The 144,179-nt window shown below is 40.5% G+C and overlaps 1 protein-coding gene across 1 annotated transcript; it reads left to right on the top strand.

The window, feature by feature from the left end:
• Positions 1-68,063: 68,063 nt before the first annotated feature.
• Positions 68,064-139,371, top strand: ncam1a (neural cell adhesion molecule 1a). The gene is made up of 23 exons (XM_076101487.1): positions 68,064-68,097; positions 68,290-68,364; positions 70,326-70,535; positions 71,151-71,294; positions 74,490-74,627; positions 74,890-75,007; positions 77,743-77,903; positions 78,538-78,680; positions 83,403-83,432; positions 89,864-90,014; positions 96,022-96,206; positions 96,611-96,707; positions 99,238-99,405; positions 103,148-103,273; positions 105,430-105,444; positions 106,997-107,044; positions 107,371-107,373; positions 113,069-113,193; positions 113,837-114,017; positions 130,714-130,921; positions 132,249-132,362; positions 133,329-133,790; positions 139,234-139,371. Exons 1-23 carry the CDS (start codon positions 68,064-68,066, stop codon positions 139,352-139,354), a joined length of 3,057 nt encoding a protein of 1,018 aa, XP_075957602.1. The 3' UTR covers positions 139,355-139,371.
• The last annotated feature ends 4,808 nt before the right edge of the window (positions 139,372-144,179 follow it).

Below are 144,179 nucleotides of genomic sequence, written 5' to 3'. Positions count from 1 at the left end.
CGTCATGGAAGGAGAACAGAAGACTGCCGTCTTGTGCCTGAAGCAAAAACATGTCTGTGATCTAAAAACTTAATTGCTAAAAAGTACACTGGGGAGAGTTGGATGTCTTGCATACATTTGCATTCCAAATATTTTGCACTTGGTTCATACTCTTGAAGTGAGCCACTTGTCTGGAAAGCATTGCCAAACAAATCACTTTTGTACGTTTTAATTTGTTGTGTCTGCAGGAATTAACAGTTACCCACAGAAATGCATTTTAGTGGTGAAGGCCAGTTCGGTGCTTTTGGTTCTTTCGTTGTGTAGGAATTTTGGTCAATAGCAAAATGTATTGAGGTTGGATACCTTGACCTAGTGTACAGATGGTAACTTTGTCTCTACATTGTATTGATGCAGAGCTGAAACTGGCTTGTGGTACACACACATTTTATTTAATGCATTTTTGCTGGAGTAAAATAAACATACTGTTCCAGTTTCGAAAAAAGTTACAATATCTCACTAATCTGTTGAGGCAAGTTGCTTGAAGTTGCCCCTTTGAAGTATTCTTGCTACGATTGGAGTATTGACCCATAGAGCCGGGGCTCAGACACGATTGGTCAATTCCAAAAAGAAATTCAGGCTCAGGCACAATGTTTTTTTTTTTTTTGAATCGAGGTTAAGAAAATACAAACACCACTTGTGTTGATGCCGTCCTTCCCCGGGGCGTACAACAAGTGTGCCATTCTGCTGTACTCCAGATGCAATTCTTCACCTGGCTTCCCTCATGACACTGTGGGGGATTTGTGACTGATGGCTGTGTGACACAGTCCACTTCTCCCAGATTGTTTTCTGAAACTATAATCGCAAAGGCCGTCTAAATTTACTGCTCCTCCAGCCTTGAAATCATGCAGGACTGGGTGGTTGCGGGGGGCATTGAAAAGATATTGAATATTGCTCAGCAGAGAAGAAGCCATTTGTTACAGCAATGTTTAAAAAAAAAAAAAAACATCTTTGAATGATGGGCAACGATACTTTGTGTTGGCGTGCAGTAACATCACTGATGGAGCAAACGAGCCTAAAGGGCTGAAGTTAATTATAACTTTGGAGGTGTACAGCGTTGTTGTAACAACACGGTGACACACAGTGATTCTTCAACAGATAACCACCAATCACAATTGAATCGTCTGCACTCTGATCAGAGGATACCAACCAACACAAACAAAAGATGTTTCACCTATGTTATCACAAATGTAAGGTATAATCACACATGTAATTAAAAAGCTTAAGTTATAGATAGTTGATTTCACTTCTTGATCTTGCCTTGAAAGAAAGTTTGGGCCAAGATGGCCGATCTCTGTGGCTCTCTGGTGGTTCATAATCGCTACAGACATGTAAGTAACTAAATCCTCAGTTTTGGGCAAAAATAAATAATACCTTTGTATTTAACTTTGACAGTAACATATGTTTATGTCCGTGTGACTGTAAAGTTTGAATCATTCTTTTCACCCTTAACAGCAAATGTGTGTTTTGCAACGAGGTGTGTTTAGGTGCATTTGAAACCTTCCAGCTATACCAAACATGTTATTGTAGACTGAATGGAAAATGTCCCCTGATTAAATTTGAACATGACTTTATTGTTAAAATACTTAGTAATGTTTTCAACACAGTATAACATGCATATTTTCTAAAAATACACCTGTTTTCATCGCAACTTTGTGTAGCTACGCCACAGGGACGGACCGGGCCTATCGAGCTTAACGAGTTGAGTTTCAAACTAGGTTCCAACACTGTGCTTCTAATAGCGTGTCATCCCTTTGGCATTAAGATCATGGATTATTCCTTTAATACAACTATACTCTAGGTAAGCCTGTCGAACACAATGTAGATCAAAGAGCTACAGCACAGAACTGTTGGAAAGCAGACGGGAGTGTGTGTGAACATGTGTGCCACGACTGCATGTTAATACAGGACTGCTTACTGCTTCTGTGGCCTTACAGGGAGGAGAAACATGAATTAGATCTTCGACAAGATTCGTCTTCGCTTTTCATCCTAATACCGAGTTACACTATGTGACAGATGTCGCCACTGATGGTCAAATGTGAGTGTGGATTTAGCCATGGAGCTCTTCATTTGTCTGCCAGTACATCAAGTTATGTCGCCCTGCTTTAGGTTAGAATATTTGTAATCTAGTTGAGCAAGTTTTCGCTCGCCTGTGAAGTACTCCACTTGCTTCCCCACGCCTCGACTTTCCCTGTATGTCAACAGTGCAGTTCATCAACATAAGTGTCTGAAAGCATAAAGCGTTGCTATTAAAATACCATGCTACTTCAGCCTCCGTTTAAGACAGACAAGTCACAATTCATGTTGCCGTGATTGTTCTAGCCAATTGAGCCAATGATTTAAGCTCTCATCTGTCTTGTGAGGGCAGTTCTCTAACCTTTCCAGGAGGGGAGGCTGCAGCAACTTTGTATTTGCTCCATTTCACCCTCTTGTAAGATGAAAATACGCACCAGGCAGTGGCATTTTTATAAGGTGAGCCGGTAAATCAAGCTCTCAAGCAGGGAACACAAATGTAGTGCGGTTATAATACGCTTGTTGATACGCTCATGACCCTCCGTGTATTAAATCGGTCACCAAAAAGGTTTTCTGCCTGGGCTACACATTGCTCAGTGGTTTGTGACTGACGTACAACACAGACTTAATGCAATACGGTGCTCTGTTAAGCAGAAAGGCTTATGGTCAGGTCTAGTTCTGTTTTCTGATTAATAAATATACAGCAAATTGAACCCCACACTGTTTTCATAGTTGCATGAGAAGAATCTGGAGCATTACCATGGAGGTGGTGTGGGGCGAGTGATTTAAAAAGCGAATAGGATAAAAGTGGAACCAGTACCTTAATGATCTAATAATTGAGATGTTTCATACGCGGCCATTTTCGGGCGTTAGAAGGTTTAATGGCCTGGCGTAAATGCCGGCATCTGGGCCGCAGGTTATGGCTCATAAGCCATCGGCAAGCCCTCCAATGCCAGGATCAATGAGGAACAAGGCAGCACAAGCCCATTAGTGGATCACTGCAGCTTCAAGCTAGTGTGAAACACTCTCCAGGCTCACACTCATACACGCCTCACCAATGGCCGGCTTTATTTATCTGCTCTGTCAGATGAATCAATAGCTGCTGATTTCAGAGCAAAACTGCACTGATCATCATCCATCCACACAAGCACACGCCCACACACGCACCTTTCAGCCTTTTAGTGCTTTGGGCCCCAGGACAACAGCATCTACGATACCATTCAAATGATCAACAGGCCATGGCTGTTTCCGAATTCTGCTTGGATACTCTGCAAATTTTTAAAAACCTGGTCTGATCACAGCTCGAAGAGATACCGTGACATTTTAAATTACAATGCTTTTAAGTGAGGATCAGTAACAAAAGATAAAGTAATTTTAAGGAAACAACAGGACAAAAGCTGAAGATGTTCCCCAGGATAGCGGAAAAAACTGAAATTCAACGTGGAAAGCTATTACTTGAAGAGCTCTTGAGCTTATTTACTGTCTGTTCTTTCACCCGCATTAAGCCTGATCTTCATTATAACCCAGTAGTCCCAGGTGTGAATATGATAGATGGGCATGTGCATTTGCAGCATCACATACAGATTATATTATTTTTCAAATTACAATCTTACAGCTATTGATAGGAGTGCAGTAATTACAAAAAGATGTCATCCCTGCAGCACTCTGTGACGTTACTGCTGTCTTCATACTCACCGTCTCTCAACAGTACGCAACATACAGCGGGCAGCCGGGCTTCTAATACACTGGCAGGAATCCTGATTTCATTTTCCCACCACATCGCCCATTAGTTCTTTGATGGATGTGAAGTTTTTCAAAATTAGCCTGCCAGACTACATTATCTTGGCTCAGCAATGGCAAGGACTACTAAAATGTTCCACCATTGCCAGGTAAGCAATATATTAAAGTTGGCATGTTTAACTAAAAGTTGTCTCTACAATACAGACAGATTACTCTAAATTGTGCCGCTCAGCTCGATACCATTGGCACAACTTTTTTTAGAGAGCAACAACCATACCAACTGTACCCTGACCTGATCGTGTGGGTTTGGTTTAAGGCCGCCCCCTTTTAGTCGATGAGTCAACTTAGATTTCTTCAGTTAATAAATGTGTTTTTATGCTTTTTTTCCTGCTGACTGACTTATTTTCTAAGAAACTTATGCACACATCTATAGTAAACACAAGATTCAAAGTGCTGCATCTGTGTGAATCTTGGTGGAAGAACTCTACAGATCTCTGAATTGAAGTCGCCAAAATCGGATGAGTGGATGTCTTTGGTCGGCCCTGGTTTGTTAAAGGCTACCTCACTGGAAGTTGTGGATGAGTTCAGTTCCAATCCTCTTTTAAATCTCTTTTTATTTGTTAACATATCAAATATAGGGGAGCATTTTCCTGAGATAAAAGTTTCTACACTCAGCAGCTGACAGAATAAGATAAGTTTCTTAACAACCTGAAATGAGGATATGATAAAGACAGAAAGACTAAGATGTCGTCCTATCGGGACAAAACGCTCTTACAGCTAGCAGCACATAAGTAAATGTTCATACATTATTTAAAGAAAGCAATCCTTATAAAAATGATTGCTCCCTAATTCTGTTCTCAAAGCCTGTATGGCATAGTGAATAAAATACCTCTTAAGTTTACACACACATGTATGTATGTATATTCCATATACTACAAATAACATGTTAATAAAATACCTCTTAAGTTTACACACACATGTATATATGTATATTCCATATACTACAAATAACATGTTAAGACTCCTACAAGGTCCATTTGCTTTCTTTAAATGACGGTTGTGTCCTCTTGTCACTGATTCTATATTTGAGACATACTGTGTAGGTGATACTTTGTAATTCACTTATCAGACCATCTATGCATGGCAATCATATTCACACACACTGCAAGTAAACAATGTGTTTTCTGAAGCATCAGCTCCTGCATCGATCAGCTCTATTCTGTGTGCCTCTTTGAAAAACTCACACTTTTATGATAAAGCAACTCTGAGAAACAACAAATGTCATGACATGGAGGAAAACCATGCAGGTCACATTTGGCTTCAAATATAACCTCTTCCCCTCCTATAGACTAATACTGTCCATCACATCAATACCTCCATCTGTCGAGGCAAACAGGCAGGGCTGCTAATGTGGGCTATATTGACTCTGTTCTAACTCTCACTCTTTTGTGTGTGTGTGTGTGTGTGTGTGTTCCTCTCTCTCTGAATATGGAACAGCCAGATCAATATTTTTCCATTAGCAACAGCATGGAGATTGGATGGGTGCATGGTCACAGATGGGCAAGCTGCAAAACAACGGGCATTGGCTACAGCCACTTAGTTAATTACAAGATATTTGGTTTAATTCCCCCCCTGAGGACCATCACAGTGAAGGTTGTGGCGACGTCTCTTTGATACACAGAAATACCGCCTCTCTGTCGAAAACCTTTTTAACTTTCTAGCAAGAAGGAATCTGTTCTGGATTTTGTTCAGCGCACTCTTATGATCCCAGAGAGCCAGCAATATTAAAAGACAATACAAGCTGTGCAAGCTGTAAAAAGAAAGTAAGAAAAACAAACTTGGGTAATAAAATCCAAAAATCTCCCACATACACACCCAACTAAGGCCGAAAAAGGACAGTTGTTACATTTATGGGGATGTTTTGATCCCAACACCATACCAGTAAAGTACCAGTGACGTATTGAAAGAAAAATAAATAGCGATAAAATGACATTATTCATAATGAGCTTTAATTAGTACAGTCATGGTTAAAAATAGCCTCAACCACCCTCATTGTTATGCATTTCGGCTGCTGGAAGTACAATAAGGCACCGGTGTAGAATCATTTCTTTTTCTCACAATAATCTTGAGTTGAGAAACAGCTTTTGATGGAGTCCAGATGGATTGATTTTTAAATCAATGTGGGTTTTTAGAAAGGCATGGTACATAGCAAAATACTGTTTTTGTGTTCTCTCGAAGGGCACATATTGAGATAGACACTGTACATGCACTGCATTTGGCGAAGACCGAGTCACCAGTTAGGGGGTAACCAAAATATACAAGAGATAACAAGAACAAAGACAGAAGCAGAGCCATTGTAAGTGTCGATATAAATCCAAAGACAATCCCATAGAGACACCCAGATCACAATTTAATCCACCAAGCACTCGTGCGATGATTTCCATTGTTGCTTCAACCTCCTTTTTTTAAAATCTGGAGCGTTCCTCACTGCTCTAGGGTGTCTTAAAATAATTCCGGCAGCAAAACTTACACTGACAACTGCAAATTGTTTGGTACAGTATGTTAGATGTGTCTCCTAATATACAATTTCGGAGGCAATGGAAGGGTTGAAGCAAACAGCCCACCTCAGGCTTTGGCCCAAATTTCCCTGACCAATGCACTCTAGTGCAGAAAGTTTCCCACTTGGCACTTTCAGCTTTGTTTATAATTTATCAATTTACTTCTAGAATCAAGTATGCTAACTGTTTTTCTTACATATTTTGAGCAAACATTAAGCCCCGTGTTATTTCTCAAATTCTCTCAAATTGTCCTAAATCCCTATACTGTAATATTGGAAGAATCAATACTTGCAATTGAAAGATTTGACGAATAAGTAGAAGAAAGTACTTGGTTGGTTGGAACGATCATGTCTCTCCTGAGACTCATTCATAGCTTGGTGTTGTAATTTACTTTCTTCTTTCATAAATTGCTGTACCTTTTCCATTATTATCTTCAAGTCATGTCAGTTTTTTGTCACTTTAGTTCAATCAAAAGCTTTCATTCGTGTGATGAGGTGCAGATTGGACTCTGGATTTGAAATAAACAATAAGAATACAGAGCTTGATAACAGGGATTTCAGGCAATTCACCATTCAGCGTCCATCAAGAGATTTGGATAATGCAAAGGTACTTGTCATTAGGACAAAAGGAGCGAACGCCAACCCGTGTTATCCAGCCTGTTCAATGAGGAGTTTAGGGGGTGGTGACGAGTTTCTTGAAGAGTGGAGATAATCTGATTAGTAACATGATACACTGCCGGAGGGAGGGAGGAAGCAGCGAGCCCTTTTGAGGATAGAAAGCGATGCACATCTCCCTTCACATCTTTCAAAAAAAGAGGACACACCATTTAAGTAGCTAAGTGCTGTGTTATGGGAACGATGGACAACAGGCTCAGTTTTATTTTGCGGGGTTTTTTTTGGCCTTAAGAGGTTTTGTAATTTGTATTTCTGGGTTACTCCATTGGGCTGGCGGGGAATTGCACTTCAGCTGTTTTATATGTCTACATGAATATTTATGAGGTACCCAAATAGTATGCTAACATCAAGATGGTAAATGTCGTAACCATAGACTACACCACTTCTCACCCTTTCTAGTTTCATATAGGGCTGAAGCCAAAATGATACGTCTCTGACCGTCTCCAGCTAGCATCGAAATGAAAATACACTTTCAAAGCCTCAAAGTTAGTGAACTGCAGAGCATTTGACAGTGAATACATGCAATTTGATGCCCACTCATAGTTTTGGGTTGATGTTTCCTAAGCCAGTACAGAGTGAAAGGTGTTGCTTGGCCATTTCTGAGAGCATAAACACGTTTTCAGCTGTGTCTACAGACAACGTTAACATGATCATAGCAAACGTTATTTATTTATTCTGCTTTTTAGCAGTTTTGCTCACAAAGGAAGCCAAAAGGACATCAGCACTTTAGTCCTGCCCAATGGGCACTAATAAAGAGGCAGCTGAAACCTACAGCATGCAAATTATCTTTGTCATGGATGTTACCAGCTCGGCACACACGGCCTACGTCCAGTTTGTTCCGCTGTTCTTTATTGGCAGTGAGTGGGTGGGTGCATGGTCCAAGCTTTCACATGGGACGATTAAGAAGAAGAAAAAGATTTGTATGCTGTAGGTGACCACCCTGGGCTGTGCCAGGTGCACGTTGGATCAGGCTGCTGTTCTGCTGGCTTTATGAAAGGACTATTGCCCTGGATGGACGCCTAAAGTTGACAGTCTGAGTGCGTCAGCTGTTAATGTTGTTCACACCGACCTTTTGCATTAATGTTACGTTGTCTTAATTCGGTTTTCACAGCTCATTTACAGGCACCTGGAACCTGGTTCTTGTTATTGCATATCCAAAACCTAAGTCACTGTGTTGACTGGCCGGTCCCAAATATTAATAATATTAATAATAATAACAATAATAATTATAATTCCCCCCCCCCACCAAAAAAAGATCTCATGCTATTTGGTGCTGCATTAGACACACTGGCCGACTCCATCCATGTCTGGGTTTATTTGGCAAAGCTTATGAATTCATCACATCTCATTCTCATTCATCTCAATTATATTCCGTATTCCAGAACTGCATTTGGTTCCACATAAAATGTTTTCCTCCGGATGTTGTCTTCTTATCAATCAAGTGGGGAATCCCCTAAATATTCAGATGAAAGATAGCTGCCAAAGTGAATATCTTTTCGGATTTATGGGACGCAAGGGGAGCAATATCCTCCCTTGTTTTCTTCCTCTTCCAGCGACGGTATAAAATGTTTTTTTCAGCGGCGTTTGTGGCAATTCTTCACAATGTGATATTGCTATAAATGGGTTATGGAGAGGGACCATATGCTTCTCCCTTTTATATTTTATCCTTTGCGTGTGTTGTCTATGGAAGCACATCTCATTTGCCACAGGAAAAAAATTATGTAATTATGACTTCTTTTATTGCATATTAATCTGCTTTGTCACAATGCTTTGTCACAATTACGTTTAGTACATGAAAACAACGTTTCCCCTTTTTTCATTCGGTAAATACAACCCATTTCCGTAGTAATCAGCATTTTCTTGTTCTTTGCCTCATTTGCAACATGATGATGATGTTGTGAATCAAACAGCATGTCAGTCACGACCAGGCAGCAACCTCCGGTTCTGAAAAGTGAAGCCAATACAGAAGTGCCTTCCATTCTTTCTAATTACCAACTCTTGTTTGCAAAAAGAAGTCCATCTAGAGATCTAAGAGGAAATGACCCTACTCATGTATGTCCACATTAAACATTATAAACATGAGTTTATGGTCTCAGTCGCTAGTTTCAAGGTCTTTAAAAGACTTGAGTGCTCAGCGAAGGGATCACGTAAAAGGAAAGACAATATGCTGTGAGGAAACTATTTTAGCCCAGGCTATGAATGACATCACAGGCTCTACATGTGTGTTTTCATCACCCCCGAGAAGGCATGATTATCTCCCCCTTAGTCATCTCCCCCCCCCCCCCCCCCCTCAGGTCTCAATGAAAGTTTGTCGCTGAAATGAGCACAAATGGGCGCCCACCCGTTTTACCAAGCTGCATTTCAGTGATCTGGTGTGAAAAAAGAGGACACAGGCTCTGTTCTCTTCATGTCTCAGAGGCTTTATCCTCATGTTTCAATCATGCGTTGTGCTCTGGATCAGACAGGTGTTCTTAAAACTGTTCCACATTAAAGAGCCCTGTTAAGATGAGTTTAAGACACTACAACCCTCCTTTTGTAAATGTTTGGTTCTGGTAATGCCCACTGGAGATGTTCTTATCTGGGGGTGGAAGTCAAGAACTGAATCGCTGATCAGAGTGAAGTCGTTTTGTCAAGTGTGCAAGCCCCTATATTTTGACTTTGAAAAGTTATAACTTTGGTGGTTGGATCAAAGAGCCCACTGTGGCGTTTAGCAATGCCCCACCCCCAACAACACACAGACTGAACCAGTCTCCACTGGTTTCCTCTTGCTTTTCTCTGAACAAAGACATCTGCCATCAGAATGAATGGAAAGATTCTGTAACAAAACAAAACCGACACATGGTGGCTTTAAAAGAATTCAGTAAATATTTTAACTAATTTTAATTCCGCCGGGGATTCATGTGAAGTGTCTGAAAGACCACAGGAGATCCCTAGGCCCCACTTTGGCTACCGCTGCTCCAGTAGATGAAAATACCAAGTTAATACAACCATCTGTTAAAATACTGTTCTGGAAGATTCTTTTCTGCTGCAGACGTCTGTTGCCCTAATTCCCACATTATGAAAGCAGATCCCCTTTAATTAGAAACAAACAGTTCATGAAATCTGAGGAGCAAGCTTTTTAAATTTACACTGTGATGTGAGTGGACCCTGATCCCAAAGACAGGGAAAGGCTTTCATTGGGAGAACTACCTGAGTCTGTGTGTGTGTGTGTGTGTGTGTGTATTATGTTTGTGTATATTTCCCAGCACCATTTGTTTTTCAGACTGGGTTGGATCGTCTTTGTTTCCTGCTGCTACGATCACATGTAGTCCATGTGAGGTGTGTTTATTTGCCATATCTGGTGCCCCTCAAGATTCCAGGGTGTCTCTTTGCCTTGTTCACTGTTTATATTGGTTCAGTCTTTCAACTCATTCTTAATAAGCCTGCTTTCAGAAAGCCTTCTGTTTCACTGTTGCAGTTGTGAACAGTAACATCAGGCCATTACAATCATCATTTTGGTGGCTTGCATGAGACTTAGAAAGTTAAATTTGGTGGAAAAGTGGACTTGTTTTCATTTTATTTGACAAACTATGTTTTTTTTTACAACATTTCACAGTCGAAGCTCAATCCATTTCTTACTTTGATTTATTTTAATATGAAATCAAAACTGTGCTCTCTGAATGTGTATTAGATTACCACACTAGTGCTGCGGTAAAATAGTCTTTTTCTGCTCAAGAAGAATTCTAACTCAGTGAAAGGACCTTGAAATATGAAATGGCAGCCATGATACGAGCTGCTAGAATTATCTAAATGCAAAGGAAAGATGCTTCAATCCTTCCTTTCCTATGTCCTTTTGCAAAGGGAACACTGGACCATCCTTTACCAAAGGAAAGGAGGTCATGCCATTCCACAATTCCTTGCGGCTGCAACATTTAAACCATTCGGCCGTCAATTCCATCTGCAGTCGCTGTTAAATTGTACATTTTTGATAAATTGAAAACATCCCACTTGGGAGGTGTGATTCTGTTTCAAATAGGAGTGTTTTTTTTTGTTTTTACAACATTGAGTGATGGATATAACGTTGCTTATAAAAAATTTAAAAAATTTAAAAGATAAAAAATGTGTTCACTATTGTGTAAGTGCATTAGAATTATCTTAATACAGTGGTCGTCTTTTCCTAAATCCTTATGAATTCTCCTCACATCTTTCCTTGACCTCATGGCGTTTTCCATCAAGGAAAAGTGCTTGACTATTTGACCGCAGCCTAGTGCTGGATCAAGTAGAAATGGAGAATCATGCTCCGTAGGGAGTCGACATCCACAGAATTAAATGGAGGTATTTGTGGGTAATAGCGTATGACATTAGCAAGTCTCACATTACCAATTTTCCCTCCATGACTGCTCTTTTATACTGATTCCAGGATGGAAACCAACGGCTGCATTTGCCAGCTCCGCACGTTTGTGGCCCCCGCACGGCAGTGAGAAATGTCTGAAAAATTCTGGCTTCACAGCCCAAAATCCTGCAACTTGACATCAGTTACTGTAACTGCACACTCACAGACAGTTGGTGATTCAGATATCAAAGGATGTCAAAAGCAAAAGAGAGGCTAAAGACCGGTGCAGCTCTCTCTGGACAAAGTGCTTAGTCACTGCTGATTAAGAGCCACAGTATTCCACAGATTCAATTCATTATGGGTGGGGAAGTGACCATGCTGATTTAAGGATTTCTCACACTGTTCTCATGTGCACACTGTGTAATTCAGGCTGTTAAAACCAGTGTATTCTTCAACAAGTCATCTGTACTGAAGCAACAAAATAGGTCCTTCATTTTCAAACAATTCATTTTGTGATTTGCCCCTTCTATGGTTAAGGTTGGGTGAAGTTTTCAGTCACAAACGTCTTTTAATGTCCCCAAGGCTACCAAGGCCCCAGACCATAAAACAGCCTGAGAGCTTTATGCTCCACTTTAGAGAACACATGTGTCCACTGTAATAAGTGTGTGCTTATTTAGTCTCGCATGGAATACCTTAGAATCATAATCAAAGTCACTTCCTTCTCTCAGTTCGTCGATTTTCTTGTGTTTTACAAGAACTTCATCTCCACTTTCCTGCTTTAAAGACAAATAAATCCTGCGTGCCTCAAAATAACTCTTTAGGTTCCAGTCATAATATTGTCAGACTGAGTTCGGACTGAGCTCTCAGGAAATGAGGAAAACACTCAGGAAAACACTGCTGTATTTTCTTGTCCTTGTGCTGCTACCCAAGGCGTTTTTTTTAGAACACACACAAGGAAACTTTGAAGAGCTCCGTTACATGAAAGCCAGGATGGTATTGTGATTATTGTGATTTTGAAGGGCTTATTCAGATTTGCTTTTTCTTCAAGCATCACTTGCAGTGATAGTTTTTTGGTTCCCTTTGCTTGAGAGGCGAAAAAAGTTATGAGGCCATCGAAGAAGTAGATGAGAGAATTCATCTCACCGCATGCTCACTTCAAATTTCCCCTTTCCTCCTTTATGCTGTGATGACTTTTCCAGTCATAGAGGAAAAATGAGTGCACTCTGGAAATCTGAGGACTCCACGTGGTCACCGCATGTGGTCGAAGCTTTCAGCCAGAGCCGGTGCTCTCATCATACTGCTATGTGCATTTGCATAAGCAGAACCTGTATGAGGAAGGAACCATCTGAATCAGCGTTGGCAGTAGATTCTGAATGACTGTGGCATCCCAGGGCTGAGGAGTGTGAGCAGACTGCACAGTGTCTACCTCTGGAGGTAAAGAGTAGCACTGTGTATTGGCAATAATCTGGCGATACGTTATGTATCATGATTCAGGGGTTACAGTTCAATATGTTTGCAATATATTGCAAAGTTTAGGTGAACATAGAACCCACCATGTTATGCAGAAAGTCAGAAAGCAATCAGAACAGATCTGCAGAAATCTAGGAGACTAATATATTGTTTTACTCTTGTTGCCCCAAAACACTATAAATGAAGACAAAAAAAGAAATCCTTTCCTTGCAAAAACATTTCCTTTAAATACCTGTTTTTATCTGGAATTTGACATTTGTTCCATATGATCTATGTGTCTTTTCCTTCCATTATAATCTATTGCTGTCTGCAGCTGCTGCGATAAATTTCCCCGTGGGAAATCAAAAATGTTTTCCTTTATCTTGCTGATGGAGGGTGGTTCTTGGTCACCACCTGTCTGCCAAAACATACGGCAATCATACAACCTTGGCAGAGCATCTTTGGAGGAATATTCCCAGCAGTCCATCTTCATCTGAATTATGTGCCCCTCGTCTTACTTAATGAATATGCACAAATCTAATGGGTTGCAAGTGAGGGGAATGTCTGGAAGAATGCCACCACAGTAATAGCTGCAAAAAACTTCTGCCATTTTATCACCCGCTCAGGCTCCTATCACCTACCTATTTATTTACCCTGACAAGACTACCGGTCTTGTCCTTAGGTTGTGTGTACATGCATTTACAAAACCAAGCTATGAATGAATTGAGGCCAGTAAATAACCAGACAGCTACATGCCACACACTGAAGAGTTATGGAAGTTCTCAACGGATATGTTGGCTGTCTTCAACCTAGAACTTATTAAATTGTTGTTCCTCATAATTGAGCATATCTACCAACAATGGTTAAGGGATGTCAGCAGGTGTGGGTATGTGCCGTGCTAACTCAGGTAAGCATTTTGTGCCCACTTTGGTCGGACCACCTTTAACTCTTCCCTATGATGTCATCGACTGTCATCAGCTTTGACGGCATTAATTTAATTTAAGGAGCAAGTATCTCATTTTAAAAAGCTACTGCCAGTTTGCAGTTTACAAATTGCACAAAACACTGAATGTTTAGTTTTTTGAAAGATGTCTTTATTTCTAACACTGATTCATGGACTGTAGCAGAGGTTTCACACCTCCATGCACACCTCTTATTATGTGTCCATTTCTGCAGTGTGTTGCAACAGTGTTTATCAAATACAATTTAGTAAATAAAAAATAAAAAACAAGGTTAGAATTTGTATATTAGTGTGCAGTTAGCTCTGTGAATTCAAAAGATGACTGACTGCATGTGAGCTTCCTTTTTATTCCAGAAAACAAAATGTGTCCATTTTTTTAAAGCCTGATTGATTGGACAGTGAGATGCTTTACATATATTTGGTTCTCGCAATCAAAGCTATCAGGAAATCTGTGAAGTGCACAATGAGAAATGATATGAAACTACATTTAAACAAGCTCTTGGATGGAAAATAGTCAACCTTTCATTGAAATCAGATTGAACATTCCTTGTGATCTTTTTGTCATGGAGCCTATTTTCCCTCCCAGAAAGGAACAGCTTACATTTGCAATGCAATCTGAGATCTGTGTAGTGCATCATTTATCTGCTCCTTGTGTTGCTGGCTGATAATTCTGTGTTTTCAATCCCAGCATATTGCCTTGACAACATCATACCCGAGATACATTACACAGTCATTGACTGAATATGTTACCCCCGGCCTCACTTTGTCCTTGATGGCAGCACCCTTCCTTAAACTGTAATTCATTTGTTGTTCACTTGTCACTTTTGTTCGTCATCAACCATGCGTTTTACCTCTAGCGATAGCTCATCCGTTTAGCATTGCTTTAATAATAAGAAAGACGTTATAGCTGAGAAAAGTAATCCATCAGCATGCACAGGATGAAATGGCTTTCAGACAAATAGGGGCTATTTTGCTGATAAATATGGACGATATAGAGAAGATTAAACAGTGCTCTCAGCAAAACAAGGGAAGGAGCAAAGGGATACACAGTTGTGGGCAAGTAACAACTGGAACACTACAGAGACAAACAAATAACTAGGACATGCATTCACTACCAACGATGTACTTTTATTGCAGTGCTTGTTTTGGAAGGTGGTAATTGGAACAACCGTACTTATGCCACTGGTTGACAGCAGACTAGAATGGAAATGTGCAACTTTCACATTATCGGTTCTCATTATCAGAGCCATGCCCTGAAATTAGACATTTGTCAAAACACCACTACTAGCAGTCCCCAGACGCTGGACAGTTCATTACACCCGAATGGTTTGTTAGGTGGAATGAACAACATCGGCCCACAGACGATTTTGCTGAGCAATTGAGTTGGAGGACTTTTGTGCTAGAGGATAGGCTATGTGTCTTATTCAAATCAAAGGGTGGTGCCTCTTTGGAGCATGAATACGCTCAGCATATTTTATGGCATGCCAATTAAGATGCCTTAGATTTAAACAGGCATATGGGCCTGATAATTGTGACTCTATAAGGGTCAGAGTGGCAGCAAAACCATTCGGGATCATCCTCTGGAGATCATGAACCAACCCTTATAGTGTTGTAGTAAAACGCTAAACATGAAACAAAAGAACAAAAGAAAATTATTTTTTCAAATACCATTTTAATCGTCAGCATTCAGAGGCCAAGATGACTTGCTATTGACATTCATTACAAGTAGGACATCTCACAGAGGGATAGAGTATTCACCTTTTATGTCTAATCCCCACACAGCATTTGGATTTCTCTCTCCAGAACTGCTGATTTCCCTCTAACTGCTATTAGCTCTGAGTAAAACAGTGCCTCTCTGTGATTGAGGCATTTTAATGAATGGAGCCCTTCAACACAACGCATATTAAAGGTTTTCCCCAGGGTTTAGGTTTCCAGGCTGTGATAATCATTTAATATGCATGCCTTAGGCCAAGCCGGGAGCATGGTGATCACAGATTATCATACTGTCTACTAATGAGTTTATTTTCACAAAATGCTCATCTTGTACACTGCCCTCATGTCTTTGGCTCATACTTGAATATGATCTCATGGTGATACACAAAATGGTATAATTTGCAATGGTATAAATAAAGTCACATTTTCACAGTGAATTGTGGTAGAGGTAGCAATGTACTGTAAATAAAACAAGTCTAGCTGAGAATTGAAATGTGGGTTAGCTATAGAGATCATCCTGTCCTGACTGGTCGTATAAGTGTGCACTCTCTATTCAGCTTACCAGAGAGGCGACTGTGTTTATTCTGAACAACAGTGGCTGAAGAGGTAGGCGTAGATGCTGCAATGACATCAGTTCTATCTTAACTGGAGAGTATTTATTCATTAAAAGAAGTGCACAGAACACTGAAGGATTTTCTCTTTGGAAACAACATTTTAGCTCTTCTCCCAAAGAGTTTGATGGACAGATGGTTCATCCATTCCCCTGCCGCGTTTTTTTTTTTAAAGTGCCTGCCCCTCTCCACACAGTTTCCGATGACTGCTTCTCAGATTGTTCTGTGTAACAAACCATCTGGTGGGTCAGGTTACTATTCAGCAACTCTAGCCTCAGACTGATTCATCTTGGAAATGAGGAAAGAGAAATATGCATGAATTCCACTTGGAATGGAAATTGACCAGAAATCCAGAGGACCAATTAGAATTGCATCATGGGAAACTGCTGACCCATTGCCGACTGTGGTCACGGTGTATTGGAGGCTATGTTTGGTAATTTAGTGTGACGTTGAGACAGACAAAGCCAATGTGTGGATTTTGGTTGCAAAATCCACACGATCATTTCCTCAACATCCTAAATTTGGTTAATATTTTCACATTTCCCTTTTTTCCTCCTCCAAATAAGCTTACCTGAGGGTTTGTTTACAACCTGTATTGTCCTCTGATTGCAGATGTCTCTTGCTATGTCAGATGTGTGCACCTGATAAGTAATCAGTTCATCAGTATTGATGAACCCCTGCAGACATGTCATGGTTTGTTTGTGCTATTGACAAAAAAAAAAAAATAACCTAAAAATTTAGCTCGAAAAGCATCAATTCAAAATAGTGTTACCAGTATTAAATGGCTTATTCCCATATGCAGTTCATGAAAGTGACTCAGACATTCAGCAGGAGACATATTTGAGAACTTGCTGCTCTCTTTATCCACTTGAAAAGCTCATTTCTGCCTGTATAATTAGCTGGGCTGCTACACCGCTTTAAGATCCCTGGATGGTTTTGTGACCCGTCACTTAAAAACTCCAGTGTCCCTCTGAGGCAAGAGTGAGAGAAGGAGGAAACCTGATGGCAGTGAAATACTCTTATCAGTGTATTGGTGCAGTGGGTAGTGCTCTGCAGCTCCGACTGGACTGCTGCCACTGCTGTTGGGACTCAGACAGGGAAGGCCCCTTGCTTAGGCTCAGTATCTGGCTCAGTACCTTGTGGCTAGCTGCTAGCTGCTTCGTCGGGGAGCAAACAGGGCTCCAGCAATGAAATTAGGTACACATCAAAACATTCAAGCCTCAGTCTCCCGTGCCGTCATGCCATTCCACAGAAATGCGTAGGAGGGCAAGAACATATGGCCGTGTCGTCACCCTGGTGCAGTGTGTTCCACATCATAAATAGTTTAGGAGGATGCCGGCACAGTTTACACTGTGACTGTATATATCACACCTTCAGCAACTCGTAAATCTCTCACTAATTACCCCGCCAGGCTACTCTAAGATTAGGCCCCTTCCACAGTCAGTCAGCGTTTACTGCTTACATCATTTTTCTGCCTGAGAGATGAGTTTCTTTTTCCACCAGCAGATGCAGATCCAACGCTTACTATTCTTTATTACTGGTAACCCATTAGCTGTGGAGGCCACTGCATTGGTCACACTGATCAACACTTCCTTGTATTTTATTTCCAATGATTATTGTGGCACTAATCTCCAGCATTGCATGCGTTGTTCTGTATGTGTGAATTCTATCCTGTCTTAGGTTAGGGTACTGATTTTGTCTGTATTATAAACACTGTTTTTTATTAATCTGAGTCATTCGTACTCGTACCTGTTAAAATATAGAACACTCAAGCTTCCTTTAGATAGCTATGGGAATAAGGGAGCTGAGCAATTCCCTCTCTGAGCACCTTTAGCAGAAGTAAAGCACTATTAGGCAGGATGCCCCACATCGTATTTCACATTTAGAGAAATATTCTCTTTATTAGAATGCCAATAGATCCCACTTTAACAAGCCTCGGAGGACTTTTAACGTACTATATCAAAATGACTGGATGTTACGGAGGACTGGTTCACTGCCCAAGACGTGGGTAGTGCCATATTTAAGATAGAGTCTGGAATAAGCTTACTTCCACCAGAGATTTCACTATTTATTCCTTTGGGTGATTAAAAAACCATTACACATTGAAATATAAAAAACATAAATACAGAAAGCCAAACTTTTTGAGAGTTTCATCAGGAAAAGTACTGCATTACAAGGAATGTTTATTATTAAGCATAATTTCCCAAAACGTTTGAAATGAAGTCTGTCATGTAAAATGTAATCACGTGGGGTTGGGGGGATGTACAACAGTACGACAACCTTTAGGTTTTCCTCTTGTCATTTATAAAGTGGAGTTTAGTTCAAAATACTGTCTACTCTCTGGTTCCTGCACAGGCTTCATAAATCAGGCCAATGAATGCTTTGAATAAAAAAAAAAAAATGAAATTTAAAAAAAGAACAGATACACTCACCTCTATCATGAGCATTAGGAATTGTCTTTTGGATAACTTACACCGCTCAGATTGAGCCTTCTCTCATACAATTTGCATACACATTCTACTTTCTTTGTTAGAATTTAAAGACGTTTACTTTAGTCATAGCTCTCCAAGCTAACGCACCATGTTGCTGTTGTGAAACTCAACACAGTACACATTATGCAACACAACAATATCAGGTTAGAAGCTTCACTTTACGGCAACTTTCTAATCATTAGTTACTAATCATCCTATTATGTGAGTTGCTGGCTGCTAAAGTTACATTTTGCATTTTATACTTTGCAATAGCAGCAAGAACCACAATTAAATCTGAGCTCTATAAAGGCGAAATTAAAACGTAATGTTCTGTAGGCTTAGTGCCATAATAATACAGAAAAGCATTTCCAGTTTTTATATTTAGCATCCACTATTATGACTGACTTGCGGTAAGTATTATGACTATTTTAATGATAATGTTTATGGTGTGATGATAGTGTTGATGACTAATGTCAGGCAGTCGTCATAAATGCATACAGAAAGAAATGCAGGGAAAGGCATTTATATAATTGCCGGCAGAAGACTCCTGGAGACCACTATAAATAGATCTATGCGTCAGAGTCACAGTGATGTTGGTGCTGTTTTTGAAATTATGAGCCCGGAACATATACCAGAGCCCCTCTGACAGGAGACGGCTCCTGCCATTCATCATTTAGCCAAAGGTAGACTGTTCCTGTTCGACATCATATCATTTATCATAAACATGCGCAGCCTGACTAATGCAACGCAACGTAATGACTTTATCAATAACTCGGCATCTTTGACCAGTTCATCGAAAGCACTGTTTGCTTAATTTGTATGAACAGGAGTCCATTATTTTCTGCTTGTCAAACAAACAACCTCAATTAGTCTATTTGATCGGAGCCCCGTCACGCCACCGAGTGAGATATCTCCTGACAGCGTCGACAATAAAACAGAAGATCGGTCACTGCTGTGTGCCTTTGGTTACCTAAGAGGAGCAGCCACATTAGGCTGGTGAAAATCACATTACAATGACAATTCACAATTTAGTGGAGTAAGCGTTTGTTTGCTGTACAAGACGCGGTCAAAAGAAATCCTCCATCAGCGTCTCGCAGTCACACAAATGAGATTTTCAATCTGAGAGATGTGATCATGGAGCTTGAAGCCACTTGTCATCTCCCTATTTGCACTCTGTGGCTGTTTGTCTCAGAAGAAGCTATCTGTAAAATTGCGAAGGAAGTGGTCATGCAGCAGAAAGAGACGGTGATGATGACAGCTGCTTCTGATGAGATTTCAACCAGATGAAAAAAGAAAAGCAGTGTGCCGATAATGGAACGGCAGCTTTCAGCACGGACTGTGGTAGAGCTGTTCTACATGTCCTGAAGGCTTGTTGTTGCTAAGCACCTCGGAGCAAAGGTGGCTTTTCTCTTTTTTTCTCTATCTCCGACTGTTCAGCCTTGGTGACTGGTGTTGCTCATGCTCAAGTTCAGCCCAAACAAACCACAGTTGCTGCTGCCAGATACATTAAACTAATCCCTTCCAGTGCACCAAAGCAGTTTTCACCAGGAGGATCTCCCTGATTTCACAAAGCTTTGAAATCAGTATCGGCCGTCATCACCACCACGACGCACGGCCAATACTGATTGACCACTCTCCGTGCAGCTAAGAAACGGTGCTCTAGTGAGTACAGCAGCAGGACGTGGACACCAACAATTGTTGTTAGTAGGATAACTTAGTTGTTGCGTTTGGTCATTTCATGGGATATGTTAAAAATAAATTGATATAATCACCAGATGTATAAAGTAGCCTACTCGTTACGTATGAAGAAAGATGGTCTTCATTATTTGAGTTACCCAACATAACTGCAATGTAAAACCACACGTTGAAGAATGTCTCCCCTGTTGCATTATCTTGTTCCATAGCAACTTAACAAAAAAATCTTCCAATTCACAATTGGGGTTTTGAAAAATAGCTGTAAACTATGTTGAGTTTCGAAGCAGGCTGGGCACCTATTACTACTACGGTGCGGCAGGGAAATTGGAAAAACAAAAACACCATTTGCTCATTAAAGCATCATGACTCCGGGCTTAAATAGACTCTATTTTGACTCTGGTCTTTCAACACACGCCTAAAAAGTCGTTCAAAGGTAATTTGTCATTTGTGCAGCTTTTGTAATGGCCTGAAAATGGCCTGAGCGCTTTGTGAGAGAGAGGCCGACCAGAATGAAGAAAGAAAGAAAAAGACTGCGTTAAAGCTTTTCTGATAATGGACAAGAACTCAGTCAAGGCAGCTCTCACACTGTACACTCTCTCTTTACCAACTGCCGCTCCTCCCTCTCTCCTCTCTCCTCTCTTACCATCATCCCTCATCCGTGTTTGTGTTGGAGTTGGAGCACTGCTGGCTGTGAAGCATCTGTCTCTTCTTAGGTTTGGGATTTTCTTCGTCCCTATCTCTTTCTTTCCTCCCATTGATCCTGTTTCTTGTCACGTATCCAGCACTGCTTATCCGTCACTGGCACAAACACCCCTCCACTTCATATCCTTCCTTCCCTCCTTCCCTCCATCCCTCAGCATATACCTGCCTTCTGCCTATCGAGGCACAAGTGATCCTAAGCTCTTCCTGCCAATGTAGCGGGGATGAGGAAAGACATGAACTGAGCCCCGACAACATGTGGCAGGATTAGCAACCTGCAGAACATGAAATGTCAGAACAAAACCGTTCATTAGTGTGTTGATACGCTACCGCTAAAATGAAACACTGGAAGACACCATTTACTTTGGATGGCACTAACACTGTCGGTTGCATGTTTTAACCTATTAGCTGCACATTGCCCGGAGGTTTACATAACTGCCAAACATTTTTCAAAGCATGTGATCCATTTTTTAGATTGATTTCCTGCCATCCATTTTTTTCAGTGTGCTATAAAATTCGTCATGTAGAGAAATTAAACGTGCTTCAAATGGGTAATCTATCACCGTGAACATTGAGTTGCAATTGTCTTTCATCAAAGCAGGGCTCAACAGTGAGGGTTTCCAATGGCAATCATTTTAAGGAATTTGGCTACCAATTATTGGCCTTTCGTTACCACGTTTTAACATATAAAAGGATCGGCTCAGCAAACAGTAAGACGTAACCTGCAGAACGATGGCAAAAAAAAATGGCAAGAGTTATGACCCTAAGATAATGCAGCTGCAAGCAGGAAATGTATGGAATCTGCTCTTGCTGGTGTGTTCAAGGGCACTCTTAGACATGTTGAAATCTGAGATTTGCGAGTTGGCTCCTGAACACGTTTTTATGAATGCAATAAATTCAATAATTTGCATTATCTTTTTTGATAACGACCATGTTGGCTTATTGTTTGGCCTCTGGACTTCACTTTCAGATAAGATAAATACACTGCTATGCAGTGCTTTCGGGCAGCAGACCTTCGATTCTTAGATGTCCTTAAATGCAGAACCAAGGAGAGGTCTGAAAGTTGTCTCTACCACGCTGCGGGGAGAAAAGAAAATGAAAAAAAAAAAAGGGGTGAAGGTGTCTTATCAACCTTATTTTAAACCATTGTAACCTAAATGTTGTATTATCCTGAATGCTGCTTTGAAGGTATAAAGTTTGCAATAATGTGAACAATGTGTGATTTGTAGTTAATGGGCTGTAACAAGTAAAAACCTCTGGTTTGTTCCTCAGGAGCGATAACAAACGACGTTTATCAGGTCCAAAAAAAGTCAAGTCCACAATATGTGTGCTTGTGCAGAATATTTTTCCTCAGCTGCATTACTGGGAATCACGTTCTCAGGCATTTAAGAGCAGTGGACATATTTCACAGGTTGTTGAGACAGAGTTGAGTCTCTGCAATCAGTTGTGTTCCTGAGGCTTATTATTTTCATGCAGTCATCGGGCCTTTATCTTTGCAATAATGTTATCCTCAGCAGGTTTATATATCTTTATATTGCTCTTTCACTAGCTAGTTTTGAAAATAGCAGAACTATATCACCGTCATTATACTTTCAAAAGCCAGAGATTATCTTTTCATCAGCTACGCTGCTCACTTCCACACCGCATGTTACATTATATAACAACTTAAGTGGACTATGTTTCCATTTCTCTCTCTATTCCTGCGGATTATCAGCCTTAATCGTAGTTATTTAATTGGCTATCATCTGAATTGACATATCTCTCAACATTTGAGGATATGCATTATAGAAGATTTGTGTGCGATCAGTCAACATATCACTTCCTAATTACCCCGACAGAGCAGAGCTTTGACTCTGGAAGACCTGCCAGCCAATTGAGCCTCTCCCAATGCCCCAGAATCTGTCCACACTTTGTTCCTCTGGTATCTCAATCCTGTGCGAGACTAGCTCCATCTTCGCCAGTCGGCATCAAGCGTCAGCTGACGGAAAATGCTGCTTTAGTCTTGTCGCTGTCAACTGTCCCAGATACCCCTGTGGGCAGCAGCATTGTGGCAGGTGTATCTTTATGTGAATCATAGGCGTGCTTATGCCTCTGTGACTGAGTTGGCTGACTAACATCATTTATTACACTGTGCTTGCCGTTAAGGTCTGTCCTCCAGACCTTGCTTAAGGCATGGTTTGTGTCAGGGAGCTCCATGACAGAAGATAAGTTTGCCGCTCTATAGAAATATACAGCTGTAGCTGTGTTATCATTCTGGTAATACCTCTACCCTCCTTTTTACATCATCACTCAACTGGCAGCAGTTGACAGGCAACTGCAAGTAGAGCTACCAGTGGAACATCAGAGGGATATTTCCTTTGCAAGGTTACACTGGTACTATGAACATGAAGAAAACCAAATAATTGGACTGTCAGCTTCACGAAGGCCAACCGATCTGTTTACATTGAAGTGACAAAGAAAATATTTGAAAAAGATATTTCTTTCATTCTTCAAGTAGGGCTGCACAATAATTGAATATTAATCGTCATGCAAAAGTATTTGTAATGATTCAGGCAAAACAAAAATGCACTTAATTCATACTTAATAACCTGTAAATAACATTTCCAATTGTCCCTTTGAAAAGTACAAGTACGTTCACAATTAATGAGCAATCCATTTAAAACAGATGACGAACAGCCTGTGATGTCTCACTGATCTCTCGTTTACAGACCGCTGTTTCCTCAAACTTGCCAACAAATCGTTTATCTTCTCTCTTCTCAGTTGTCCTTGCAAGTTCTTAAATGTTTCACCGTGGTGAGTCTGATAGTGGCATTGAATATTATATTCATTGAGCACTGAAAAGTGCTGTGAACACACATAGCACACTGGCTTCTCATTATCCTCTGTGAATAAATAGGAACTGGCTCATTTTTCTTGGTAAACCCAAAACTCTTGAGTCCACTTCTCTCCTTTTTGGATCAACTACGGTCCGTTACACCACCATCCAGCACAGGGCCTACTACTCTTAATAATTTGACCCCCAGTGGGCGTATAAGAATGGCATTTAATTGAAAAAATTGGAATTGATGTCTTTTCTGCAATTTTTCACACAAAGTCGTCCAGTGGGCCGGATTGGAGCCTTTGGTGGGCCAGTTCTTGCCCTCGGGCCATATGTTTTACACCCCTGGATTAGGCAGTCACGGCTTAAGAATGATCCACCTGTAATGCTCAAACACTTTTTCACTGAGACGTGATTTGCTACTATTCCCCAGTCTATAATCAATCCTTCACAAAGTTGAGAAAATGAAAATACTGTAAAAAAGAGAGTTTGAGTGTTAAAGTGCAGACAGACTGAATCACCTGTGCTGGACACCCTGTTGTCTGGGATCTGTCTGGAGGAATTTGCCAATGCTGCAGTTGTGTCTGACATGACAGCTTTCCTCCCAGGGAGGTTAAGCATCATTCATATTCATGAGAGCGATGTCAGAGAGCTGCTGGGAAGCCGAGCGCTCTGTGAAACAACTGCAAGGCTTTTTTAGCTCCAGTCCCTTCCTGCTCAACATTTTCTGACGGAATGTCATGTCTCTCTTTCCCCACTCAAATGCAGCCAACGCAAAAACCACCTCGTTGAAATTCATGAAAATAATCCACGGCATTTAAAAAAAAAAAGGCCAAATCAATACTTCAGAGCTGCCTCGATCTGAGCTTTATTTTTCTGCATCTGATGTTTCCAAGAGGGAGGGGCTTTGTGCAGACATGTTTACTAAATCTCTTGCTTTGAATTCAAATCAAGAAAAGTTCTTGTGTATTTATTCCGCTTTACTATATTGCTCCAAGATTTAACGATAGAGTTCTCGGATTCTGGAACAAACGGTGTTTTCCAGCGGTGTGATTTGCACTTGGGCACACAGTCTTCTTCCTGATGGCAGACATTGGTATTCATAGAAGAGGAGATGTTGAGAAACTGCAATGATTTCTGTTGCTTGTTTCATGACTGCATACTGTTCGTATCATTCTTCCCTTCTACCTTCGTAGCTGTTTAATGCATGCTGGCAAGCCTCTGCTATTCAGTTGCACAGGTTGCCATGCCATGCTATAATTCTGTATCTAATAATGCTACCTAGGATTGATCTGGCTGCTCCTTCCATACAGCCTCAATCACCTCAGAAAGTAAAAAAGTCTCTGCTGCATATTATCAATGTGTGTTTTCCAGCAAAGCAGGTTGTCCTTGTGGACACCTCAGTGTTTGTACAAGAACACCTGTTTGTTTTTCGATGACCACTGGCTTAAGATTTTTTTTTATACTCTCCTGCAGTCATTTCTGTGCAATGTGAAGAGTATATGTGATACCACACAACCTTGTTGGGCTCCTGCATTGCTGTGTTTGGTCTCTGACAGCATCCCATGGACATCCTATTAGTTAACAAAAGGACAAACCATCTAATCAGGGTGGTGTTAACACTCATATCCTTCTGTGAGGCCTTTTCTTTGGATTTTTAATAAATAACTCTGAGCCAGTGTTAATGGCACTCTCTTTAGCTACATTTTCATGTTGGCTCATGAATGTGTCTGTTTGGTCTATCGACTATCGCAGACAATGGGTTTTCATGCCTTTGGGAAGGCTTCAATTAAGTTGAAACATAATCACAATACAAACGTTTTAGTACCCTCCCCAACTCCCGTTGGACCATTCTCTCCTTCACTATGGGACATTTATACGTCCGAATACAAGGCTGTGTGGCAGCAGTCAGTGCAGGACACCATCCAGGCCTCTGTGGGGGGGCAGTACACTTGACAAATGAGTTATAATGAGGTTTCCACAACAGAGATTCGTAAACAGATTATGCAAATGCTAATCAAGGTTATTTGGCATGAAATGTCAGAAAGAGAATTAGGTTTTGGCTCACAGGCCAGTAACAGTCATTTGCTGAGATTAGTTTAGTTTTGTCAATATTCCGCTTTGCTGCAGGTTTATAATGCCACAATATTACCGGATGAGTTTCTACAATGGAGACTTAAAGTCAAAAGCACTGTTAACAGCTCCTATAGAGTGCAATGTTCACTACACCCCACATTATGAACGTGTCTGATGGAACTAACAACATACTGTTGATTGTGCTCGTCTTGATCATGCATTGGTACCAAAGATCATGGTAATTCAAATCAGAAGGGGTTCAGTCAATTTACAGGAAATGCTCCTGTTTGATTGTGATATATCTTGCGTTTAAAGTTCAACATAGCAGAATCTGTGTCAGAGGACCCACTCCCTAAACTGCTCATTCTTAAGTAACTACAACACAGCAGTCCTTAGTTTCAGGTACTTAAAAAAACATACCTGTCTGTTTTTGGCAATCATATTGGTGTTTGTACGTTTACCATTAAATCGAGCAGAATATCTGGAGGTGACGGCGACAGTAACAAGGCTCACAGGGTGAGCATATTGAAAAATGACAAGGCAACACTGAAGTGACAGATTTCCTTAATCCTAAAGTGATGACTCATCCTATAAACCAGAATGGCAGAAATTCAAGGGAAATTGAATGTGCTTCTGCAATTATAAAAATAAAATAAAATGACAAATTAAAGTGTGAGATCTTGCTGTATTAACAGGCCAATCAGCCAGACTGTAGTAGCAATGTGGATTTAAATAATTCAGGGTGAAATTACTTTTCAGAAGGGAAATGTGAATAATTCAGGATATTATAACTTAAAAGAACTATCAGCTGCATTCAGAATGAAGCGGAATTGTGATTAATTCAACATCTGGATTAATAGTGCCCCAGTCAGAGCGTCAGTTTACAGCACATCGGCGGTTCTAGCTGCCCGCTAACCCTTTGACCACTTAAAGAATGGAGGGAATAAAAGGATTATTTTCAGCTGCAGTCCTTTCCTGCATTTTCGGGCCCGGTGCCAGTTCACTTGCTGTGCTTGTGTGCTAGCACAAGAAGAAAACAATCTGGGGAGCTGCAAATCTTGGAGTTTGACTTCTGTGGGTGACAGCACAACGCAGCGAGTGCAGTCTGCTGTTAAGCAGTCGAGATAATTGAAGGAGACGTATCTAGTGTTGCTGTCCATAATCACTTGAAAATGCGGATGGGGATTGTCATCTCAGCGAGATACCTGCTATTCTGGAAGCGGTATATCATGAGGGGTAAATATGAAGAAGCGCTGAAGCAGTTATGTAATGACAATGTACACAGGATGGGGAAATAAATCTAGAGGCTGGCCAGAAGGTCAAAGATTACAATCAGTGTACCGACTGGAGAATTTCAATGAGTGAACCTCTGTCTTCTACTCCCTCCTGACTGACTCAAGTGCCCTTGAGCAAGGCCTTCACCACTTAACTGTGCAGCTGGAGTGGCAACGACTGCACTGTGCCCTGTGGGTAATTAAAGACACTTAATGTAGATTTTTTTTAATGTGATTTTCACCTTTTAAAAGATACTTTTGTGTGCTTATGGTTAAAAGCATGATGCTCCTCGGTTGTAGTACTAGTTGGCTTCGTTTACTTTTTTTTTATACATCGGTGCGAGACTTTTGCATTTGAACTGGGCAGGTGCTTCTAAAACTATCCTGTTTGTTTCTGCTTCCTGTGTAGAGATTGGATCAGCATGCAAATGTTCACAAACAGAGGAAGTGAATGTGTTTTACTTGCTAAGAAGAGGAGAGCAAGTATTGCATATCACATATTCTGATAAAATTACTGACTCTCTTGTGATCATTATAGGAAAAATTACTTAAAAACCTAATAAAAATTCCAATTCATTTTTTTTCAGGGATTTCTTGTTTTCACATAATTTGTTCAACTCCATGCCCCTGCTCATGGCTGGGAAAACGCACCAGCCTTGGGTTTATGGTTCTTTCTCAAACTGAATACGTTTAAATATTCAACTCAAAATTCAAATTTAGAAGGAAGGTTGCAGTTCCATTTAGAGAAGCTGGCTTATTACCAGCTATCGCTGTATGTCACTATTGGCTACAGTGTCTCTTGTGCCTTTGTCTCACCGCTTAAATGAATGGCAGACTACACAGATCCCCCCCCCCCCCCCCCCCCCGAATTGTCTCAAAAATACAAATATACTATCTGAATTTAAAAAATGCTGTAATCAATGGGCTCCAACACTAAATGTGTTTGGCAGATAAACACTTAATGACCTTCCTTAATGACCGGTTGTTACCATTCTGTCCCCCCCCCCCCCCCCCCCCCGCTTTATCTTGCACTGTGTCCACGAGGAGTTGATTTCGATGTAACAGTTGCTCACAGTTCACTCGGCACATTAGCAAAGCAAACTCACACTTTGTCAGAATGTGGGATGATAGCATGAGGCTGATAGCTTTGGGCTCCCACGCTGATCAGAGATAAACACGGGGGCCGCTGCTGGGCATAATGACAAACCAAGATAGCTTTTCAGATATTGGCTGTTATTTATTTAAGTAATATCTGAAAATAAAAATAAAAAGATATTGAGAAAGAATATTATTATTTTTTTTAATCATTTTTATAATTCAGCATGTGTGGCCAAGTCCCATTTATTAATATTCCACGGTGGGAGTGAGTGCAAGGGTTGCATTTTGTGTACAAAAAAATGTAATTGTCAGATATTGTTTACTCTCTTGAAAAATCAATTGCCCTCCTTCATCCGCTGGCAGACTGCGAGTTTGTCACGTCCAGAGCTCAACCAGTGATAAAGCACTTCCCCACTTTTCCAAATGGATCGCCTGCTTGTTTCCAAGGTCACTGCACTAACGGCCATCTGTGACTGTGTGTATGTGTGCCTGTAAGCACAACAGAGACATTTTGATCTGTGTGCACACACACACATCTGTTGTTGTGTATGGAGGCTATTCTGGTACGTATAGTGATTCACACAGAATGTTTAGGAACATTGCATGTGAATCACATGTGTTTGTGTGTGTAGGGGCAAGAATGGAAATAAATATGGTAAAAAGTCAAATAATGTGGTACTATATGATGAAACAAGACCATAATATTATGCCAGATACAGACTTCATGTTAACATATTAATTAATTTAAAAACTTGTTTTCAAAGGGACATAAACTGTATAATTTAAAGTACAAAGACAAGTTAAGTTGCATGTGAGCGATGGTCTGATGGTTAATATGGTTAGCCATGAGCAAATGGTTTTTTTATTTTCTCATGGAAATTAATTGGGTGAAAGTGAGTGACTCTTCTAGTTTTATTCAAATATAATATTGCACCAGTTTCCTTTTAAATTAGTATTTTATTTGTCACACAGGATACCCTTCATAGAGAGGCTTTTCTTTTCCTCCCTCCCTTTCACATGTCAGTTTCTGCTAACTGCCCACTGTGCTCTGACTGGTTTCTCTTCTCCATGTTCTCACTGTGTGGTTGAGAGTTGACAGATTCAGCGTGACATTTTGCTTTGAAACAGATTCCCAAAGGCCAGAACTGTGCTCAGCTTTATTTGTGCGACTTCCCGCTAAATATGCAATAGCAAAAGGGCAGAGACATATGAACTCCATCGCTGTTTGTAACCTGAAGATCTCCCTTCATATCATGTTTGGCCAGTTCTCACTTCTAACTAAAATGGAACTGTTCATTCGAACAACTTTACACTTGGCAGGTGTATTGCTCAGAACCCGAGGAGGCGCATTGTCGAATGTGAGGTTGTTTTGATGGGCAGTTCTCGAGATCGATTCAAGCAGCAACACCAGAGGCCAAGCAATCTGCCTCGTCCTCAGTAAGAGATCATTCTGGCACATCCTGTCATTCATTTGTTCAATGCTCTTACAAACTTAAAGATTTGGCTTAACAGCAGCATGTGTGGATTAAATAGAAGGGGGGCAGGTATTGGTCCTTGTGGTACCCCAAAGACCATGCTGGCCTGCTTGGAAGTCAAACTGCTTAATCAGATAAAGTAATTAATGTCTTGCAAGTAGAACTTCAATAGTACAGAGAGTCCAAACATTTTACTGTCCAAAAATAGTGTCAACAACTATGTCAAAAGCAGCAACGACATCTATCAATAGTACAGAAATCGTGTCTGTTTCTAAAACATGATCGTTTGACAAAAACACATATGCAGTAAACTCACTATCTATGACTCCAGGGGGGCGCACCCTATTTTTTTTTTCCTGATAATGCTTCATTGTGAACATGTTCCTGCTGGCAGGAGGAGGGGCTAGTTAACGTTAGATTTTAGCAGCCGGTGAGCAGCACAGTCCTGTGGAGCTAAGATTATCGGAGGTTGCATTGAGTTTCATTATGATGCGTTTCTAGTATCGTGTCATCCCTAGTTTTACAGTGACGTCTAACACATGGTCATAGCATCGACCTTGGATACTGAAATACTGAATGTAATCTTTCAGAATGCTGCTTAATAAGTATTAAAAGTCCTGTATTCATAATAACTCTAGCCCAGAGCACACAAAGGAGCTGCTGACAATGGCTAATTTGCTGCATTAGAGAGAGATTGTCTGTGGCGGTTGTTTCAGCGTTTCCCTTTTCTTCCATGCCTACTGCTCTTTTCCTCATCCACACTATCTTTCCCTCATCCCTTATTCTGCTCCTTTCGTATTATCCAGACATGCAATGCAGACATGGCTGGATGGGTCAGCAAAGCGTGTGACACCAGAGACAGCTGTTTGTGTCCTGTTTGCTACCTTGAGTTGACAGTGGTTTCTTTTATCACAGTTGTTCTCTCGCCTTTTTTTTTGCCGAGATGATCTACAGAGATGAGCTAGTATTATGATTGATAGAAACAGGAAACAAGATTCTTACAGAGGTTTGCTTGTACTTCCAAAAGAAGTCTTAACTCTTGGTTTGTTACCAACCTGCCTGACTGTCTGTTTCTTGCCCTGTCAGACTTTGTTTTCCCAGATCCGAGCAATGGATTCGGTGTATTTCAAATCTGATCAAAATGATGAAAACTATGAGACCCATGTTATTATATCGGAATATTACCTCAGGAACCTTGTTCAAAAAGCACCTTAGTAGTGGTTGCTTACAGAAGCAGAGAGTGTTACTCATTCTCTTCCCTACCCATCGCCTCTCAGGCTAACCAGGGATTCAAACCACCAGCCCTCCTCTCTGACCTCCAGGCGTCCCACATGCAGGGCTTCTAGAAGAGACACGACTCCTTTGTCTCGACTCTCCTGCGGTTTTCCCCCGCTGATGTGTGTTTGCTCTCATAGTTTGACACACGGTATGCTGTTTCTACACGTACCCCATCTCCCCATCAATATCCGCTGCTCATCCGAAAAAAGATAGGTGCAATAGCTTAGGCCGTCACATTTCCTCAGACACGGGCGCTACTCCACAATTGTTTTATCAGAGCAAATAAATAGCTGTGTTTTTAAAGTAACAAATAAGGTTGCCTCATGGTTCGCAATATGTTCTCCTACAGAAAAAAAGGTTGGATTCCAAGGTATCAAGTTCCTTAGAGGGACAAATGTTTGAGTAACTTTTCTCTTGGTTTTTTCTTTTCCATTAAATCTGGTGGGCTTAGTACGGCTGTTTATCAGCGGCAAAAGCATCCTCCCAATGTCCCACATCTGCTCTCTTATTTTTCATGTTTGAGGCTTTGGTTGCGTTTGGATAGGCTAAGGCTGTATATTCATTCGCAATGTTGAAACTGTGACTCTGAATGAACCTTGAAATGTGGATTGTTGCTTCTGTTTGAATTAAATTAAAACCCAGTCAGATGGAAAATACTCTGAAGCCCAATTTTGGAGATCAGGATAGAGCCAGTGTGTGAAACCAGAATGATACAGGTTACCTATAGAGTGCAGCGCTGCAAGAGAGCTTAATCCTCTATTTTTTTATTTATTCTTTTTTCTGCAGCAGGATTTCCATCAAAATAACAGGCAACACTGTGTTTTATAAAATGAGCCATTTACTATGAGACAGTCTTTTTTAGTCATAGTTTTTCTTTCTTTGAAATCTTGTAGCAAAGATTAACTCGCATTTTAGTGTAATTCCAGTCACTAGTCGTGAAAAGCCTTTATTGGATGGCTTAAAAAAAAGGAACAGTTTTTACGTAAATTTCTTTTAACCAACCTCTGGCGACCATGAATATCCATGGTTCTTGTCAATCTGGCCAGTGTTGGGCCACTATTGTTGGACAGACAGACACACAGTCCACATTGCCACACTTTGGACCTCCATCTAATGGCTGTATTAAATACTCAGGTCTGTCAGTACCTGTCCGTCAGGTGATAACTGAGCCATCCTCCCTCTATATCTTCTCTTTTCCACTTTCCCATCCGAATGATCAACCTAATATGAGAATTTCTAATACCCAATGCGATTGACTTGGGGAGGTTCACATTTCTCACTTATTTGCTATATAGGCCCTCACCATGCCTGTGTTACATTTTCTTCACCATCTCACCACTGGGGAGGGTTTCTTTATTTCATACAATGTTAAATAAAACTGCTTCAAGCCTCGAAATTTGCTCTGCTGTGGCTTTGTGAAAATGTCCCTATGTTTCCCTGCTATAATCAATACACATTGTGTGTTGCTAGTGCCGTGTCATCCGTAGGCATGTAGATTACTTTGTAAGTGCATCTCAAATCATAGCTATTCATCTCTGAAATAGCGGCCACACAAAGCGATTGAGGTTAGCACTGCATTCAGTATATTCTGTAATAAGTTTACAGTCTCTCTCTCTCTTTTTTTCCCTCTCTCCCTATCCTTGCTCCCCCATTGCTGCTGCCTCGTCATTTCTACACCATCCGTGTGTTGCATCACCAATCCACGTCTAATTAAAGGTAAGAATATTGTCTTCTACGAGATATGTGATGCAGCTAAATGGTGTTTTTACCAGATATGTGAATAATATACCCTCGGTTTTGAATTCCTTTGAATGTAAAGTGCTCAGTTAAACTATTATACCGCATTTAAGTGGAGTCACATCAAATGTGATGGAGCAAGATTAACTTTCCTCGAAAAGCAAGAAACCAGAGAGACAGGACTCCTGGGCAATAACCCTGGGCAATGTGCCTTTTACTTCAGACGAGTAGCTACTACACTTTGCACGAAACCCCAGGAAAGAGCTGAGAAAGCGCTTGTTTTTGAGGCAGCCTCCCTTATTAAGAAGTGAAACATTTTTTTATAAATTCTGGGAAGGTTTGAAGTTAATCTCCCTAACCCCCAAGCCCCTCCACAGCCATTAGGAATCAGCCATCAGCCTTGCTGCCTTTGAAAACAATCAAAGCTGCGCCTCTGCCTGCGTTGCTGGATTGCCTTGGCATTTTTCAAGCTCCACAACTGCAGAGATTAATTTATTAGACCCCGATTATCCTTCTGATGCTGCTGTTTGGGTGAAATTGAATGCACGTGTGGCTGGTGTCTCTCATCTGCGGCTCTAGATATTAGCTCTTTTTTGTGAAGATAACGACTCACTTATTGGGTACACCATTCAATTAAAAAAAAATCGGAGTATGTTGCGGCATCAGCCACATCAGACTCGGTGATCGCGATTAACCATCCTCTAAGGCACAAAGTCAGAAGACTCCGGGGACTCATTCTAAGCACTGCTACAGTCTCCTTGCTGCTCTTTTCTTTATTCATTCTACATAGAGCTCGACATCTGTCACAGAACGTGGAGCGAGACAAAAACTAAAAAAAAATTGTTTCTAGCTATGAATGTATCTGAATGTGAAATGAAGTGGGGATGTTAAAAAAAAAAATTCCTGAAGTGGGAGCAGCATATGTGAAAGCTGAAATCAGTACGATTATGCTTTTAAGATAACACACTGTATCCGTTAGCGGCGACCTCCCCAGCATAACTGTGCAATTTGCGGTGGAGGATGACAGGAAGTCATAAACAAAATAACTCAAGCACTTAACTACCTTTGCCAAGTGCAACAGCCGTCCCCTTTTTTTCCAAGCACACACTTGGAAACAACACAAATTAACCACACAAAGTTCATGCCTGTTGTTCGTTCCAATTTCAAATGTATTTCCGACCCTGTTGGATCAGACATTATTATGAAACAAAGCTGATTCAATTAGACTGATGCAAGAATAGGACCCAGAAACACAAACCATGAAAAAGGAAAATGGCTTTCCCTTGTGCCTTATCTCCCAAGAGCATGCTATTGCAATCCTGGATCTAAGCTTCTCTTTGTTTTTGCTGCCAGTGTTTACCATTGTGTGCATCACTTCTTTCCACTCTCACAGTTAATCTCAAATTCAAGGAAACGTACACAAAAACACCGTAGGCTGTTTAGAGTGAGGGGGGGCCCACTGGCAATGGGGACAAAATAAAACGCCTTTGGCCAAGTGAAATATGGAAGAGTCACTCTTTACAAAGCTTTGTATTGATTTTCTGAAGGGCTAGCAATGTGGTCGCTATTACCAATGTTGGCACAGGACGCTACTTTCTTCCCAAAATGTCATTCATGTCAGCTTTTGGGTTGTACCGGCATGAAATCAGTGAGGGCAGCAGCCTGCAGTCAGAGGCTGATTCTACACATCAGTACTGAATTCTAAATCAAACGGCAGCCTCGGACAGACCCCAGAGAAAAAGGGAGTACAGGGAGTGCTTATTAAGGAGGAAAAAAGTTCCTGAAAAGAATTGTGGCGACGTTAATCTCCCTAACCCGCAAGCTCCACAGCCACCACGAGCCACCGGGCTCAGACGCAATGATTCCTCTGAAATCGATCAGAGCTGCCTCGCTGCAGCGTTGTGTTGCATTGGAATGTCCAAAGTTAGAAATCACACAGTGTAGTTATTGCTCTCTGTTGCTTTCTTTTGGCCATTTCTTCTGCTGAGTCAGCTAAGGCGTCATACCGACATTCCACGCAGCTGCACATTTTAAAAGGCCTTAGATTTTAAATGTTTTTCACTTGACCACTTTTGATCTTTTGGCTTCCACCACTTTGACCAGTTTTTTTTGGTTCCAATAACTGACGAAGATATACACAGTAACATACTGCTTATTACGTACTCAATCAGTATGTACTGCATACTGCCTACTAAATGAAGGATTAAGTATGATTTTAACAGCAGACTGATCACACTGAAGCATGCTCAGGCGACGGCCGGCAACAGTTTCAAGGCACCCCGCCAGCTGCTCCGTCACATCTCCAAAAACTATCGCAGTAAATGTCCAAGCATGGGGTTATTTGGATAAACTGGGCACATATTGGGCATTTTATTTGTTATTTTCTCGCATGAAAGCATATGAAAACTTAATAAAGTGACATATTAACACCTTTTACAGTCGGTATCAAGGCACTCAGACGCAATGCATAAGGGGACAGTTGAATAGTGCAGTAAGCTCACGTCTCATACTCAGAAATTCTGGCTGAAGTAACTTACATCCATTTATCTCGTACACAAAAAGTGTGAACTACTTCACATACTCCATTTTACGTCATACTTAGTATGAATAGTATGTCAATATGCAATTTCAAACACAGGCAAAGTACTGAAGCCAAATCCAGGTTTCAAAATGTCTGAAAGAAGCCTGTAATTAGGGATGAAAGCACACTGCTGCTTTATTTAATTAGCCAATCTCACTGTGATGCTCATGGCAGTAAAGTTCTTTGGAAGTTGTGTTGTTTGCTGACAGACTGACAGGGTCACTTATGCTGCTGGGCGCAGGTAACAAATACCCACGCTATTCTCCGGTACACTGATGGATTCAGCCCCGATGTTCTTCCCCTGCATTTCACCTTCAGAATAACGGTACCCGGGCGCAGCTTAAACACGGCGTTATTGTGACGCAGCACAACATTCCGTGGAGTTTGATAGCAATCCCCCCTACTAAAACTGGATGTTATCATCTAGTTCGGGGCGATGCAACATAAAATCCTGTTCCCATAAGTAAACTTCTCTCCGTGACTCTCCATTTCTACTTGACTGATCGTCAGCAGATGCTCAGCGAGGGTCGTTGATTGGTGTCATGGTGGAAAAGCAGTGAGTACAGACCATGATGCGAATTAGGGAGTGACGCTCATAGCGAACACTACACACAGCCCAGCCACAAAAGAGATAAGTGGCTGTCATCGCCAGCTGACACCTGACCAGTTCTCTCAGAGTGAGCCAAACTGCAGAGTTTGATTAAATCCAGCCTAGGCCTGTACTAAAGTCTCGTCCTCACGCTTGCTTCTCCTTACTCTCCCTGTTCTTACCTTGTCTTTACTGTCCTGTCTCATCTTTCTCCTCCTCTTGTTTGTTTCATGTTCTCACTGACTTTTTAGGTAAATTGAGCAGGAAGCACAAAGACTAGGATGTCCCGTAGTGAACACTGCACTGAGGCTAGCAGACCGAGCTAAACAAGGTCACTACAAGAAAGAGATAACCAGAGAAACGGTAGACAGCTGCAGCAGTGCAACAACAGCAGCCACTTCTCATTTCTTTGACAAGCCCATTGACCTGTTACAAAGCAGATGGAGGCAAAATGATGGCAGGAAATTACAGTGGGATGGTTTTAATTTGCAGGTCTGTTTTCTCTTGTGAAACAGCTCGATTTTTTTTTCTCTGCTGGTACTGAGAAAGGGATTCTGGGTGTCGTTTGAGAAATTTTAGAGATGAAAAAGAAGAGACATTAAAACATCGTAGTCTTTCTAAACGTTTGGCCTGACACCCAAGTGATTGGGCTTTATAATAATAATACAAATAATGATGTTTTTTAATAATTCATGTTTTTCTGCCCTCACATTTTAACCACTTACCCACTATCATGACTGAAGCTAATTATGAAGCTACAGACAGCTAACTTGCATAAATTACATACCTTAGCACACAGATTGGATACAGCTATGCTGACTCTTTCCAAAGAAAGATAACTATAATTATAATTATAATAATAATAATAACAAATCACTGTTTTATGAGGGGTTACTATTTATTGGTTGCCACCAAGAAATAATCTGGAATAAAACTCATATATTTGACACAAACAAGATGAGAGGAAGAGGGTTCAGTTACCCGCAACCCTGTAAGTGTAAAGGATAAGCGGTTTCAGATGATGGAAGATATGAGTATAATTAGAGCAGTGACATGCAATTAGTGCTTGGTAGAGGTATTTTTGTATTTCTCTGGGTCTTCATGAAATACATGCAAATAGTGTAAATATGAAATAAAAGAGATAAATGTAGTTCCAGCCCAAACCACCGCTTTAAACTAAAGCAAACATCAAAAGAAGAGATGAAGTACGGAAACATTTTATATCAGCGGCACAATGCAGTCAAAACGTATCTGTACAGCAAAAATACTTATTTTTCCTTGAAATATTGCATAAGGCCAATTCAAGAGCAGGTTATTTAGAAAAAGGATTCAAGTATTCTTTTGAGTGACACGGTTCAGTTTACTGTCTCCGCCTGCCACCATGTTAAGCTGTTTCCACCCCTGAAGCGCCGCTCATTGCATCCTATTCACGGGATTACCAGGGATGCAGTTGTTTCCATAGCAACAGCAGAGCAGGCAGTGGCAGCCGGGCAGCGATGGGGCCTGGTGGCTGTAATGTGTACGAGAGTGTTTATGAGAGAAAGGCTTGGAAAGAAACGGAAAACTAAAAAACAACAACAACACTTGAGTTTGTCTCCATTTTTTCACAACTATTAGCTTTTGCACATGTACTCAACAACCGTGATTCAATGCTGGTGGCAAGAAAAACAAGTGTGACAGGAAGCTGTCTCTCACTTTGTGAAAGTGGTGGACTGACTTTGAAGAGTTGCGGACACGGCACTTTTGTATCGAGTCTGTTGACTTAGTACGCAGAGCTTTCCTCCGTTGCTACTACCTATTGATGTTCTCCACCATGTGACGTGATGACGCCACTGCTTGCCAAGATTATCCCGGAGAACATGTGGTGTTAATCACCTTAGCAAACAGGCAGCATGTCTGGAAAGAGGTGTACTCGCTGAGACAATCCTCTCCCTGAAAACGCTGGCGAGGCATACAAGGAATTAGCACGGGGTGACAACATCATTACGGATAGCAGCTTTATATTGTAACGGTTACACTGCGGCTGGTAAATACCACCCCGGTTACAATTGAACAAGAGGCCTTATTTTCTGTCTTCCTATTATGTTTCTTTGATTATTCCTTCTAACAACTGTAGACGGGGGACAAATGAAGCTGAGGATGCATACCAAATGTGGATGCTTTCATGAGGAACAGGACTTCATGAGGAGGAAAATTATGTGAAATCATGGCGATAGCTTTCACAGTTGCCAGATCGAAAATTGAAAATCTATGGAAGATTTTGTAATGACGTCTTAGAGCGCTCTCTTCCACCATTGTTAAAACACCAATTGAAGGAATTTGTTTTGGAGTAATGATGATCATCCCATCAGTTTGAGTTGGAGAAGCTATGCTAAGGAGAAAACTGCAGACTTTCATGGGACCCACCCCCAACTAAGACACATTGTGTTGGTTGTTCCTTGCACGGCAAGTTGCTCCTATAATGACCCATGTTCTGTTTTCCTAACAAGTGACCAATAGGATAGCCCCCTGTGCCCCTGCAATGGATAAGCAGAAATAGATTATGGACGGAAAACAGAGAATCCAGTGTCTTTAAAACATAAAAGAGTTCTTCTTCACCATGTTGGTAAATGGCTCTGATGAGCTTTGTCACTTTTCACAGCTAAATCATATACACTGTGTTTCGTCAAAATGATTAAAATCATCCTGTTCACCGTCCGTTTAAAATAACTCACAAAGAATCCCATCATAGACGCAGCTACGAGCGTCTTAACACAATAGATGCAATTGGTACGGCATGTCACAGTGCAGTCAAGAACAAAATGTCCTTCTTCTTGTGTTTGCATATATTCTATTTATTTCTCCAGGCTACGCTATCAAAAATGCATTGCATATGTGAAATGTATCTGGAAGCAGCAGGGAAGCACATATGAGTGAGGCACGTTGTCTCCCCCAGTGAGATGAATGAGGGGGGATTCTTCTTGACATGAGATGATATCTGCTCCACACCAGCAGATTTAAAGCAGACACGCTCTCAAAGAGCCAGAGAGATTAAATGGCCCACCAGCAGATGAGAAGTTGCGATAACCAAAGTAAGGCTGTAGTTTTTAGCTGCTGTAATGCATTATTAAGGCTTTTTGCTGAATTCATGGTTGGATCAAAACTGACAGTGATCACATTGCATGTTCAGGAGTTTGCATTTGCCTGCAAAAGACACATTTGAACCGGTGTGATTGTATCGTTGGTACATGGGGATTTTACTGAAATTTACTGAACAGAGCGATTAATGAGCATTAACAGCGCTTATCAGTCTCATAGATATGGGTTTGAAGGTACCGTGTACCCCTACTAGTAAGTTCAGAAGGCCGTTAACATCTATTCACGTGATCGATCACCGATACGAATACAAGGAAACACCGCTGACCTCTAGTGGTCGTAGTAATAGAGAGCACAGAGGGGAGTCGAGGGGCGTAGAATGAAGAGCAACAAAGTCCGCTTAGGGCGGAGGGCGCAGTGGGTCGATGGGTAAAAAAAATCTGGGACATTCATGAGAACAATCCATTTCATTCATCATTCGGACACTCCATGGGCTTTCCTGTAAACAAACCTGGTTTATTCTTAGTGCAAGGTCAAAGACCTACTATTGTTCTGTGTCAGCTCACCTTGTGCTGCCTTATCTGCATGGAGCACCCATCTCGTTGCGCCTTTCCACCCACCTTTGCCTCGTCGGTGCAGCAGCGGTTATACCAAAGAGATGGACAATGTACAGTTCAAGGCAGGGAGAATACAAAAAGCTGTTTACACTGCATTCTGCTCTCACGAAAAGCAGAATTGCAGAATGTAAATAATTCGATTTATTTATGCCTTTAACAAGAAGTCTTCTGTTCTTAAACCATCTACAGAAAACTCTTTATGTGAAGTGGTAAATTGGGTATTCTCTCCTTCCTAATTTTGGCTTTAATTCAATACCAGTAGCGATGAAAAAGGTCTTGAGAAAATCGCAAATTTGGATTTCTGCAGCACAAAGATACCCAATTTTGTATAACGGCACCCTTGGGTCTTTTTTAAATTACATCAGTATAAATGGCTATCAGAAAATAGCTTCATCCTTAATAGCTCCACCAAGCACTTCTGAAAAATAGAGGTGGAATTATGAAAGCAGTATTATAGTAATCATTCTGGTAAAAAGAAGAAGAAAAAAAAGGATGATGAATGAAGAGGAATCGTTTAATGGCTGGTAGACTGTCTCCATGGTGCCGATACCGACCCAAACCATCCTACTGCATATTGTGTCTTGTCAGCAAGAATTTAGGACAAAAGCAGGACCTAAGTTTGTTTAAACACGCAATGCCCATGGAATGCAGTTTCAGTTGGCATTCTGGGTAGGTTTGAGCAATAAATCAGAGTGAACAGGCCGATGTGCAAAGGCAGCGGGCTTAACTGGGCTGGCTTGCTTAAAAGGCAGAGTCTGAAGGCCAGAGCTGTTTAGTGAGGAGACACATTTGGTATCTGTTTATCAGGTATCCACTGAGCAGCCTTTTAGTGATTCGAGTGGGTGTAAAATGGACCAAAGGGAAAATTCCACCCACCCCTCACATCCACCGTTGGATATCAGTCTGCGATGTTCAGTGCATTCCAATAGTCTGATGTAGAATTGTAATGTACTTTGATGTTGAAGACGTTTTCCTCAGTGTGCCTCGTCACCGTTACTGGTTTTGCAGCATGTCTTAATACATATAGGTGAAGGAAGAGACACCAAATAAGCAAAGGATAATTATAGCAACAGTGACAGTTTCCAGGCAGAAAAGACTGAAACTGGCACTCCCTAGGGACTCTTAGGGACTCAATGGCGTACCCTCGTTCTGAAGCCCCTCTGAAAACCTCTTCTGATCTGAACTTGTATAATCCCTGACCCATTGGTTACACAGAACCGTGGGATATGTAGATGGTGAGAGCTGGAAACTATAGCCTAATACAAAAAACAGTTTTTCTTTTCTGTTGCCTTGGTTTGATCATGCTGTTGTAACAAGGGCTGCTGACGTGGCATTCACAGAGTAAACATTTGGCCTCTTTAACCTCTTTCGAATGTTACTTCATCTTCAAAGAATGCCCAGACTGTGGTAACAGGCCTCAGCGGCCGCGGCTACTTGTCTTTTTGAAGTGACTTTTATAATCGGATGCGCCAGAACGGAACTCAGCTGTGTCTGCTTATGTGCGTCCACACCCGACACTTCAATGTGACCTGCCTGATCGGATAGTTATAGAATATCATTCTTTTCTTACATTTCATTTCCTATAAATTCTTCACAATAAAAGTCCCCTGTTATTTAAGTATTATCATGCATTGCTTCCTCTTCCTCCCTGTAGTATTAGATATAGACTAGTTTTATTGAAGAATAACAAAGCTCTGCTAATTCAATGATGAAGACATTTTCCTATAACTTCTTCACAATAAAAGTCCCCCGTTGTTTTGTAATTTAAAAAGCTTCGATTTTGAAGCAGTAAAATCTGAAAATATTGTTTTTTTCATCAGCAGAAACGTAACTCCTGTGTGATGATGCAAGACCTACATTTGATAAATTGGCCCGATTGTGCCCACATGCTGTCCATACTTCACTGGGATCGGATCTCAATGCGAGCAAGATCCAATATCTGAGCGCACAAACTTGACAGTAAATGCGTCCTGGCACGATCAGATGACAAAAGTCCGATAGAAAAGACAAGTGTGATCACGGCCAGTAATGCGTGGCACTCTAAATACGAAGAAGAAAGCCATCCATTGATGTTGCTTCATTCAGCAGAGCAGGGTTGTAGGTAATTAGAAAAAAGCCACATAATAGCTTTCTCCATTTTTGACTCTGAGAGAACAAAACGAACATCAAAGGCCAACGTTGTCAAAGTAACTCTACAAATTAACAACAAATTGCCGACACACATGTACTTGGCCTTCACAAGCTGATCTGTGAAAGGGATGCTGATGTGACTGAGCACAAACACCACGTCCCCTTTAAAGCTCAAGCAGAAGCAAGCTCTTTTGGGAATGAAATCTTTTGAGAAGCTGATGAAAGATCTGTTGTTCAAGAACCCAGAACCTTTTGGATCCATTTTAATTAGATTGAAGGCCTAAACACGGAAGCTACTTCTAGATTAAAGCAGAGACAATAATGATCTCACTGCTTCCGAAATAGCCTGTCTGAACAGTATGACTGCATGTTGTGGTTGCGTGTACACAGGATGTATTGGATTACTTGCAGAGACTGCTCGACATCTGCTTCGCTGTGTAGTGACGACTTGAATTGGATTGCACTGGCGATGATAAGTTTGTCTTTCATCTAACACTGTCTGCAGGCCTACAGCTGGTCTGAGACTTATTGAGACATGCGCAGCCGGTATTGTCAGACACAGTTCGTATAAAGTTGTTAGCACAAAAGCCAATAATGTTGGGTTTTTGTGTCGCCAAGCTGGTGTTTTTTGAGGGCATTTAATAATGCAGAAAAACATTTAAAATGGAGTGAAACTACTGGTGGCTTAAGAGTGCTACATCTTCAGATATTGAACATTTATTAAAACACCTCTGAACCAATCAAACCAATATTGGCTGCGTAAAACACCTGCGAGATAATAAATATATCCTGAAACTTTTCTATGAAGTGAGTCTTCCAGAAGATTTCACCGGCCCACTGCTGATGAATTTGTCACATGGTGTAATGGTGCCTCACAGAAGCTCAATGCACTCAAATACACATGACACAGTAATTTTTTTGTTTGCACTCGATCTAATGTCTATCAGCCCACACACTTAAATGCAGCTGGTTGCTTGTGAAGATAGACAAATAATGGTGGTGTGATGAAATATAATTGTAATCAGGAATCCATCATGTCTGCGCATTGCCAATTGGACGTGACATCAGCAATGTTCCCCCTAAAGAGCCACATTTAGAGAAAGTAAACACCAATAAACCGTGAATCCCAGTAGCGTCTGCACTAAAGGATCTGTGAAGTTCTGGCATTTCATCCGAACATGCCCTGAATGATCTCACCGCTTTATCAACACATTAAAAGCATTCGTTTCAGCTCAGCCATATGCTGCAGTAGAGTGTTTCAATTATGGAAAGACTGTGTTGCCATGTTGGACAAATCCACAGTGTGCAGCCTCTTCTCATCAGGGCAGAGGTATAACAACGTGTCACGTCCCGGCTCATGCTAAGTGCGTTTTTATGTTCATTTTTGCTCTCTTGGTGCCTCATTTGTCCAGATAACAAACATATGAAACGATCAAGCATAACAGATGTTATAAAGAACAGTTCCCGGAAGACTCTCTAATTGGAAGGTGTAGGTGGATTGTTAGAATATATAAAAGACATATTTGTTAATTATTGTTCGTGAGTGTTGCATCATTTTGTATGTTGACTGTTTTAAACAGAACAAACTTAATTACCCAGAAATTCAATGAAGTTTCTTTATCTCACAGTACAGAGCAGAGGTTAAGTTGTTTTAGGTAATATTCTCTTTTGGAATACAATTTGTACTTTTCGATTCATCACTTACATCTACTTTCCACCAAAGTCCATTAATACCACTACTTTATTAATATGTTATTTGGTATATTTTTCACAGATAATTTCTAAATGTATTCATTTATTTCACCCAAGTGTTTCCATGTTGTTTGGAGGAACCCCCCGCAAAGATCCATTCAGCTGTTCGCAAGAGCGACTGGCAAGCTCTTTTCCAGATGGCACAAACTTCAAATTGCTGTAGACGACAGATAAAACTCTGTGCTTCTGTTGATGTGTGTTCAGATGTTCTCAAAGGAATGTGACTGTCTCGGAAAAAAGAATGTTCCCTTCTCTAAAGATAAAAAAAAAAAAAAAAAAAGACTCAGCGTAAGAGTACCAAAGAGACTAGGATGAGGACAAGGACAAGGATTTCTCACGTTGAGTTTTGAATACAGAATAATATACGGAGACTTTCCAGTCGTGGACTTCAACTGTTAAGGATGCATCATGTTGGATTTTCTCCGGCATTAATCGATAATATTCATGGGCGTTTCTGAGCCTGATATTTTTCATCTCATTACACTACTACCACCTACACATAATAGGAATTTTACACATTCTAGCAATGGGCCTCATGCAAGAAACCACTGGTACGCACAGATTAGTTCTCAAGTGGCTGGTGTCAGTGATTTAGAAAAAACTTGCCGCAATCACCAATTTTCTCGTATTTTGAATTTTCTGTCATAGGAGTCGTGTGCAATTATTCTGCTGTTATCCAAGCTTAAGTTTATGAGTTTATTACTTTGAGGCAGTTTTGAGTTTAAAGACCCTATATTAACCACACTTCAAAATTATGTTGACATTTTCCTGTTTGACCCTGCAATATATATTGTAGGCTAATATAATTCTAAAAGTATTCATCTATCCTAACAATATCACCTTTTTAATTAAATTGTCTATTGATGCTATCGTATAACACGACAATATCAATAGGTACATCTCAAACTGCAAAATAACACAATTTATTTGACCCCCCCCCTCCCGTCCCTCGGTCATCGATCGCCTTGCCTTGGCGAGACGTTTTTCATATCGAACCATTTCTTGTTTATTTCAGTGACGGTATGACCCTCATGTGACAGCATGAGTGGGCTGAATTAAGGGCTACAAGTCAGAGTCGATGGGAGGTAATGGGACATACTGATGGAATTTGTTTCCTGGTTGTATGATCTGACATGAATGAAAAGTATCTCAATCCGTTGCACTGTTTGTCGAGAATAACTCTTGTGTTACTACCCTCCCCCCCCCCCCCCCCCCACCACCAGGCCCTCCATTTCAATATCTCATAGAAATGCACGACGCGTCTGAGCTACTTCAGCACGCACCACATCTTAGCTGTAACTCTTCCTTTTGAGTTTATTAGAATTTATGACCCCTTAAATGGATTCGCTGATTTGTCGGGAGAGCCACAAGTCAGAGCGACCGTGGTGCATGCATTCTGTATCCATCCTCATAATGTTTCTCTCCCAGCTATCGAAAGCCTGAATAGCTTAAAGCTGATGAACAGAAGCCATGCTCTTTTTTTTTTTTTTTGTGCCGATCAAAGAGGAAACTTTGGCTCGGGCACCGGGGTCTCTTGGGGACAAGACCAAAGAAAACCATGCAACAAAAAAGTCAGCCTCCTAAATATCAAACCGAGCTGCTTAAGTCTATCATAGTGTATTTTGATGGTTTTAAGTTTCTTCTCATCCCGTCTCTTTGAGATGTAAACCCTGTCAATGGTGGGTGTATATGGCGGGGCATATTCATGTCTGGAGGGAGTAAACGTTTTAAAAACATGTCCCTTTTGTTTCATGTGCATACATATATATAATTGGTGTAGGAGGTTGCCACAGAAACCACTATAACACAGATTAATTCCTGACAGCGGTCGCAGTCAAAATAAATGGCTTTGGGAATTGGGGCGTGCTCCACATAAGCAGAGAGCTGGTGTAAATTTAGCTGCCCTCAGAAAAGAGAGAACTGCTAGAAACTGAAGCTAAAATGGAGGAAATCCAACAATCAGCACTCCTGTTTTCTTCACAGGATGAGGAAGTGTTACTTAGTAACATGTGTATTGGCCTGCCAACAGGTTACAGACAGATTATTCTCCATAAACCTAATGTCAGATTTTCATTGATTGATATGGATGTTTACTAGTAATGCTAATTAAATGATCAAATGTCATTTAACAAAGCTATTTAGCTTTGGACACCAAACTTCATCTTTCTCTGAGGGAGGACTCTTAGCGGGGAGATGTTTCCCTCACCATGACACAGAAAATGCTCATATGCAACGGTCATATTAGTAATCTTGGAAGGCACTGCCCTATTTTGTGAGTTGTGAGGGCTTTGTTTTAATACAGGTTGTCAAGCAATCCAACAACGTCATTAAATTTGCACTCTTGCACATGGAATTAAATTATGGAGTTAAATACCACTCACCAGTTTCTTCCTGACACACTGTTGTAGACAGCTATTCCTCCTTTATTGTAACAATAGTGTTGGGTCACCGGGGCTGACAGAGCTGTAAACCCACCTAAAAGAACCCATATATCCAACTTTCAGTGTAAAGTGTTGCCTTGCGGTTTAAATAATACTAAAAAAAACTGTATAGCACTTGAAAAGGTACTCAAAGGCACTTCACATGGTAAAGGCAGAAACAATACAAGCAATAACAATACAAACAGGGCAGAGAGATGACAGAGAAAGATTAAAGACTTTGCAGAATTTCCTTTGCCCTGACGACAATGCAATGCTGGAAGAAACGCTTTGGCACACCACCTCACATCCATGACCTACTGCGTTGTGTAAAGCCATGTACAAATGTGCTCTGGTGTTGAGTAATTGTTGTAACTGGGTAGTTGCCTATAGAGAACAAAGGCAAAGAGAGAGCAGAAGGACACAAGATGTGGATGAAATGTTCTCTGGCTAAATTGAACTCCAGGTTGTGCTTATGTTGAACCTCCCCCTCTCAAATCTTGGCTGCTTTTACTATGTACATCTGGACCCATGGGAGCCCCCCTTTGTTTCTGCGGCCGGAGGGAGACAATAGATGCTCTGGGTAAAGCACACTACCAAAGGTGACTATTTACCATCACAAAGCTGAGGGCCACACACTGGTCACCATTGACCCAGGCAAGGCAGTTCGCCAACATATAAATCCTTCAACTAAATACACACAGTCACATACACAGCGTGCATTGTGTGCAAACACATGTCCATAAACATTCACACAAATTTAAATCCAAAGAAAACACTTACACACACAACCTGTTCTGCCACACCACCCACAGGCGACCACAGATATGCAGCACACAGCAGGAAGCATTTGGGGAGTTTCAAACACTGCTTCTTTCTTGTCTATCTCCTTTTTTTCTTCACATGACATATTTAGCAAGTCTTTTGCAAGCAATGCAAAATGGAAGTAATCAAAGTATTCACTTGTCTCTTGCTGTTAGAAACCTTTTTTTTATATTTGTTCTCATTTCCTTACCTTTTACTCAATGTTATTTGATATGGACATCAATATGCCATTCTGTCTTTTGTCCTTGGGTTAAACATTAAGCCAGTTCATGTTAATCCTGAGCACAAAAGGTTTCACTTTCCCTTTTTCACTGTCTTCTGTTTTACCCTGCAGTCCCTGGAGTCCCAAATGTGTATATGTCTTTGAGTTTTATTGAAGAACGTGCTGCTAACAAAGCTCTGCTATTCGGCGGTAAACACAACGTCCCTTGTGTGGTTATTTAAAAGCTTTTATTTTGAAACAGTAAAATCAGGAAATGTTGATTTTCAATAGAACACGACTCAGACAGCAGGTCTCAGCTGTGCTCCAGCCAGGAGAGGCACTCGTGTTGGGGGAAGATGATGCGAGGTCTACATTTGATAAATTGACCTGATTGAGCCCACATGCTGTCCACACCTCACTGAGATTCCACTCAATGCGAGCCTCAAAAAACTTTGGTTAAGGTTATGGAAAGATTGTGGTTTTGGTTAAATTTGAATACAATTAACACATATTGTCTCATGCTTTAAGCACTGTCAACTTTTTCAATGTTTAAAAAAGACCATGATCTTTGTCTAACCTAAACACTGAACCTTAAGCCTGAATTATTCATTATTTTGCTGCCAAATGGTAAGCAGATATTTAGCCTCCCTAGTAGTTTGTATTATCATGAGATTATTGAGTTCTTAAGTTCTTCAAATACCACTTATTCTGAAGGCCATTTTAGACATGTCTACCAATGCAGAATGTACATGCATTGTGTATCTGTATCATTTTACAAATAGTCTACATGACTTCACAGGACAGGATGACAGCAGTTGTTTCTCACAGTTAGTGCAGTAGATGGTGATTTTCAGGCCAGCAGGAGTGGAAGTCAAACTGTTTACCCCTGTAGAAATGATCTGAGCTGAAAAACAACCGGAAAGAAGGAATATTTTTAGGCCATGTAACCGCTCTGTCGTACTGACTAAAGGGTATTAAGAAGTAATTTTACATTCGTGCACATCATCCTAGAGTATAAGCATGTGAAAAATACATATTTTCCTTTCACTTCCATGTGCCACATTTAAGAATCTCTGCTTTGGTATTTTGCTGAAAACGCTAGAGAGTGTGGTAGTTAAAAAAAATAGTCAAAGGAATTTCAAAAAGTCTAGCTATTCCCTGAAGGCTCGCTGCATACTAACTGTTACATTTATTGGAATCTCCCCATGAGGATGAGCAGCCAGATAGCGTGTTGCTTGCTGCTTTGTTGATAACAGTGGTCAGGGGAGTCAGCCAGGGTTGGCACTGTAGGCTGCAAACAGCAGACTGAGGAGATGAGGCAGACAGCAGCAGAACAGTTGGCTTGAGGGGCAAAGGATGTCGCTCCTATTTAAAATGTTTCTTCAACATGTTTCTCCAGCGCTCCACTTGCTGCAAGATGTTGGCTGTGGGTTTTGTCTATGCTCATAGGTATTTCTATACTCGTATTTTAAACAGAAATACCACCAAAGTTGGTGTCGCAGGCTCCCTGAGAGCCTCGAGTTTCATAATACATGGTATTTCTGGCAAGAAATGGAATAAAAGGACGAGGAAAAAATTATTGATGAATTCTCAATTTGACAAAAGCAGATAATTATAATACTCGGCAGCAAAACATTGTTGAAAAAATCCATATGAGTCGCCATCCCAAGGTATTAGTCAGAACCACCATATGCACTTCTTCACCTGGGAACTAACGTTGGCCTACTTCTGGCTGCTTGTTCTCATTTTTCAAGGGCAAAGTGTTTTTTTTTTTGGCTGCAGTCACCAATTATCTTCCTCTTCTCTCTGTCTATTCCTCTGTTACTCTTTCCTCTGTTCTCCTTTCTGGGCCATGGCTCTGTCTTCCCTCCCTGCTGCCTTATGTACATACATTATTTAACAATCTGAGGAGTGAAAATGCTATAATAGAGTGCCTCAGCATCCAGCTGGACCACAGAGACATGTTATTTTTACCAATCTCTTTCGACCCATTCAGAAGGTTAAATAATGTATTTGTTAGCAGCACATCCCCTCAGTCGGATGCAGAAGGATGCAGATGGGAATCATCAGTATGCCAAGTGTGATGCCAAGTGTGTCATTAGGATGAAACCATCCACTGAAAGATTGCGCACACATTCCACCATGGGAAAATGCAGTGAAAATGAGATAGGCTGGGATAGACAGATGGTGCAGGTATCTGATTTCAATTGCTGTCTACAAATCCCCCTCCCTGTCTGTTTGTTTCTACTCCGGCTCACACAGGCCGTGGCCTTGTCTTTTCAATGTGATTTTTGTGATTGGACGCACAAGATGTAAGTAAGCTGTTTCCGCAATTCTGTGTCCACCCTTGACACTTCAATACGACCTGCCTGATCGGATAGGGATCGGAAATATTTCTTTGTCAATGGATTGGCTCTAAAACGGTGGATAAAAACAGCTCATTTCCTATAAATTCTTCACCAATAAAATTCCCTGTTATATTGATATGCAAAGCTTTTATTTGGAAGCAGCGAAATCGGGAAATGTTGGATTTGTATCAGCGGTAACTCAGAACGACTCTGACAGCGGGTCTCAGCTGTGCTGCCGCCCCGGTTTTTCTCCTCTTTTACCTTTGCTCTTCTGGGGAGAGGAACTAATGTGTGTGTGGGGGGGGGGGTTTGGAAAAAAAACAAGTGTAACCACGGCCATTGTTGAGCTAGTGTTCCTCATCCTTTTGAATCCTAGGAAACAAGAGTTCAAGCGTTCAGTCAGGGTTTCTCTTTTGTGTTCTTTTCTTTTGATCCGATTTGTTCGTTAGCATCAATAACCAGGAATGTCATGCATGTCTGCTTCACCTGACTTTAAAGTAATAATCTTTAATATTCACATCACCACCCGCTGTTATTGCTTCACAATGACTTTATCTCTGCGCCTTTCAACTAATTAGCAGAAATATCCCCTGATCCCCTGCTCCAAAACAGATATATTTTGCTGCATTCATATAAAGCTTCATTCAAAAAAACACCCACAGACACACTTACAGATTGTCAATAGACGGTGGATAAAGGCCTGGGTCCAACACTACTATAGAGGTAATGCTGAGGTTGCCTCTCCTTGTTGATATTCATAACATAACTGTAACATGCAGACCAAAGGGCAGGTGTAAGGGTATTATACAGTACATGACATGACAGTGGAGCATGTATTCATTCCCCAGTCATGGTCACAGTCACCTGTTTGTCTTGTGACAGATGACTGATATTGTGACTCCTTCGATGACGGCAACCCTTCCTGACGTTATGCAGCTTGGGTTGAGCCATTGCTGCATGTCATCCCGTCACCAATAGTCAGAACTGTTGTAGATGAAACATCTCTGCTTTCCCACATTGCTTATCTGGAAGTGACAACACCCCATATGCTATGCATGCAATGAGAATACTAAGTAGATATTCACATTTTGTTAATTACTGTTATTTTCCATCCATTGTCTCTAATCGTTACGTTCAGCAACAGGTGTGAAGCTTCTCACTGCCACTTCTCTGGCCTTTGACTGTAGAATGGAGCCATTAATACTAAACACAGTGATTAACTCAGGTGAGGGAATAACGCATCACATCACTCATTTTAGTGATGTGAGAGTCAACTCCCTTTTTTAAGTGATGGGAGGCAACTTGCTCCAGGCTGTCCTATATCAGAAAAAAGAATGGAGGCAGTTGCTTCTCGTTTTGATTTCCATAAAAAGCCCTGAATACATCAAATGACAATGTCAGCTCACCTTGTCATCGACACCTTGAAACCTGGATGCTCTTGGGCAGTGTGATAAAAATCAGTTTGTAGATTTAGGATGGCAAATATCCATCTACTTCCACTCACTGGTGGGTTTGTAGGTTTCAGTGAATAGTGATATCAGTAGTAGTGGTACATTCTATATTTCGGACAAATGTCCGTAAATCTGCTCAGACATCATATAAAAGAACGCACCTTTCCACCCTTGTGCAGACAGACGGGATGGAATTGCACGCGCTATTTAAGCAGACAGCATAATACTAACTTACTTTCAGACCATTTCCGAGAACTAGAGACCATCTTGCGGTAGGATCACACCAACCCCAAATCAGACCACGGGTGACAATTATGTGAGTGTGAGTGTGTGGGCATATATTTCCAGTTGCCCTAGATCAGACCACACCCGTCCTCAAACTTGCCATTCATTTTGCTCTCAACTAAACAACTTTCAAGCTTCTTGCCGCCACATCGGGTCGGGGAGGACAATCAATGGCCCCTTCGTCCCTCTTGCTTGGGCCACTCCCACCCTGGAACTCAACCTTCATGTGAACTTCTGTTGCTCAATTTCTCTAAGTCGCATTGATAACAGCTGATAGGGTTTGTGTGTCAAGGTATTGATTTGTTGGGTATTAATCTGGCCAATCCTAAAGCCTCCTTGAGGGACTGCTAAATTGCGTGGACACTCTGGACCCTATCCTTGCTTAGAGGCATATTATTAATTTAACATTATGACAATAATGAAAAAAATCATCATTTGAAAATCAAATTAAAGCAATTATTAAATAAAATAGATTAGCTCAGACACGGCTGTTGTATTTTTTTTTATCAAGTAACACCTTTGTCTAATTAAATTTGAGAACATATTGGAAAATTCTACCGTCATCAGAAAGAAAAGGGCAAAAAAAAGCCACTATATTCCGTTCTGCATTCGAATCCAAGCAAGCCTCAGGAAACTGCATTGCGAGAAAAGGCGAGAGCTATCAACTATTTAATCGATGGTTCTCTGGCCTTTGTTGACGATGACAAGTGTCAGATCAGGTGTCCTTTTGAGGAAGATTTATCCCAGAAAGAATTGGACAGAGAAATCCAATTAAAATGGAGTCTGTCAGAGCTCTTTAGATTGAATGTGGGGATTCACACCGACTCCTTCTCCCTCCATATCTCAGACTTGCCAGATAACTTGCAAATCACACGTTTTCCTCACCAGACACGCAGACAAAACCATCTATTCAGTCTGTCCTGCCTTTCAGCGTGTTCATAAGAGTCTAATGCCCAGCAGCCGTCCACTAAAGTTCAAACACCGCATTCTACAGCCAACTGTAGGAGTTTTGCATTTCCAGTGTTCATAATCATGTTTGAACCAGACAAATGTATTGGGTGATAGTGAGGGTGGAATGATTTTTTTTGGGGGGTTGAGAACTAGAAAATATGCGCCTAATGCGCTTTAAGCACTGTCATAAATTAGTTAGCATATATTTCATGGTGAATACATGTTCCACTTCTCCTCCTGTGTTGTCGGTGCGAGCTGTATATTTTGCGGCAGAAGCAATCTGGGAGAATGTCTTTGGATAATAATGATGGGGAATAAAGTGCTGCGGCCAGACTGATTATACAAAAGTTAAGTACAGCTGCATGGCTAATGAAGTTGACATGGCGCTAATGCTCTTGATACACTTCCATTCAGTTCAGTTGTCATTGGCGTAACAAGCTTAAGTTCATCATGCTACTGTATTCAGCAGGCTAATTCAAAACCTTTGAACTGCTTCAATCAGGGATACACTTTTCAAAGCAGTGATTCAAAGTATTGTGCACTGTCAATATGGACACTAAAGTGAGGCATTATAGTCATGAGATGTTTTATGGCACTGTGCGGAAAGTGGCACTTGATGACATGCTTTAGAGTAGCCATGAAATCAGTACTCAGTGCTACTTAATTTTTAGAGTATTTCAAAGGTAATTTCTCTTGATGACCTTGATGACTGAAATACTCTCCTCTCACCAAACTCAGCTCTATTTGTTAAACATGTTGTGTGCTGTACTTTTGAGAACTTATTGTGCGCCTTTGAGATTCACTTCACTTTTTTTTTTTTTTTCATCTTTTGCTTTTAAGATGTAAGGAAATGATCTTAAATCCCACAAATCACATTTGCATTTTGTTGCACATTGGGCTCAGATTTAGTGTTTTGCTTGTGAGGATTTACACACTGGGCACATGCATAAATGGATGCAACGATGATGAAGGCCCTTCACAGGTTTGCAAAAAATGTGTTTTGCATTTTTGCTTGAAAAGCAATGAGAGATTATTCAGAGTTGTAGCAATGTGTGACTTAATGAGGTGAGATGTTTGCCACAGTTTTGAAAAATGGTTCTGTCACTTCAAGTCATTTTAGTCAGTCATTTAAGGATTGCTTGAAATGTACAATGGGTCCTTGAATCGGTACTATTTAATACCAATATGCAGGTGTAACACAAAGTTCCACACGTGACCCTCTGTTTTCCATCTGGACACAGAGTTCGTTTGGTTTCTATTTGCAATGGATATATTTTGTGTTTCAGCCCAACTATTGCTATCATGCTTCCTGGGGATCGAAACAAGAATTGTAATGTTACCATGGATTCAGTGAGTTAGCTGTGGGGTATACCCGAGCCACACTTTTTTTCGTCTTGATTATGTTTTATTTTGTTTTTCCTCGATTCCCCAGCTCCTCCAGTCCGCATGTCGAACTGTCCTTGGGCAGGATACACAACATACTGAAGGCTCACAGCTTCGCCATCGGTGTGTGAATGAGCGTTAGTGGCACCTTGTATGGCAGCCTCTGCCATCAGTGTATGACTGTGTGTGAATGTTGACATGTAGCGCTAGAGAGAAAGGCACTATATAAATTCAAGTCTGTTCACCAATTGCATTTTGCCAAATTTTTACAGACAACACTTCATTACTTCTGATCTCAAATAAAATGGTCTGAATTTGCTAATGACAAATATTTGGAAGTTGTGAGGAGAGTGTTTTTCATTTGATTTCTAAACAGAATCATGGACAATTATCCTCAAACTGTTATCATAAGAAAGAATAAGTTGCTGCGATTAAAACAGATCGTGTATGACGTCTGTGTCTTCGGGTTTGACTTGTTACCAGTCTTGCGTAGCCAGATTTGTCTCCGCAGCACTGTGTCAGTGCTAAAGAAAGGTCAGGCTCCACACGTCATCATTCTGGTATCGGTGGAAGAAATGCTCTGGCTTGTTTGTATTTATTTAAACCTTGCAAATTAGATAGGGCAGAACGATACCCACAGTTGAGTCACACTAACTTTTTACTGATACACTGTGTGGTTTTTGGGTGGTGAATAGGGTGCTTGGGGTTAATACTTCTAACAGTCATTCTCTCAAATTAAATTGATTGTTGCTGCAATATTAATGTCTTCTTTAATTATACATACACATTAGTTTATTCAATATAGTTTTTCACTTATCTTATTAATAAATATTTCTGAATCGGTACACAGCAGTAGACGCACTCTTGTCTTAGTCAGCATATAGTAAATGATTGTCCTATTAGAGTAAAATAGACGATACAGCAGGGTATGCTTTTGGGTGTAGATATCTTGTGAATGACGCTTGATGATGGTCGCTTCTGCAGTGCTCTCCGGTCTGGGAGCTTTCATTGTTTTCTTCATTGTTGTTCGAACAGTAACCCTTTTTGGTTACAGTGCGACCAGATATGTCGTTAGATTTTTTTTGTTCACTTATGTTCTTAGTGAATAATGTCTAGCTCGTTACTGAATCTGTATGCAGCAGTAGACACTCTCTACTGTCTCTCAAGGTGGTCTGTGGCTGTTGCCTTTGATTGAGATTACAAGTACGCCGTGGCAGCTCAGCCCAAGTGGAGAGCTGGATTACTGGTCCCCCTATTGCCGCTGAAGGATATCCAAGTTGCAGCTGTGCGTAAGTGATAGACAGTGTCTCAGTTGCGAGAAGAGAGAAGTCGTCTTTCAGGGGATCGGTAGCATCACTCTGCCGGGTGACAGACAGCAAAGGGTTCAGGAAAGGTCACAAGAAAGTTCTGGAGCCGACTGTCCGATATACCCTGGTGATGTCAACGCTTCAAGATGAATGTCCTTTTGTTTGTGGAGGAGCTGTCAGCTGAAGCTTCCACCACAGCAAGCAGTGCATGGACCAATGGAAAGGCTCAAGAGGAATGCATTAAAAAGGCATTCTCAATTATGTAAAAGAGTTGTATTCTATCTCAAGCAGCCAGTGTGAAATACCCATCAATTATGAATCCAGAACCACATCCCAGCGATTAGGGTTTGTGTTTCTTAATGTCTGTTATGTGACCGAGTGTCTCTTTGGTATGCGTTTACGCCGGTGTGGGGATGATACTGAAAGTGCTTACCGAGAGAAGGGGAGTGTCTCTGGTCCTGTGAGGGATGGTGTGAAGAATAAGCACAGAACTGGCCGGAGGCTGTAAAGCCATTGCAAAAGATTCAATTGGATTTAAGGTTGCCGTCTGTTCATGGATCCTGCTATATTCAATCATTACCGCTGGCTCAGTTTGTTTCAGTGGGCTATATACTGTAGGCTTAGGGTGCCTGTGTCTTGGACACACACCACATCTTATCCTCCCTCCTCCACCACAGGTTAAAACTACTCAATACACACACATACTAGTCACCCCCAGTTTCATTTAAAAGTGCTGTGTTTAGAATATTTAAACACCAATACGTCACTGTCAGATTAATTACCTCAATACCTCTGTATAATTACCCTTAACAAATGAGAACATGGCTGAGACTATTTCTCACACAAGGGATATTGTTTTTGCCAATATATTTTCCTAAATTAAGATCACTTCCTATACACTACATTGCTTCGTGTTGCAAAGAAAACATTGCTAATTGACGTGTTTGTTTTGAATAGTAAGGACAGGGATAACAGATGTAATGGCCTACCTGCATTCTAGTATGAACTGTTTTATATGAACTATGAAATGTCTCTTGCCCCGCATGGTCCATTATCAGGCAGCAAAGATAGAAAATTTTAAAAAACAGTCATCACCCCAAAAGGGATGACCCCAATAACAGAAGTCACTTCATCAATGTGTGGATGGTAATGGTAAAATATCTGATAGAGTTCAGGTCAGCTCCCCCTCTCTGAAAACCACAATATCATATAGATTAATTTCCTCCCCTTCCATCTTTCATGATCTGTGGCATATGCTGTCCTCCTCTGGCAGAGGGACAGAATACATTTTGTGGTTTTGAGTAGGTTTTGTACCGGTCACTACCTTGGTGTTGCCTAGGTTCATTTAAGTTCAGCTGTTTTTTCGCACAAAGATTTATCTTAGAAACCTAAATCTTGGATTCTCCAATTTGTGGTTATGACAGATCCACTTGAATGGGTTTCATAATGGCATATGCCCCATATCTAGTTTTGAGATTGCTGCTCGAAAATTGAATCCAGATTTGTACATCATCTGTCCACTTCATGCGCAAACGTACAAGTGATCGCATCTGCAGAATATTATTTTGAAAAAGTATTTGGCGTTAACCGATAGACCCGAGAGCGATGGGGCTCACTGAGGTGATTGGAGGCGAAGCCCTGACTGACTGCATTTCAGGAAGTTTATCTAAACCTCTCGCTGCCAGAAATGCCTCTCGGGTCATTTAGCCACTGTCAACAATTCAGATGAGGCTGCTGGCCCATGAAGGATAACACAACGGCAGCTCCTCAGACACTTTAGGAAAGCTTTATGTGAGCCGGCCAGGAGTTTGAAATGAAATCTGTTTTGGATCATCGTGTATTACCGATTATATGGAGGACACGAAGGTTATCATATGGAATGTTATGCTATTACAGCGCCGCTAATTGATATGTATTATATTATACGAGCATTTAACCCTCTTTTAGCTCACTTCTTTTGCTTGTGCAGACCAAAAACAGAGAGTAAATATTGGGAATATGTGTCAGTTGGACACAAGATTTAGTACAACTCTGTTTGATTTCCTCTTGAGAGCTTTTTCTGCCCCCACAGTCAAGCAATCAATGAATGCAGCTTTAAGGAATTCACATCAAAATCCAATGTAATGAAAGCATATGCTAGATCCATAATATTGACTAGTCTTTTGGTTATGAGCAAGGCTGTATTATAACTTGGGTAAAGAAGCCGCCAACTGTCCTGCAGCCCCAGTTGAAGTGTTATGAGTATGATTTAAACAGTGGATGGCAATGATTACAAAAGAATACGAGATGATTCTATAAATTACAACATTGCAACATAGTGGTAAATATAAGGTGGGTAACCCAAGCTTATGGACTGCATCCCAGGCCTAGCCCGCTTATATATATCTGTGTTATTTATTGCAGGCCTGGAACATTGTATCCAAGGCAAAAATTAACCTTAAAATGAAGAAGCACAACCCTGGAGCCCTCTACGGTGGAAACAGCTTACAGAATAGCAGATGAAAGCAGAAGCTTCACACACAGTACTGTTTCCTATCTCTGCATTGCCTTAAGGTTTGTTCAAAGTTAGTCCATTGGTGCAAACAGCAGATCCACTGTAAGCAAAGCGAGGAAAATGACGAGTTAAAAGCTAAATAGAATGTGATCAGAAGGGATGAAATCTCAGTGCACTTGCTGATTGTGTTTCCTCTGAGGTGTAGAAATATGTTTGTGAAAAGAGAAACAAGACCTTGGCTCAGATGATCTAAACTGACTGCCGCTGTGCGTGGTATATTCGTTTCTTAACCATTAGTATGCTGGGGAGGGTTCTGTAGCTCTGCAGTGATTATCAGCTCTGTGAGATGCAGGGCCACCTCGGGGTCAAACAAAGAAAAGAGGATGGGGCAGTGATTTGGCCCCTTTGGCCTCATTAGTTAATTAGGGTGCAGACTGGCAATTTCACTCCCAAAGTCCTTTGAGCATACAAAGAGAATACATGAAAGATACCGGACGTATACAAGAACCAAAGCCAAACTTGGATGTGAAAGGGTAATGGAGACTCTCTGTCAGGCCCTCACTAGTCTACATTTAACTGTGAATTTTACAAACTTAAGTTTGCTTCTTGAAAGTCAAACTTAAACAGTCATCGTAGTATGAGTTTTGGGCAAAATAAAAAAAGAAAGAATCAACTCATGTTGGTCACGTTTAATGCTACAAGTTTCCATAAAACCAGCACGTTCTTACTCCCAAGCCATCAAATACCGCCACTTGGTCAGTGCCAAGCGGCGGTATCATTGCTACTCGTGGAGTCTTCCTCTTCTGCACATGATATAACTTGTGTACTTGGGACCTGTATTATTAAAAGACACTTTTTGTTACCAGCTGCACCCACACAGATACCAATGGTGACATCTTAGGGATTTTAACATTGAACGGTTAAAAAAAGCTAGAGTTAAACAATGACTAGCTCCTGGCTGTTGGGAATTTGAAGAATGTTGGGGTTAGACTTTTCACAGACATGATGGCCATCAGAAAGAAAAGGTAAAAATACACTGCTGTTATTCTATAACACTTGTCCATTGCTGTTGCTTTGACCCTTTTCAAGGACCCAATTCACAAATAATAACAGCGTTAAGTGTTTCTCACTTCAGCAGCACTTTGCTGTCCCTGAAGCTTCAGTTGAAGTGCTTTGCCTCGGATTGGGTGATTTCTATCCAGTTTGGTCTTAAGAAACAGCTGCTTCATAAGATTGTGTCTCGTGATAAATGTTTCCCATTTTTTTTTTTGTTTTTTTTTTGTGTGGGGATGTCTCCAACACCTTGCTTTACAACCATGTGCCATTGATGATCATTGTTTTGGCTAAGAAAATATCAGCCGTCAGTTCATCTAAAATATATTACATTTTCTTTCTTTAAATTATAGCTTGGCCTCAGCTGTATTGCTGTTAATTCTAATGCACCAGGGGATTTGACCTCATGACAGACAGGCCCCGCAGGAAGTTAATTGGTAGGAGCTAAGGCATTTTCAGGTCAGACCTGCTTAAAATTACTCGGAAATACTTTTCCTGATCTGCTTTAACTGAGAAGTGCAATGGGTGGGGTTTGTGAAATAAAGGAAATGAATGAAAGCCTTGCAGAGCTTACTTTTTAAGAGTGTCTTGTTTGAATTTTTAAAGTTAATCATCAACAGCATACCGTGCAGGGTGCAACAATAACTTGCTTTTTGCACTGGTAGCTAAACAGCTTCATGAAGCTAATGCCAGTCAGTCTGTCTGTCCAACATTTTGGTCCAGAGCAAGACACTAGAATTTTGAAAGGTTTTTCTTGGTTGCCGGAGGATGATTCCTAATTTCTTTGACCCCTTTTTTCTACTAGCACCAACATGTGATCAACATTTCCATCCAACCAATATTTTGAGATGGGACAAAAGGATTTCCATGAAATTCGATGTGGTTATTCGTGGTCCTTAGAGGATGAACCCAAATGAAACTAGTGAACTTCTGCCCTTTTTTCCCTCTAATAACATGATAAAATGTTCACTTATAGACAATATTTATGTAATTTGACCTCTAAGAGCTTTCCTGTTGGACCAACAACAAGACACAATTCCTCTAAATTTACTAGGCTGAGTGCCACGGATTTTTCTGAGCACTGTCTTGCTTCTCGGCTGCAGCTTTATGAACTGCTGGCAGCGCTTTAGATCTCTGCCTTGTGTTTTATAATCTTTAGTCATTCCGCCCTTTACAATGACTGGTTTTACATGTACTTTATTCACAGCCAGATTTCTTCTAGTAGGTGTTTTTATTTTTCTTCTGCTGCTGCTGCTCTTTTCAGCCTTTTAGCATTCTCTCCAGGTTTAGTAATTAGGTGCTGTCAGAATGAGAACGCTCCAATTAATCGGTGACAAAAAGGGACATTTCCCTGTTCGGCCTGTGTTAAATATCCACATATTAATGACAGGAGAGGAGCAGCTATTGGAAATGTGTCAAGAAGTTGTTTATTTGGAGGGGGTCAGGTGAGACGGCACATTTCTTTTTATTAAGTGGAGGTAAATACGAGGCTGTACGAAGTAGCCCATGTCACACCATAGTCAGTCTCAAACTTTTTACACTGTAAGTTCTTGGAAAAAAAAGCACTTAACAGTGCGTTTGTCTTCTCACGGATTCACTCCTCTCCACTGATAATGCGCTTGGATGACAACTGAAGTGGTGGCGGGTTGGGGGAATGATGGTAACAACTGTAATCCTGACAAAGCTCCGGTGGTGAATGACTGAAAGATGTGAAGAGAAGGGGCTTAGTGGCTGACACGTCCATGTCAATTTGATTAAGTCCTGACACCCGCACACAGCACATGCAAACGGCTGCTTAGTGCTTTGTGCGGTGTCTCAAAGTACAGCAGGTTAATGATAAGTGGTGGAGACAGTTTTGAACGCGTTTCTGAAAGGCTGATTTATCTTTAAAACACAAATTGGAAATGAATTATTCTCAAAGTTAGTTTTGTTAGGAAGCTAACAGCTATTCGCTGTTCCCCTGCAAATTAATTTTCCTTAGAAACCAGGTCATGTTTTATGAAATGAGAAGTTGTTGTTGAGTTTTTCGAATGTATGCTTTTCGGCGCTTTGAGCACCACAAGCCGAGTGCCATAGTCCCATTAAATTGGAGAGAAGGCAAACATCTCCACGGCCCATATCGCAAAAGCATCTTTACTTGGAACAAACAAAGTAGTTTTTATTGATCTTCAACAGATTCAGCTGTGAGTAAAGTCTTCCACACTGTTTCATTCACATCCAACATCTCTCCTCTTTCGAAATATGCAACACTCTCCTGTAAAATTTGAGGATATCTCAAGTGGCAACCTCTGAGAGCCAGGTACAAAAGAAGCTTTTGGTCTCTATAGCTAATATCCCCGTTCATAACAACTGTACGGGGTTGAATTTTTGTATTGCTCACTTGTTCAAATGATATTAAAGCTTAAAGTTTTCCATAATTAAGGGTGTGACCGCTTCAAGTGACAGATGGGTGCTGTCACAGCTGCTAGCTGGCAGCTAGGTGTCACCCTGGCTAATAAGAGTCACTGAACTTAACCTCTCGGCCGTGGTTGTGGTGTTGTTGCAAATAATATGGCTTGTTGTTAATTGTCCAGAGGGCATCCTGTTGGCCAAAGCGTGAGTGTTGGATGAGGGGATGCCCCTGGATGACCTCTGTGCTGCCGGCATCACTTCTCACTTTGAGCCTTGATCTAGAATGGCGATGTCTGGAGCTGCCCACTTTGAGCTTCACTTTGGCTCTTCAGAAACCTATGTATGACCTCATGGCGATTACGTGCTTGTTTTATATGGTGTAAGGGATTTCTGCTGTCGGACTTGCAGGTTACATACACACCACACCACACCAAGACGCACTTTTTTTCCCCAAGATTACATATTTACATGTAATTTCCCCACAGAGTAGAACAGGAGTTAGCATGTCCGTTGTATTTCCATTCACATACCCTACAATGGTTGCAACAGCTCTTCTCTGAGGCCATACAATTGCTGGGAACAGTGTATTTGATTGGCATGTCAGAGAATGGGTGGGATGGGAATGGGAATGGGAGAAAGCTGTAGTGTGGATAGGGAGCCAGTACACAGACACCAGTGTTGGTGTCCATGCAGTGCTGTAAATGATGTACTGAATGTTTTGGAAATGCCTGCCAGAAATCCTTTTGAAGTTTGTGGAGAAGCTTCTTTAAGTTTACGTGGGTTAGAGAAGGGTTAGAGGGAGAGCTTGGCTGTGGGTCCGTCCAGTCCATTGATGCATTCTTCTGGATGTGCTATCAGGCAATGAAAGCTTGTTCGACACAGCTTTGGGGTGGTAGAGGAAGGCTTTGCAGAGGGGCTCGATGTGTTCAGGTGCAACCTAACCTCAAGTGAGGTCAAGTCTGACACTTCTTTCTTTAATTCTATGTAGTCAATAGACATTGTGTCAAGCCAATTGACGTATGATGCATTCTTCTTTTTTGTATTCCCTATCACACCCATCTGCTCTATGATGTCAGCTTTGCCAAATCTATGGCTCACTTCAGCTCAGAGGACAGTTTGTACCGACACCTCGCACAAAAACATGCAAAATGTAATGCAAAAGCTGTTAAGCCATTTAGATGGTGAAGGAATCTGTTTGAATGCTGTTTCAACTGTAAACGGGAGAGAGTCTCGACTCCAAGAAAGACCTCACACATTAGTAGACATGAGATGAGAATAACCAGTTCTGTCGCATATTATTTGAAGTCTATGATGTTTTTTTTCTTATCTGTGATAGTGATTATTTAGAGATTTAGAGATCCAGCTATATCCCACCTTAAGTCTAGATCTATAAGACAACCCAATATTTCTGCAGCGCTTGCAGCTATTTGAGAAAGGGTTGCAAACATAATCTCTCTCCAGTCTGGGAACTGTGTCACATGTCATGTACTGTATCTGTCTGTTTGTGCTCGTTCATCCAGAATCCCCCCACCTGTCTTCCCCTCCAAATTGTCAAACAATGGCAAAAATGCAATCCAACATTCACATAAAGTGCAATAGCTTCAATTTCAAGGATGAAAATAGTCTCTTTATACCTCATGAATGCATTAGTCCCTCCTTACTGCCTGTCTCATTTTGTAAGAGATGTAAGAGAAAATTAAGACTTCTTTGGGAAAATGGGTTTGCCTTTGGAAAGCATTGAGAGTGTAACATTTTAGTGTGTACCGGTGATCTTGCTCAGGTCTCTGTCGTCATTGCTGACGCCTTGACATTTTATTTCCGAACACAGGGATTCACAAGCCATAGCACTCGACAATCTAATTCACATAGTGTGCACAGCAGAGAAAAGATTGCTGTACAGTAAATCCTCACATCGTTGCTTTCTAAGTGTTGGTGCTGGCGATGTATGCATCCCAGTGTGGCTCTACTCGGTGCCGTCTGCCTCTGCATAGTGTGTGCTTGCTCCGACATGACTTGCATGTTAAGCACCAACAGCTGACTGTTATAGCCTCCTTGTAATCGAGCCAGTCACCACCGTCTGCCAGGCCCCAATTAGGCATGCAAACCTCCCAATACAAGACAGGAATGAAGCTGCCTCAAACGCCAGGTTTTCCCCAGCAGGGCCGACCGCTTCCGCGTCATTTCGCTTTACAAACTCCGTTGAAAGACGTAATGATGGCCAAGTGGCCTGTATAAATATCTTTGGTGTTACATAATTTGGAATTAAAGAACCCTGCAGTTAAGATGCTAAAAGCTTATTAACGGTACCAGGCTGTAAAGTCCATAATTCTCTCGCTGCAGAATGCCAACACTCACATCTTCAGTCAGTGCTTTTGGTCATTGTTATTAAAAGCCCACGGGCATATTTGCTTCAGAGTGTGGAGGGATTATCAGTGAATTAAGACACCGTTGCTAATATCGCTTCTGAACTTTGAAAGTAGCTTTGAATGTGCTTTGCCATCTAACTTCTCTCCTAACTTTGTCAAATTAATAACTTGAATAATCAATCTGCTGGCAAGCTATTAAGTAGGCAAAGACAGGGTGTGTGTGTGTGCCTATGTATGGATGTATATGTAAGTTATTTAATGCCTTCAGTTTCCTTGAGCTATTATAAAAGACCCTACCTCTCTTTGTTTTAATTAAAGGATAATACCAGTGTAATTTAATTTTAATCCTATTGCCCTGAATGCTTTCAGTTCAGACTTTATAGGCAAACAAATAAATGAACTGGTTGCAGTTTCATTGTTTTTATTTGTATCTCTCATATTCATATTAAAGGTTTACGGTGAATGTATTAATCCAAAGCAGTTACAGTATGGTTTAAATGTTCTTTTATTATGTTCCTTTAAATTTGAAGGAAAGAAAGATTACCACTTGAGGGGATTAGAACTGGTACCTCGGTATTTCTAAAATGCGGTGGGTATTCACTGTTGCAAATGAGTTATGTATGTAGTTTTTAGAAGACAGGGTTTGTAAGGGGATATTAAAGAGCAAACAATACCTGTGAGGAGGAACTGCAGGTAAACACTGTGGGATACCGTCTTCCATGTGGATGCAGTGAAATAACTTGTGGTGTCTTGGGTTACTGTGGCCTCTAATTGCCTCTGTGGATGGTTTCAGAGAACAACTCGTCAGTTTTTTTTCCTGAAAATAAATAAATAATAATGCTGAAAACTTTCATCTCTGGTTATACAGTTGTTTGCCTCTCAAAAGCTGGGAATACGAGGGACATGGCACTGAAAGTCTACAGTGCGAGGAAGGCAGATTGGAATTTTATTTATACAAACATTTGTCAGAGTCAAAGCTGCTGTGCAGACAAAATCCTCAGTGAACGAGTTAATTCAATTCAATTCAATTTATTTTTGTATAGCCCAAAATCACAAATTACAAATTTGCCTCAGGGGGCTTTACAATATGTACACATTTGACATCCTCTTGTCCCGGAACCCTCACATCGGAACAGGAAAAACTCCCCCAAAAAAAAAACTTTAACGGGGAGAAAAGAGGAAGAAACCTTAGGGAGAGCAACAGAGGAGGGATCCCTCTCCCAGGATGGACAGAAGTGCAATAGATGTCATGTGTCATGTGTAGTTAAAGCACAATGTGTGAGCCAGATAACCCCAATTTCCCAGGGGTCTCTACACTGTGGCTATAGATCTACTGTGTCCAAGTCAGCTCGTTAGCATGACTGTGTGTCAAGAGCAGAGTAAATTGCTGTTTTTATTGTTGTCCGCACCTCACTGACTGGCTTTTACATGGTATCTTTACAGTGTTCTCCAGCATTAGCACACCGCTAACTGAAGCCTGCTACTAAATCAGTTGGAGCTACAGTAGGTCACTCTGGGTCATGTGCATTTGCCAGACGTGTTTCTTGTTTTTGGTTTCACTCACTTCCTCCACATTGGTTTATTGATGATGTTGCAACATGCAACCCAGTCGCCAGAATAAATGTTGGCATTGTACATTTCTGCAAACCACGGATACGGTGAATCTCATAGTCCTCTGAAACAAAGATATGTTTTACATCAACATTTCTGAACTCAAAACACGTTTGATATGAATATTTCTACATTTACATCAACCCGTATAGTGCTTTGTGGTGCTTATGAAGTTTTTTTGAGCAACAAAATGTTTGGGTTTGATTGAGTAAAAGATCATGATTTGGGTTGAAAAAGTATGTTACTTTTGGGACACAAACATTGGTTATAACTAACATACTTTGGTAAAGCAAATGTTTTTACTTCAATTAGTAATGAATTTGTGAGTATATTAAAGCAAGTCCCTGAATATATACAGACAGTTCTCCTGACAGTCATGTTTAATACGCCAGCCCCTTGGTTAAGACTAGCCATACATGTATACTACTAACCTTCCAACATAATGAATGTCAGGATCCTGAAGTGCTTTCATCTAAAAAGGTGATAGTACTGTGCTGGTGGTTGGCCCATTACTGTAATTGTGAGTTTGGTGAATGGTCCCAACTGGTTAGATTTAATGATCTGCCCCCAAAAAATCTATCCTTCTATTGTTGTTTCTAAGTCTTCTGGAGACTTAAGAGAGGACTGAAAGTCTTAGTGGAGAGATATTAGATTGGGGTCACGAGTGAACACGTCGGGGCACAGACCGCTTCATCCTTTATCCCTGAACCCTCTCCTCACCGTGCCAAGCGCTTCTTTCTATCCCTTCTGTTAATCTGCATCTCTTTCGCCCAAATTTCCTATGCTTTTTGTATATTATACAATCTAGGTTAGTTCCAGTGATTTGATGAAAACTTTAAAGGATGATACTGATATTTTTTATCATATTTATATAACACATTTTATACAATTTCTATAACTGCTGACCATTTTTCTATAGCATCAAGTCATACAACTCTCAAAAGAAATACATATTATAATAGATACAGATATTTAATGAGTCTTCCAAAGTCCAAATCGAAAGCTCTCCTCATGGATAGCTCTAATCTATTTCAATATTTTTACAAGTCACATTGTCACTTTCTTAAAGCATTTCATAAACACCGTCTGTGGCAGTCAGAAAGAATAAAATAATACTCCATTTATGTCTTCATAGTGTTGTCTTGTATTTCTGGGGCGAGCACCAAGCAATATCACACATTTATTGAAATCATTTTTGGTCTATAGAGCAGGGATTAAGTTTCTTTTGAAGTAATGAACACTGAATATGATTAAGAATTTGTTGAAATGTGGCATCAAACCTCTAGTTTATATGAATGTGCCCATCGCTGAATAATAACCCTGTTTAAAGAGAGAATGTTTTTGACAAGAGAGTTATCCAAACAGGATTTGAAAGGCTTTATCTGAAAAAACACTGTTCAGATGAAGAACAAAGATTTTGACGAAGAACAAGTGTTGTTTCAGATTTCTACAGTAATTAAAGCTGGCATCCTCTCCCGTTTTTACACCTTGATTTTACAACTCACAATATGCTCTCAGCAGACACACAAGCTCACACTTTTGCTTGACGTATGAGACTCCACAACCACTTCATCCTGGAGACACTGCACAAGTGGCCATTTAGAGACAATACACTGAGGAAATGGCTCTGGGAATAGCTATCTTTCCCACACCGCCTGAACTCCTTTTTGTTGTCTTTAGTGTTGCAGATATGATCAGTTGATTTCTGGCCAGTTGTCCCAGTCTGAGGAGGCATGGCTCGGGTTTGCAGCATGGTATCTGTGATCTCACTGGATGAGGGAAGAGAATGGATATGTTGTTTTCTTTGTATCTACCTCCAGCCCGTAAAAGCAAACAGACTGTGGGTAGTGGTTTTCCATGCCTCTAGAGCCTGCATAACCTGGAACAAAGGACTGTTCATTTATGTGGCAGCACATCAATATTTGTACAACTTTTTGACTAAGCCATATTGGGGGGGGGGGGGGAGATGTTATTCTCACTTTGAATAGTTTACTCAAAGAGCTTGTTGTGTGCCGTTTGTGAATGCACCAGGTTTCAGCTTCACAGAGTAACGGTGGTGCCTGGTCACATTACGGAGTGTGCTGGGGGAAAAACGTAACAACGAAAGGTCACTGTTGTGACCGCCTCTTCTCAGTCATGGACCTGTTTCTATGGCTATGAAAATTGACGCTTCATGAAACACCAACGTCTCACTGTGCTGTGATGATAGCTGGCTACCTGTCTTTAAATGGCGGGTCTTAGCAAACCATTCCCATGGATCTCCTGCTGGGAATTGGGCTGAGACTGACTCACTCATTTGTGTGAAGTGGCGACATGCTGGAGGCTCAGTGGGGTTTCTCTGTCAAGCTCCGGATCACGACTCAGTAGTGTTTCTGCTCGGCGGTCTGTGCTTCACTCCCATGCTGCACATCACTGAAGAGAGACTTAAATTAAATGGCTTCACATATGAAAAAAATATATATATTCCATGTCCTGTCACTCTGACACACACGTGCAAGTGATGATTTCCTGATTAAGCCTTTGAAAATGATTACGCGTTGTAACACTTTTCATTGAATATGCAAGAGTTTGAATTTGAATTTGTTAGCACGCAGTAAGGAACAAACACCAGGTGTTTGTCTGCGTCACAGCAGCTTTAGCTGATGCTGAGAGATGAAGTGCAATAGAGTGTGAGGAAAAGGATATTCTTTGATTTACGGCATTATGCCTTCTTAATCATCTGCCAGGAGAAGCAGAGATGGGTTGAAGGAGAACGAGAACACCCTGGAATGACTCAGTCAGGTGGCTAATATACACACTGAGTGAAAAAATTAATTTTTAGGTAGTGTTACCAATATATTGAAGATCGCTTCTGAGGACTGAAGATCATCTTACCCCATGCTAATTACAATTGCATAATTTGAAATACCTCATTTTTCTGAACTTAATTATTGTCAATATAATATGCCACGCATTCGCTAGCCTTCTGCACTGAGCCTTCTTCTTCTCCAGTTTCAATCTGTCATGAGGTGCCCACTGCATGCTTTCACTTCCTTTGACATTGTGAGGTGTCGGACCATTGATTGTTACAAGAGTCACAGGAACAAGAGTTTATAACAGCTTGCACCTTGGAAGTCTTGGCAGCAAAAGGTATAGCTTTTTATGAGTGAATCACAAGGCCATGGAGTGCAGTCATCTCTGGCACTGCAGAGGCATCTTGTACAGTTGAAATGAAGTTCCTCAGGATAGAATGTTACTGTAGAACAGAAACACACACACACACACCCGTCTTCAAACCCGGCCTCAGTTTTGATCTCAACTACACACCTGTAAAGTTGCGTGAATACCTCTTGCACGGTTGTGACTCTAGGGGCAAAATCTGTCGAAAGACACACAGAGTCACACAAGGTGAAAACAAATCCAGCGTGGCTTGTAATTACTGAAAAATCCAGCATTACAGCACAACCTGGCTCATCAATATGGGTTGCGGCTCACTCCATTTGTCGAGACAGGAAAGGTGAATAACTGTCGAACAGCCAGACAGTTCAACATTGCCCTATCTAGACTCATGACCCATCTGCACATGGAGATGTTGCACTCTAGTGAGCATAGACATTTCATCCCGGAGTTTCATTCATAGAGGGTATATGCCCGAAAAATGGTTGATCTTTTGAGCAGGCAAAGCAATTAGATTTTGAGCCTTGCCTTATTGCGCTTTGCCCCCGTGTCACCATTCCTCTCACTGCAACCAGAGACCAATGTATATTCTGCTCTGTCGTCTTTTCTTTTCCCAGCTGCCATCCAGGTGCAAATCACTCCAACACAAGGAGAGATCAGCGTAGGAGAGTCCAAGTTTTTCCTCTGCGAAGGTAAGCGTGATCTCAAACATACCTCATTTAACACAGCTTGTTGCAGATCTCCCCTCGTCTTACAATACCGGCAGTATGAATTTAGATCATCTGATAAAAGTGATCTCAGTGATTCAGTTTGAATAATGAGACTGATGTCGTTTTAGATGTACTCTGATTAGAAGTCACGTATTAAAGACATACAAGACAAAAGACAAGACGGTGCTGAAAAAAAGACAAGGATAAATGAACTGAGCAGTCTTTTGTAAAGGAGGTAGAGGGAAGTTATGATCACAGTCAGGGAGGAGGAGGAGGGCTTCAAAGAGAGATGCAGTCTGAAGAGATAATGAGACAGGTCTTAGACGGTTGAATGTACATGTGCAGTTATCAGATGACCTGAGTTACAGGTGGTATTTGCATTTGGTGGGTGAGCTGTCTGACATTTTAGACTATTCGGTACATGAATAAAATCATGACAGTCAGTAGGTCACAGTTATTATAAAACTGCAGAGCCTACACAATAACGGTTCAGTCCACCCAAATTACGAAACCAAACAGTATGTAGCCATTCAGGTAGACTTGGTCTTATCCACCAATAAAAGTAAGATTCTTTAGTTTGGGTGAACTGACCATTTAAAAATGAATAACTGTGTACTGAAGCGGTAACCACTTGACTCCCGCTAGAAGACCTGTTGCAATGGTCTTATATACATTGACGCCCATGTATATAATGCATAATAAACATACGTATAATACATTACTATTTGCCTATAACACTGTATAATTCTAGTTATAAGCACTCATAAATACCTATAATACTTTATAACAATAATCACAACACAGAGTGAAGAATTAAATAATGACCTATACGGTCAAGTATCATAACACTTCACAATAGCTTGTCACTTTTTTGTTGCAAGGATCATATTGCATTATAATTTATTATTATTATCACTGGTACAATGCATTATAATGTAATTATAAATTACTCCGAAGTGTTTATTGTTTGTTTTAAGTAAAGTGACAAAAACTTTATGCACATGATAATGCATTATTACAGTGATTCAATTTCATTATGTGAAGATATTACAACTATGACAATCATAATGCACTATGATTCTTGCCAAAATATATCATTGAGTGACCATCCATTATGTAGAATTATGATACTTGACGTTATAAATCATCATAAAATGCTTTATAATGTGTTGGGATTATTGTTAAGAATTATGAATATTTATGAATGTTTTTAACTATTCTTATACAGGGCTATCAACAGATTATAATGTGTCATAATGCACTGTAGACATGGGCATTCTATAAAGTATTACACAACCAATTTATTCTTCTATGTTCTGTATTGCTCTATAAAAGAGTGTGGCTTCAGCTTGAAATCCAATCCTCCCATTGAAAAGGATGTCAACATGCATGTAGTGTTGACATTATGTTTCAGGGAATCAAATAATGCCTTTTTCAAAAAATGATCGTTATTTGATTTTTCTTTTAGCAAAAGCGGCCTGCTGCTGAATAATCCTCTGTTCTACTGAGCAAATAGAAATAATTCATGCCAGTCTTTTTTCATGTTTTAGTCAGCATATTTAGTCTGGTCTTGAAAAGATGAGACGGGTTTTGATTTTAACAATAATGTGTTCAAGCCATCATCACACAAAAGGATTCTTGATTCATCAGCGTTTGTGACTCATAGAAGTTATAATGACTATTCCTGTTTCATCTTTCATTTTGAGTCCGTTTATGTTTTCTCACAGTATAGCAACCGAGCACAGAGTCTTGCCTAAACTTGTAAAACAGTTTACATCTATGATGTAATACATTAGGGCTGTACCTGATTACCTTATTCTAATAGGTATAGATAATACACTCTGACAAAAAAGGAGGCTAAGCTAATGCAAAACTGCAAAACAGATATCCACTTTATTTTGTGTACTTCTTGCCTCACTCTCATGTACTTTCTTGTGTTTCAGTGGTTGGAGATGCTAAAGACATAGACTGGTACACCCCCAGCGGGGAGAAGATCCTCCCCAACAGGCCAGACATCTTTGTGAGCCGTGGCGATGAAACCATGTCGACCCTCACTATATACCACGCCAACGTGGACAGTGCCGGCATCTACAAGTGTGTGGCAAGGAACGGGGACAAGGAAGCCCAGGCCACGGTCCAAGTGAAGATCTTCCGTAAGTCTCATCTGTTTTATACTAATTTGCAGCAGTACATTTTTGAAATATAATGCCTCCTGCATTATGTGTCTTTAATTTAAATTATGAGAAAACATTTTTATTTTCTTATTAGACCATTGACATTGAAGAAAAGACTGGAAACAACCTGCTCCCTCTGTGCAGTACAAAAACAGCAATTACTGTAAAATTCTCCTGGAAAATACCTTTGTGTTTTACTAATTGCTTGACAGATATGTTCAATGGATTATATTCACTGTCAATGTATTTTTTCCAGTTAAAGTTCCTTTTTAGAAAAACTTTTTAGTACAATATGAAAGGAATTTACAGGAGACTGCTTATATATGCTGTATACCTTAGTTTTAAAGAAATGTAATTTAACATTTATTCACCCCCGGATTGTTGGCATCCAAGCCAAATGTAAACAAAAGATGAAGTTATACTTGGTCATCCAAGACAACAAGTCTTCCAGGTTAAATAGCCAAACTATTCATTAATAAGAGGAGCAGAACCAACCATTAGGTGCCACAATTTTTTGAAAGCAATCTTAACATGACACATGAAAGTTTTCACCTTTTAAAAGTGTCGGTCTGTCCCTCACAAATCTCTCTACAGAAAAGATCACCTTCCAGAGTGCTCCCAGCCCACAGGAGTTCAATGAAGGCGATGATGCTGACATAGTCTGCGATGTGGTCAGCTCGCCGCCACCCGCCATCATTTGGAAGCATAAGGGCTCCAGGATCCAGGTTGCCAAAGATGGTGAGCCAGCCCAAACACAAATGTTCCAATGCTTGAGCTACTTTCTCACCTCCGACCTGCCATTCCTTCTCATCCACCTGACTCCCTGAGCAGTCACCTCACCTTCCTACCAATGCCGTTCGCCAATTTGCCTTTTCCAATCAATTTGCCACACTTTTCCTCATCTCCTTTTCCTGCTGCCCCTCATCTATGAGCAAATATGAGCATTTTCAGTGGGGAAGTTTTAGACCTCACAGATGACGCATGAACATGGAAATTATATTTGTTTGGCCCAGCATGAAGTGGATATTGCCAGTAGAAAGGATGTATGAGGGAAGATTGGACTTTAAGTTCTCCAAATAGAGGGAGAAGTACTCTAGAGGCGGAAATAATCTGAAAAACTGAAGAAAAAAGGGAAAAGTGGAAGGGTAAGAGAATAACTAAAAATACCATTTCTGTCTGCAACAAGACAAGACAAGACAATGCAGTCTAGACCTACCAAGTTATGCAGGTCAGCAAGTTTAACAAGTTTAAAAGTATATGTTTTTCACCAGTTTTCCCCTGACTCAATCTTATTAGTTTAACACATGATGAAATAGAAATTAGGATTTAGGAGCAGAGACATGGCAGACGGTTTTTGGACAGTTCGTGCAGCCCTGTCCTCATTGCAGGATTGCCAAGTTTGCTCATTCATGTAACCGTACTATTAAAGGAACATCTTTTTTGAGTATATCAAAGACTCAGTGCCTTCAGGCTAGAAAGGACTTTGTATTGTGCTCCCTGACAGTGGACGGAAGCTGGAATCAGCTGGAATTTACAGCCCTTGTCAAGTGTTCCAATGGCGAGTTGCAGTCACAGCGGTGAAAGACGAAACAAAACAAAAAACACCACATGTCCAAAGCATTATAATCCTTCTCTCCACAGTTGATCCCTTTGTTCTACACAGTTGTTGCTTCGCCATTAAACACGCTTTGGAGCTGTGAGGTGTGTAACCGAACCAAGGTATCTGTTGGAGAGAAACACTGAACATAACAATAAACACTGTAGAAGTGAATGGTGCTGCGGGGAGTGGATTCTGTGGACATTCTGATACATTTCTAAATATTTTCGCTGCCGTGACTCAACATTGGAAAGTATTGTAACCGCTGTTCATATTGTGAAGGATGAACATGTCGTTTTTGTGAAGGATTTCAACTTCAGCCAGCAGAGAACATTGACCTCAGAGAGTTCAACTAAAATTACAATCTGCTGTGTAAGGACTGAGGTGGAGATGAATTATTTTTTACACTTGGACTGGGCCTATTTTAACCTTAGAGTAAACCCCTCCCTTGGTGACCGCTGGAGAGCCTGGAGTCACCACAGTGTTGTGCTTAGCCCGCCTTTATTCTTGGAGTCTGGTGAAGGAATGTGTTTTTCACTGGAAAAACCACTAATTGTAACCAACACTGAAGACTGAAAACTGCTTATGTAATATTCCTCACAGCAGTTGACCGAACCATACGCTGCATGTTGCATTGTTAAACCTCCCATCAGAACTGCATTGTCATGTGTGTCAACGTAACACGAGTTGAGAGCTGGTCGATGAAATGTAGAGCATATGTTTTTGTTTAAATACCACACTTAGCCCTCAAAAATGGGTTGACTTGAAATATATTGGCTGAACTTGAGTTCAGGCATGGAGGTTGTTACACTTATTTACATGTGCATGCAGACAAAGAAACGGACAAAAATATTGTGGAAATCAGTGAAAGATGTTTTTGTAAACGTAAAAAAAAACCTGCATTGAAAAGTATTAGCAGCTGCATGTCCCATACTAATGTAATCAGGAGTAAAAGTACTCATAATGCAAAATGTGCCCGTATTATTACTGGTGGTTTAACATAAAGGATAAGCAGCATTAAAATGTTTGCAGGTTGGAGCTATTTTCAACTACTTTATATGTTGGCTAGTTAAATATATGACAATGTGTCATTTTATAAGCTGATCAAATATTGTACATGTGAAATGCTAAGTAAACTATAGCTGTTAAATATATGTAGCGGAGTGACGCAGAAGTGAAAAGTTACATAAAATTGAAATACCTAAGTAAAGTGAGCCTAACTCATAATTGCATTTTAATATTTCGGTTAATGTACTAAGTTATCCTCCATGACTGGCAGAGAGCTCCAGAATGGGGACAAAAGTGGAGTTGGAACTGTTGTGCAATAAAGTGTGCAAATCTCAAACGTGACGGGGAGAAAACGTTCACAATCCCACGCCAAACAGTCTTTTGAGCACTCGGTATATAATGATATGCATAGAGTGATTTTATAGCATAGACTCTTTCTTTAGTTCACGCTGTGGGCTTCTCTATTAGATAGCCGGAGAATCTGAAGTGCTCGTACTAGCATGGCAAATTGAACCGGGGGCATTGGAGCCCCCATCCCCAAAGAAGAAATAAATTGCCCTGATGAAAGCCACGCTTAACAAGTACACCCCATATAGCCAACATTTTTAATCAAGTCGGTTTTAAAGTGCACACTGGCCGGTCACCAATTGTGGAGAAGTGCTTTAGTTCTCTAAATTGGGCCACATAAAGAACAAACAACAAAAATGACTCAGCTCTTAAGGCTTTTAAATCAGATGCGGTCAGAGAGCCCTGGAGTTTAATAATGTGCGGGAGGAAACGTGTGAGAAACACCTGGTTTGTGTTAACCAGCTCAGTCTGGTACTGTGTGTTTATGGCTGGTTTAATTAGAGGTGCAACAGATTGTCAGGCTCTATGATCAGTGTAAAACACTGCTGAAGTACGTCTGGTGTAGCCGGGGTGTCACGCAAGGCTCTCTGTGTTCTTCCAACCACTTGCTTGATTACCGGGGATAATTGGGACTTTTTTTTTTTATCTGGCTCCAACTTCCCGTCTGAGTTTCTAAGTGAAGCATTTCAGTTTTATGTCCCTGTTGAACCTTTACTTGAATCAATGCACACAGTCAGATTTCCAAGATTGAAGGGAATAAACATAATTCATAAACTTAAACTATGGCACACACACATGGTGCTCCAGTTCATCGCTTAACTTACATACATAATTTCCATGGAGAATGGAATCTTTCAAGATGCAACAACAATATTCATACATAAATATCCATACTGGGAACATTGGTTATTTTTTGTGTGAATGTAATCTGCATAATTGTATGTGATAAATGACTCTTCTCTTTGCCATTTCTGTTTTAGTGCGATTCAAGATCATGGTTAATGGCCACCTGCAGATCCGCGGCATCAAGAAGATAGATGAGGGCATGTACAACTGTGAGGCCCGTATCATGGCCAGGGGAGAAATAGATTTCAAGATGATCAAGGTCGTTGTTAACGGTAAGCGCTGTCTGCATCTCTTTCACCTTCTGCTCCCTGCCTGTCCTGTTGCTCAACATAGAAAGGTACAGTAATAAGCCCCCCCCAAAAAACAAAAAAATCACATCCATGGTCACATTGAGTTTAAAAACATAATTTAATGCCATTAGTTGAAATGTATACTGTATGTCTAGATGGAGCCTCTTCAGAACACCAGCTCAGGATTTGTATACACTTGCTGCATGTACTCATTACTTTTCTATTTTCGTCATCTCTCTTTCAGTGCTCCCCACCATCCGCGCCAGGCTGTCAGAGGTCAACGCTACTGCAGACAGCGATCGCTCCGCTTTGCTGGCCTGCGACGCAGACGGCTTCCCTGAACCCACCGTCACCTGGGCACAGTATGTTATTCCACTGGCCTGTTTTGATGATTGGGATCATTGGTGGATCTGAGCTGTCAGCAGAAAGAAAAGAAAAAAATGAATCCCTGGTTTTTAGTTTTGCATTGGTTCACGTGGTTTTCATTCATTTTAGGGATTGTTGTTGGTTGGGAGGTGGATGAGTAAAACAAACACAGGACACCGTTGTTTGAGAATGGTGTCCGTGTCTCAAAGTGTCATGGAGTGTTTAGTTTGAATGTAGTTAACCACGTGTTTACTGTGATTGTAGCGGAGCGTCATAGTTTGACACGCTGGGCTACCCAGTGCGTTTGAAAGTGAAGTCAAAGGTTTTGACTAACAGTCAGTATGTGACGAGTTTGGATGATAGCATTTAGAAAAAAAAATTTCGGGGATGTTGTTGGGCTATCTCTGCCCTCTGTCTCCAGCTGCTGGACACAGTGACAATGTCAGTGTAGGTTGGACATGTATGTAGAGACCAGACATTGATGTATAAAGATGCACACACAAGGACAGGAACGGTTCATTGCAGGGTTACGCTACTGTGTGTATGTGACCATCAGGATACTGGATGCACTATAAGAGTGTTTGATTCAATGCAGCTATGTTAAAGAGTGGCTTATTGACAACACAAAAGTAATTTCTTTAATAAGATACTTGTCAGCTCAGTCTCTGTGGACTGAATGCAGCAATATTTCAAGGCAGCACTTCGGAACGACTACATAAACTACTGTTTTACTTCTTCTGAAACTCAAACACAATGGTCGATTTAAGCACACACCTGTCTGCAGTAGCATACTAAAAAAATATTCAGATGGAGATTTCAACTTTCCTTAAACTCAGAACATAGTTTCTTTCATTGCGCTCATTCAAATATATGCATATCTGGCTGTGCTCTAAACTAGCCCTTTGAATGGGTACTTCAACACCATCTGGAAGCACAAACGCATGTCTCAGGTTTAGCACTAATCCATCGAGGCTGGTAGCTTTTGTGCCACTTTTATAAATTAAGCCTTCTGATCAAGTCTGAGATATAAGACATTTTAAATCACCCGGCCGCCTGCTTCTTGCAGCTTTGCTGGACTTACTGGTTGTGCTCCCCGTTGAAAGAATTGCAAAAGCACAAGATTAATTTCAGGGAGATGATGATGTAAAGTGTTGGTAAATAGGGCATAAATGTGAATTTGTGAATTTGCGTGGCCTTGCTTATACAAATAGTTGTGTGGGAGAGATGATACGATGCATGCACTTACACTGTAACAAGTGCAAAAAGGCTTTGATGAGTATTATTACTTCCCACACACTATTTAAACTGCATTCCATTTAGATCTAGTTCGAGTGGCGCTCACACGTGCACAAACCTGTAGTGAATCTGCACCTGGTTGCACCAGCGACTTGTTCGTCTAAACATGGCGTAGCCATAACATACAGTAGGTGTTACAAGGTCGAGATTTAAGCAAACGTGAGAAAACGGGCAGCGTCTTTGTTTTTATTGGGTGTCTATGCAAGAGCAATTGGATCTGAAACCCTTGATGCGACTACAACGTCCCTGTTTATTTATTTTTAACTTAATATTTAAATTCATGAATTGAAATGTGATCTTTCAACATCTTTTGTTGGCAGAGAAGGTTGAAACTCTTCCGTTTTTATTGGTGGCCTAATTAATCTTCACGACCTGTGAATACAACCTGAACATGAATGAGCAGTATACATTTGAGATGTAAAGTGTTGATTAAATAGGTATGTGACATAGTCAAATAGCAGTTAACACTCAACATTCCAACATAATCCCTTGTGTAACCAGGTCTTTCAAGGAGATCAGTAATGACTTCTCTAGCATGGATTCATCTTTAGCTGGTATAGTATATCTCAAGTACCTTTATTCAGTATGAATTAATGATACTCGATCGCCTCTCAAGCTCTGATAGGTACAAATAACCAACATCTATTTCCATCATACAGCTGTTAGCTCAATATGCTTTCATATTCATGGTGCATTATTTAATGGTGTCACGCAGCAGCAGCAGCACCAACAGCAACACCGCTGTGAGAGGAATAAAGCTTTTTATTTGCAGACATGTGAGTGAATAAGTCTATTGAACACCCAGATGCTGCTCACAGCTGTCTTCCATGCAGCAAGGCTGGAGTGTGATGTGGGTGTTGAGGCTGAGGGGGATGAAGCTGCTGGCCAGAACAGAGAACAGTTGAGACAGACAGCGAGGGTGAAGGGAGGACAGATGGGTGAGGCAGTGAAGAAACAAAGGGGTGAAGGAAGCTTGTTTGTTGTTTGTCATTCACTGTCTTCCTGCAAAATGCCTCAGGAAGGATGCTACTCCAGGCATACAAATACTTACACAGACAGGACATTTAAGATCCAGTGAAGACTTCTGCTTCTCAAGAGTGAAAGAGGGTTTTCTCAAAACTGAAGGAAACATGCATCATCATCAAATTGGTGCATGGCCTTCTTAAAAACACAGATAAAAGGGCTAAAGGAGAGCTGAGGCAAACAAAAGCTGTGGAAGTGTTGGAGAAGTTTCTCAGACGCATACAGCACAGGGCAGCTTTTTTGGTCTCCTAGCCTTTGTTGTATACCAGCTGCTCTCTCCCTGAGATAAAATCCCAAGCAGATCATTGTCAGCGAGTTAAGGAAGTTATTTGTAGGCCCCTGCAGTCGTGTAGGCAAACACTTGTGATGTGAACCCTGCCATGTCTTTTTCCTCTTTTTCCTTCTGCTACAGTAACAACGTTGTCCTTGAAACGGGTAATAAGTACAGCGTGAGCGACGACGGCTCGGAATTGTTAATAAAAAGTGTCAAGAAAGTGGATGAAGGAGATTACACTTGCATCGCCAAGAACAAGGCAGGAGAGAAAGCCGAGGAAGTCAGCCTGAACGTGTTCGGTAAGAGAATAACTCCATTCGCCTACAAAAGCATAACAGAGGCTGAGGTTCTTTTTCTCTCTCTGGCCTTTTTCTTTTGTACTTATTGACATGTGCTGTACACTTCTCCACAGCTGTTCCAGTGGCTCGGTGCAAAGCTACACAGCGTGAAGCGTACAGTCAAAAGCGTGCCCTATTGAAAACTAATTAAGCCACCCCTTAGGACATTGAAAGATATCACACTAGATTTTCTCTCCATGAGCAAATTTGCACCCGCCTCATGTAATCATGTGCTTGCAGCTCTATTATCAGTCAATGGGGTATGAAGCCACATCTCTAATGAAGCCTGTCTGTATACTTGACTACGGTAATGCTAACAATATGTAACAGCTATTTTTAAAGCTGCACTCCTACATATTTTCAACATTGCATCAAATGTGCAAGATGTCACCCATGGTGTTGCAAACCACAGCAAAGTATCAGCCCACTCTGCAGCTGCTCTGCTAAGTTCTTCAGCCTCTAATAGCTTATTTTCCTCAAGGATTGGTAGAGACCAAAAGAGAGCTAAAAGGAGAATACATTCAACTTACACTCATCAGCTGGCCACATGGGCAATTGTTTGCTAACACATTCGCCATTTTTGTCTTGTTCCTAGTGAAACCCAGGATTACCTATCTGAATAACCAGACTGCCTCAGAGTTTGACGAACAGGTCACCCTGACCTGTGAGGCCTCGGGCGACCCCACACCCACCATCTCCTGGAGTTTCCAAAACAGGGTGTTCACTGAAGGAGAGCAGGTACTCATTTTGTGCTTCTTTCTTTGGACAGTGCCACTTTCAAACAGCACACTTAATCAAACACAGGCTTTTTTACGATCCAGATCCAGATTGAAAACCAAATAAACAACCAAATAAACCTTTGGGAATAGAGAGACTCTAGATATAAATATTGGTTTTGTAGAATTAGCACCTTTCAGAAATGGAGAGAAATGATATGAATGCAGTATTTTTATTCAAGAAAAATCAAATCTGTCTTTGAATTCCATTTAGTATTTCTAAACTTTTTTTTATGTCCTTGATGTGATGACCTGCACTAATTTTGGCAATATAGCGCAGACACTGTTAACCAATCATATGTATGTGAACTTCTTTAAGAACTGCTGTTATAACAAAGCTCTAGTAAATTGTCGTTTATCGCAGAAAAAAACATCCACCACTATTCCCACGGAATTCAGTCACCGGTCCCCTGGCATGCATTGCTCGTGCAGCCCTCCCATCTTACAATGATCGGCCAATCAGCTGCTCGCTGTGCTTCATACACTCAAAAAGTCTTATTCCCTGTTTGGATTCAAACATGTCCCTAAACTTTTGGTAGCCTTCTCCAATACAGCTAGAGTTGCATCAATTATTTTGTACGTACCTGAATGCTGGAGGGGAGAGTGTGCAGACTGCCATAAATCCAATGTCCAGGCAGTTCCACGGGCTGCTATTCCCCAGCGTTGTTAAGAGTACATGTACCTCCCTATTAATCATTAGCATTTTTAAAAGGGAATATTTTTGTGAAAATAGTATGAAGAGTGCTCATTGGAAATTCAGAGAACATTAAGTGAGAGTAAGTTTGAGAAAGAGAAAAAAGGATTTCAGTGAAATTAGCTCTTAATTATTGCTGTGTTGAGAGCCAGGAGCCCCGAGTCTCCCTCTATCTGAAAGTCTGATTGTTTTAAACTCAGCTTTAGCTACTCTGGCAAACTGCTGTGATAATCCACTTTGAGAATGAGTGGGCAATTTTTCTCAGGAGGAACATGATATAGAAGTAAAGAAGTCCTTGCACGTCCAGACACATACGGGTCATGCATTTTTTGTCACGCCTTGGTATAGATCCTCGTTTTTTCTCTTCATGTCCTGAAGGAGTGTTAGCAATAATGCTGGATGAAAGCTTTGGCTATAGAACATGGAAAAAGGCTCCTTAAGACGTATGAGCTATGAATACTGCCCTTGTGCATTTTCTGCATTACAGTGGTCACAGCTGCTGGCAGTCGCCAGACTGGAGAGAGAATCTCATCTGTCTATTGTTATGCTCTTATCAGCTCATTAAAATGGTATAATTTTTATACCTTTTTTAACGGTCTTTTCTGACAACATGCATCACGTGAGCAGTAGACGGATTAGTCACTTCAGAGGGGTAATTTCCTGCGGTGAATGCAGTAAACAGTATTAAGATAATTACCTTTCTGCCTCTAGCAGGTTTGTGGATTCAGGAACACCTTGCAATCCGGCTCTTGCTTCAGCATGCATTAGATACGGCAAAAGTCATAATACATCTTAATATTCTGATATGGAATGGTAGTTAGGCACTGTGTATTTCCCTTGCAGAGGCTCCCATAACCTGGGTTATGGACTGGTGCTAGGCTTTCAGAAATTTGCTAGCAGGTCGTAGAAGGAAACTATATGATTTTGTAACAAAAACTGAATAATAATGTTGGTTATTTTTGCAGTAATTCTCTAGAATATGGGTCAGTCTGTGCTGCATTTTAATCACTCCCATGCCCAATGTACACATTTTTGACTAAAGTAGGCCATTGTATGCAAAGTAACCAGTCCATCATCAGCACACATTTCTGTAAACTGTTTTTGTAAAACAAGACAAAGTTTCCAAACGAGCAGCTATGTTGGTCCATTTTGAAACCCGCGAACAGACCATGAAGCGACACGTATGAGCACATACCATCGTAGCTCATAGTAAGTCTATCTTGGATGGTCACGACATTATGGCTAATAATCAAAATCCTTGAAATCCTTCAGAATATGAATAGGATTGTCTTTTCCGTAGCCTCACTGTTCTCCATGAAATATAAAAGCAAACAAAGTTAAAGAGTACGTTCTTATTTGTCTTCTCTAGTGTGCTCTCTTGCACCAACATTGTCAATATAAAAGTGGTTACTTAGCAGGAACCCCATGCCTTATAATGTATGTGCATGTAACAATAGGTGTTCTATTCCTGGAGACACAGTGAAAACACCTGTGCTGTTATGTCTCAAAGGACACCGAGTTGCACAATATGTGGGCCATACTGGCCTGCTTTACTTCACAGGTCTGTCCAGCTGCATTCAGCTAGTGCTGTGTGATGAATTATGTAACATCAGAGATGTCACTGTGAGATGAACCGTTCTACCTCGGTATGACAACATCGAACTAAAAAAAGACCACGGTTATGACAATCTGTAGCATCTTTGCTAGTGGTACCAGTTAAAATCAATACAGGTAAGTAAGGCTGGTGGCTTTAAAAAACGACTTTGCTCAGGAACACATCTTGGGTTCATTGTTTTAAATTAACAAAAACATATGAAAGCAGATCAACAGCAAAAGCATTTCAACTTCAACCGCAATTAGTCATTGAAGCACATGACTCACTGTGAAATCTTTCATTTGAAAAGCAAGGATGAATGAAATCAATGATTTCCAATACGTGGAAACATTATTTTTACGTGACTGGGCAATGCAGCGCATCCCAGCCTTGTGGAGCTGGGTGTTGCGCCAACAGCTTTGCTTGCAAAAAGTATTGTTGCTGGTTTAATGCCTCCACCGCAGTTCCATGCTGGGAGAAAGGACATATGATGGCAATGGTAAATATTTCGCAGAATAACAAAGAGTGACGGCAGAGTGGCGATAGTGTGCTCAATACACTACAGTCTTGGATTAAGCATAATGTTTTTGATTTGAGTGACCTCATGACTTTCCTTCCAGAGCCAAACGTCCCATTTTTCGACTCTTGGTTCTACGAATGCCAGTATCAGATGATCAGAAGAGAATTTGATTCAGCTATGGTGTCCCAAGTTTTTCCTATTAAATGTGCCATTTATCACTTCCAATCAGTGGAAGCATTCACACAGCACAGTGCATTCATGGCTGTTTTGCGAGTTACTGAATCGTATCTTCCACCTGCAAGACAGGACTTGCCTGTTGCCACTCATAGTTGCCACACCGTAACTTCTTCCATTTACAGCCTGTCATCGTCCCTCCCTCTCCTATCTATCTGTCAGATCAATTTAAATTCAATGAGGCTTTAATCAGAACATCCCACTGATCATTTGGTGATAGCTGTTACTAATTTGTCATCTGATCATCATGCATCATTGGTCCGTTTTCTGTTTGCCGTGCTCCGTCTCCCATTCACATTCTAGTTCTACATCACAGCAGCAAGACTGCAAAAGCACAGACACACTGAGAATGATGTGAAATGACAGACGTCATTTTACTGGCTGCCGCTATCCGTTTACAACTTCACTGTCTCGTAAAAACGATAATGGATGTTATCACGGTATTATCTCTTAAGAAGGGATTTCAGTGTGATTGTGTTCCTGAGGTTCTTTCCACATTCTTACCAGATGCTTTTTTACACCATGAGAGTATAATTACTTAAATCAATGAAAGACCTGCTCACCAGTCTTCTGCACATACATGAAAGAGTTGATCAAAACACAGAATAATACGATGAGAAAGCCACTGATGAGGAAAACAAAGTAGATACAGATAATGGCTCACTCATAATTAGTTTCAAAGCCCTGTTTTTTCTCAGTGTGCCTCCAAATTCTCTCCTCTTACAGTACATTCATTATTCTTTGAGAAGCCCCCATGCTGCTTTAGAAAAATCCAGTTTGGCATTTTGAGCAGTTCTGTAAATTCCCTGACGGCATTGAACTGTCAAGCCAGAAATCCCGATAGTCCTTTTCCCTTTTAGAAAAACTTGAACTTAATGATGTCTGGTTTTAATATTGCTTATGCTCTGTTGTGAATATTTTAATAGAGAAGTGTAATTCATTGATGACCGAATCATAATTGTAATAAATACTTCTTGGTAGAAAAATCAATCAGTATCATCCAATGTGAAAGTAATTCCCTGTAATCCTCATCAATGGTTTAGCTAATTGTGAATACAAACAATGCCAGTATGCATCCATGTTTAATAAGCCCCTTGGTCATAAATCATGTATATTGCACATTACTGCTGCACTTTCCAAAGCATGTAGCTGTGGTGTAGATGTTCAAATTACCTTTCAGGCAAGCATTGGTTTCCATTTGTTTCACTTGGGTATGAAAATCAATGCACATTCCTGGAAGTTGAGTTGGGTAATCTATCACAGTAAGCATTATGTCTGCATTAGTTTTGATCAAAGTTACATTAGTGTTGCGTGGCATAAACAATAGCAGACACAAAGTTCATCGTGATGGATTACCTAACTCACCTAGCAATTCCAAAGTCACTGCAGGTTGATTTCCCTGCAATTCTTTTCAATGGATGTGAATAAAAAAAACTACCCAGAGGGTAGAAAATGCACTCTGGTGCTGGAGAATGATTGGCTGCAATTTATTTGGAGCCAATGAGCTAAAACATTCAAAATCGCAGGTCTGGTCCTTACAGCATTACACATGTCCTGCAGGTAAATCCAGTCTGCACAAAGCTCACTTTGCTCCTCTGTGTCGCTGTTTGTCTTTGCTTCCTCTGTGTTTGTTCCCTTCTAGGCATCTTGGACGCGACCAGACAAATATGAGGTATGGCTACTAAATATGGTAGCCTGACTCTAGTTGTAATAGCCTACACTTACACAGTAGACTACCCCCTTTTTAATGCAGAGCAGAAGTGTTGTCATTTAGTGCTCACTACATTTAGTTGTGCACCAAATATGTAGACCATTAGACGCGTAGTACAGTACATTTAATCCACTTAGTTCCAGTAGACATTAAACTCACTCTATTTACTTGTCCCTGTTTATTTTTGTCGAGACAGTCACAGTATCTCAAAGTAGATGTTGACCATATAGCATGCTGCTATTTCCTGCTGCATGGTCTGGTTAGTTCTCAGACTTTGCTCAATTCAGGGCAGAAACAAATTCCTGCACTGGGTTGTTGATAGGCACAGCAGCTCCACTACCTCGCGTAGAAAACACTGTCTGCTCTGCCGTGCCGCTAACTCATCACGCTATACTAAATCTTAACACAGTGGTTTTAAATGGTGTAGCCGACTATCACGTGCCAGTCTGCATGTTTTCACTTCAAAAAAACACAACAGCAGCTGACGCCTGCAGTGGGGCCTCATTAATATGTTGGTCTTACTGGGTCAGTTCACCTAAAGTACAAAAAAACAAGACAAAAACAGGTTTTCTTGCAGGCAGGTTTTGAGGTAGATGTCTCTCAGATTTCTGTGCCCACCCCAGTACAATGGAAGGAGATGGAATTCCTTTTGTGGTGTGATCATTTGAGATACAGACGATTTAGTAACATCCCTTGGATCACATTTTACAAGATTTTAAGAATCAAACCTAAGCATGCCATGGAAAATGATGACAAGCGTATTCAATTATGAAACAGTATTATACTTTTATACACCAGCTCCCTGCTGTAGTGTTTGATTTGAAACAAACATGCAAACTCTTGGCCCTCCTCAAAGTGAGAACTCCTGTTCGTAGATAGAACTGACACAATTTAACACCCTAACTTCACTCACTGCCACATGCACGACAAGAAAAGCAATTAATTTACTTTACTAAGCTTCTCTGTGAGAATACTCAATGAACCCCATGAACCAATGGCACCGCTAATAAAAATGCACACAATAAATTAACTTGTGCAGCTCAGCATTCTGGACTGTGTGCAAGAACTCTATCAACACTGACAGTGTGAAGAGTCTCTGCACACGCAGCAGTCCCATACAACTTGTTTTTCCTAAAGTCATACAATTCGTCTCCGATTGGTTGAAGTAGTTTCACCAGCCAATGACATAATCCAGTGCGTGAATTGCTACTTCCCTATTTTCACTTTCAAGTTCATTTCAATTATCTGATCCAACCCTTTCTCCTCCAAAATTACATTCCCTTGCAACTAAAATGCATTTTCAATGACGTTTCGAGGGAAACACCTTTCCTCCCAGATTACGGTTGTAGGTTTAAACATGTGGTTCAATTTGTAAATTGAAAAAAAAAAAATTATAAATTGGTTTTGTTGAGGTAACAAAATTAGGCTTAGTAAAACATTATGATTTAGCTTAAAATAAGTATGTTTGTTATGCTATTTAGTTAGGAACATAAAGGAACATTAGGATAAGTCAACACTGACTCTTTGACCCACCCATCCAGCCCGACCTCCTCGGATTTCCACAAACTATAACAAGAAACTTATATACGATCTGTCTAAAATCAATATGATCAAAAATGTGTTTCCCTCAAAACGTTATTGACATTGCAGTTTTGTTGTATGGGAACGCAATTTTTAGGAGACCAGGCCATCCAATCTTGTGACTGGATTTGTGTCACATTGTTGAACAGTCACCTGGATTTCAGGTTGTGTGATTTAAGGCTATGCAGACCGTGTGCAGCATATGTACTAGTATGTGATTGTCTCATTACGTTATGAGCCCTCCCGTAGTTCACCTCTTTGATTCGAGCAGCACAGTGCTATGTGGAGTGTGGTACTTGTAGGTGGTTTTCCCTGTAGCTTTTTTTTCCTTTTGTAGACAACCAGCTATTAGTAGATGTAAAGTTTAGCCATTTGCTGTAGTGAAGTACTGGTCTTTGTCTAGATGATTGCCAGTCGAAAGATGTGTTTATAGTGCATCATCTCAACTGTTTACTGTTCCCTTTCTCTTTTTCCCAATGGTTTCCCCTAACTGCTTATCTCTACAGGCTGACAGGAGTAAGAGTATAAATTGTGTTTAACCTGATACAGCAGCTTGTATCTGGCTGCGTAGATAAAAACATTGAAGACAGGAATACCATAAAACTAACTTGTCTCATGATCTGTGGTGAAGATACCGGTCTTAATATTCTATGTGTCTGAAGATATTGTCAGTCTATGGTTCTGCACAGCAGTGGAGACAGAAATGCTTCCATGTTAAATATTTTGATGTAGCCCACCATGGAAAACCAACTGTCGATGAATGCACTTCTATTGCACACTGATCAAACTAATTTGTAGTCACCAACAACAGTTTTGGTCTTGCTTGCAGCGGCTAAGCTCAGCTCTGTGATAGGCATGAATCAGGCTGCTAACAAGCAGGCATTATAAGATTAGTCATGATGATGATGATGAATGGATCCTGAAAGGTGGAAATAATGGAAGCAACAACCATTCTACTTTGTGCTTTTGTGAGCAGCTTCAAAATCTGCACAGTACAAGCAATTTCACAAAAAAGTAATGTCTAACTGCACAACGTATCCAATATGATCTGCTTTGTAGATTCATGGTAAGCAACTTACCACCAGGGCCCCCTCGGCCACCGGAGCACCCTGAATGTCAACATTTTTTTCTTTAGTTGACATGGACTGCTTGAATGCACCATCAGTTTTAATTTCTGGAGGAGGCGCAGGTTGACCTTCATGTGTCAAATCCGGCTGTAGGATCCAGCCCCCGGATTGGGAGACAATTAATCATGAATTGTATTCTGGGTGCAGTGGCCAATTTGAGATATTGTTGTCTCAGCTTGTCAGGCTCAGCTCTACTTTGATCAGTTTAATTGTCCTTTTCAATGACAGAATTAAAAAAGCACAGTAGGCCCTGCTCAGGAGCTCAAACTTAATGCAAGAACTTTCAGGGATTGCCGGCAGGTCTATCAACCTTGATTGGTCAAGCAGATGGGTTTTCACATCACAGCAAGAATGACAGCAGTAAACACAATAGCCACCATGTTATTGCAGCATCTGTATTGACTAGGGCAAAAGAGAAGAACAATGGAGAATGTTTGTTGGACGAATGAAGGTGACCAGACCCTCAATTGTAATCAGGGATAGAGATCAGAGAGGCCATACAGAAGAGCTGGAGTCAGCAATTAGAAAAGAAAAGGTGTACCAGACATTCTTTTCAGAGTCTGGCAGAAGCATGGATACATCATATCACCAGGATAAACAGGGGATTTGAAGAAAAAAAGAAGATACAGGATTATAGCAGAATTAAGGATCAAAATGCATGCCGCAGGGCAAACTGAAAAACACTTGTTAGACATGCCTTTTACAAAAGTTCCTGCAATGGGAAAGGGCAACAATAGTTTCTATAGTCTACAACCAGCAGGTTGAAATGTTTTCCTCCAGAGTGAAATGTCTCAACAACTGTTTGGATTTCTTTCTTAGTTGATCAATAGTTGATGATCAAATACCTGGAAAACTAATTACATTCCCATCAGCCTCAGCTCTACTTAAAACAGGATGTTAAACATTATTGTTGAACACCAGCATGTTAACATTGTTAGTGTTGGCATTTAAGCATTTTGGTCACCGCAGTGTCTATACAACACCTTCCCAATCTCAACTCTTTTAACACAGGGGCTGAGTCAGTTGTCCTAAGCTTCAAACTATGACGCTCTAGGTACTCCTCTAGCATTTGTTTTGGATGTGTCAGTTTCTGCTCTTAACATGCATAGTGTGCTTTTGAAAAAAAGACGTACGTCTTTTACATCCCGGATCTATTAGAGTTAGATGAAAGCCGAGTGCATCTCATATAGATGCTAAGTGGGGCCTCCGTGCGTCAGTATCAGACACCGAGGGCTTGACGAGCAGGGTGTGAGAACGGCTTGGTCTTTTCAGCCTCACAGAGCTGCAGTCTTTCTCATATCTTGGTGTGTTATATTTATCAGATTTTTGGCCAGCTGACAAACGAAGGAGCTAGAAAATTCTCACATGCCCTATTTGTAATCACCATAAGGATTTTGATATGAACAGTTGTTCCTAGTCTGCATTCAATATTTACAGAAAATCCAGTGTGACATTAATGCAGCATAAACATCTTGTTATAGAGTCAGTAAGGCTGTACAGGTGTTGAAGAGGTGCTAACAGGAACACAAAATCCTCAACTATCCTTACTACTCTTGTGACAGCTTTGATTTAAATCCAGTACAAAAAGAAGCAGCACATATGAAGAATGAACTGGATTTGTTTTGTGCCGGCCAAGTGAAACATGAGCATTGCCAGTTTGCGTAACAGAGTGCCAGCTCGGCCCTACAAAGCAAAGAAGGGGCTCCTACACAAACGGGGGGCACTGTGTGACACCAATCCAATGCCTTCCCTCACAAGTCCACTGTTATAATTCATTTAGTGGAGAATCAGAGTTTTATAATTAAAACCATTCGTTGGAATTAATGAATAAATCCTGTTCAAAGGTCTGCCTGGTCACTCCTACCTCTGTTGTATCATTACATTATTATTCTTCATTAAACTCATCCCTGTTTACATTCCGACAGTGTGACCAATGCAGCTCCTGCCTGTGTCATTGCAGTAAGGCAAGATCAATGCTGCCCTTTCAAAAATGTTCCAGGACACTCCCTCAGATCTTCAGTAAACAGCAGAAATGTTTCTGCCACATCTGCATCCCCTTGTTCTGTAGAGGATGTCACTTCATGCCATAATGCTAATACAACAAAAAACATTCAATTATTTATAAAACATAAATGCTGATGCACCTTGAAAGCCTAAAATATTAATGACAAATCATGGCAGGTAGAAGGAAGATGTATATCTTCTGTTGGTTTGAACTAGGTGTCGCCCCAAAGGGAAGAAAAAAATGTTACTGTGTTTTTAACAGGCAGACGTTTTTGAGGACCTGCCTCATGGCTCCTCTAACATATTGATGTCTTTTTTTTTTTTCTTGCCTGTTACCGTCTGCGGCACATTTTTTAATCTCAATCGATGTCCTGTCGGGATGCTTGCATTAGTTTTCTGGCAAAATACTCTATGTGAAAATGGTCAGATGTGACGATTAATGTCACTGAGAATAAAGAACGGAGCAGGACACCTGGCCTCATCGTTGTAGTTGGTAATGTGAACACCGCAGATCAACCTCGGTTGCACCGCATGATTAATAAGGCCAGTTGAGGTCGTTGGGTGTGCCCAGATGTCAGCTGCTCACGCTGAGAGCTTGTTCTGAATAAGGCATCCTCAGTGACCCTGTACATCCACAATACAACAGGTTCAACCGAGCAGGCAAGGCAATGAAAGGGATCTTCCGAGGAAAATAAAAACACGGTTTAACAATGAATTTGTCACAACTGCAATTTATCGTGTTCCAACTGCAATTAAACTGGCTGTAAACCTGCAACTACACTGTTAAATGGTTGGGACAGCAATCGACATACTGTCGTAGTTTATTTCCTGGGGCGCTGTGCATTCGCTGATTTTCATGCTGATGCAGGGATAGTTTCTCAGTGGCCATTATGTCCACTGTATTGCTATGTGCGAGACAAAGTGTATTTATTGGTTTATTTGTATGCTTTTGAGAATTACGCATATGAGTTTAAGATTGCTGTGTGTACCTTGTCAACCTCGTCTCGGCATCTGATAGCAATGCACGGAGGTAGTCTTTAGTCTTGGTATTTGACGAGTTGTGATTGAGAATGTGGTGATCTTGTTCACCTGAATCTCCTGAACATGGGTCAATTACATTTATCAGGGCCTAGAGCTTTAATCTAAGTTCACACTGTGGATAATGCTGAAGGCTGGTGTATCAATATTTTCTTATTGTCTACAAATCCCTAGTTAGATCTAGTCCCCATCCTGTCTGTGGCACTCACCTTACAATAAGAAAACTATAGAATAACACCAGTCTTGTATATTTTTGTTCATGCATCATTTGTTTGTATTCTGTTTCTGTGGTGTTGTATCTCTTCTGTTGTCTTCATCCAGCTGTTCATCACATGGTGTTTTTTGTTATTAACAGTTATTATTCACACTGCAGGTCACCTTTCGATCAAACAGTGTTTGTTACAGTTTCTTTGTTTTTAGTTGATGAAGTTAATTTCCCAGCTCACCTTTTATTTCTTTATAAACAGACTAAAAGCAGCATCTCTTTCTCTTGTTCTGTTTCTTTCAGTGTTTAGACCAACAATTATAAAAACTCTATTAAACAATCTGAGGGAATCTCTGAGAGAGTAGGACATGCAACCACGTCTGTGAAAATGTCAGGCTTTACAAGTGAGACTAATTACTTTTTCCTCTTCTTTGTAGAGCCTTGATAGAAATATTGTGGTACGCACCCACGCACGGGTGTCCTCGCTCACCTTGAAAAACGTCCTGTTCACGTACGCCGGCCAGTATCTCTGCACCGCCAGCAACTCCATCGGACAAGACATCAAGCAATTGTACCTGGAAGTCCGCTGTAAGTCACCCAACTCTTCCTATACTTGCTCTAATTATTTATCACTGCTGTCAATACACATCACTCTTTGTTTGTAATATCCTACTTCATTTATGAATACGAGTATTAACAGCTGTTTTACATTTTGCATTTGTTTTTTGCTGTTTTCATTTTGACATTTCATCTCACCGTTGAAATATCTGTTGAAGAAAAACACAAATCTCTGTGGTTAATTATTGCCAGATGTTAGATAATATTTTTAACACAGCATCCCAGCTCAACAAACGTCCTTAATACGTGCAGTAGAAAGAATAAAAGTGAGTGTTAAAATGACACATTCATTGATGCTGGGGCAAAAAGGAAGGCTTAAAGTGATTGAAGGGATAGTTCAGATTTTCTGAAGTGGGTTGTATGAGGTACCTTTTCGTTGTCAGTGTAGTAGATGACAAGAGTAACAGCACGGGAGCAGAGCAATGTACTGTTGTGGGCAGGTGCTCGGTAAAAGGAGTCATGTGGCTATAAAGAGAGCATAGATGGATGCCACATGATCAGTTTCCCGTCAAAAAAGCGTTGTCTGACGGCCAAATGAAGTGTTGAAAATGTTTTAAATGCAACGTACAGTTCTACCCTACAGGTAATACACTGACTATAGATAACCCCACTTCAGGAAATTGGAATTGTCCCTTTGAGTCAGGATATAAAGGCTAAAAGGAAACTTTGTTACAGGCATTCATCTGTCTGTTGTTGGCATTGACCTGGAACCGCTGCCGCAGCTGCTCCTGTCTCCACGTTTCCCCAGGACAGTCTTCAAATGAAATGTCATGTAATTAGGAGTCAGTTAAAAATGTTAGTGAGTGGTCGTCGATTGTAGAATCCCATGGTTTGACCGTGATATATCATCAGGCTATGTTGCTCAGTGCATTCCAGGAGTAATTGTGTTGTAATCGACGTTTTTTGGTGCCCAGACATTTTCTCAACATGTCTGTTTCTGCTCAGGTAGTGATTTCCTCTGTTTCCTAAAATGGCTTTTGACAGGACTCTGACAGCTTCTTCTGGGCTTTGTTCATTAGCTGTTGAGTTTACCTGCAGGCAGAACAATCAATAACACAAGCTTTTCACAAACACAGACTAACAGACTCGACAAATATTCTCTAGCAAATAGTTCTGCAGCCCGATGGAGTAAAGTCAACACTTACTGCTTGGCTTTAACAGGTTAGATTAAAGTTGTTACTTTGCTCATTTGCCACATTTTACTGACTTGCCCGCAATTAAAACAATGTCGCAGGGAGTGAAGTTTCACCTGGTATAATTTTGGATAAAACGGTAAAGAAAGACACTACTATGATAGAGAAGTGTCATATTACACGACTATTTTGTTGACAAAGAAAAAGGTCAAATTCTAAAGTCATTTATCGATTGCTTTACTTTCCTACGGTGCGGATCACTGTATCACACATATTGTCAGATAAAAACAGCATCAGCAAGTCTTTGGAAAACTTTCATCTTGGCGAAAGGATTCTGCTGAAGTCAACACCTTAGCGATTACAAGTTTTGACTTTATTTTTAACAAGCAACAAATTGGTGCCACCGGTAATTCCCAGGCGAAGTGAAGCGGCATAAAGTTACCGTACAGCACAAGACTGAGCGTGCACTGTGTGTGTGTGAATGTAAAGGCGATGTAGTCTGTAGGGAGAGCTAAGTTATATCCTAAGTCTACCCTTATGTTGCAACCCATTTATAGTAAGTTGTTGCACAAATGACCACACTATGTTACACATAACTGCTAACAGGCTGCTTGCCATCAGATGCACAAAGTTGACTTCGTTCATTTTTGGGGCGTTAAATTGAAACTGCCTTAAACTGTTAAACAACATACCTCGCAATAAACCCCGCAGTTTATATGAGCATTTTAAAAAAGAACATAAAAGACATTGCAGTGGATGCAACTAGATAAATATTCAAATCTGAAAATCAGAGGAGGACCAGGGGAAGTGCTCGTTAAGACCAGAGGATATGTCTAAGGATGCAGTGTCTGGCCAGCCACCTCTGTTTCTGGAGATAAGTGAGAGAGCAGAGTTTGCTGGGTGGGTCAGTGGTACCACTGCGATTGGTTACCATGGAAACAAGGGTCTCATTTCTGACATAGCCTCAAGGTACAGTTGGCTTTTGAGGCTTAGAAATCTGTGCAACAGTGTAATTACTATTTTCTTTGAGCATCCTAACTCTAGACTAAAATGCTCGCGCAACCATTTTGTCTTTGATTAGCAGTTATACGTATATTAGAGACCGGTGGGAGTTATAACGTGATTATGATGTGCTGGACTACAGAGACGGAACGAAACTGCTTTGAAACACGGAGATTGTATATCTTAAAATGAAGCTATCCTCGGGAGAACCCAACATACTTCACCATCGGTCAGGATTGCAGACTCAGAAATGTACCCGATGTAACTTGGCATTCTCAAAACACATCCTTGGAAAGATTGGATGTGCACAATGGAAGCCAAATCGCACTTGATCTTGTTTTGGAATCTATTGAATGTCACATGGTCAAAATATAAAGAGATAAATGAAGCCAATGAACGTTTAATTGGATTAATATGCCCTGCTCTCAATGCACCAGCAATTTGCCCAGAGATATAATCACGACGCAGCATTGATGGAGTTGTTTGAGGGCTTGCCGTTTGCTAGAGTAATCAGCAAGTAATCAGGTAGCTGATTCACTGTTGCCAAGCAATTATCGATAAGAAAAGGTGCTTTGTCTTGAACACAGCTCTCACTCTCTGTCCCCTCTATCACCACTCGCCCACTCACACAATGAACACCTTATCAACGCATGGAACTTCCTATCTGCTGCACAGCATGATCCCATTAGCTCGGCTGAGTGTGTCTACGTTTGCTGAGGGACCGATAGGAAAGTGTTAATAACTTCTCTGTTTGAGCTCCGTTTTGTCAGCAGCTGAGGTTTGTTTAGCATGAATTTCAAATAATAATACTGTTCAAGCTGCAAGCAGTTCCCATATCTACTTGTCTCTGTCCTGCTGGCTATAGAGTGCTGCAGGCATGACGTATTTTTTGGAAGTTAGAATCGCACTGGTTCCCTCGTCAAAAAAGTCGATGGGATTTCTCCGCTGGATTTTGGAGTATTGCAGAAAATAATCCAAGAAATGAACGCATCTTTTATGATTTTTGAAGTATGAATGCAATTCACAGAAGAAAAAAGCTAACATATAAACAAACTACACCACGGGCACCATGAGGGCAAGCATCCACAACAAGGCTGTAAATGGCAGGAGAGTAAAAAGTAAAATACTTTATTATATCGGTCAACAAACCCGTGGCCAACACTTCTCACAATTTTTAATAAGCTACAATCTGTACTATAAATACATGTTATGCACGTACCCGAATATAAATATGTAGATACATACATTTATTTATAAATATACACAATTCCGTGTTTTATCTTTGTTTGTGAGCGTGGATAAGAATTAAAATCCTCACTCCCAAAGGTGACAAAATACTTAATTCCTAAATTCCTACAAATAGTAGTTATATCTAACCTGTATTAAAACTGTATAGACTGTATAATACAATATATATTTATATTATAATTTTAGTATATGAGTTTCATGGTATGATTACCATCAGAAAATATCAGGGTTTCTTCTTCTTCTGCTGCTTCTTGTTCTTGTTCTTATACTTCTTCATATTATTCTCAGTTACAATGATCCCTAACGGATTGAGAAAAAAACATGTTAAGTTAATGTTATCAGCACTGTAGCATGGTAAATAACTACTACATGAAAAATAGCATCAGCTATGAGCGTTTAAAATAATATGCTATGAATATTAACAATTAACATACAGTATATTGTTGGTGCCAAACAACGCAGCCAGGCTAATCCTTTCTTCACCTTTATCTCTCGCACACACTCATGTTATTTTTGTTTTTACTACTGTAGATAACAACATCCACACGGTATGATAACCGTCAATGTTAAAACCCGCCGGTATACCAGTATATCATTAGAACCCTAGCTGTAGGTGACCTACATGCTTATTTGCAAACGTATCAATAGTCTCACCTATACCAGGCTAGGAAGCTATGGAAATCAAACAGGCAGGTCACAGGCACTGCAGTGAGTCAACGAGAGCCCAAAGCAGCGAAAGAGTGAGAGTCTAATCAGGGCTGCAGGAGATGGAGCGTTTATTGACTCAGCCTCGTCCATCAATTCCAGCGGCAGCACACTGCAGAGTTTTCAAGGATCCAGGGTCAGAAATAAAGCCCCGGCAGTGTCAGCGGCCACTGCATTTCATAGCACGCAGGAAGCAAAGCATACTTCACCGCATTCAGAAGCACTAATCAGTGATGTGAGCAGGATATAAGAGGAAACACTGCAGGAAAAACATCACCATCTCCTGTTATGGCCTCTTACGATGCTGATGAATAAGGCTCCGGGTTAAGAGCTCTGACCATATGGTATCAATTCAATTCAATGAGCACATCAAAGTGGGCTTCTAAATGGGGCTTAGACCATAGCATGAATGGTAGCAGTGTTATTGGTATCCCTGCAGGTATCAAATATAGAGGTGTTACAGGGAGGAAGGATCTAATCTTCATCAAAACCTAAAATTGTTTATAGCAGTCAGAAGTGGCAGGGTCCAGCACAGTTATTTCTGTTGAGTCCAGGCTCGCTCGCTAACTCATGATCGGGTGACTCACTGTGTAATAATCAGCCCTGTGAGGCGTTGGAGTTTTTGTAATTGCTGAGCTGGTTCATCTCGCAACAAAACAAACTTTTTGTCACAAGTAAAATTGGCAACAAAAAGTGTCTATTTAATGTTTTTGAAACCCCTCATAGGTTGTCTTTAAACCTGAAATGGGTACCATAAAAGACCTTGTCTTGAATGTACAGGTGTAAGACAAATACAGCCATTATGCTATACTGAGCATTTGTTTGCCATTAAGAGTCCAGGTTCTATCAGCATTGTTGTGATTGCTCCAGCTGCCCCCGGGAGTGTGTTTTAAGCGTCTTTTTTTGATTGCAAAGATTTCTAAATGAAATGTCTCTCTGGTAAGCCATGATAACATCAGCTGGAAATGCCGAGAAGAGGAGACTCGGGGAATGGAGGCAATATTGCCATCCCACAATTCCTTGATGCTGCAATAGAAGACTCTGTGTGGCCTTTCCCAGATTCCGATCAGTCCTGTGGATTTTTCAAACAGATATTTGACAGGTTTGATGATAATACGTATGCTTGTGGAAAAAGGGTGTAGAATCAATCAACATTTCCTCGCTCCACGTTTTCACACACTCTTCTGGAGTTAGTTTAAGCGTTAGTGCTCTCACTCTCAAATGGCTTGTAGTGTGAGTGGACTAGCAATTCTGAGATTCTGAAAGTCTTGTGGTTAGCTACTAAGGGATAAAGAACTCGTTCCGCTGTTAGAGATTATCAGGCGGTTAAAGACAAAAAGGTAAACATGCATCTTAACATCCATTTTCTCATAAATGTGTGCAAGATTAGTTAACTTTCTCTTAATTTGTTCTCTTTCATTGAAGCACTACTGGCACGAGTATGTTCTCTTTTACCAGGCTAATTGTACTTGCCTGGTTCACCAGAAACGGTGCTAATGCTTTGTCTAATGATCTATAGCCATGCCTGGATGTACTGTGCAACATTGGTATTTACTTTCTTCACTTTAGATTCATATTTAGAAGAAGCATTTCCAGTCAACATTGCATCTATTTGTTGCCTAGTGTAAGTTCAGTTGAATTCTCCTGGGGCTATGGTTCCTCCAAATCGAAATCTCTCATAGACCTTGAAAAACGAGAAAATATACAAATGTTTTGATGATTCAGATCCATTGCACAAGCCTACCTTCTCACATCCAGTATTTATCATTGTTTGAAAAAGATAAACCCTTGGATTTTTCCCAGCGGTTAATGAAGGAGTATCAGTAAAATGTTCCAAACATGCCTGTTGTGATGTTTTCCATCTTCTCTCCCCCTGTGTGTTGCTGCAGATGCTCCAAAAATCCTGGGTCCAGTGACAGTGTACACGTGGGAGGGGAACGCGGCGAACATCAGCTGTGAGGTGGAGGCTTACCCCGGAGCCTCGGTGGTTTGGTTTAGAGACGGCCTCCAGCTGCCCTCTTCCAACACCACCAACATGAAGATCTACAACACACCAACCATCAGCTACCTGGAGGTCTGCTGCACGTTACTGACATATAAAAGCAAAAGGGTTGATAGAACATATAGAGAATATTGACAGGGCATGCCATCTTTCACATGAATAGCTAATAAGTAGTTTGAGAGAAAGATACTGAGTACGGAGCGCTATGTGCTAATGAACCCGTGCGGGATGATTTGTTCCTACACTGGATATCTGAGCATCTGCATCGTGACCATTTTCCAAATGAATCATTCTCATTCAGCAATGACTAAACTGCTACATGACACAAAACCGATAACTAACGATTAAATCCTCAAAGGTACACGTTCAAGTTCTTCACAGGTCTACTCCGTTCCCAGAAGTATTTTATTCTTGTCCGCCTGCAGTGCCTGGCCGCATGACCTCTCAGTGTTTTCCTCTTCTTTTCTGTTTCTCAGATTACCCCCGATTCTCAGAATGACTTTGGGAGCTACAACTGCACAGCAACCAATGTGATGGGCTCTGAGTCCAAGGAGTTCATTCTGATCCAAGCAGGTTTGGCATTGCAATTAAGTTAAAGTGTGTTGTGTGTTTGTTTTGTTTTGTTTTTTTGATCAAACAGTTTTAAGAAAAATGTAAATAATTTAAAATCCCAAATGGGGGTAAGTGAGAAGTATTAGTGGTTTGATGACTTTACAGCCTAGAAATAATGTGATAGCACCTGTGGCGCTAAAAAAAAAACAAAGACAAGAAACAGTAAAACAGGAATATGCACAGAATTGTGAAGCAGGTAACGAGCAAAATTCTAATGACTGGATGTGTCCTTTAAGTGATACTTTATTTGCACTGCAAATCATTTGTGTTAGCTTTATTTGGTATACAATTTGTTTTGGACCCGTTGAAGGAGGCGGGTCACTCAGGACCGTGTCTAAATACAGAGTGGTCGAGTTAAGTGTGCTAACAACCTCTGCTGCCACTGTGTGATATACTGTAGGCCCTTTGAGGTGATTTCTCGCTGCATAACTCATTATATGCCGAAAGGGACTCCCTCCAACTGTCACTGAACTAAGAGTGTTCCAAAAGGAACCCAACTCAAATGCATCTTCACACCTTATTTTCAACATTGAAATGTCAAAATCAGACAAGTAGCACGAGGCAAAGAGCTTCACTGAACAAAGCAATTTCAATTTCAAGGGTAATTAAACTGTTTCTGCATTACATGCTGATGGTAAACAATCCAGCAACGATCCAGTGGATTTATCCTTATAGAAGGAGCATTTCCAGTTGTGTGTCTGTTTGCATGATGGTAGTGAGTAGCTCTTGGAAGTTTGCAGACTTGCATAAATGGTTGATGATAAGTTGATGCGCCAGAACAGAACTCAGCCGTGTGTCCATATTTGACACTTCAGTAAGATCTGCCTGATTGGATAGGGATGGGATGTATTTCATGGTCAAAGGAGCGGCTGTAAAACGGTGGATAAACTAATTACATTTCCTATAAATTCTTGACAATGGAAGTCCCCTGTTCATTTCGCTGCTTTAGTAGACTTGCTTCATTGAATAATCGCCGCTAAGCTCCGCTCATTCGCTGATAAACGTATGTTCCTGTAAATTCTTCACAATAAACTTTGTCTGTTATTTTGTTGTTTAAGCGGTAAAATTAGGAATTGTTGGGTTTTCAACAGCAGTCACTTAACATGACTCTAACAGCGGGTCTCAGCTGTGCTTCCCTTTGCTCTAACTCAGGAGAGGAACTCTGCATGTGGGGGAAGATGATGCAAGACCCACGTCTGATAAATTGTCCAAGTTGTGCCCACATGCTGTCCAGACCTCACTGAGATTAGAACTCATTGCGAGCCAGGCCACCTTGGCATGCGGTCTGGCTGATCGGATCCGACCTTGGAGCGCACAGACTTGACAGTTAATGCGTCCTGGCATGATCTGATGGCAAAAGTCGCATTGAAAAGATAAATGTCACCACGGCCTGAGAATAACATCCAGTGTTGCTTTGTTTTACCAGCACTGAGCAGTGGTTTCAGAAGAAAGTCGTTCATAACATCGAACAATATGACAGAGCAAAAAAGTGTAAAGTTGATGGTGTCGCTAGACGAAAGGTCACGGCGTCAGTAAAATGAAAAAGGGTTCTTCCTAAAGGCAGCCTGGATGTGATTAGTAAATGTCTTGGTAATCCGTCCATAAGATACATTTTCTCATGCAGAAGTGTAAGTTTTAGCTTTATCGATGCACCAGAGCAAAGGTCAGGGAGTCACTCGGTTAAAAAAAAAAGAAAAAAAAAAAAATTAACTGTATCAAATTTTATGAGCAGTAATTGTAAAAAGACCCAAATTGAATGGATGGAATTAACACCCACCTGGCATACTGATTACCGCCATTAGGCCCTTCCCCTGAAAGATAAAAAAGACAGCATTACATATTGTGTCTACAGAGGACGACTGAATCGAGTACGGTGCTCCATCTCGGTGACACTTTGCCCTATCTTCATAAATCAAAGTGTGACTCAGGCTGGAGGTAAAGCTGTCGCTGCAGGCTCATTCAGGCATGTCCAACAGATCTGCAGTACTTTGGTGACCAGAGACTTTGGGGCACCAGAGGCATGCCAGCACCACAAGTGTCAAAGGGGCTGATTTAGAGCAGGACATTATCAGTAGGTGTTGCAGTGCCCGGTATCAATCTGAGGTGACCACATCAGCTCCTCTGATGCATTCAAATCTAATTCTCTCTCTGCCCATGCACATAGATAGCTTGGTAAGACACACATATACAGTCCTGCAACCCTACATTGTATCTCATACAACAAACCAGATGCACATATACAGTATTAGCTTTCAATAACTAGCTTATCATAATATGTTAAAAATGCAATTTGCATTACATAACATTATATAATGGCAATATTTTCAGTGCCAAGTTGTTTCTCATGGGAATCTATAAACATGTTATACCGTGTATATACTGTGAGGTACACGCCTTTTGTGAATTTTATTTCTTTCATGGGAATCTTTGCAGCACTGCAAACTTTTAATATGAGTTTTTCAAAAGGCTTTTTTTTTGCACTCTATTGCAGAGGTGCCATCATCGCCAGAAATCGAACAAGTGGAACCTTTCTCCAGCACAGCAGTGGTGAAGTTTGAAGAGCCTGACTCCATGGGGGGAGTTCCCATTATCAAGTACAGAGTGGAATGGCGTTTGCCTGGCCAGGATTGGACCGGCAAAGAGCACTATGCCAGTGATGGTGAGTCAACCGTCTCCTGTCAAAAATCTATGCAAACCATTCACACAAATGATTTCAAAGAAGTCTTGTGTTGGGCTTTTTTTAAGCATATTTTTTCACTGACAATTGATCAAAACCACTTGCCGTGATGGATATTTCTGCTCAATGTGATTCAGTGTTACACCACCACTTACACACATTTACCATGAAAGCCTTAAAAGAATACTTTCAATCAAGCAAATTGGATGCAATGGATGTTATAAAATTCTCTCTTCAGGTGCAGTGTTTTCTGCGGTCTCTTGGGACGCATCACCTGCATCACTACCCCCTGAAGCTATTTCAATCCTCGGCACCCAAACGAAACAGGAGCCAATTGACCTTCAAATCTCGCCTTTTATTATAACATTTTAACTGTTTAGGTAACCCACTTATTGTAATTGTTACAGTGCAAAGAGAAACTGAAATTTTACTGAATTTACTTTTCATGGTGGAGCTTTCGCGAAAATATAATAGTTATATATTATATTATCAAACTTCAGTTTGAAAGAAATAATAAACAAACAGGGCTCCGGTGTACCAGCAGCAACAGCAGCTACTCTCCCTGTTTTCAGTTCATAAGCACAATTGGAACTGTAGTGCCAAAACATAATGTATATCCCAAATGGAAATAAGTAAAAGAAAACCAATACAACTGACAATATCCATGAAAGTTAGCTTTTTTCATCAGTACATTTTCTCCATTAATATGGTTCTTACATTTCTGGAACACTCACACTTTACTCTATCCATTCATTAACAATTATTTGCGGGTCTATTTCTTTCAAAATACATCTAAGAAGGGAAATCTGGGCCAAAACTACCGAAAACGTTTTGGATAGCAACAACAGTTAATGTCAACGTGACAGTAGCTGATGTCAGGAGGAGCGGTGGAACACAGTGTAGCCTAAATGTCAGTCAGCTCAGACACTGACAGGCCCCAGATAATACCCCCGTCCCACTGCGGGTTTTGAGGCTCTTACAGATCTGGATGGTTCTCGTCCTGTCTGCCACATGGGACGTATCAGTCAGTGGCTGACATGCTCCGCTGTCAACTCAATGCCCAAGAGCCGCCTGTCGTGCAAGCGTTTGCACAAAACAAAACACATGCAACCACACGCCAACTGTAAATGTTACCGAGAATATCTCATTCAACAACATCAGTTACCCCACAACTTATAAATGAAAAGCCTTTCCAAAACACGCATGCACTGAATGAACCATGCCTGTTGCAATGTACATCCCTACATATGTTATTTATAGTATATTTGTAGCATTAATATGTAAAGTCAGGAATGCTAAAGGCTAAGTAATTTGAGATACAACATGCCAGGGAAGACGTAAGTGATTTGTCATTGATTAAAGATGAATCATTGAGTTTGAGTTAAAAGTGTCTCTCACAATATTGTGAACCAGGGCTGCCATCACATGTTTGAATGCAGTACTGCCACATATAGATACCCCACCCATCACTGTGGGTCCATATATAAATATCTACACCTGCAGTGGGCACATACATGAAGCTACACGTCAAAGCTGCTTTGCTTTATACTGAACCCTGTAAACCTGTTAAACTTATTCTGTGGCACTCGGACCCAAGCCCATTCATCTGTTTCTGAAAATCTAAATCTTTCATCAATTAAATATTTTAACTGGCAAAATAATTTCCTAAAAAAGCTTGCTGTAGTTCCTAGGATTGCTCACAGTATATGACCCTTGTCTCCAAGATTACAGATACGAACAGCAACAAAGTGCTGCTTGGCACAAATGCATTGTTGGAGAACATCATTATTTGCTCAGTGTTGGTTTACTTGTCTTCACTAATACTCTAGACAAGGTCCACAGAACCTTTGAAACATTCCTGTTGAACTTTTTTTAAATGTAATTTTCCAATGCTGTGAGCATCCCAAACCAAATGACATTCAACTCCAGTTTGTTTGGGTGGTGACAAGATATTTCAGAGACTGATTTCTCAAAGCCTGGACAAATAATCTGTTGAGGTTAGAAATAGGCCAGGGCATTGTGAATCTAGTTACATATCGCAGCCATAATCATAGAGCCTATATGCTTCCATAATAACTTTTAAAAGATTGATTTCTCTGACATCAATACACAGTCATTGATGCCGCAGTAAGCATGCACTGTAGCAACACAATGATTAACACACACCGGAGTCAGTCGAATTTGTAACGATTGTTATGATTTGTGGAGATAACCTTTTAGAGAAGCAGAGGAAACCAGCATGTGGTAATCATGGGTAAATTACTGTGGGCCGACAGGGAATCTCAACTGATCATAAAGGGCTTCTGCAGTGACATCAGTTTTACTGATACTGCAGGTGCTAAAAACCCAGCCATGGATTCATTTGGCCTCGTGCTTTTTATCAGGCTGAACATATTTTCATACCCCCTAGCCAGAACCCTTAAGTGTACCGTGCGTTCATGCACGCGCACATGTATGCGCCTATGCAAGCACCATTAGGTGCATCGCCTTAAGAAAAAGACCGGCTAACTCTTCAGCCTGACAGCTAACCATTAGCGTACTTGCACGTTGATTGATTGACGCAAAGACAAATTAGTGTTGAATTCGGGCGTGTGGTGCATTGTTTATTTATTTTTTATTGGGTTAGGTGATAATGAATCAGACAGAACATGATAAACGTCTTTGCTCTCAATGAAAACAAGTATAAAATGATTCATTATTTAATCCCGGACTAACCTGGATGTCTGGTGTCTGTATTTTTTGCTATATTCATACAGTTTCCCCAATCAGTCGCCTATTCTTTGTGATACACAGGGACATATCAGTCAAGTCGGTCTTTATGTCAAAAGTCAGGAAACACGTGTGTGTGTCTGCGTTATCCTGATTGAAATCTCTACAGTGCCTTGCTAATATGGTAATAACAGTGTCTCTCTAATGAAATGTTTTACAACACAAGTGCACACTTAAAGTAATTATTCAAAAACTACATGTTATATTTGAAGCTATCAAAATGCTTTATTGCCGTATGATTAGTTAATTCCCTTCACCCATTGAAATTACATTTATAGATTACAGCAGCAGGCTTGCCTAATAGCGTTCTCTCTGTACTACACGTTGCACAATTTGTTTTGCAATTTATCTTTAATCGTATTATCCTATTAAATATGCCAGTGATCGTAAACCAAAACCTCACTGTAATTACAGCAACTTGTCCTTTTTTTGGGCATTTGCTCTTCATGATGCTGGTCTTCTCCGCCCCATGTGCTCACTGGTGACCATTACATGCACGTTTTCAATCAGTGACATCTGTGAGTTTATTGGGTGGTTCTAACCAAGTTGTGTAGTGTTTTTATTTAGTGAAAACTGAAATTGTGCAGATTGTTAGAAACAAAATGACTGCATCAGATGTTTGGGTTGAATGCCTAATAAGATCTATGTTTGCATTTTTTGGACAAAGAAGCTCGTACTAGTTTTTCACAAAAGACATTTCGCATGAATAACTGAGTTCTAATTTAGCCTATTCATTAGCGCATGAAGATTTAGACGGGCACTCGGAGAGCTCAGACTTCTGCCGAGAAAATAGGCCCAATCTCTCAATGTTAACACAAGTGAAAAATAAGTCATCCTTATGACAAACCAAACTGCAAACATAATCTCCTTGACGGCATATATTTTGCCTTTATTCCTTGTTCATTCTCTGTCCCCTCTATACCTGCCTGGAATAACGCTACCTCACCTCCCACAGACATGACCGCGATCACCATCGTTGGCCTGAAGCCAGAGACCACCTACGAGGTCAAGATGTCGGCCATCAACGGCAAGGGCGAAGGCGAGAGCAGCCTGCCCAGCACTTTCAAGACTGAGCCAGTCCGTAAGTACTGCCCGTGTCCTTCATCACTGGACAGTATTATGTGCCTCTTTCCTAATGACTGTTTGCAACGTTTAAGGCTCAACGTGCCGCCTTCCATTCCACAGAGCTCTGCCTTTTTAGCCCACAACTCAGGTGATTCAGTGAAAGCTTTCTGGAAGGTACTTGTGCATTTCTATAGCTGATTTATACCGCCATGTGAAGAAGTGTCAGTTTCTGTATTTATAATTCAGTAACTGCACACATTGTTAATATAGCTGCCAGGGGTCAAGCCCTGCTGAAGGTTCTTTATATTTCGTGGAGGAAATGGCAGCACACGATGAAATGTCGGAAGTGGAGGAAATTTTCTGTCCGTCTGTGTTTGGGAGAAAGGAGAATGAAGTCACCTTGACAGATCAAGGGAGATACAAGGAGAATAGCTACTTGTCAGACAGATGAGGGAAGATTGCTGCCACCCTCTGTGTTCTCACCATTTCAATTTTTCTTGGTGAATAATCTGGCGTCAAATCACAGCTGTGTTAGGCATATGGCATCATCTGCAACCTTACAGCAAAGAGCAGGTGCGCAACACCTGTCGTCAATCAGAACGTGCCGGCTTGACATCAAATGTGACAATTACGTGTTTATTTATGTGCAGCAGCATGTCACATAATGCTTTCTCATTGAAGGATAAATTAGGCCCAATAGAGGTCCACAATTGGCTCTAGGCTGACAGCGTCAATGCTGTACAGAAGAGAAGAGTCATCTCTAAGGTTTACGTTTATCCAGTAAGTAACATGATACCACATGATTGCATAGACAAAGGTATTAGTTCTTGGACAGTTGTGAGCCATCACTCTTAATAATTGTACTGCCTTATAGCCACACTCATTAAATCCAATGTGGCCAAAAACTGTCTCAGTATGGCAATGTCATAGAATCAAACAGGTGATGATGAAGTGAGAAAACTCTGCTTCATCACAACTTTCTCTTATTTGTTTTGAAGTTTCAATTGCCCTTTTTATTGGTTACAATAACATTATTCTCACCAAAGTCATTTCTGAGATTTGTGACATAGCAACATTCAATAAAGTCCGGAAACAGGAGCAGTCAGGCAATCAGAAAGGTTGTAATACAGTTTAGCCAGATTATCTAAACCACTCTATTTGTTAGTAATAATCCCGCATTGTGCAGGAAATATGAATGATTCAAAACTATACATGAAAGTCTGTCCGTAAACTATGATGGATGTTTACATGGACATTATTGGGTGATACTTGCCGTGTCAGACGCTGTTCCCGACTTACTTTGTTGGTTTCATGCGATTATTTCTTATAGAATGAATGACTCAAATCATAATAAACCAGAATTACCCTTATTTCCTTCTATCCACCGCAGAGCGAGTGTACCAAGGCCTCAGTTAGGCACAACGGATCTAATTCTCAGTCAGCTTTTCAAATCAGGTTCATGAATAAATCTTTGTTTTAGTTTGTACCAGCCTCTATGCCATGCTTCCATCTGTGCTTCATCACCCTACTGCCTCTGCAGAAAAAACCCTCCTCGGCATCCTGATTCCTGAAAGAAAGAGGCTTTGTCCTGCTTCACGATGTTCCAGCAAAACTCAATGTCTGATGTATTTATTGATTTTACACCAGTCTAACTAGAACGTTTGTTTTTTAATGTATAACATAAAATGATGAGCTCAAGCTTAATTCAGTGCATCATTAACAGAAATAAAATGATAACAGACATGGAGGAATCAGTTTCAATTGCATGCAAGTTGTCATGTAATGTGTTATTTTTACTTCAGAGAAGCATGAGATTGTCATCCAGAAAGCCAGTGTTCTTTTAAGAAAATGCTGAAACGCTACTACGCGACCAAGGTCACGTCTGAGCGGGAAATCATTAAAAAGACAATTTTCTAATGTTGAGGGTAATACAGTAGCAGTATTATCAAAGCCAGAGTTAGCTGCAGAACAAAGAGAAGTGAGACTCGCTGGAGACAAAGCGTGTAATAAGACACAGTACCAGTGTGGCGGTGGGTTAATGGTGTGGCAGGACAGCGATGCCCTCTCTCATTGTTCATGTTTCTCATTTCATTGTCTTTTGTTTCTTCTTTTTGTTTTGTTGTTTCCTCATCATGGTTTCCCATCTGTTCTGTATTCCACTGGACTTCCCAGGGTATTCTTTCACAAGTAAGTTTAATTTCTCCCTGTCTTGTCTATTTTTCTCTTTACTTCCATCTCCACCGCATTTATTTGCTTTTCTTTGACCATTCCCTAAAGAGTGCTGCAGAAATATGTCCTTAAACCTGGAAACGAGTTAGCATTTTGCACTTCAGGTTCCATCGTCTCAAAGTCAATGTTTTTTTGAAATGTTTTGTTGATGTTTGTTAAGCCTAAAATAAGGTCTGCGGTTAACACACGCTTGGTTGATTTTTAACGTGTTCTACGACATAAAATACATCAGTAAAAACCCCTCTCGTGAATTTTGAAGCTTTTGTGTCTTAAAAAAGGTGATTGTGAACAAGTGGCTAAATGAGTCGACTGAAACGTCATCACGTCAACGAGTCTGCCTTTACAGCCTTGTTGTGTATACAGTGGTGTAGTTTGTTCACATACAACAAATCATTTTTAACTGCTGTATTCTTTCATGATTCAATAATCAAAAAAAAGGGCGAGTTCCTTTGTGAAGATAATCTTGCTGAACAAAACCTGTAAGTATCATTATGTGTCATTATAACAGCTTATTTTCTGCAATAATCCAAAATCCAATGGCTATTGGCTTTTTTTCGATGGAACCAGTGCGATGCTAGCCTACAAATACAGTCATCCCTGCAGCACTCTATTAGAACATTGATTTTCTGATTGAAGGTTTGAGAGTTCCACAGAAGTCATCACCTAAAACCTTGAAATGTTTTTCACCTTACTTGAAAAACAGTACTCATTTCATGACCTGTTGTACTCATTTTCTAGACGGCAGTCCATTCCGTTACTCTAATATGGCCTCAGGTTTGTTTTCCAATGTGACCGATTGATATGACTTACAGTGCAGTCAGCAGCAAGTGTGTTATTTGTACCCTCGTCCGTAGTGCCACCGTTGCTTCTTTAGTATTGCTTGCCCGTAGCATCCTTCTCTTGGTGTCTCAATAGTATAAATTGCATTGCACTTGTGCACTGCAGCAGTTTAGCCAATGGGTGTTACTGTATATCAGGCCTTTAAAGAAGGTATACTGTCTTTAGAGACCACAAAGAGGATTAACGGTTGTACTGCCTTGTGATAATCAACGTGAGATTAGAATATTTACTGGTAATGATATTAAAAGCAGGGCAACCTCGCACATAAATGGCCCCATCTGGGTAAATAGGGTTTGAATATTCAGGCCTTCAATGCCCAGAAATGTTAAGGATTCCCCTTTTGTACTCACAGATATTAAGGATGTGATATTAAGGAGCAGTGGGCAGCCGGCACTGTGGGCTCTCAACATGGCGACGCCTGAGCCAGCGGCTCGTAGCTCACGTGTGGTCCAGATTTGTCGTGCAAATAGTCTGCTGTTATCCAAGCCTAAGTGTTTCACTAAAGTAGGTCCAGTGTGTATGTGCTAAGAGGTACGGAAAAACAAGAGGAGACATTGTTCCACAGGACTGAATCACGAAGACGGTATAAAAACACAAGTGAACCCAGCAGGGAGTTGCTCTTGTTGAAGAGAGCTCCAGCTCTTCTCACCATGTTTTCACCATCTTTCAGTTTCATCAGAGACACCACCCCCTATTGCCACCACCAGTGTGGCTCTTAGTGAGTATGCCAGTCGTGCGGTGTGCAGTGTGTCTCTCTCTCTTCACCTCTGTCTCTCTTACCTGCTTGGCCTTACACTTGGTGTAGATGTTAATTTCTTTCCGGTGTGGCTGATAGGAGAGCTCGTACACCCTCTGTAGAGTATAGCGACAGCAAAATGAGCTTTGTTAACACTAGATCATGATTTTACTAACATTTGTCAAGGGCATGACGGTTGCCCTTCTAACAGCCTGACTATGGTGTTGTGAATGCATTAACATGAAGACTCAAATCACAGCACATACTGTACTTAAGACTCCTCTGATTTTGGTGCAGTGGGTTTAGAGAAGGTTATACTACTGTAAATCAGCTGTGACCTGGTAAACCTGACCTTTGAAGACCCTGGTAGACCTGGTCTACAGAACTCTGTGCTGACACTGAAGACTCATAAAACTATCACACAACATAATCATGGAAACACGACATTTAGGCATAAACAGTGAGTGATAGGATCCATGCTAACACCTACTACGTCTTACATCTTCAAAATGAGCATTTTTAACATCCAATTGGTTAAGCACTGATTGGTTTAGAAATGGGCTATTATCAACAATATATTTAGTTGTTTCTTCTAAATGTATTGTTTCATTGGTAAGCCATTCTGACAGTCTTCCTTGATGCCTGATTAGACAAAACAAAGAGAGGTACCACCCTGCAGTAATGCTTTTTCCTCCACTTCCTACTACCTACCAAACCTGTTTCTGCCTCTCTTCCATCTACATATTGCAATTCTTATCAAAACCACTCAAGACGTTGACTTTCCTTGAGAGCTCGTCTATATTTCGTATCATTGTGTCCGTTCAGCTCAGACACAGTACCAGATCATCTATCCTTCATGACAGCGTGCTTCACACTAGTCTTGTGCATTTGACAGGCAGTAATGTGAGGTAGTTTCCTCTACTTGCTGCGTTGCTCAGTGTGCCCTGAACAACACAACCAGGAACTAAACTGCTGATATTCTGTCATTATTTTGTGCAAAGAGCCAGTAAAAGTATAAGTGATTGCACCTTCAAGCAACTAACCCATCAAACTACTTATTGCTTTAATTCCTGAAGCAACAGTATGTAAACATACATGATTTGTGTGTTTGGTACAAGGTTAATGGGGTAATTGTTGTACGTCTATTGTCGCTCCTTTTAAATGAGATCCTGTACTGTATGAGAATTGTATGTTCTTGCAGTGTTCCTAACCAAATCTCTCCCTTTGAACTCACTTTTAACAACATGTGGCTTTACTTTAGAGTCAGCTAGGATGTAGTTGTTCATAGTGTGTTTTCTGCAAGTGCATCACTCAAAGCAAATGTCACAAATGCTTTTAGACCTTATTTCTCCTGATGTTTCATGTGTTCATGCTGTTGTCTGCTGCTTTGTGAATCATATTCAGTTGCCAAGATTTGTATTCTCAAAGCTGCAGAGTTTCCTCTTTTGACCCTGAGTTCTAGTTTGTCCCTGGGAAACCAAACAAACCGCTGTGTTTTTCTTTTATACCTCTAATTTGTCTAAAATGGCACACTTGGTGTTAGAGCGCACCATAGTTCAAATTCAGATTGGAATTAATGTTGCTATCTAAAACATTAGAATGACAGAAAAATGTGTCCGAGGAAAAGCTGTTGATTATGTGAATGCATGAGGCAATTCTAGATGTCCAGTTTTGGTTGTATCTAAAATCTATATCTTAAAATCAAAATCAATTAATTTCTTTCTTCATTTATTTAGTATTCAACATGTTTCCAAAAACCAAAACTAAAAGTCTGGAATTACTTCATATATTCAGCAACATGTTTACTTTTGTACATGTATTCAAAAAATCTATTTATCGATTATTGTTTTTCTCTCGGTTGTTTGTGTTCCCTTTGTGCCATTTTGTCTTTAACATTATTGTTCATTTGTTTATTCTGTTGACATGTTTTCATCATTTCACAAATGTTGTCTGTGTTTTCCATGTGCCCCGCGCCTCTCCCCCCTCCCTCCTTCTCCTGTATTGTCCAATCAAACAATCATGTGCGTGCACATCATGTGACTTTGTCATGTGGCTCTTGCATGGTGCTGATGATGTCGTCTTCGCTGGCCAACAGAAGGTAATTTTTATTTTGTTTAGTTTGAGATCATAAGATGATTTCGTTAAATTAGATTCATAGGTGAAACCTTTTATTTGGCCATGTTTCATCCATCTTAAAGCCAATTCTGTAAATATGTAGTGAACATTTAGTAAATATGCACTATTTCATCATCTCACTCATCTTAGGACCTTTTCTTCCTTCCAGCCAACAATGATGTTTTTGCCAATTCTCCATTACAGTCATTAATTAACAATGCAAGACCATCTCCTCTTAGTGCCTTATGAAAAATTAATAGTATATTGGCAATATAATATGATAATGGGAGAAATACACACCAGGGCCACATTCTCTTCTCTGTGGTTAACTGAGCTAGCTTAATGCGATTGTTAACACTTTCACATGTGTTTGCCCTGATCCAGAAATGATAACCAGATCCAGATTGCATGTTAATACCCGGTGGAACTGAGGTCTCTGATTTGAGCTCTCCAGAGTTGTTCCGTTTCAACGTGACTCAATCAGCCACAGCGCTGTGCAAGTCATATGAGGATGGATTAAATGTTTCTCCTATTTTCCATTTATTCAATAATCAAAGTTATCAAAGAAAACTAAAAACCAAGATTATGAATGAAGAACTGGACTAGCTGGAAGATAATTAACAAGATCATTTAACAACATATTAGTCAGGATTAGTTATGGGACAAAGAATTAGGTACAATGGGGTTATTAGATACATTTTAATCCAAACACTTTTATTTTGTGAATCCCTGGTGTGTTTTTTCTTGTCGTTATTTTTTATATAAAAACTTGATTATAAATTGATTTAGCAATATGTTGGTTTTGATAGCCTTTGTTTGTTTTTTAATTTTAGCTGTAAATTTGCTTCTATGTCCTCTTAAAGTCATAGATTTCATTTTGACAATCAGCTTTTTTTGTTTCATCAAAATGTCTATTTTTGTTATTCACCAATGCATATTGAATGGCATTGAAACATCACAAGAGCACCCTCACAAAGCGCCCCTGACTGAAATCTGCATCGCATGCACTGTTAAACATAGTCCTCCTATCCTCAACTTTTCCTCAAATGATACAGTAGCTCACAGGGTTTCACTGATTGGACAGCGGCCCATTGCATTACTGCTGCATGCAAGTTTATTCACAGTTTCTTGTTGCGTCCTTCTTCTTCTTCTGCTGTTTCCCAAAGACAAAGTCAGTCCTGTCTGCATGTCGCTGTGTCTTTGGTGTCATGTCTTCTTCAACATATACATAAAACACTGAAAAAAGAAAAAAAAACATGAAACACAAATATGATGCTTTAACCACTTGTATACCAGCAATATGCATAATTCATCATATGGGTTTTATTTTAAAGTTCAAGCTGCACAGTGAAGCATTCAATTTATAATAGTGAGTATAGGCTGAGCATTACACGTCATATCAGATGGAACTATGAACCCACACAATTGAAAAATGAAGAATTGCTGTACCCATCAGCATGTTTTCAATAACTCCTGTTCAATTCTATCCACTTAACACCTCATTGTATACGCTGGGGGACGAGGGGTTATTCGGTCGGGGTACATGTGGAACCACACCTCCTACATGTGTGTCAGTGTGAGGTCATTGGGCAGCGCTCCACATGTTTCCCCTCCGTATGTGTAGCAGCACCCAAGATTTCCAGCTTGCATGGAGAAGCTTCTCATCCTAACCACTCTCTTTCTCTGTTTTAGCCTCAGAAAAAAAAAGACCTAACCAAGAGTGATGCTTATGAATAACAATGCTCAATGTACCAAATGTCTACCTGCCACCATGTAAATGCTGCTGTCACTAACTAACACTGTCTGATTCACTTCCAGCATCTGTCATGCTCACCCCAGTCTAGTGGAATGCTTGTTTTCAGCCAGTGCGCTCTGATGTTTACAAGAAAGAGTGCCTTCATGCATTATTCATTTAATTAACTACAACCACAAAGAGTTTGAAATATTGAATATTGGGTGTGGAAACATGATTACTGGCTCTTTTTTTTTCTGTGTCAATTTGAAATGTATGCCAATGTTATTTCAATCCTTACCTCCCTGACCTCCCAACTAAAGCATGCGTTCAAATCTTCATCGTTTCTTTGATTATATAAGATACAATGGGAGTTTTTTTTCTTTTTCTGCCACCTGCTTGTGTGTTAGCTCAGGGCAAAGGCTGTCACATCATCAAGTAGTCAGTTTAATAACATGATCCCAAGGCTAACTGTGTGTAGCCGGTGTACATAATTAATGAGTTTGGATTTGCTAGACTCCTCCCTTACAGTGGCATGAGAGTAAAGGCCATGCACAGAAAACACCTCAGCCTTCCCTAGCACAAGACTATGTATGTATTATCAAAAGTAATAGAGTAACCAAGGCCTACAGGCTCATTATCCAGTGACCCAGCAGTCATTACTCAGGAGAGCAGAGAAGGTAATGAGGAGCCTCAAGGAGAACAACAGCTCTTTGCCACAGCCCTCTGTCCCCAGCAAGTTCCCACATTACAAAACTGCACTGTCAATTAGGTTTCAAGGGAACATATTTTATCCCGGGTTTCATTTGTTTTTTTTGACGTCTCACAAATACGTTCTAATCTAAGTCCGCGGAAGTCCATGTGGAGAGGACGGGTCAAACACAGGACTATCACCAGTGGAGACCGGTGTTTGTGCCCTGTGTGTTACCAAAAGTGACGTACTTGTTTAACCACAAAACATGACCTTTTACGAAACCTAACCAATTAGTTCTGTTGCCTAAACCTAAACATAATTTAGAATGCAGTTTTGAAACCACAAGCGTTAAAACGGAAACAGAAATGTTGGTTTGAAACGTATATTTTGTTCAGAAATGTTGAGATTCGACGTATCCCTGGTTTGCAGAAACGTACAATGCTAATGTTTTATTCTGGCACTTGGGTTGCAGACTCTTCAAGCTGCCGTTAAAAGGATACTCAAAAGGATACTCAAAATATATCTTTGATAATCAAATACTCCCTCACTGTATGCTTGAAAAGTGAGTTCATGTTGGTCCCAACAAGTTCCAGTTATCAGTGCCTTCCAAAACTGTTCTAAATCAGCATTAAATGATCGTTTCCTGATCTGCCACTGCCATTGGTAAAGTTTGGTTTGGTTTCGGCACAAACACTTTTTGATCGAGTTAAGGACAGATTGTGGTCTGCGCTAAAATATGTACTTTAAGTTTAGGGAATGATTGTGGTTGTGGTGAAAATAAACCAAAAATGACATTTGGTAAGAAACAGGGAACAAACAGAAGACTCGAGACTCAAGTCCTTGTCAGGAAAACATAGTCATAGATCCTATGTGGGCGTTAGAATACCCAACTGATGAGAACATTGACACTAAAGTCATTCATATGTCCCTAGTAGAACATGGGCTGTGATGCTCCATGCTAACGTTTTAGCTGTTTGGAACTGCTGTGTAAACATAAAGCTAAAAGCTTCTAATTTTACATCTAGTGTTTGTTTGACAAAGATCATCATTGCATTTAATTTGACCACTCTCTTACATAAACTAGTCAGATGTAGCCGCAGTTCTGTTGAGATAATACCAATGGATAATGGATATGGTGAACATATGACAGCATGGAGCACTGGAGCCAATGATCTGCAGGGATTTGATTGGTTGTGTTGTGGTCGTTGATCCTCAATCACACTGTGATTACAACCACCACATCTGTAACTTCCTCTGGATGCAATGCTCGTTGAAGCATTTTAAAACAGTATAGGTTGAACTGGTGATCAATTTAAGTTTTTAGTTTAGCTGACCTTGAAGACACTTGCCCATTTGAACATAGCAGGACGGTTTGGAAGCACAGTAGCGAACTACAAAGAATGGTGTGCATGCAACAGCCATATATATGTATACTAATCATGGTTCATTGGTTTGTCCTGTGTAGGGGAACCCAGTGCCCCCATACTAGAAGTCAAGGTCCAAGAAAGGGGTAATACTCTTAAGGTCAACTGGATCAAGCAGGACGATGGCGGTTCCCCCATTAAACACTACCTGGTCAGATACAAGGCTGTGAGTATCCTGAGCAAGGAGGTATATTGGTACCACTTTGCTGCTTAAATTGTTTTTCCCAATTCTTTCAATGGTTTCATGAAAATTGGTAGTGAACAGTGTTTGGAAATGTTTCCCGAAACAGGAATAAACTTCTAGCCTCTGCCAAAAATAACACCCGACAACAACTCTCAGACACATTAAAGCACCCTTTCATCAGAATGTTGAAGCGGTCCTTCAATGCCTGGAGACCTTCATTCCCTCCTAAATCATCTTCTCAGGAAGGAGTTGGCGTCTCTGGGTTGTGTGTTGCCCCCAAGACGCTTCACTAATTCAGATTTTAGCACGTTAAACTGAACCATCTCTAGCCAGAAGCACATTTTTACTCTTATTGAAACTATATGATTGTTGTCAAGTTCGATATTGTGAATTGCATTATTTTCCTTTTCACATGACTTTTTTTGTGTGGAACTGAAAACTGTGCTGTAAACTCTTGTGTAGTTTGTGGGCTTATTGAAGAACAATGCGCATTGGCCAAATAGAGAATGGGATAATTCCCAAATAATCTGAAATGAGCCTTTTCCTCTGTGTCTGTATAGAATGACCACACTCCCAGTTGGTTACCCAGCTTTGACTTTTGTCTCCTCTGCATTCCTTTCCTCAGAAGCACGTATCCGACTGGAAACCAGAGATCCGCATTCCCCACAACAGTGAGTATGTGATGCTGAGCGGCCTGGACTGGAATACAGAGTATGAGGTTCACGTGGTGGCAGAGAATCAGCAGGGCAAGTCGGAGCCTGGCGTCATCTCCTTCAGAACAGCTACAGACCCCACTACCATCCCAGGTACTGTTCCCATCATCTCACCCGAAGCATCCACACACAGCAGCCACAGTGCACCAAGGCTCCCACCGTGACCAGAGAGGCTATATTGGATCCTTGACTATTTACCAGGTCTTTATCCAAAGCTTGCTGGCTAGCTTGCTGGCTAGCTTGCTGGTAAGGGTCTGACATGACTCATCTGTCTCCGTCTGTTGCATGGAGGATGCATTGTTTACTTTACTGTGCAGTTTGAAACAAAGTAGAAGTCGAGGATTATATTATTTGCTAAAAGCAATACAAAGTTACATGTAATATGTCAGCCTATACAGTAGGTTTGAAAAGACAAAGTCCCACAAAAATCTGTGAAATGAGCACAAACTCTGAAATGCATACAGGGTGTTGCAGTCGTGATTAATGAGAAGAATATATTCCTCCAACTTGAAAGGATTTTCATTCCAGCAATATGACTTTATGATCAAATGAAAGGTTTTACTGATGGTTAAAATTACAACAGTAAACCCTTGTTTGAGATTAATGTTAGATTAAGTCCAGGTAACTAAACTAAACATTGGGAATGGCTGAGTTTCAATGCAGACTAATTATGATAGCTACATCATGGCCAATGAGCAGAGTGGGGCATTATTTCAACACAATACGCTGGCCTGAGAGTTGTTGCTTATTGGACTGTAGAATTCTTATTTCTATTTCCGTGCAATAAAGCAGACAGCAATTTGGCATTCTTCTATAATAGTTTAACAATTACAGAGTTTCTCTGTAGTATTTTGTAGAGGTGTAAAATGCTGTTTGTGAACTAAATGACAGAACAATGGAAAAGACAATGAAATCAGAATCAAATTTATGGGCCAAGTACGTTTAAGCATGCAAGGAATTTGACTCTGGTTTTCAGTTCTCCTTAAAGACGAGTGAATGTAGAGAAAGATGCACACAGACAACAAAGCTATGTACCTGTGTGTTGTCATCGAGTAGTACGATGTGTGTGCCTCAAAAGTTGCTGAAAAATCGAACTTTCTTGTAAGTAAAAAATACGTGAGTCATGACTTGAAGCTGGGTCATCCAAAGTTTATATTCCTTTTACCATCGGCCTGTACTCTCTTTCTTTAAACTGTAAATGCCAAGCCTCTTGTTTCCAGCTATGTCTCCTCCACCTAATCCTTTCCTCTTGGAGAAGTACATTTCTAAGTGTTTTCATGCACGGAGCACCCGATTAGCATTTTAAAATATTGTGCTCACTTTCAGAGACAAGTCTGCAGAAGAGTAACTATTGAATCCATATGAAGAGCAGATGCATATATTCGCTATATATATATATTCTCCTCCTTGATGCTTTGTTGCTACAGATAAAGCTCAGCATCATGGTGCTCTGCTCTCCTGGTCTTCAGTAGCTCCTGTAAAGTAGCCGTTACAGCTCAAGTTCAGTGAGCAATGAAGTCGGACCAGATATCAGTCAGACCCAGAGCATTTTGTCCAGTTAATACCAAATACTTCTCTACCCATGTGGTCACGGTCAGCCTTTGTTCTGTTGTTGTTGTGTGTAAGGTGCACATTTTAACTTGGGCTGCCTCCCCATTGCACTATACCTGTGCTATAAAACAACTCATCTGTTTGTCTTCTACTGAAAAAAAGAACCCTGTCAGGTTTTCTTTCTCTGTCTCCCTGTCCTGTCTTTCTGACATCCTCCCCCTTCAGTTTGAGGGTTTTTCTTGCCTATTTTTTTACTCAACCACACAAAAGAGATTTTGATTCCCCAAATTATTCTTCCCTTTCAACTGTCAAGTGAGCATCCAGGGATCTAAAAAAAAAAAATACACCAACATTACAAACTAGATTTCAAGCAAACTAATTGGTGTCCCGCATGTCAGATTTATGAGAGATGAGAAACATTTATGAAAAAGTACAATTAATAATTATTGATTACCATTGTGAATGTATTATGTTTACCATTGTGAATGCATTATGTTTACCATTGTGAATGCCCTCGTGCTCAGTAATGCCCCATAATAGATACAATATATTATTGTTAGTTTAGTGCACCGACTTAAAGACCATGATGGAACCTTGACTTGAATATGTTAGAAAAGACAAAAAAAAAAACACATTTAAAAATGTCTCATAAATGGTAATACCTATAAATATCTATGTGTCCAACACATGGGTGTCTTTGTAAAGTATGATTACAGTAACTGAACCCTTTAGGGTCAACATGTGCCAGTCAAACTATTCCCCCCCCCCCCCCCCCCACCCAGGAATTTCAGCCAGCAGACCGCTGGTCGTGTCCCCTCTGAAACTAAAAGTCATCGTTGACTTAGTTTGTCACGTCAGTCGTCAGTCATTTGAGTTGTCAGTATCGACATTCAAGTGAGTCACTAGTCAGGTGAGTCGTAAGTCAGTCCGGTTAACTTCAAACGCAGTCTTTTCCTGACCCTAAGTAGTTTTCTTGCCTGAACCTAAATTGCTGTGAAAATGGAAGATCATTTTTAAAAGACACTATGCGCGTAACAAAGAATATATTGACAGCCATCCCTGGCACGTCCAGAACTGACGCTAGAGGGCTACTTAGAGCGTCATAGTTTCAATTGCGAGGCCACTGACCAAGCCTCTGTATTTGACGAGTCAAGAGTCAGAATGTATTGGTAAAACTTACAATAGCATGTCAATATTCTAATGATGGCCCCAAATCCTAAAACGAATCCACAGCTGAAAACTGTCCTCAACACGTATCTCTTCATTTTGCCCACCTCATCATTTTTCCACATTCTCTCTTCTTTTTATTCAGTCCATAAGACTCCATCTTTCTCTTCCACTGCCAAGTATAGTGGGTTTCACAGTTCATGGGTTCAGGACTGACCTGAATATACAGTGTGTGGCCTAGTTAAGTGGGGATGCAGCCCTAACAGTCTTTTGCATGGTGCCACTTCCAACTGGATTAATCTCGACTGTTCTTTACTGGAGACCCTTAAAGGCAACGGCTGCCAGTGCATGGCACAAAAAGAAACCAGATATTTTCTTTTTCATGCGCTTGCTGGGCAACAGCCATATAGCAGTGGGAGGTTTGGATCATTATAATACTACCACAACAGAGGTTCACATGGGCTTCATCCAAGTCAGTCCCCCTTTAATTCCCGTAATTACTTTCATTTCATGTTTATTTTGTTGTTGTTTTGAGATGTCTAGTATTTCTTACAAGTTGCTGCTGTTTTTCCTTCACTTCAAGACGAGTGGGGAAATAGCTGAGGTTTATTTTTAGCTACAACATCTGCATTTAATTTCAGCAGCTTTCACAGCTGTTCCTTGTAATGTTGGCTTGAAATTTAAAAAAAATAGATATACTGGCTCTGTGCGCTAAATTGGCACTGTGACGCAAATTGCGAATGCCGGGTTGATCCAAGGTTGAGTTTCAATCTGTTTTCATTTTTTCAAACACATACTCAAAAAAGCAGCCACAAACACAAACTGCCACAAACACATATTGACCAAAGTGAACGCACAGCTCGGTGTTAATTTGATTCTTCTTTAGACAAAATGATCTGTTGCGTAAGAAAACATTTTCATAATTTGGCCTGTGTGATTTGTGTTCTCTGCAGATACAGCTGAGCAGCATTTTCATGCCACAGAGTCATAGAAGGCAAAATGCTGCCCAGCTGTGGAGAGATAAAACATCATCATAATTCCTGTGCCAAAAAAAGTGTCGAAACAAACAGTAAATTTGCTAGTATGGACACAGAAGGGAAAGGTGTGTTTACAACTGATCCATCCAAATCTCCCCAGCTAAGGCTGACATTGGAGTGAAACTACAAATCACGGCGATTCGCTTTTGCAGTTTTGATAACATGAGATCACCCTTCCATCCATGTCATAGACTTGACCTTCATAACCAGCTTTTGTTTTGGATGTGTGGTTTTGCATGGGCCATTCTCCCTGCCATGGCCAGTGGTGTAATGGTAACTGAAGAAGTGGCCCTATACTGTGAACTCTGCCACGCCAGCCATCTGTCTTGTGATGTACTCTACTACAGTAGACCTCTTAGTGTTTGCACCGCTGAAGAATCTCGAAAACAAAAAAGGTGTCAAAATAACGTTTTCCCATTTATCAAACTCAAGAGCTGCCACATTTGTGTAACAAAACTCTTTTTTTAGTTTTGACCTGATCTCTGCTCTTTTGTTCCACCTGTAATATGTCTGTCCTTTACGAGACGACTTGCCTCTCCAATATTGTCTGTTTAAATGCACAAAATACTCCAAATATTCCACAATTTTCCAAATATGGCAATATTTCAAATTTGATACGGGTCATGTAAACAGCATATTCTGTTTGGATATTCCGAATGTAGCATTTTCCCATTAAGACATGTGGGATATGTTGATATTATTCGTGTTGTAGGAGCGTTCTGTGGACATGTATACACACAATTTGGAATATATGTCTAAATTGTTTTTTTTTACAAGAGCTTATGCCGGCCTCCTATGCATTGAAAACAAACCAACTAGCCTTCAGTTTGCAGAGATGGATCCCCCAAAAGAAAAGTCAAAATTTCTGGTTTGAAGGAGAAACACAGCTACTTTTACACCAGCCTGTTCTCCCAGAAATACGTGATATGACTTTCTTATTGCGCATTACATGGTGGTGGCACTTAATGAGTTGAAATCACGTATCGGCTTCTTGGAAACAATGCCAATGGAAAGTAAATAACGATCCCTTGTCGGGGTGGACACACAAATTAAATGCATCCACGGGACTATGCATGCATGCACGGCTGCATGTTAATGTGAATATTGGTGAAATACTCATTTTTATTTGGCAAGTAAACAGCTTAGTAAGAATATTGTCTTTTTCTGAATAAAGGCAAAAAAACGGAATATGTTGTGCATGTAAACATAAGCATCGTTTCCTTGAGCATTCACCACTAATTGCAACAGCAAATGTGTTTTCAAGGAAACATAATGCTGCCCAGACTTCATCAGCATCAAGAGAAAACGTTTCGAATGAATGTATCTGCAATGTGGCAAAATGTAAATCAGAATATAAAATGCAGCTAATGTATGAACATAGTGCCGTTATTTTGTCAGTCGTAGGTGTGCGTCCCCTGCTTCAGTTTTAGAAAACAATTGATCTGAGTAAAATCCATATCTCATAATTACTATATTTCTTCTCAATATAACGCTGCTGCTTTTGCACAGTGAGTTCAGCCCAGCATCACTGCACAGGCTGCTGATTGGATATTGAACCTATAATTTTTTTGTCATTCAATACACCAACCTTTGGCTCATGCTTCCAAAGACACACACTCACAAAAAAAACCTAGAGGCCGTACTGTGTCGATAATTTCTTCATTAATGACCCGAGGGGTGAATCAATGAGGTTTTTGGATTAGTGGCGAATAAACATACAATTGCATTTACTTTACATTACACCACTGGCCATTACAAATGACAGATAACAGCCTGGCGTGTGGATGTGTTACTCACATTCAGGTTGTCATCTATCGTATCCTAAACTCTGCCGCTGATCTGCACCACGATTGATGAAAAAAACTATTTTTGTTGAGACTGAACCTTAAAGCAGAGAAGTTGGACTGTACTGTCTTTGAAACATCTTCCTTTCTGTTGTCATTCCCCATGACCTCCATCTGTGTGGCCTTCCACCCATGCATGCCATGAACCATGTGTCATTTGCCTTGCTACTAACATGCTATGGCTTCTTTTTACTTTGATCCTCTAACTTAGACTTCGTTTTTTTAAAATCCTAAATTCAGTTGTACTTCTGTATTTCTGACCTTATTTTTCTATCTCTCTCCCTCTTTCTCTCCTGCTTCCCTTTTTTCTCCGTGTCCTCTTCCTGTCTTCATGTGTGATCTTCTTGGACACCTATGGACCATGACATTGCCATACACACAAATTTTTCTCTCTGTTTGTGCTTTTATTATTCTTTTTTTTTCCTGTCACTTGTGCTATGATTATCACTCAAAAAAAACCCTCTGTTGTGGACATTGAAATACTATATTTGTCATCTGTGGTTGGTCAATAACCTCAGCTACCCTTGGTTGCCGATGTGTTACCTACAGTCTGGCAGCTCTTCTGCTGTCCATGCTGACTGTGCTCTGGCTCTCGTAAACTGATTTTGTTCAAGGAGACAGAGGATAGTCTAAGCCTTTGAAATCTTGGGGCCCACAATCCTTTGCTTTCTATGCCTTTTTTGACCCTTGTGCAGTCACACGCAAGATGAAAAAAAAAAAAAAAAATGAAGAGTCAAGACATTGGTTTCATGACGTTATTACAGGGTGCTCAGTACTTGCATCATTCTCAAATTTTGGGGATTTAGATTCTGTTGATATTTTGTTTTCATCTGTTTTCATGTTGTATATGAATAGATTTGGAAAGGAGAAGTTTTGTCAATGCTACAAGTCGGACTTGGGTGCTCAGTTGGGATACTGTGTAGACAAAGTGTTGCCGCTTTGTTTTAGATACGACTAGTAACACATTCATAATGCCTTAATGTGATCTTGAGAGGGGTGATGAATAGAATAATTACCTTACACTGTTTGATTATGTGTCTACAATGTGCTAACCACAAATGGCAATTGTAAAGACTTTTATTTTGGAATTTATTGCCTATCAAACAGACACATCATTCCACCGTTACGTCAAAAATGACATAAAAGCATGAACACTGCATGAAAGCTGACACAAGGCATGATCCAGTATTCATTGATGTGCTATGCAGCTGCTTTGGAGCTCCCCAGTCAAGCATTATGAATGTGTTAACCAGGTGAAGAGTACACATGCTGTGCCTAATTTCAGTTTTTTTTTGGATACAACCTTGAAATGTCCTGCTGTACAAAATGAGGAAAGACTTAAAAAAAAAGTGGGGGGGGAACAAATATTGGTTATGGGCAGAGTATTCATTTTTTTTTCAGTTTATTAATTTTGGACATTATATTATGCTCACTTTCAAATACAGTATTATGTAATCGCCTTGTTAGGAGAGGACAGAAGGTTGTGCAGAAAAACGAATCATGTTTCGTGACAAAGTGTACATACTCTTTTCAAACTGACCCTCCAGAAATACAAGAAATACGCTGGGGTTTTTTTGTTTGTTTTTTTGACGGTTCTTGTTCTCTTTTTACCTGAAAGCAGAGAAATGTCTAAAACGTGCAACAGCTGTTAAACACTAAAAATTTCATTTTCAATAATGTGAAATGATTCTATTCTCTGAGACATTTTTGTAAGTACATATCAGTGTATTTCCATGTAACCATTGTAGGGTTGAAATAAATTGTGTTTCTTTTTTCTTTCATGAAAGTAATGGCTTTCTGAAGCTTTAGTGACTGAACATACTAAGATGTGTGACGCAGTGCTGTCTTGTACTGACTGTTCAAGGCCTCGACTGTGAAGCTGATTTAAGGAACTTTTTTCATCTGGAGCTTTAACAAAATGACTGTATTCTGCATTCAGTGTTGCATCACACCATTCACGACTGTTACACCCAGATGTTGAAAGATTAGAAGCCTGGCTATAGCCTAGAAGAAGAAGATACAGTATGCATTTTGAACAAAAGAATGAACAAATGGTAAATACCGTATAGAGGCTTTGAAAGTATACATAAATATATTATGTATATTACTAGCCAAACATTGGAACAAATCAGATGTGCAGCGGCATCATGAGAGCGATGGCTTGCTGAGCAGATTTTGGTTATAGTTAGCTAACATGATGTAAGCAGGAATTTAACGTATCCAGTCCCACAAAATGTTGTTTGTAACTGTTGGTTGACAAAAACCAAAGGTGACTGTATGTATGAAACAGGAAGCTCATAGCAGTCCCGTGCTTTCTCGACCCCTACAGTACATCTACCCTAATCACCCCTTATTATTGTGTGGCTCAGTGGCTCGCTCGTTCCACCTTCGCTGCTGACGAGACCGGAGTTTTATTAATTCCAGCCCAGTCGGCAGGAAAAAATGTTGCATTGTACGTTTCGGCAAACAACGGATACCATAAATATTGTTGTCATTCAGAGCAAGTGACGTTGTACAACAAGAGCTGCACAGACCTAGTGACGTAGCATATTAAGCGACTTAAGTTGCGTGGTATGTTAATGACTTTAACAAGCTATAAAGTCCACTAAGGGTGGGTGGAAGTGGTGGAGGTGGATTGGTCAGGAAACACAGGACTTTGACTCCAGAAGACTGCTGTCCCGTGTGGAAATAAAAGTCAACGTTGACTTTGCGCTAGTTACTTAACGTTATGCTCGTTGGGTAACGTTGCGAATGAAAGCTTGCTAAGGACAGTTGTTATTCATTGATGTAAGTTACGTTTTTACGGCACAATAAGTTATTATTTGAACATAAAACATTATCTTTTCTCCTACGTTAACCAAGTAGTTTTGTCGCCGAAACCTAGCTAATGGTTTCACGACGTTAACCAGGTGGCATTGTGCATTTTTGCTAGCGAGAAACAAGGCTGATATGAAAATCTATGAAGCATGCTTTTGGGTTGTAAAATTGTAACATTCAACATATCCATGGTTTGCAGATACGTACAATGCCAAAGTTATTTTTTTCCCAGAGACTGCTTTGCATAATTTACATGGCCACTGTTAGACTTTCCTTTGCCTGTCAAAGATTGACCTGTGTCATTTTTTTTAATCAAACGATTGACTTGTTTTTCTTGCGGCAACATTCTTGTTATTGAGGTAATCAAGCAATACATTTTAAAAAGCTCTTCTTTAACAATGTTAATCAAGAGCTACAAATCTCAAAAATGACCATCAGAGTTTAGGGGACTCAAAGCCATCTATACAGTTTCCATTTGTTCAAACCTTTGTTCCACACTCTGCTCTAGAAGTCATGAAATTCCTGCAGAGTCAAGACGATGCAATGCATACATGAAGAGACCAGAATCACCTACAGCCACGATCAACAACACTTCGATGTGAGAGAATTAATAAAGCATTGATACATTTTCAGTAATCAGACACATGTGAATGGTGATTGTTTTGTCTGTCTCGCGTAATAAGAACAACAGAGTCCAGTGACCAGTGAGAACAACTTTTACTTCTAAGGCTAAAGTTGACCACAGATGAAAATTTAAATGGTAGAGTGCAGATGGGTTGGTTTCCCATGATCATGAGAGGAGTCATATTAAAAATAAAAGTAAACTCTTGAAGTATCTATTACTTTTTAAAAGAGATAAAACAGACTCTGGAAATAGAAAATCATTCACTATTTTATAAAAATAATATTTTTGATGGCATACGAAAAGCACAGTCCCACAAGGCTCCATTTGAAGCAGCCTGCAGCAAAGAGCACTTAAACTCCAAATAAGCAAATGTCAAAGGTTTTTGATTTGTAACCTTTGAAGGGGGCTTTCAGGAGGATATAAGGTGAACGTAGCTTGAGAGGCTCTCTGCCTGCTTAGGATGAAGGAACACCATAAAACTTGCTTCACCTTTGTACGCCTGAAGGTAAAATAACATTGATATGTGGTAAAGCCTGGATTCCCCAAACAGCAATAAGCACACAGGTGAAGAATTATATTGGCAAAGAGACAAATATACCTTTTATATATATATATATAGTTTAGCCTTTTGGTATTTTCCTTTGGGTGGTTGTCATCTCTGAAAAATCCACCTCCGGCCTTCTTTCTATCGGCTGCGATCTAAAATGAGACTTGTATTCCTTCGATTTATTATCCCAGGCACTGCTGTTTAATCTCAACTAAATTCTGTCACAAGGATAATAAGAGTTTACGACACCCTTGAGGTGTTCTTTGTCACTTGTTAGTCCCTCCTGTTGTTCATCAGGGCCTACTGAGTAATGATAGTGCTGATCAGTGCTGAGTGATTTTCATTTCTGCTAATCAGGATCTCCATCTAAGTCTGTGCATCAGACTTACTTGCATTGCATATCAACAGAATATTTCTCCTCCCTCCCTGAAGCAAATGGTGCAGTCGCCCACTGCATACAGACTACAGCGACTTCAAGAGAAGAGACGTCCCTCTCTTTGCATAGCCTGAACCATTCCCTCAGTTTGTTAGCTTGATGTGCTTAATGAGGTGCTTCCACCATTGTTTCTCGTGTCTTTTATCCTCTTGTCATTTTCCTCAACTTCACATCAAGAAAGACTACATGTTGTTGTTTTTTGGGGATTCAGATGGACATTTCATATTCTTATTCTGACTGAAGCATTTCGTATACAGCAAAAACATAAAACAGCATACGGTAATCATCTCTTTAACAATATTGTCACTCTGTATTAAAATGGATATATTATGGAGTCCCAAAGCTTCCTCCCTTCATCCTCTACTGCAGAGAAATTAATTGTTTTTTTTCCAATCCAATATACACATCAGTTTGAAACCTTCATTTTAAATGCCATGAATCCCATCCAGCCAGGCACACTGCCTCCTGCATATGAGGGAAGAGAGATCTTAATCAGTCAGGGAGGGAGTCAGTTGTCAGCATCACTCTGCTTCCTTGTGCCCAAGACGAAAAACAGAACCTGAGGCTCGTGTTATTGGAGGAGCTGTGGCACACTGTGGCACTGCTCCGACGGAGGATACAAACATGGGAGTCATTGTAGAAACTCGAGCAAAATAAGGTCAATGCAATACACATCTATAGTTTGTATTTGCCTGATCTAATGTCTAAACTTTATCAAAGCTGCACAAAAAATATAAGTATTTTTCATTGAGTGAAATAGTCAAATTCAAGTCATGATTTTTGTCAACACCAGGTTGAGCTGAAACTATTCACTAGTTAAATATGCCTTCCCTACTTACGAGGCTTCATCTGGGACTCCTGGCGAGTCCCAGATATTTACATCAGTCCGGGTTGCTCACACCATGAGAGCCTTTAAGATCATCTGGCAGTCATGTGACCGTCTTCAAGGCTTTAGAGTATGTAACAATTCTGAAAGACACATTTATTCCTCGCAGATTTTCAGTATGTAGTGTTTTCAAACAGGAAAAGTGATAAAATGAAGTACACTCAAAGAAGTTACTATGCATACTAAAACATGCATGATTTCATGAGTGTGCTGTTGATGCACACTCCTGTATTTTCCATAATGCAATGCAGAAAAGAAATAGAGAGGCTACGATTAAAACAGTATGCCGGTGGGGATGAGGCAGCTCAAGAGTGATTCACAGTGTAATTATTTCTGTCAGCGCAAGTATCCCACCATTTCATGTTTTCAAAACTACAATGATTTCTAGTATAATAACCTCAAAGACATAATGATGTGACTACATGGCCTGTTTTACACCTCGGTCAAACCATCTTCTCCTCTCTGTCTACTCTACGAGCACATTGCTCCTCAAATTGGTGTTTCGTCTTCTGCAATGTTGTTCCTCTACAACATAATGTGCTATGCGTTTGGGAGTTTTTTGTCTCTGCCACTTCAGTGCACAGAGAATTGATCTATTGATGTTTCAGTATGTGGTCCATCTAGTGAAATGAGTTTTGCCTCACTGCTGCCATTTAAACAAAATGACATTCCCATACAACTAAATCACACTCTCAATTCAAGGGAAACATGTTTTTTTTCTCAGGTCAAGGTCCAAGTTTTAAAACACGAATAAATGTTGTAAATAGAAATATGACACAACTTAAAATAGAATCGTTATTTAGGCAACAATATACATTGTTGGGTTTGGTAAAAAAAAACATCGTCAATTTGATTTAAAGTGACTATGAAACTGAAACACAAAAACTAAAAAAGTACTTGGTTCAGATGTGACATGAACAGCAGTATCCTGGGTGGAAGTACTGTGTTTTTAGACCAATCCACTACTCGGATATCATCCCTATATGGACTTCTGTGAACTCATTTAAAGCGTGAACAATGTTGTGACTCGACAAAAGCAAACGAAATCCACGGCAACAAAAACTTTTCTTAAAACATAATTAACGATGCAGTTTTGTTGTATGAGACTGTCATGTTTAGGAGGGAGGGCTGCTTTAACTGTACTTCCACCATCTGATGAATACTATCATTTAGATTTGACCTTGTTGTTTTTAGCTGGAGCAATCTATCATCCATAAATATCCTGGAAGTTATTTTAGAACCGTTTCCCCTAAATTCAGCCTAACATATTCAGTGTCTTTAGTAACAGATGGATTTTAAGATAATTCAATTACAAAGCATGTTTTACAACATGACTTTTTAAAGAGAGAGCCACCACACAGTTAGGCCGGAGTTTGAGAAATGAAATATAAAAGTCCTCATGCATACAGTACTCAGCTTTCCAATCAGTACCTACTATTTAAATGCATCTACTGCTGCTATAATGATGTGTAAATTGACTGCCAATATAAAGGTTGTTCATCAGTGTACTGGCACAAGAGTCTGACAGATTGTCTATGCTGGACAGTGACCAGTTATTGATTTGTCAGGAATGTGTGGTTTTCAGTGAAATTGAGGCTCATCACATGCAGTCCGTTATCAGCAGTCTTCTGGGGAACCGGCTCAGTACTGTACCTGACAGGCCTGTAAAGAGAAATGTTTCTGTAGTCCATGCTGACACGAAGATTTGTGCTTTTCTCCCTCAGCGAGAACACTCGTGACAGAACCCCCCCCCCCTCGACACTGAATACATGCCACATGATTTATTGTGCCTGTTAAAATGCAAATGAAGCAATTGGCAGAGGAAAAACAAGTGTTGTCTGCAACACTGTCGCCACCTATAAGCACACAGAGCTGTGGCCCGCTCCTGCTATTTTGATCACAGCCTTCAGAGAAAATGAAGGACCGCATACAGTGTAGCGAAGGATAGGGAGATGCTGTATTTAAATGAAATGTCTGGATCGACCATGGCTGTGTGCTTTCTGTCACACAGGTGCAGTAAACATAATGTGTTTGAGAAGCGTGAAAATAATTTTAATTTGACATGTTGCAAAGCCTGTGCCACGATGGCTGTGCACAAGGTTTCAAGAAGTTCATGAGTGCAAATTATGCGTCTTAAAGACCTCTATTTTGGAATCAGTATTTTAAAGCTGAATATGGGTCACAGGACTGTCCCACTTCAAAGGCCCAGAGAATTGTGGTCATCATTTGCCTTGATTTGTGTCAGTGAGTATAATGGTGTGTTCAGGCAACTCGTAAAGTCTGGAAATGTGAGATGTCAATGGTAAATGTGTCAAATAAACTGGATCAATGAAAAAGAAATTGTGTAAGTAAATAATGGAAGGCATGGTTAAAATTAGTGGCCTGGACATGTTCATCACTGCATACACTGAATAAAACATCAGCAAACTATCATGAGAGAATTCATGTGATGAAGAGCCATGTCAAGTCAAAATGTGAACTCATAATGGTTCAGTCAAGTGTTAACAGTCAAGTGTGGTTTTAAATGATGGAAGGGTTTAGCTGGTCGCCCCAAATCCCATTTGATTGGATAATGTGTGCGTTTGTTCCCAAGTGCATGATGAGTCTTTGACAATGCTTCAATATTTTACAGGCAGAGAGATGAGATACGAAGAGATAGCGGAACCATTAATGCGGGGATTAGAAGATTAATTTCACTGGGTCTTTAATCATCCTACAGTTGGTTATTCTTGTAATTTTAACATAAACAAGCAACAGTGTAACAACCCACTTGCTGCATTATGATCTGGTCCGGGGAGGCAGTGCAGAAACTGGTATATTTTTCTCTTCTAAGATGAGTTTGTCTTCATATGATGAATCAGCCTCTAGACACCCTGGCACATGAATTCCGACCAAAACATAATTCCTGATGTTCATGTTGGATGGTTTGGACCAAATTCTGTTGTAGCTGCAGTAAATATGTTGATGTGAGGGTACATTGTCTACATTTGGCCTAGTGTCTGTGATAACTGGGCAGAGAATGGGCTGAGAATTTCAGGGTACGCTTATAGTTTGTTAACAATGGCTTTTTAAAATTATTCTGACAAAGCTGTGACGAGCACTGCAGAGATGGTGTATTTGTGTAGGCCAACCTCAGAAGTTACTAGTTCCCTCTACAAAAAGCCAATGGGATTTATCCATTGGATTCTGGATTATTGCAGAAAATAAGCTCTGTGGCAAACACAAGTTTTATGACACGTACACGTTTTGTTCAGCACGTTAATCTTCACGAATGAACACAATGATTTTTGAATAGTGAACAGAAGTAAGAAGCTAACGTTAAGCTACAAATTAGCAACACCACGGTCACTTGAGCGTGAGTTGTTAGGCGGACTAGTGGGAGTGTTGATGTTTTGTAGTCTCACAATATTCCCGAGTGGGATTTTTACTGACTTAATCTATGACGTAGAACAACACTTTCAAATTGCTTAAGCTTTTGTTATCCACAGACCTCATTTCAGGCATCTAACCAAAAACCCACACCAAAAAATGCTAACTTATTTCTGGGTTTTAGGACTCTATATGCTGCGTTCATACTGTTCATACTGTAGGTCCAGTGATACAGACCTGCAAAACATATATTGCATTGAGTCTATTTCCTGCTCCTCATCCCCATCTTCAAGGACGAGGGTATTATCAGTTTACATAGATTCAGAGATGTTCCTCAACCTGCAGCACTGACATTCTCCTCAGACAGATTGATGAGCCCTTGATCCTTTACAGACACTGGCAAGTGATTGCCACAATCTTTACTGCCTCAAGCAGAGCTTCCCTAACCAATATAAGAGAGACATTCATTTCACTAAAAAAGCCTTAATCTCTCCTTGGGTTCTGAAAAGTCTGTGTGAAGGGGCATTTTAAAGCCGGCTCTGCATGCGGTTCTACCTTCATGTCCTTTAGTTGGACAACATCAAGGTGGCCACTATGAAAAACATACCACCCACCACTACTCAAAGGCTGAAAAGGCACCCAGCAGCACAATGTGGGTAAGTTGAAAAGATTCAACTTCATGCAAATCTCCTTTGAAGCACAGGAGCAACAAGCTGGAGACATCCAATCGCACTCATGTTGATTCCCTCAGGAAACAGAAATAGATGTTTTATATTTCGCTCAAAAATACTTCCCAATTCTCTTTGCGATACAATTTAAATGGGCCCCCGGAATAAGAATAACAAAAAAGATGTGTTGAAAACCATTCACGTCCATAATGCACTGTGAGTCAGTGAGTAAGTGTTGTACCACAAATGTTTTTTTCCTGTTTGAAGTATTGTGGTAAGTAGCTTGTGTTTTATCCCCTTGAAGTGAAAATCTGGCTGCATGTTGTGTGTTTTTAGACAGTTCAATCTCTTGTCAGGATTTTTCTAAAAGTGAATAGAGAACTAGAAAATAACTGTCGGCAAAACTTGACAGAGGCCAAAGTTTTCCTCAAAGAAATCTTGAGCTTTTCCTGCTAAAATGGACTTGCTGGTTGCATGCAAAGATGGAAATTTGGCTTCCGTTTAATAGCCCAGGTTTGTTCATCAAATGCCAAAAACGAATGATGAGAGCTATTCGAAAGCCGTTGTTGAAATGCAAAGCCGCAAAGCCTGAGCCAGCCTTGGACCTCCAAATCCTGCTTATTCCATCCCATCTATAAACTGCACGTACATTTGTTTGTATGGAATAATCTGACAGAGAAAATAACCTTTACCCTCAAAGTGGAATCATAAATGTGTTGACAGCTTGCGTATGTTGAGATAAACAGCTGCTCAGATAACCCTTTCTAACCTTTACATTCCCTGAGAAAGTTTTGAAGCAGCTGTTAAAACAATTCAGTGTGGTTACTCTCTTTGTAGGGTGTGTAAGAGTGGGAAGGGGAGGGCTGGCCTATGACTCACCCCCTACGTTATCTTTAAAGAATTTTTTTCTGTGATATATTCTTAGCAAATGGGGGCGACTAGCTCACTGGGCTAAGAGGGTTGTCTGGTAACTGGAGGGTTGACACTGACCCCCTAGCAGCTCCCCGGGCGCCTGTCATGGGCAGCCCACTGCTCCCTGATACAGGGATGGGTCAAATTCAGAGACAAATTTCCCCCTTAACGGGATAAATATAGTATAATAAAAAAAAAAATAGATTGTAACTTTTTAGACCTCTCGACATTGAAGCAGGGTTTAATGATTGTTTTCAATACACTTCATAATTAATAGCCAAAAATAAGGTGTCTTTGAAAAGCCTCTGACAAAATGTGCACAAACTGTCACAACAACTACTCGATGGATTGCCATGAAATGTGGTCCAGATATTAATGTTTTTCACATCAGCAATATTAACGGTCAAGACATGAATGCCTCAAAACATATGACAAGTAAACATGGAAGCGCTGTGACGCACAAAACGATCAGCGATCAAAGTACAGTGTAATATAATATTTGTTTGTATATAGTATACAAACCAACTAAATGTATTCCCTGGAAGTTCTGTGATTGTGTGTGAAATTGAACATCTCAAGTGTGTCGGCCATGATGATTTTCAAAAGTAAATATCAAGTAGCTATAATGAAAGCAGGGACGGTTTCAATATCGTTTCAATGTATTCATTTCCTGATCGCTCTCGTGTGATTTGTCTCCAACTTCCCGCTGAAAGAACGACACACTTGAGGTTGTGACAACTGAAACCTGAAGCGGTTTATTAAAGGTTTGACTGCATTCCTCATCATCTCTCTCCCTCTCTCTTTCTAACTTTCTTTCTATCCCCTCTCCCTCATGTTAAACCCTCTCCTCTCCCCTAACTCCTCTTCTCCTCCTCTTTTTCCTGCCTTTTTTTGCTTGTGTATTCCCCTCTCCCTGTCCTCGTCCTTCAGATGCCGTGGACGGTGGCTCAGGCCTGGGCACCGGAGCTATCGTGGGCATCCTCATTGTTGTCTTTTTCCTGCTGTTGGTGGGCGTGGACGTCACCTGCTACTTCCTCAACAAGTGTGGACTCCTCATGTGCATTGCTGTGAACTTCTGCGGGAAGGCCGGACCCGGTGCTAAGAGCAAGGACATGGAGGAGGGCCAGGCAGCATTCACGTAAGCAAACAACATCTTGCGACAGATTATTTTCTATTGTCTTATTTAAAGCTACACTAATCAGTGTTTTATGTATACAATGGATGCATGTGACTGTTTAATGTGAAAGGATTTGTCTTATAGTGACAACCCCCAACTTACCAGACTCTCCCCTCACCTCTGTGGATCTTGTTAGCGTCTTTCAGCTCATTATTTTGGCAGCTTTTTTCAAAGAAGCTCCAACATAAACACAAAGTTAGCAACTTGGTGGAGACCAAAGCAGAGCTAAAAAGGGACTTAAAAAAAATGTAATGGCCGATTCCTAAAGTGTCTTTCAATAAAAACAAAAACGCTGAACTATGCATAACTTTAAGCTTTAATATAATTTAAATATGTTAGTTATATAATTCACAGAATGTACAGAATATAAATAGGTGTTGCTTGAAGCTGTAACCTCTTTGTTCACCAGTGCTTGTTGTCTGTTTAGCTCACCTACTACATCCCGTCTTTCAAAGATTGTTATTATTTCTATAATCATTTTATGATTATATTAATAGTGCAGGGATGCTTTGATCAGGTGTGGGGGATGCATTCCAATTGAAATTACAACTTCAAAAGTGTTAAAATGAACAGATTGAAATTGTCATAATGTTGAATTAGTCCTAAAAAAAAGAATGCCAGCAAGCTTAAAAATAAAACATTCAGAACTGTGTTTAACAGACACCTTTGTAAACATCTAATCATGTCAAAATGAATTAATTCCATGTTGGCCTTTGTTTAATCAAAATTCAGTTAAATATGTTGACTGTGTCTCACTGTACCAGCTGTGAACTTCAACAACAAATAGATATTTCAACAAAACGGCTCACATTAAATATGTACAGAACTGATATTTGGCACTTTAGATCTTAACATGTCACTCCCAGCTGGAAAACACTTTAAAGCTCGGCACAATCAGAGAGCAGCAGCGACGATAACAGACAGGCCCCCAGGGGAAGCCTACAATCAGAGCCTGCAGGTGGAGGATGATCAAATGGTGGAATGAGGGAATTACAGAGAGTGTGGTACAGCTTCAAGGTTGATGCTGGTGTTTTTGCATGTTATAACCACATTGTTTCTGATCACCACAATGTTCCTTTATGTAGACTTTCCAGTTACATGTGTGAGGCGGGGTGGACATATGTTACAGAGGTAGATAGTGTCACTGTGTATGTGGGACACCAGGAGTTGCGTGTCTGACCTAGCATAGAAGGTCGTGCTCTTCTGGGAGCTGTCGATGTTTAACATATTAACAGGAAATCAAGTTAGCGTGTCAGTTTGCTAACTGTCCGTCGCCATCTGACAACAGGAAAGATGAGTCTAAGGAGCCAATTGTTGAGGTGAGAACGGAGGAAGAACAAACCCCGAACCAAGGAGGGGGTCCCACCGAACCCAACGAGACCACGCCCTTAACAGAACCTGAGTGAGTATGGAACAGGACCACTTCCCCAGTCTAGGGAGTGTCCCAGACTTTGGCCTATCTGCATGAAATCTTCATAGAGAGGTGAATCCAATCATTGGGCTACAATCAGTTTTGGCCAGGCCCAAACTAGATTTCTATATTGCTCAAGTGGTGACACCATACGGTAGAACTGACACAATGTAATTCATTCGTACACTTTCTATGTGTATGACATGGGTGCAAACCATGCTGAACTGATTATACTGTAAAGTACAAGACTATTAGTCACAGATTTAGACCAGGTCAACATTCAGCAACCCCCAGGTCTGTATGCATGACCACTAAACCATCACAGCTATGTGTATGCGCTAAGTTTCGACTAAGAAATATTCTTTAACTCATCATTTTGACTTCAAGGCATGATTTAGTACAACTTAGTGTTATGTTTATGTCAATTAAGGTTTTTATGCTGCTCTCCCAGTAGTATTTGGGAAAATGTGTCCCTGACTAAAGACATCCCCAATACAGACCATTTAAGTTGGTGTTGTTACTTTTACACATCTGTGTGACTGAATCAAACAAACAACTTAACACCAACCTTCAGCTGGTCGAAGCTCGTCCAAAGTGGGGCTGCCAAGCCACTTAACCCATTCAGACAAACAGCTTTGTTCCTTTATGGGGGAAAAGCATATTAGCATTCTAATCCCCAAATTCCCACATCCTTTCTGTAGTTTACTGTTGTATTATTTATTTGTGTTTACCCCTCCACAAGTATTTTGTTGCTAACATTTTGTTTGTGCAGATTTTTACTTTTTCACTGCAGCACAGTAGCACTCACTCTGCCTTGTTTATGCCCTGACCTGCACTCTCCCTCTACCCCTTTATTTCTATTGTCCTTTTTCTTTCTTTCCTTCACTTTTCTTGTCGCTCTATGTGCTCACTCCTCCCTCTTCTCCCTTGTTTGTCCTGCCCCTCCCCACCAAACAGGCCTGCTGCTGCAGACACCACCTCCACGGTGGTAAACTTGCTCCCCTCCACTGCCACTAACTCAGTTGCTGAAAGCTTTAGCACGGCGCAGAGCAGTCCTGCTAGTGAGAGCACCACGCTAACCACCAGCGCCTCCAGCCCAACCAAAGCCGCCCCTGCCAAGGCCTCCCCCAAAAACAGCCCTGCTACCCAGTCCAGTCCACTTAATGCTAACACCCAACCTGATGTTGGGCCCCTGGTCGACCTGAGCGACACCCCTAAAGCTCCCCCCTCGTCCGACCCAACACCCCCTGTCTCAGAGCCAGTCAGCCCGCCCTCCGCTAATGCCGACGGGCCACAGAGCCAGCGTGACACAGTCAAAGCCCCCGACAGCACCCAGAATAAGGACTTACAAGTAGACGGCCCGGCCAAGGATGCACCCAATGCCCTGTGCACAGACTCGACCACACCAGCCCACAATGAGTATGAACACTTCCATAACCCCGTTCCTCACCTTGTCACCTCTGCTCTAGTAGCATCCCTGTAGCCCGCAAGTGAGTCATTTTTAAAGGAAAAATTCACCCTCAAATGCAGACACTGTTTTTGGTGTCATATACCGACATGAACATCTTTGCACCTGCCAGGAACAGAAGGCAACTTTTAGGTGTGTGTGTGTGTGTGTGTGTGTGTGTGTGTGTGTGTGTGTGTGTGTGTTAGATTATGATCAAGCTTTGATCGATTTTATTATATTCAAGCATTTAAATATTTAATCATATTCAAGCAGAAGGAAGACAAAGTTGATTAAGGTGGAGACACCCCTGGTGAAAAATTATTATTATTGGCATGAAACTTCCCCGGTCGATTACTGACATTAAGACAATCATTTTTTGGGGTAAAAGTTGTATTAAATATGAGGCTTTATCATAACAAATTTTGGATACATATCCAGAACAAAAATGTCAACCTTAGATGAAGCCAGGTTCAGAATGATTGTTTCATTTCATTAACTTATTATTCAAAGGTTTTTACAAAGGGCAATTGGGATATCTCAGAAAATGTCAACAGCCTTAAAAAAAAAAATGATTTTAGTAATTAAGTGTTCTTTAAATCAGACTATGGATGATATACGAACAATCCCCTCAGTAGAACCCTTCAGAATATAGATAATAATGAAACTGGAAAGTTGAATGTTCAATCAAAGAGAAACCAAAGAAAAAGACAGGTTGTACGTACATTAACATTTTATTGAAGGTCTTTTCTTGGGGGTGAAGGATGGTCATGCAAGATCGGGAACACCAAACAGTTTTTTGCTTCTATGGTTGATGATTATGAACATTTAAGGGTGGACTTTTCCTTTTAAGAATGCCAGATGTTGGCCATGCAGATAGATGGCACACAAATACAAATACATTGGGATGCCACTAGTGTATGCCTGTCTTCATTTCACCTCCGCCCTCCACCTGTTTGTTTGCTCACTTAATGGAGTTGACTTTTCTCCGATACCATACAGCTTCTTTATATTTCACCACCATTATCTCTGTGATTATTCGGTTGGTCGCTTTTTAACACCACGTGTTTTCACTCCAGGTATTCAGCAATGCTAACATGAGTCGATGATGTTAGCTCCACAGGTTTTTACATAGAAACTTAATGTTTTCAAAACAGACCATTTTGAGTTCATCCAATATTGGTGAGACGACAATGGCGGTGAAGAACCATGAGGTTTTTACTGTACTTGTTTATAAGGGTCTTCGTTGTATATGAGCGCAAAGAAGGGATATGAAGACGTTTGTTGTTACAGGTGACCTCAGTCTGTGGTGACGACTGCCAAGTAGATTGAGAAATGTATAAACTCATGCAGAAGAAACAAGACGCACTTTTCATTACACAGAAGAATATTGTTGGAGTGCTAGACTAGAAGCACAAGGATTTGAACTTGAAAATACCAATTAATTTGCACGTATATATATATGTATCATAACTCCTTTCAACCTTGACAACAAGATGCACTTCTTCCATTCTTACCTTTCACAATAAAAGCCCTAGCCATACTGTATACACTGCAGAACAGTCACCAAAGGAAACTCAGATTGATTCAGAGCATTTTGCTAAGAGGAAACTCATTGAACTAGCTTACAGTAGCTTAGGCTATATGACAATTAACTTCAGACAGACTGCCAGACACTGCTCTGGGTCAATAGGATCCCAATAGTTGGTCCCCTGCCTGTGTCAATCCATAGGATCCTTTGAAAAAAATGTTGCAACTGCCGCAAATTGGCATTGCTGCAGGTAAACATATTATTGATACGAAATATTCACAGGTGAGAATTTAGCATTTTCCTGACGTTAATCTGTCCCCAGTGTATAAATGCCTCAGCAGTAAGTGAATTTCAGTTATTATGTGCACAACAGCCATATGGCTACAAAAGATGCAGTCAGCAGAGCTTAGTTAGTCTCAGCGGGAGTCTGTGAGGCCCGCTGTACACCACAATGAGAAATTCTTGTTTACTCTATGAAAGAGTAAAGAAGCATCTTTGTGTGGGGAACTCTACCGAAGAATACCGTCCTTTCCTGTCATGTAGTGGCAGGACTTCAACTTAGCTTGTTCAAGTAAATGAAATACTTGTCACAGAGTGACCTCCAGCAGCACCGCCATTGCTCTGTGTCCTCTTCATTTTGCGGGCCAATTAAAATGCCAATCTCTCCAAGACGCCGCTCTTCTCTGTTCTAATCCTCGCAGAAAGCCCTCATTTCGGCGGTGCTATGAATGGTTATGTATGGAGTTTTTGCCCCAAGGAGTTTGCAGATGTTCCTGATTTCTGGCAGCATGGGAGGATGTCGAGATAGCTGTGGGATGAATTCCAGAGGCTTACTGACAATCACTCCTCACTCTCTCCCTCCTTCATCTTACACTTTGCTCACTCACACGGCCAGAGGAAGACGTCAGTGATGAAGTATGGGGAGTTGAGAGCTAGTTGGAAACGGGGCTCTTGTCAACTCAACATCACCTTGACATAACTAAACTTGTCATTGGAGGGATTTTTCTTCATAACTCCTTGACAGTACCGAGGCACAGCTCCCCCACTGATCTATGTGGCGATCCTTCTTCTGCACCCCAACTGCGGAATGTCTTGTCAGGCTTCTTGTAGGTTTTTGAGTGACGTACTCCTCCTCAGGACCCATTTTTCTCTCTTGAGTATAGAAAACCATCTTCGCAGGCAATTTCCACAAGCTACATACCGCATTTAAAACAATGTTTCAAAAGCAGCTTTAAACCAGTTGGTGTAGCTTTGAATTGCTCTTGATTTATGTAAGAGCCTCTTTTTAAGTGTTTCAAGAGAACATTAGCCCGGATTGTTCTAAAAAGGGTGCTTAAAGTATATTAGTTAAAAGTATAATGTATCTCTGTGATGATGCCCATTGATATAAGAGTGACATAGTTAATAGATGCTGCACTTTAAAGGTCAGACATTGCAGCAAGGTGGTTGCATAGAAAAATATGCTTTCACTGGGTTGAATTTTTGCCATTATTATGTATGTAAAGCAGAAAACAAGAAACAACATCACACACAGTAGAGTGTGAATAGCATACTCAACAAAGCCGTTTCGCCCACATTCAATTCGCATGGCGTTGATTATGTTTGCATCCAGAGACAAAGGCGGATGCTGGGACGTAGTTTCGCTTATCGCAATTTTCTTTCGATGATTAACAAAACAAACCAGCAAATGTTCCCACTTTACAGTCTGCCTACACGCCAGTAAAACTGTATCTTCTCTCTACAGCAGGTAACAACGATAGAGGAAGCACACGGAGGAAATTTGCCTTCAGGGCTTTCTGCCAAGAAGCGTTTATTTAATGATCTTTTCCCAGACCTAACCAGGTTTGTTGCCTGAACCTTAGGAGATTTCTGGCAGAAAGCCCTCAAGGCAAACTTCTCCCATGTGCATTGGCTAAGAATATTTCTTCTTCTACTTCTACTTATCTTATACACAGGCACTCTCTGGTGGCAAAAACCGTGCAGCACATTCCCAAGCATCAATACTGCTTATAACAATACTGCAGCCTGACAAACAAAATATTAACATTAGTACTTCAGTTTGAATAAAAGCAATATTATTATAATAGTATATTTTCATATTTGGTATTGAGGTAATCCGAAAGTAGTGAAAAGTAATCCAGTTACTTTAATATTGTGATACTTGGATTAGATTAGTGACTACATTTTTCAACACATAATTGTAACAAAATACATTTTTAAAGTAACCTTCCCTTCAGTTGAAATATTATGATGTGCTGTCAGGATTTATTTTCTGTATTGCTCAACTTTATAGATGGTGGTGGTGAGCACTGTGAGTAGAGGAATCTGCAACATATTCTAACATCAGAATAAATTGTTTTTGCTAGCTCTTATACAATTAGAGGCAAATGTGTTCAAATCACCTCATATTATCTTGAATAGGCAAACCAAACATTTCAAAAAGTTATACATTTGATAAATCTCAATTATGTTTTATGCATGTGTGTTGAAAACATATACACATGTGAAATACTTTATAAATAAGACCAAACATGCATTTAGGAGAAGTAAAAAGGCTGCCTCATTTATTCCCTGTCCTCTTATCATTTAAACAAACGGAATGTGCGCAAGGTTTTCATATTAGATTCAGAGTTATGAGTAGGCTACCATTATCAAAACAATACGAACATTCAGGCTCCCTCATGTGGCACAAACGTGTACTGCAGATATAATTGTTGAATAAAAGACGATAAACCGATCTCACTTGCAACTCGTCAAATACCGCCGCATGGCCAGTGCCCCTTGGCATCGGAGATGGATATACTAGTCATCCCTCTAGCGTTAGTTTTTCAACTTGTCAGTACGGCGTGTCATTTTACGTTTGCATAAAATGTCCTATGCAAACAAAATAAATCCACGTCCACTTTTGGTTTTGCACGGGCCACGGACACCAGTCTCCTGCCTGAAAGTCCTGTGTTTGTTTGAGGGTTTGGATTGGAGTCAGTTGAATCTCTTATGTCGATGGCACTGACAATGCGGCGGTATTTGACGAGCTGGGAGTGAGAACGGTTGCCACCTGTTGACAAATAACAAATGATTTAAAGTGACTTTAGCATAACAGTTTTCATAGATCACATCGAGTAAAAAGACACTTATATAAAGACTGTTTCGGTTTTAAATCTGTGGCTCCAACTTTGCAGGGCACACAGAGAACATCAATATGTGTCAGCAGGAAAGAGAAGTATATTGATTTAAATTGCTATTTGAGAGCTGGCTGGCACAGAGCGCAGAAGAAGAGATGACTGTATGTGACATAGCAGTGAAGCACCAATATTTTTTCAAATGGAAGCTGCAGCAGCGCATCACTACAAATACATTCCAACAAGGGTGCATATGCTAACACCAGAAAATGTTCCACTTAAGCAAAGTATGGCTTTAAAGTCTATTTCCATTGTGTCTTGGTTCAGTCCAGACGGCGTGTAATCCTCTTGTGTATTGTAGTTTGTGTTGTAGGTTATGCCTCAGTCTTTCTTTCCTCCGTGCATTGTGCCTACTGTACCGGCCCCGTCTCATTCCACATCAGCATTCATTGTTCCTTGAAAATAGCTGTGACATCCATGTACTCTTATTTGATGTCTGGCTAGGATAGTGAGCTTGATCCCATTATGTGTGAAATGCATTCAGTTCCAGAAGGGAAAACAAATTCCCTCAAAGCATCTTGCATGTTTTCTCTCCCCCCCCCCCCCCCCCCCCCCCTTTTTTTCCTCCTCTTTCTTTGAAAAATGACACAAAAGGCAGCTCAGAGCAGACAGTTTAGCTGTGAGAGAAAGAGACTTGGCGATTCACTGTTAACATATTCTCCCGTCTTTTTGTCTCTTTCTCTCTCGCTCCTGTGTTTGTCCCCACAGCGGTAAGACTGTGAAGGACGATAGCACTAAAGGCGAGACGGAGGTGAAGAACGCCACAGCCGAGGTGAAGACGGTTCCCAACGAGGCTCCCCAGACGAACGGCAACGAGAGTAAAGCGTAATCTCCTCACCCAAGAGCAGCGGGAAGAAGAGGGTGGTTGAGGGTGGGTTTTTAAGGTTAAATGGCGGGGTGAGGGGGGGTCACATTCACTGAAACCTCAAAGCAATGTCACACACCACCCCATCGCATCAAAAAAAAAAAAAAAAAAGCAATGAAAAAGATTTTAAAAAAAAAATAAAAAGAATTCATGGGTCTCTTTCTACAGTGTCTTCTGACCAGGAAAATGTAAAGACCTCATTCACATGCCTTAGCTCCTTTTACGTCAGTTTCTATTTGCTTATTTGTCACAGAAAAAAAGCAAAAGTCGTACTTGTAGTTCACCCTCTCTCTCGTATGTTATATTAAATTGATAAATTGTTAAATACGGAAACTATTTTCTTGTAGATAACCATGGTTGGACTGTAGCTTTACTTCACAGATTACTGCCCTCATAATGTACACACATGCAAGACTGCTACCAATTACCAATACTACTATTCTTTATGCAGTATGGTCATCATCGCGGTAATGGATTATGGGTCTTTCCTCCTTTGTTGATATTTTGTTGTGTTTAAACAATGTGCAGACGTTACTGCCTATTTAGCTTTTTCAATGTGTTATTTCCAGAGATTAGAACATTAGCATGCCTGTTTTTGCAAAGTTACTGTATTTCTGTACATGTTGCTGTCATTTGTTTCCTCTTTAGATGTTGTTGTTTTCTTTTTTTTCTTAAACGTTGTCTCCATAAGGTTCTAGCTGAGAAACCCTCGAGCTTAAACTATGAGAAACGGAAGCTATTAAAGTCAAAGTTTAGGGGTTTTAACCCTGTCTCCCTAAAAATTCTGTTTATACAGTACATGTATATTGGTAAATGGTTCCGCCTAATACATTATGAAAGAAATTATTTTGTTACTTTGGAGATACGTTCATTAACATTTTATTATGTTGATAAAAATCAAGATCTGGATGACATAAAGTTTCTTTCACAACGTATTTGCTGTTGCAAATTAGCTGTATATGAGCGTCATTTTTAGGAGACAGGGTTGGGTTGGTTTAGGGGTAAGGAAATGGTCACATAGTAGATTACAATTGTGATCCTTTTCAGGGGCCAAATCCGTCCAATTTTCCAGACTGCATAAGTCATACCATGTCAACTCGGATGTCTCATTCCAAAGGAGCTACACTGCCTTATTTTGCCTGAATTTGACGGAAACTGTATTCTGAAATCCACCAGTCTCACCAGCTCGTACTGCTTTCAGTCCTCATCCACCCGTTGAAAATGATCATGTGACCAAATATACCACATGTGTTCATGTGAGCACTGGTAAATATATTATATCAACTGGACCAATGAACAAGGATGCTACAGGATGTAAATAATGCCAACTGTTTCTTCTTGGAAGTAGCCAATGTAGTGAAAGTTGATTAAGTTGTATAGATAGATTTACCAGTAACATGGCACACTATTGAGTCTTGACCTGAAAAACACCAGAACTCTGCCTGAATTTAGTTTGAGGTCAAGTTCCTCTTGGTCATTTTTGACCTCACGAGTTGAAGTATTAGTTTTGGTCTCTGTGGCGTTCGAGGTGGGAACTAGAAATGAAGAATCCTCTGTACACGTCTCATCTCGGTCTGGGAGCCCACTAGCCTTTCCGCGCCAACGCTCGTAAACCACGTTCTTCAAAGGAAGCGACCCCTCTGACGGGACACCGCTCACGTGTGCATCGCCAATATGGCCAATTGGTTTTCTTTCCGTCGATGTTAGTACACACCTTTATCTCCTTCTCTCTCACACATACACCTCACCCTTTCCAGAGGTCTCCTTTAACACATTTCGGATCAGTTCTTTAACTGACAGGTTTGGGGCTTAACAGTGACTCAAAAGGCCATGTGTGTTTTGTCAAAACAATTTCAGTCAGCAGGTTTGAACTGAGAAGCAGACTTTTGTTCTTGAAAGAAAACAAGCCCTTGCAGGCTTGTTGGTCAAACTCGCTGAATTCTTGACACACCAGTTTCCACTGCCAGCAATTGGTCTCGAATAACACATTCAGTTTGTTTTCCTTGGGGTCAACCGCCTTCAACTCACCTTCTTCTATGGTTCATAGCCATTGTTGCCTTCTCTGTGCTAACCACTATTGTTCACCGCTTACAACTGATCGGCCTGAGATTTCTGCACCTCTTTAGTGACCGAACATCTGTTTCTCTCAGCCGTCGTTTTCTCTCTCTCACCACAACTTGTCGTTGGAGTGAGTTTGCATCATCACTGCTTCCACCATCTTGCAGATGAGTCTTTAGTCTGTGTGTGCCTGCAGTGATGCGACATATATTGTAGGTTTAGTATAGTTGTATCACTTTATTCTAGATTCACTTTTAGCACTTCTTAGCACAAGGTCCACTTACTGGGAATGTTCTGGAATATGTCTGGAAATTATTAAATGACTATCTGTTATGCCTGGCCATAAATTATTCTAAAAACAGGAAATTCTAAATGTGTTAAGTTGAACAAATACTACAAAGCCAAAAAGTGAACACAGACTTATGTAGTGGTGTGTTTGGACAAGTTTTAAAGGACTGCACTGACTTACTTGTGTAGTTTAACAGTTTACCCAGTGTCTGACAGGACTGATTACATGCTCATTATCTGTCTCCTATAGATGTATCTGTTCATTGTGCATGTTCAGTGGCCACAGAGAGCCAACATCAAACCTAACAGCAGCTGAGACCTGTTGTGCATTTAAATGTATTATAACCAAATGTCATCATTTTAATGCCGAAACAAAACCCAAACTGCTACACCCATGAGAGTTTAGCATGTGGCAGTGATTTGATGGGTGGTTAGCTAATGTTGTTGCATACATCACCAGTCTAAACACTCCAGGCTAACAACACAGTAGAATAAAGTCAACCAAAAGAATTAAGATTTGGTGAAACATTGTTTTCTTCATGTTTTTAGTTACAAAATCAGGTTAAGTTGGTTTAGCAACAACTCTTTCTAGACCATGCTGATTTGTGCCAAAAAAATACACACATTAAAAATAAATAAGCACAATATTCAGTTAATATGCCCTACCAAAAAAACGTAGTATGCGTTAAACAGGTACCACTTTCACCAGCATCTGACTATCTCTGTCCACTTAAGACCAGCTCTATAAACCTGATCCAAGCACAAGTTTTTACACTTTGCACCCCATGATGGATATTAATAATGAAGCTTGAGACTTTGGTTGATGCCAATTGGCTGTGGTTATTTAGCATGCACAGCTTTGTTAACATTTTAGCATGCACACTGAACAGAAACACCTCGACAGAGGTGACTTTGTTATCAGTCCTCATTACATATTTGGTAAGATAACCAGCCATTAAACCCCTTAAAGGCAGTCTAAAACTAAAAACTCTCAAAACTAAAAGCCCATGTCTAGCGATTCCTACTTAAAGTAACCTGCTGAATAGCCTAACTCTGAAAATGTGGCTTAAATGGAAAGACTAATAAGGGGTCTTTAAATGAATTCAGTCAGTGGCCGTTCAATGCGTGGCATTTGGAGCGTGTGCCCGTACGGGGCAGGCCGATTGCGTGACCCCCCAGAAGTGCCGCTTGTCACATTCTTCATCGTTCATTGACTCTAGGGAAAAGAGGAGGAGTTTGGTCGTAACATTAATATATTCAGCATCCATTCTGTAAAGGTATGCTCCATACGACATGCTCGTCTCTGGCCGCACAGCCCCGTCCCCGGGGGGGCTCTTCGCTTGATTATTTAAAGTTTATTAATATTGCGCCAAACCCCACACTACACTTCCCATAAGTCACCACAATACACCCGGCGAGTATGAAGGTTCTTGAGATATGCGAAAGACTCAGAGACAGACAGAGATTGCTTGCTGTATGGCTAGATTTACACACTCGATCCATGAAGCATAGCCTTTCAAGGGTCCTTTTTTAACCAAACTGAATCATGTAGAAACTTGGCCTATTTTAACTAACCATGCATGAAGGAAATCGGTGTGGTGTCTGAAGGTCTTTTTTAAGAAAGTCTGTTTAGAAAGTCAATTAAATGATTTCAAAATGTTCTCTCCCAAGCTGGTACCCTGCTTGGGATGTAGAAGGTAAAGAATTGAGTCAGACCATTTTTTTTTTTGTACAGTGTTCCTCCTACCTTCGACTGCAAGCTAGTACCCTGTGAATGTGTGAATCCATTGTGTCCTTTGTCGTAGAGTTGAGCAAAATAGTTTGATTGTGTAAAGATGTAGTAGTATGCAACAGAATTGTCCAACGGCAACGTACAGAGATCTAACAGCAGCAAACTGGAAAGACACAGTGCCTTTGAATAAGAAAGTGGTGGCATGCATTCCGTTCCTCTCAGTGTCTGTCCATTAAAAGTTTCACATCTCCATCTTCTGCTGAATTCCTTTTTCATTAACTACATTTCACAGCATTTCAAATTGTGTTGTATATTCAGAATGGCTGAGTCAATGTGTTCCAATATGTATGATGGGTCTGATTGTGGTTCATTACAGACTTCTTATTTTTGGTGTGTTTTGCCATCAATTCTATCGTTATGATGGAAATTGTACTTGCCAAACAACTGCTGAGTCATATGGTTATTCTACATACATTTAAAAAACTAAAACTAAATTATGAAAAAAAAAAAAAAATTAAATGACATGAATCATATCTTATTTTCTTTGGTTATTGTGTCATATACAGATATGCAGTGATAATTGCTGGGTAATATTTATGTTGATGTCAAGTCTCTATTTGATAATCTAATGAGATGACATGATATACGATGGCTAGCAAAATATGTCAATACTGACAAGCTGAGCACATCTACAAGTTGAGGGAGAAGTCA

This window comes from Anarhichas minor, unplaced genomic scaffold (genome assembly GCF_050575085.1).
Source record: "Anarhichas minor isolate MPS153535 unplaced genomic scaffold, ASM5057508v1 ptg000027l, whole genome shotgun sequence".
NCBI classification, from domain to species: Eukaryota; Metazoa; Chordata; class Actinopteri; order Perciformes; family Anarhichadidae; genus Anarhichas; species Anarhichas minor.
Note: the sequence above shows the minus strand (reverse complement) of the source record. Positions and strands in the feature narration are given on the sequence as shown.

Bases quoted from the DNA above. Each gene is read 5' to 3' on its own strand.
- ncam1a (XM_076101487.1), top strand. From the start codon at position 68,064: ATGACCCATCTGCACATGGAGATGTTGCACTCTA. The intron at 77,904-78,537 runs GTAAGAGAATAA...TCTTGTTCCTAG, and splicing joins AGTCAGCCTGAACGTGTTCG to TGAAACCCAGGATTACCTAT. The intron at 114,018-130,713 runs GTACTGTTCCCA...CTCGTCCTTCAG, and splicing joins AGACCCCACTACCATCCCAG to ATGCCGTGGACGGTGGCTCA.